This window comes from Rhinatrema bivittatum, chromosome 19, assembly GCF_901001135.1.
Source record: "Rhinatrema bivittatum chromosome 19, aRhiBiv1.1, whole genome shotgun sequence".
In the NCBI taxonomy this organism is placed as follows: domain Eukaryota; kingdom Metazoa; phylum Chordata; class Amphibia; order Gymnophiona; family Rhinatrematidae; genus Rhinatrema; species Rhinatrema bivittatum.
In genome coordinates, this window is record NC_042633.1 from 28,472,947 (window position 1) to 28,611,952 (window position 139,006).

General features: G+C 47.1%; 3 protein-coding genes and 2 pseudogenes across 5 annotated transcripts; 4 read left to right on the plus strand and 1 right to left on the minus strand.

Moving 5' to 3' along the window:
* The first annotated feature begins 31,871 nt into the window (after nucleotides 1-31,871).
* Nucleotides 31,872-66,649, plus strand: LOC115080190 (annotated as a pseudogene).
* A 3,705-nt stretch (nucleotides 66,650-70,354) lies between these two features.
* Nucleotides 70,355-99,876, plus strand: LOC115080183 (zinc finger protein 665-like). Of its 3 annotated transcripts, none has more exons than XM_029584295.1 (10): nucleotides 70,355-70,642; nucleotides 73,641-73,767; nucleotides 75,760-75,873; nucleotides 76,031-76,132; nucleotides 76,568-76,675; nucleotides 82,421-82,828; nucleotides 84,824-84,931; nucleotides 91,721-92,131; nucleotides 94,417-94,524; nucleotides 96,697-99,876. In XM_029584295.1, the coding sequence occupies exons 1-10, from the start codon at nucleotides 70,619-70,621 to the stop codon at nucleotides 97,923-97,925; spliced, it is 2,739 nt and encodes a 912-aa protein (XP_029440155.1). In that variant the 5' UTR covers nucleotides 70,355-70,618; the 3' UTR covers nucleotides 97,926-99,876. The 3 variants fall into 3 exon arrangements, with proteins under 3 accessions (XP_029440155.1, XP_029440154.1, XP_029440156.1); XM_029584294.1 differs by lacking the exon at nucleotides 70,355-70,642 and adding an exon at nucleotides 71,162-71,261; XM_029584296.1 differs by lacking the exon at nucleotides 70,355-70,642 and having other exon boundaries at nucleotides 73,704-73,767; nucleotides 75,795-75,873.
* A 9,098-nt stretch (nucleotides 99,877-108,974) lies between these two features.
* Nucleotides 108,975-111,033, minus strand: LOC115080310 (annotated as a pseudogene).
* A 3,117-nt stretch (nucleotides 111,034-114,150) lies between these two features.
* On the plus strand, nucleotides 114,151-116,702 carry LOC115080521 (heat shock 70 kDa protein-like). The gene has a single exon (XM_029584725.1). It carries the CDS (start codon nucleotides 114,588-114,590, stop codon nucleotides 116,517-116,519), a length of 1,932 nt encoding a protein of 643 aa, XP_029440585.1. The 5' UTR covers nucleotides 114,151-114,587; the 3' UTR covers nucleotides 116,520-116,702.
* Nucleotides 116,703-122,491: 5,789 nt separating this feature from the next.
* Nucleotides 122,492-128,714, plus strand: LSM2 (LSM2 homolog, U6 small nuclear RNA and mRNA degradation associated). The gene is made up of 5 exons (XM_029585078.1): nucleotides 122,492-122,721; nucleotides 125,265-125,332; nucleotides 125,717-125,747; nucleotides 126,413-126,472; nucleotides 126,934-128,714. The coding sequence occupies exons 1-5, from the start codon at nucleotides 122,719-122,721 to the stop codon at nucleotides 127,057-127,059; spliced, it is 288 nt and encodes a 95-aa protein (XP_029440938.1). The 5' UTR covers nucleotides 122,492-122,718; the 3' UTR covers nucleotides 127,060-128,714.
* Nucleotides 128,715-139,006: the final 10,292 nt, after the last annotated feature.

The following is a 139,006-nucleotide window of genomic DNA, read 5'->3' on the forward strand; positions in this document are numbered from 1 at the left end:
TGATTTGAAGGCTACTAGTGCTGTTATCATTCTTAGTGAGACTACTCTGACCACTTTACTGGCTGCTAATGAAGCCGTTTCCACGCACGCAAACCCCTAGATACGCCTTCGGAATGTCCCTGAGCACCATGACGGCCCCAGTTTTTCTGGGATGTTTTTGGCCGGTCCACTAGCTTTGGGGGTGTACGGGTGCTACCACTACTCATTTCTCTTTGGTCTTTTTTGTTTAAAACTGTTTACAGACTTTTCTTTTGGGTGACAATAATATTTCCCATATTCAACTAACCACTTACTGTTTGCTACTGGTTATAAAAATCATTTTTCAACTTGTAGGCATTTATAGTTCTTTAAAAATGTGGTATTTTTATTCCCCAAATTTTGCCTGGCCCGGGCATCTCATGGTCCCTTCTGATCAAAATTCTCTATTTTCTGACTATTTTTAGGGGGTTTTATCCCCTAGAATTAGCAGTGTTCCCATCGAGGTAAATCTCCATTTTTAAAAGTGGCTCCTGAGCTGGGGAGGTGGGGTCAGTCAGGTGGCCAGGGTCCCCTTACCTGGCCACTACCTTTTGTTTCTCCTAATTTCACTTACTTTCCCTTATTCTTACAAAAATTGAAGCCCTCCCCAGGATTGCAGGTGCCTCACTGACATCACCACTGATGTCATCGGCGAGACCTAGTGGTGCTTCCTCAAAATCAGGGCTTCCCCATAGGACCTGATGCCAGCATCTCCATTTTTTTAAATTGAAAAGCCATGGCGAGGTAATGTGGCTTGGGTGTAAGAAGGAGGCTGCCAGCAATAGCTAATCACCTGATTCTTCCTGCTTTTACTACCTTTCAACCCCTTCTCTCTCTCTTGTGGGCTCCTTCACTGGTTGCTGCTCTTCACTACAGAGCTGTCATCCTCTTTCTTGTGGATGCATCAAGGAGGTCTTTGATTACTGTGGCCCACTGCTGCTCTTACCCCATGTCACCTCTGCCCTCAGCACCACTATTATTTATTTAGATTTTTTAATATTCTGCTTTTCGGCACTTCAAAGTGTACATCAAAGCAGATTACATTCAGGTACTTCCCTATCCCCACAGGGTTTATAATCTAAGTTTGTACCTGAGGCAATGGAGGGTAAAGTGAATTGCCCAAGATCACAAGAAGCAACAGTGGGACTTGAATCCTGGTTTGTAGCCCACTGCTCTAATCGCTAGGCTACTTCTCCACTCCACTCTTTTTGTAGCTTTCCCCATCAGTCGGCTGGTTGACAGGAACGTGCTGCCATCGCTCTGCGCTGACCTCCATTGCAGCCCTGCTCCCAGGGCTCTCGGTCCCTCCCTCTATTCCGGCTGCCTCAAAGCCCTGGAACACAGATACTTTTGTTTTTTATTTGTTTTATGTATTTATTTTGATTTCTTAACTAATTTACACACTTACCCCTTCTGCTGCTAATCCTAAAGATTCTCACCATCTCTTCTTTCAGCTCACTTCTTGGCCCAAGGTAAGATCTGCTGGCCTGCTGTGTCTTGCTTGGGCTCAGGCAGTTCCCTGCCACCAATGAGATGGCCGCTCTCTGGGCAGCTGTAGCCTGCTGGTACCACTCCAGCTACCCCTATACCCTTTGGTGGTAGTAGGTCCATGTTTCCATGATCTCGTCACACTTTTGCCCTCTGTATAGCCCATACCTTCCTGAAGCACGTTAGCATTTTATCCTCCACCTCCTGATCCCGTAGGGTGCTCCAGTCATCCACCGCCCTTTCTGTGGAAAAAAATATTTCCTGTCATTGCTGCTGCATGGATCCCACCGTGGAGCTTCTTATTCTAGAACTTCCCTCTGATTGTACAAAATCTGCATCATTAGCATAATTAAAGCCCTGTTTACTAAAGTAGGGTAGGGCTGACAGGTCTTGAAAAGATAAAACATCATTAATGCAGTTTAGTAAATCTCATTTATTTGTTATGGCAACAGAAGTTTGTATTTCAGTGCTAAAATGCAAATAACCTGGTTCTCATGCCCAGGAGCATGGTCAAATGTTGAAGCGGCTTCCTGCCATTTGGTGAATGCTAACAGCAGCTGACCCTGCTGGCAACTTTCCTCTCCTTGTGCCTGGAGATAAGCGGCACAGGAAGCATATTCGACAGATCATTTGTTTATAATAGCAAACCAGACAAGTATGTAATCTAGTTTAGGGGTGGATGAAACAAGGGAAGAAACCAAATAGTCTTGCTATCAGTAAAATCCCTTGAGAGAGTTATTTCGGTGCTTTGCATAGCACATTGTTTCTCTCTCCAAGGTATACCTTATCTTTTTTGTAGCGTTTTAATAAAAAGACACTTGTTTTCTCTACAGCTGTTGGCTTTAGCATCTATTTTCAAAGAACCACAACACTAGATCAGACCAATGGTCAGTACAGCCCAGTATCCTGCCTCCAACAGAGCCAACATAAGTCATTTGGAAATTGGAAATCCTTTCCAATATAAGAGGGGGTGAAGCCCACGCCTGCCGAGCTAAGAGCTGTTAAGGGACCTATGCTCCTGAAACTCATCCAAACCACTTTCAAACTATGCTACACTATTAACCTTGACCACATCCTCCAGCAACAAACTCCACAGCTTAATTCTGCGCTGCCTGGAAAAAATACTCTTAAATTTGTTTTAAATCTGCTACCAGTATATTTTTGCTTTTCCTTTTCTTTCGTACCATCTGAAATTAATTGTTACATTTTCATTGAATGGAATTGAATTAATGAAGTTACATATTTGTAATACTGAAAAATCATAAATAAAGAATAAAAAAAAAAAAATCTGCTACCAGTAAGTTTCATGTAGTGTCCCCTAGTCCTAGTACTGTCTGCAAGGGTAAATAACCGTTCCCTAATGAACTTGTTCCACACCATTAACACATGTGTTAAACCTCTCCAGACCTGCCAAGTCTCCTGCAATCGGTGGGTCATCTCCCGCACACTGTCGCTGGGGCAGGTTAGTCTCCTGCAATTGGTGGGTCACCTCCCGCACACTGTCGCTGGGGCAGGTTGGTCTCCTGCAATCGGTGGGTCACCTCCCGCACACTGTCGCTGGGGCAGGTTGGTCTCCTGCAATCGGTGGGTCACCTCCCGCACACTGTCGCTGGGGCAGGTTGGTCTCCTGCAATCGGTGGGTCACCTCCCGCACACTGTCGCTGGGGCAGGTTGGTCTCCTGTAATCTGTGGGTCACCTCCCGCACACTGTCGCTGGGGCAGGTTGGTCTCCTGCAATCGGTGGGTCACCTCCCGCACACTGTCGCTGGGGCAGGTTGGTCTCCTGCAATCGGTGGGTCACCTCCCGCACACTATCGCTGGGGCAGGTTGGTCTCCTGTAATCTGTGGGTCATCTCCCGCACACTATCGCTGGGGCAGGTTGGTCTCCTGCAATCGGTGGGTCACCTCCCGCACACTATCGCTGGGGCAGGTTGGTCTCCTGCAATCGGTGGGTCACCTCCCGCACACTGTCGCTGGGGCAGGTTGGTCTCCTGCAATCGGTGGGTCACCTCCCGCACACTGTCGCTGGGGCAGGTTGGTCTCCTGCAATCGGTGGGTCACCTCCCGCACACTATCGCTGGGGCAGGTTGGTCTCCTGTAATCTGTGGGTCACCTCCCGCACACTGTCGCTGGGGCAGGTTGGTCTCCTGCAATCGGTGGGTCATCTCCCGCACACTGTCGCTGGGGCAGGTTGGTCTCCTGTAATCTGTGGGTCACCTCCCGCACACTGTCGCTGGGGCAGGTTGGTCTCCTGCAATCGGTGGGTCACCTCCCGCACACTGTCGCTGGGGCAGGTTGGTCTCCTGCAATCGGTGGGTCACCTCCCGCACACTGTCGCTGGGGCAGGTTGGTCTCCTGCAATCGGTGGGTCACCTCCCGCACACTGTCGCTGGGGCAGGTTGGTCTCCTGTAATCTGTGGGTCACCTCCCGCACACTGTCGCTGGGGCAGGTTGGTCTCCTGCAATCGGTGGGTCACCTCCCGCACACTGTCGCTGGGGCAGGTTGGTCTCCTGTAATCTGTGGGTCACCTCCCGCACACTGTCGCTGGGGCAGGTTAGTCTCCTGCAATCGGTGGGTCACCTCCCGCACACTGTCGCTGGGGCAGGTTGGTCTCCTGCAATCGGTGGGTCATCTCCCGCACACTGTCGCTGGGGCAGGTTGGTCTCCTGTAATCTGTGGGTCACCTCCCGCACACTGTCGCTGGGGCAGGTTGGTCTCCTGCAATCGGTGGGTCACCTCCCGCACACTATCGCTGGGGCAGGTTGGTCTCCTGTAATCTGTGGGTCACCTCCCGCACACTGTCGCTGGGGCAGGTTAGTCTCCTGCAATCGGTGGGTCACCTCCCGCACACTGTCGCTGGGGCAGGTTGGTCTCCTGCAATCGGTGGGTCACCTCCCGCACACTGTCGCTGGGGCAGGTTGGTCTCCTGTAATCTGTGGGTCACCTCCCGCACACTGTCGCTGGGGCAGGTTGGTCTCCTGCAATCGGTGGGTCACCTCCCGCACACTGTCGCTGGGGCAGGTTGGTCTCCTGCAATCGGTGGGTCATCTCCCACACACTGTCGCTGGGGCAGATTGGTCTCCTGTAATCGGTGGGTCATCTCCCGCACACTGTCGCTGGGGCAGGTTGGTCTCCTGTAATCGGTGGGTCATCTCCCGCACACTGTCGCTGAGGCAGGTTGGTCTCCTGCAATCTGTGGGTCACCTCCCGCACACTGTCGCTGGGGCAGATTGGTCTCCTGTAATCGGTGGGTCATCTCCCGCACACTGTCGCTGGGGCAGGTTGGTCTCCTGTAATCTGTGGGTCACCTCCCGCACACTGTCGCTGGGGCAGGTTGGTCTCCTGCAATCGGTGGGTCACCTCCCGCACACTATCGCTGGGGCAGGTTGGTCTCCTGTAATCTGTGGGTCACCTCCCGCACACTGTCGCTGGGGCAGGTTAGTCTCCTGCAATCGGTGGGTCACCTCCCGCACACTGTCGCTGGGGCAGGTTGGTCTCCTGCAATCGGTGGGTCACCTCCCGCACACTGTCGCTGGGGCAGGTTGGTCTCCTGTAATCTGTGGGTCACCTCCCGCACACTGTCGCTGGGGCAGGTTGGTCTCCTGCAATCGGTGGGTCACCTCCCGCACACTGTCGCTGGGGCAGGTTGGTCTCCTGCAATCGGTGGGTCACCTCCCGCACACTGTCGCTGGGGCAGATTGGTCTCCTGTAATCGGTGGGTCATCTCCCGCACACTGTCGCTGGGGCAGGTTGGTCTCCTGTAATCTGTGGGTCACCTCCCGCACACTGTCGCTGGGGCAGGTTAGTCTCCTGTAATCTGTGGGTCACCTCCCGCACACTGTCGCTGGGGCAGGTTGGTCTCCTGCAATCGGTGGGTCACCTCCCGCACACTGTCGCTGGGGCAGGTTGGTCTCCTGCAATCGGTGGGTCATCTCCCGCACACTGTCGCTGGGGCAGATTGGTCTCCTGTAATCGGTGGGTCACCTCCCGCACACTGTCGCTGGGGCAGGTTGGTCTCCTGCAATCGGTGGGTCATCTCCCGCACACTGTCGCTGGGGCAGGTTGGTCTCCTGCAATCGGTGGGTCACCTCCCGCACACTGTCGCTGGGGCAGGTTGGTCTCCTGCAATCGGTGGGTCACCTCCCGCACACTGTCGCTGGGGCAGGTTGGTCTCCTGCAATCTGTGGGTCACCTCCCGCACACTGTCGCTGGGGCAGGTTGGTCTCCTGCAATCGGTGGGTCATCTCCCGCACACTGTCGCTGGGGCAGGTTGGTCTCCTGTAATCTGTGGGTCACCTCCCGCACACTGTCGCTGGGGCAGGTTAGTCTCCTGTAATCTGTGGGTCACCTCCCGCACACTGTCGCTGGGGCAGGTTGGTCTCCTGCAATCGGTGGGTCACCTCCCGCACACTGTCGCTGGGGCAGGTTGGTCTCCTGCAATCGGTGGGTCATCTCCCGCACACTGTCGCTGGGGCAGGTTGGTCTCCTGCAATCGGTGGGTCACCTCCCGCACACTGTCGCTGGGGCAGGTTGGTCTCCTGCAATCGGTGGGTCACCTCCCGCACACTGTCGCTGGGGCAGGTTGGTCTCCTGCAATCGGTGGGTCATCTCCCGCACACTGTCGCTGGGGCAGGTTGGTCTCCTGTAATCGGTGGGTCATCTCCCGCACACTGTCGCTGGGGCAGGTTGGTCTCCTGTAATCGGTGGGTCACCTCCCGCACACTGTCGCTGGGGCAGGTTGGTCTCCTGCAATCGGTGGGTCACCTCCCGCACACTGTCGCTGAGGCAGGTTGGTCTCCTGCAATCGGTGGGTCATCTCCCGCACACTGTCGCTGAGGCAGGTTGGTCTCCTGCAATCTGTGGGTCACCTCCCGCACACTGTCGCTGGGGCAGGTTGGTCTCCTGTAATCGGTGGGTCACCTCCCGCACACTGTCGCTGGGGCAGGTTGGTCTCCTGTAATCGGTGGGTCATCTCCCGCACACTGTCGCTGGGGCAGGTTGGTCTCCTGCCTGGCAGGGATCTCTTGTTCACCACCCTCAGGCAGCAGAAACAGCTTTTCTGGTTACTGCTCCTGCCCCTCTCTCCTGGCACGGTCTTGTTTTCCCTTTTCAGCTGAAGTTGTTCTGGAGGGACTTTGTTATCTTATCTGTAATGCACAGCAGAAATGCAGAGTAAACAGCACACAGGTGTAAAATCGATGCAAGAAGAATGTGTGGCGCACAAAATGAAAAGGCAGCATTCAATACGTGAAACCACCTGTTTTATTTAAGTATAGGCAACCAAGCAGATTTTCAGAGTTCACCTCTTGAACAGGTAACCCCGACACGCCCGTGTTTAGCACCCAAGCTGCGTCAGGGGGGTCCAGTGGTATCTTGTGTTTAATCAGTGAATTGGAACGCCTTATATAATGCAGGAAGCTTTGTAGAATGTAAGCAAAGGGACAGCAAAGCCCGTGCTATGATCAGGGTACACTGCCGCTTCAAGAATTGTGCAGTGATGTTTGCAGCAAAGTGTCGTTAATTCCTAAGCCACCTTCAGCAGCATAAAACGGTCCTCGCTACCCTCACACAAGTTTGAAAGAATAGTACCTCGCCGGAACTAGCGCCTCATGTGCAGCAGAAGCACAGTCTAAATGTAAAAGCGTTTCTGTTTTACAATAGGTCCTGATTTGTCGCTCTACCCAACCGCTGATAATAGCAGGGTAGGGGTAGTGGTCCTTTATGGTGATGGCACTTAACCCACAGTAATCGATACATGGCCTTAATGAGCCATCCTTCTTGGCCCTGAAGAGGAACCTGGCTCCCGCCAGGGAAGAGGAAAGCTGGGTAAAGCCCTGCTCCAGATTTTCCCGGATCGGGTCTCGGGGAGAGACAAGGAATAGACCCTCCTTCAAGGGGGTTTGGTGTCCCGGAGGAGTTCGATCCCACAATCGTATGAGTGATGGGGTGGTAGAGCTTCAAAGTCGGCGGATTGAGGGAGCTAGAGTGCGATGGCACATAACCAACAGATGAGGAGAGGCTCCCAGTGACCCGATGGCATTCTTCACTCATCAGGTACCATCACCCAACACTCATTCTCCTGTCTCACCCACAGCACTCATAGCCATCCCCTCTCATCTACTCACCTTCAGGCCTCATCCTCAGCACTGAGCCTCCTCTGTATCACACTCACCCTCAGCACTCATACCCACCCCCCACTCACTCAGCACTCATAGCTGCCCCCTCTCATCTACTCACCTTCAGGCCTCATCCTCAGCACTGAGCCTCCTCTGCATCACTCACCCTCAGCACTCCTACCCACCCCCCACTCAGCACTCATAGCCGCCCCCTCTCATCTACTCACCTTCAGGCCTCATCCTCAGCACTGAGCCTCCTCTGTATCACACTCACCCTCAGCACTCATAGCCGCCCCCTCTCATCTTCAGGCCTCACCCTCAGCACTGAGCCTCCTCTGTATCACACTCACCCCCCACTCACTCAGTACACATAGCCGCCCCCTCTGCTCTACTCACCCTCCACTCTAATATCCTTATTACTGAAGCAATCATAGCCTCAGGTTTATCTTACCAGAGTTTGTAGCCCCTGCTGCCAGCAGAGGGAACACAGAGCCCGCTAGAGAAACTCTCCTGCCTCAGGGCCTGATGGAATAAGGCAGGCTCACCAGAGCACAGCATTTTACCTGGAATTGTGGATGCACTTTCAGGTTAATGTGATAGCATGTGGGTTACAAGCCTGGGCGCTGAATTTCAAAACACAGGCTAAAGTGGTATTTTAACGGCAGTTAAAAACATACATATACAGAGTTAAAATGTGTGTTCACACCAACTGAATGCACATTTTAACTTAGGGTGGAGGGGAGAGGGACTGAATAGGAGAGAGTATGGCATCTTGGGCTCCTAATTTTGTTTACTCCTGCTTACAGCAAGTTTTGCACACAAAAAGTGTGCACGTGACAAGATGCAGATTGGGTAGGACCCTGCCATGTAAAGCTAATGGTGATGAAGGCAGCAGCCATTACTCCCCACTGAAGGTGTGCAGGCTTAACCCATATTTGCACTCCCCTTTGTGCACCCCTTCATGCAACCCTTAGTGTTAACCATTCCCTTGTTTTTATCTCCCTTGTTAACAATTTCCATGTTTATTATTGTTTACTGTATTGACAAAGGAAAAGCTTGATTTCCTGCATTTTTTGTTGGAATGTAAACCAATGTGATATGTAAAATTGAACACTGGTATATATAAATAAATAAATATTGTGCTCATTCAAAATGTAACTCCCTGCTCAGAGCTGGAGCCAGTGATAAGTATATGGGGATGAATCATGGTACCAGGAGATCCTTTACTCCAGATTTATTTGCAGAAAAGTAAAATTACTTCTTACCTGATTAATTTCCTTTCCTCTAATACAGCCAGACCAGTCCAGGCAGACCAGTCCGCCTGTACTGACGTTTGACCCTGCTGGCAACTTTCCTCTCCTTGTGCCTAGAGATAAGCGGCACAGGAAGCATATTCGACAGATCATTTGTTTATAATAGCAAACCAGGCAAGTATGTAATCTAGTTTAGGGGTGGATGAAACAAGGGAAGAAACCAAATAGTCTTGCTATCAGTAAAATCCCTTGCATGCCAACCAGCAGATGGAGACAAAGCAGCAGGTTCGCTGCTGTCACTCCTTATATAGCACTACAAACAATAATCAAACTGTCACCCACCACAGTGATCCCAACCAGAGGGCTATGTGAAAAAGCACTCCCTCAATACCACATGAAATAAAATGTAGGCAGAAAAGGGCATTATTGTGCATAAGGGATGGTGGTGGCAGCCATTGGTTATTTTAATGAAGATCTCAATCCTTACCATTTTTTGTGCAATTGCCCTTTTCCTGTGCAGTCTAACGTAATGTTCTTTTTATATACTGCATGCAATAAAAATCCAATTTCTTTTATACAAAAGCAGAGTAGGCCAGCAAACACTGAAACCATAAACGTATTTTGCAATGTGGAACCTGGATCCTCGTCATCACCCGATTCCACCCCCAGAAAGTGGAATGGTTTTCACTCACGTGACACGAGTACGGCGTTAGCTGCCGTGGTATGAATACGATCAGAGCAAGATTTAAGGAAGAATGGCTACAAAGAGCTGACTGAGAGGAAATTCATGGGGATTCTGTCATAGCACATGCTCTTTTGAAACAGATGTTTGACGAGAAACTGTCCTTGAAACATGAGCTAATATCCCTGCCCAAGCCCTAGGAGTGGGTGAAACAAAGGCCTTTGTCTGGATTGTTTGAAAGTTTGTTGTTTCTAGATAACTAATCTTCACTTCAATAAAACATAAGTGTAAGAACTCTGTGTTCAGTTACCCTGGAAGACAATAAAACATGGGAGATCTGAAGAAATCCAGAAATATACAGAAGCAATCTTGCACATAAACAAGTCCACAGAGTCACTGGTGCAAGTGAAAGAATAAGGTTCCATTCAAAAGTATCAGAGTCTTTATTAAACCCAAAGTTTATAAATCTCTCATTTAATACGGCAACTCCATACAGGTAGCAGCAAGAAGAATTAAAGTCCCCCGACACGGTCCCGTGTTTCGCGGAGGCTGCATCGGGAGGGACCAACAAAACGTTTATTCACATCTGTAAATATAATATGCAGTAGTAAGGAACGGAACAAAACTGCCATAAGGTTTATATAAAAAGATGTACATACCTCTTGAAGTTTCACAGGAGCGCAATCGCCCTCAGTGTTTCAAACATTTAAAGGACAAAAAGGCGCGAAAGGTAACTCTCGCGGGATGCTGTGATTAGTGAGATGACACCTGGAGGACAGGCATCCGATCAAAATTTAATAAAACTGATACCATTCGATATCTTTATTTAGACCAGAAGGAGCGACTGTGTGAAGGGTATATATCCATCGCTGCTCCTTCCGACCCAGTATGCCGGCAAAGTCCCCTCCCCGCAAGGGGGGCGAGATCACCTCCAATACCGTGAAGGAAAGGGCATCGATGGAATGTGCCATCTCAAGCCAGTGAGACACCAGAGGCTCATCAACTCTAGAAGATCTTATATTAGAACAGTGTTCTATGATACGTGTTTTAACCATCCGGGCGGTCTTGCCCACATATAGCAATGAACAGGGGCACCTAATGACATAGATCACCCCTTTTGTACAGCAATTGGATTGAGAGTTAAGTTTGAAAGCCCGTCCAGTCAGAGGGTGTATGAATGTAGATGCTGGTGATGTATGCTTACACATCGTGCAGTGGCCACAGGGTTGGTGGTGCCCACCCAACCAGGGTGGCGACTGCACAGGTGAGGCAGTGTGCACCAGTCGATCTCTTAGGTTCGTAGCTCGTTTAAAAGTGAACCGTGGGGGACCATGCATTAAGGTGTTCAGAGACAGGGCTGACCAATGACGTTTGATCATAGTAGCTATGGCCCTTCCCACTGTGGAGAATGGAAGAATACAGTTATGCGAGATATCATCCGAATGCGTGGGCGGTGTGAAAAGCCACTCCCTGTGTGTATATAGTGCTCGCTTAAAAGCTTTCTTGATAACCCGCATAGGATAACCCCTTTCAGCAAACCGGTTGCTTATAACAGTTTCCACCCCAGGACACTTCGGGATAATATCCCTACGGGGCAATTTTTAAGACTCCGACGCCTGTGTTCAACTAGACAAGAATTTTTGTCTCAATCGCAGGGGATGATTAACCGGTTTGCTGAAAGGGGTTATCCTATGCGGGTTATCAAGAAAGCTTTTAAGCGAGCACTATATACACACAGGGAGTGGCTTTTCACACCGCCCACGCATTCGGATGATATCTCGCATAACTGTATTCTTCCATTCTCCACAGTGGGAAGGGCCATAGCTACTATGATCAAACGTCATTGGTCAGCCCTGTCTCTGAACACCTTAATGCATGGTCCCCCACGGTTCACTTTTAAACGAGCTACGAACCTAAGAGATCGACTGGTGCACACTGCCTCACCTGTGCAGTCGCCACCCCGGTTGGGTGGGCACCACCAACCCTGTGGCCACTGCACGATGTGTAAGCATACATCACCAGCATCTACATTCATACACCCTCTGACTGGACGGGCTTTCAAACTTAACTCTCAATCCAATTGCTGTACAAAAGGGGTGATCTATGTCATTAGGTGCCCCTGTTCATTGCTATATGTGGGCAAGACCGCCCGGATGGTTAAAACACGTATCATAGAACACTGTTCTAATATAAGATCTTCTAGAGTTGATGAGCCTCTGGTGTCTCACTGGCTTGAGATGGCACATTCCATCGATGCCCTTTCCTTCACGGTATTGGAGGTGATCTCGCCCCCCTTGCGGGGAGGGGACTTTGCCGGCATACTGGGTCGGAAGGAGCAGCGATGGATATATACCCTTCACACAGTCGCTCCTTCTGGTCTAAATAAAGATATCGAATGGTATCAGTTTTATTAAATTTTGATCGGATGCCTGTCCTCCAGGTGTCATCTCACTAATCACAGCATCCCGCGAGAGTTACCTTTCGCGCCTTTTTGTCCTTTAAATGTTTGAAACACTGAGGGCGATTGCGCTCCTGTGAAACTTCAAGAGGTATGTACATCTTTTTATATAAACCTTATAGCAGTTTTGTTCCGTTCCTTACTACTGCATATTATATTTACAGATGTGAATAAACGTTTTGTTGGTCCCTCCCGATGCAGCCTCCGCGAAACACGGGACCGTGTCGGGGGACTTTAATTCTTCTTGCTGCTACCTGTATGGAGTTGCCGTATTAAATGAGAGATTTATAAACTTTGGGTTTAATAAAGACTCTGATACTTTTGAATGGAACCTTATTCTTTCACTTGCACCAGTGACTCTGTAGATCTGAAGAAATCCCATGGTTGATGCAGGTGGTTTTTGATATACAGATCCCTTTGAGGAAGTGGGATAAATTGAGTACTGAAGAACTTATAGTTGGAAAAGCTGTATAGTGGTATGGTAATTTTGGTTTTTGTCTTTAATGCGTTGTGTTATGACTGATTGGAGGTGAATGACAGTGAGTAACTTTATATGCATAAGTTTATTGTAAAAAGATGTAATTAAAATGTATTTTGTAAACTAATAATCAGTGGGGATTAATCAGGCATTTTAGAGGCTAACATTATTGCCCCTTTATTAAGTAAAAATACTGGTATACTCACACACACAGCCTATAAATAAAATATTGGCAGGGATCTAATGCTGCTCACTCTCGCTGCCCTCACTTCTCCATGAGCAGACAAGGGGGCCAGAAGGCCCCAACTGGATTACAATCTCCTAGAAGAGTCACTGCAATGGTTTCAAATATCAGCCTTTTGCTGACCTTAGGTATCTGCTCCAGCTCACTTGGGCCTTCCAGAGTTTTCCCACTCCCCTGCCACCACATCTCAAGCTGCAAGCCTGTGTATTTTATAATCATTGGCCCCTGGCTAAATCCAAAGTCCAAGAAGCCCAAGTCACTATATTTTTCAATACTTTTTTGTTGCAAATAAGTTTACTAGAGGTAAAGTATGATAAATCCAATAAAACTTATCTCAAATCTCCAGAGAAAAGAGCTGTCACGCCAGCTTGTAGAGTCACGCTGAGTCCACAGGAACCAGCCAAACTGAAGCGTTATCTCTTACGTCACCCGACGCTGTGGCATTTCGATTTCTCCGTCAGGGGTCAGAAATTAGCACACGGTGATGGACTTGAATACAAACTCAAAATTACACGCTGGAGCAAAATGTGAAAACAAACAACAGCGTTGCAAAGAAGTCATCTGATGCAGGAAGAAAGCTTCTAAACATTAGATAATGTGGATACAGCCCAATCCCCATGATAAAGCAGCTTAATAATGTGGTCAAACCTTACTGTTTGTAAACCTGAATAGAGTATATCAGAGAAGTGCTTGTTCACAGGCACCGTCAACAGTTGCTAGGGTATAAAGCTCCATCCCGATGTGATGACATTATACATGTTTTAAAATATTCCAACATTACGCACAAAATGGTTTCTTCCATCAAGAAGCACTGGCATATTTTGCAGTATCACCCAGTGCTCAATACCCTTCCTTAGATCTCTTACAAACGAGGAAGGAATGTCAAGGACTTTGTAGTGTCAGCGGTACCGCAGAACCCTACAATTGTCAGCGCTCATTGCTCATTGACTCATGGCGCATGTGTGAGACTACCCCACCAGGAACTGAATGGCAGTATCCTCATTCTGGCCACAAAGTTCTTTTGACCCGTTCTACTGCTTGTAATTCACAATGTGTCATTTATCTACTGCTCTGTCCTTGCTCCCTCCTATATAGGGCACACTGCCAGGAAAATTAGAACCACACTCATTGAACATAAAAGCTGCATTAACATGCACAAAATCCACACTCCTTATGTGGCTCACTGCATGCAGGCTTGTCACTCTTTCTGACCTGTGCTGGATCTTACTTGCTCAGGTTTGGTTCCCCCCTGGTGGTGGGGACATAAAAGCTATCCTTAGACAAGAGGAATTTTGGATTTTTTATTTGGATTCAGTGTCTCCTCATGGTCTGACTGAAAAAGTGGAATGGCATTCCTTGTAATGTCCTCAGTATTTTATAATATGCTCACAGTGGCCTCACCGGGCCCGGTTGGACCAGGCCTTGACTGACAGGTCCTTTCCAGCACCTGTCTCTTTAAAATGGCATCTGACAGCATTTGTTTCTCCTGTCAAAAAACACCATGGGAATGAGCGCATCTGATATACTCCTGTCAGGTTTACAAACAGCAAGGTTTGACCACATTATTAAGCTGCTTTATCATGGGGATTGGGCTGTATCCACATTATCTAGTGTTTAGAAGCTTTCTTCCTGCATCAGATGACTTCTTTGCAAAGCATTTTTTCATCTTGTTTAAAGTTTGTGAACGCTGTTGATTGTTTTCACATTTTGCTCCAGGGTGTAATTTTGAGTTTGTGCTCAAGTCCATCACCGTGTGCTAATTTCTGACCCCTGACGGAGAAATCGAAATGCCACAGCGTCGGGTGACGTAAGAGATAACGCTTCAGTTAGGCTGGTTCCTGTGGCCTAAGCATGACTCTACAAGCTGGTGTGAAAGCTCTTTTCTCTGGAGATTTGAGATAAGTTTTATTGGATTTATCATACTTACTTTACCTCTACTATGAAGAACTTATTTGCAACAAAAAAATATTGAAAAATATACAGACCTGGGATTCTTGGACTTTGGATTTAATAATGATTATAAAATACACAGGCACTTATATCATAAGATGTAGGACACCGCATTCAATAGTGCAAATTTACATACAGAAGATATTTGCACGACATTGTTATTGTTGATGAAATCTTGAGTTTGTTGCTGCAGTGTGTTTTCACTTTTTGTATTGTTACATTCAGGACCCTCTACCACTCCCTGATTCGTCCCATTAGATTCCCTTCCTTCATGGGGGCAATATCCCCAGGCTCCCTAAAACGATTGTGTACTATCATTCTGTGGGCTCTTAATGTTTTCTGCACCTGACGAATCAGAGGAACCCTGGAAAGTCACTTTCTTATAACCGAACTCTTGGAGCTTGTGGACTCATCCATTGATATACACGACCCATTTTATAATAGTTTTCATCTCTCAAGAACTTCGCTTGTTTCAACTTGCATAGTTCATCAGAGAAGTCTTCCATTTGAGTCTTTAGATCAGCTTCAAACTTATCAAATGACTCAACTGTTAAACTGTCCTTCACAATATTAAGTTCTGCGTTTAGGTCGATGCATATTTGTTCAGCCGTATTCCAGGCCTTCTTTATAAGTACCATCTGGTCCAGTGCACATTTGTTCAAGATTTTATTCCAGTCTTGAACAAAATCAGAATCCTCGCTATAAAGGCGGGGTTTTTTCTGCACCCTAAACCCCTAGGGATCCTCTGTGATTTGCAATATTCCAGTGTACCAAAATGTAGCTCAGTCCACATCAACCGTTTGCTCAATTGGGTGATCTTTTCCCAATGCATATTCCTAGAGCTCATAGGTCCCTGGTTGAATATTGAGGGAGCATCAAGCACCTCCCATAACCGGGAATCTGAGAAACTCAAAGTATTGGTCCAAGAAAAGGACATTATTGTGGTCAAAAAGCAAATAATCTTACTAAAAAGAAAACTATCCTGACCACCCCAAACTGTTTATTCTAAGGTGAATATCCAAAAATACCAAAAAAGAACTGTATTAACATAAAGCTATAATATCACTTAGGGGTACGTTTTTAAAGGGCCATGCGCATGTCCATGTGGTTCCTGGCCCGCACACATGGATGCACCGATTTTATAACATGCGCGTATAGTTGCACACACGTTATAAAATCCGATAGCCACGTGCACATGTGCACCTGATTTTATAACAGCGCACGGGAGGGGGGGAATTTTTATAAAAGACATGCTGCAACGTGATTGGGCCTTTGCCAAGTTCCCTTCCAGTCAGGGCTGGCGCGTCCATTAGGCGAACTTCGGCGGTCGCCTAGGGCGCCGAGCTGTAGGGGGCGCCAAAGAGCAGCCACAAGGTGCCGCAAGCAGGGCCTATCCCGCTCACAGCAATCAAATAGAGACTGTGCTTCTCAGGGTCACGCCCCCCCCCCCCTCCCCCCACCTGTTTCGGCACTGTTTCTATTTCTCTTTGCCGCAAGCGGGATAGGCCCCGCTTGCGGCACCACGTGGCTGCTCTTCGGTGCCCCCTACAGCTCGGCATCCTGAGAAGCACACAGCGCGGAAACAGGTAGTGGGAGGCAGTGCAAGGATCGCCTAGGGCGCCCAATACCCTTGCACCAGCCCTGCTCCCAGTCCACACCAACAAGGAGCAGACTGGGAGAGAACTTCCCTATCCCCCTAACCTTCCTCTCTGAAGCCTGAGCCCAACGTACCTACCTTAATTTTTTTCATTCTAACCTCTCTAGTCTTTCCTCATAGGGGAGCTGTTCCATTCCCTTTATCATTTTGGTAGCCCTTCTCTGTACCTTCTCCATCGCAATTATATCTTTTTTGAGATGCGGGGACCAGAATTGTACACAGTATTCAAGGTGCGGTCTCACCATGGAGCGATATAGAGGCATTATGACATTTTCCGTTTTATTCACCATTCCCTTCCTAATAATTCCTAACACTCTGTTTGCATTTTTGACTGCTGCAGCACACTGAGCCGATGATTTTAAAGTCCACATCAACCGTTTCCTTGGTGAGGCCTCACCTGGAGTACTGTGTTCAGTTCTGGAGACCATATCTACAAAGAGACAAAGACAAGATGGAAGCGGTACAGAGAAGGGCGACCAGGAAGGTAGAGGGTCTTCATCGGATGACGTACGAGGAGAGATTGAAGAATCGAAATATGTACTCCCTGGAGGAAAGGAGGAGCAGGGGTGATATGATTCAGACTTTCAGATACTTGAAAAACTTTAATGATCCAAAGACTACGACAAACCTTTTCCATCAGAAAAAAATCAGCAGAACCAGAGGTCACGAGCTGAGGCTCCAGGGAGGAAGACTAAGAACCAATGTCAGGAAGTATTTCTTCACGGAAAGGGTGGTGGATGCCTGGAACGCCCTTCCGGAGGAAGTGGTGAAGTCTAAAACTGTGAAGGACTTCAAAGGGGCGTGGGATAAACACTGTGGATCCATCAAGTCTAGAGGGCGTAAATAAAGAGGAGGCAGCAAAACACTGCACGGAGCGGCAGTAGCCACAGAGGCATTCACGGAGCGGGATGCCAGTGGCCAGTGGTTGGTGTTCCACCTTCACGGAGCGGAAGGATGGAGGGCTGCCATCTCCAAAAAAAAAAAAACCCAACAAAAAAAACAAACAAAAAAAAAAACCATAGGTGGGTAAGAGTATGGGGCAGGGGTGTGGCCTGCTTGTTACAGCGTTGCTACCCCTAATTGAGCTGGATGTTCACTTGGATGCAGATACGGCACTACTCTCTGCATTGGTGGTGGGGTGGAGGGGAATTAGGGCCGGAGGGTACTGGAAGCCAATAGTAACAGGTGGGAGAGAGAAAAAGGGAAAAAAAATGGATATGGTGCGTAGCTTGCTGGGCAGACTGGATGGACCGTTTGGTCTTCTTCTGCCATCATTTCTATGTTTCTATTTCTATTATCCACTATGACACCTAGATCTCTTTCTTGGGTTGTAGCACCTAATATGGAACCCAACATTGTGTAATTATAGCATGGGTTATTTTTCCCTATATGCATCACCTTGCACTTATCCACATTAAATTTCATCTGCCATTTGGATGCCCAATCTTCCAGTCTCTCAAGGTCTTCCTGCAATTTATCACAATCCGCTTGTGATTTAACTACTCTGAATAATTTTGTGTCATCTGCAAATTTGATCACCTCACTCGTGGTATTCCTTCTAGATCATTTATAAATATATTGAAGAGCACGCTGCCTGATTACCTCACTCGTGTATTCCTTCTAGATCATTTATATATATATTGAGGAGCACAGCTGCCTGGTTTGTAGGTACTTGAACAGTCTTCAAACGCTGAAGCTCCCAGCCTAATTTCTGAACTCAATCACAGTCGTATTCCGCCAGTGTTCTCTCTCATAATCCTTCGATTTTTACGATAGGTACACTGCAGCGTTTCAGCACTCATAAGTACCTACATCGGAGAGTATCCTCTACTAAAAATAAAATATAAACAATATTAAAGACCTTTTGCTTTACCTATATAAACACAATATCTCGCATGGCTATAGAGTGATAGTAATTTCATTCATTTTGTCAAACCCGGTATTTTAAATCAGACCTATCCATTCATAGCCCAAATTTCTCAGACATTACAGTACATGTGGCGAGCCCACTCCTTTTATATGCTTAACTTCTTGAAGACCTGACAGAGAACCTATGCGCTGCTTACTAATACCAAGACCTGATGGAGAACTATATAAAGATATTCAATCTAAGCAGACTTGAAAGAAAACTGTACAAAGAAACAATCAAACCACTGTGGACCTAAAAGAAAACAGACCCCATAAAGGTCTGTATAGAAACTGAGTATATATCTCTGTTTAATCGGAGATTTAGAACAGATAAAAACAGCAAATTTAAAAAGGTTGCTTATAAAATGAAATGAATGGATGTTGCCTCACGGGAGTATCTTTTACTAAAAATAAAATATAAACAATGTTGAGATATCTTGTTATCTATATAAACCCAATATCTCTTGAAAAGTTACCTCCATAGCTGTAAAGTGATAGTAATTTCATTCATCTTCTCAAACCCGGTATTTTAAATCTTACCGATCTAATCATAGCCCAAGTTTCTCAGACGTCACAGTCACGTGGTGTGCCCACTGCTTGTACATAAACCTGATAGAGAAATTAACATGACGACCTGATGGAGAACTACATAAAAAACAGTCAATCTGAAGCGGACGTGAAAGAAAACTGTGCAAAGGAAACCATCACACCGAGAGGACTTGAAAGAAAACACACCCCATTAAGGTCTGCATAGAAACTGTGTATATATATATATATATATATCTGTTTAATCGGAGATTTAGAACTGATAAAAACAACAAATTTAAAAAAGGTTGCTTAAAAAATGGAATGAATGAATGTTGCCTCACGGGATTATCTTTTACTAAAAATAAAATATAAACTATGTTGAGATATCTTGTTTTATCTACATAAACGTAATATCTCTTGAAAAGTACCCTCCATAGCTGTATAGTGATAATAATTTCATTCGTCTTCTCAAACCCGGTATTTTAAATCTTACCGATCTAATCATAGCCCAAGTTTCTCAGACGTCACAGTCACGTGGTGTGCCCACTGCTTGTACATAAACCTGATAGAGAAATTAACATGACGACCTGATGGAGAACTACATAAAAAAGTCAATCTGAAGCGGACGTGAAAGAAAACTGTGCAAAGGAAGCATCACACTGGAGGACTTGAAAGAAAACACCCCCCTATAAAGGTCTGTTTTTAAACTGTGTATATATCTCTGTTTAATCGGAGATTTAGAACTGATAAAAACAGCAAATTTAAAAAGGTTGCTTATAAAATGGAATGAATGGATGTTGCCTCACGGGATTATCTTTTACTAAAAATAAAATATAAACTATGTTGAGATATCTTTTTATCTATATAAATACAATATCTCTTGAAAAGTTACCTCCATAGCTGTATAGTGATAGTAATTTCATTCATCTTCTCAAACCCGGTATTTTAAATCTTAACGATCTAATCATAGCCCAAGTTTCTCAGACGTCACAGGACACGTGGTGTGCCCACTGCTTGTACATAAACCTGATAGAGAAATTAACATGACGACCTGATGGAGAACTACATAAAAAAAGTCAATCTGAAGCGGACGTTAAAGAAAACTGTGCAAAGGAAACCATCACACCGAGAGGACTTGAAAGAAAACACCCCCCTATAAAGGTCTGTTTTTAAACTGTGTATATATATATATCTCTCTGTTTAATCGGAGATTTAGAACTGATAAAAACAACAAATTTAAAAAAGGTTGCTTATAAAATGAAATGAATGGATGTTTACTAGCTATTGCCTTTCAACTCACTCTAACTTACAACGGACACTTTACAACTCAAGTTCCCCGTACAAATTACTTGCCAAAAAAATAAGAACAAGACGCTCTAAAACTTCTAGGCTTAATTAAAATTGTGAAAATATATCCAGCTTAGAAAATTTTTTTTTAGAGAATCTGCATCACTTAGATAAAATCATTCAATTCGACTTCCTTATTCAGTCTCCCACAGGGCGACCGTCTTCCATCTAAAAATATATGCCTGATCTTTTTTAACTAACAATCTCACAAAGTCACCGCACCTCCGTTGCTTGAAACCCTTCTCTAAAACTACAAATCTCAGGTCCTCCGAACTGGGTCCCTTTCCATTCCAAATCTGTCACCAAAGGCGCCTCTAATCTCCCTCGCCTGCTACAACTCAAGTCTTCCGGGATGCTAACTTTTCCCGCTCTAATAGGCTTTCCTATACAGGGCACCAAACTAAATAAATAACCCCCGTCGTCTCACACGAAGTCTGGGAAAGCAAATGAAAAGGACGGCAGTGGGATAAACAACAAAGCTCCCCAGTGCAGGAAAAGGAGCTCCCATTGCAGCCCGTCCACGGGCAGAATGCCCTGTTCGTCAAACGGATACTGCAGGATCCGATTGTACCCAATTAGAATGCACAGATTGCGGCTGCCTTAATGCAAAAGTGGGGCCTTCTTGAAATACTCAAGATGCTCCTTAATATTACGTTGAACTTTCCAGGTGGCTGGAGAAAATGGGAGAACACATTCCAACCAAGAATCTTTACAAGATGAGGTGGAAGGTAGTAATAAATCTCGGTCTGCCCAACGGCCCGCTTTGTAAGATCTCTTCTATATATTTTAGATAGAAGACGGTTGCCCCGGGGGGACTAAATAAGGAAGTCGGATGGAATGATGTTATCTAAGCGATACAGATTCTCTAAAAAAAAAAAAAAATTTCTAAGCTGGATATATTTTCACAATTGTAATTAAGCCTATGAGTTTTAGAGCGTCTTGTCCTTATTTTTAGGCAAGTAATGTGTACGGGGAACTTGAGTTGTAAATTGCGCCATGTCCCCCCTCTCGGTCGCGGCACGTCCTTTATGGGGGGGGGGGGTGTTTTCTTTCAAGTCCTCTCGGTGTGATGGTTTCCTTTGCACAGTTTTCTTTAACGTCCGCTTCAGATTGACTTTTTTTATGTAGTTCTCCATCAGGTCGTCATGTTAATTTCTCTATCAGGTTTATGTACAAGCAGTGGGCACACCACGTGTCCTGTGACGTCTGAGAAACTTGGGCTATGATTAGATCGGTAAGATTTAAAATACCGGGTTTGAGAAGATGAATGAAATTACTATCACTATACAGCTATGGAGGGTACTTTTCAAGAGATATTGTATTTATATAGATAACAAGATATCTCAACATTGTTTATATTTTATTTTTAGTAAAAGATACTCCCGTGAGGCAACATCCATTCATTCCATTTTATAAGCAACCTTTTTAAATTTGCTGTTTTTATCTGTTCTAAATCTCCGATTAAACAGAGATATATACTCAGTTTCTATGCAGACCTTAATGGGGTGTGTTTTCTTTCAAGTCCTCTCGGTGTGATGGTTTCCTTTGCACAGTTTTCTTTCAAGTCCGTTTCAGATTGAATATTTTATGTAGTTCTCCATCAGGTCGTCATGTTAATAGTACTCGACACAGCTTTCTCTATCAGGTTTATGTACAAGCAGTGGGCACACCACGTGACTGTGACGTCTGAGAAATTTGGGCTATGATTACATCGGTAAGATTTAAAATTCCGGGTTTGAGAAGATGAATGAAATTATTATCGCTATACAGCTATGGAGGTAACTTTTCAAGACATATTGTGTTTATGTAGATAAAACAAGATATCTCAACATAGTTTATATTTTATTTTTAGTAAAAGATACTCCCGTGAGGCAGGCACTTATGAGTGTCGGAGAATATCCGTAGTATACATACCGGTAAAAATATCGAAGGATTATGACAGAGAATACCGGAGGAATACGACTGTGATTGAATCAAACAAATTAGGCTGGGGGCTTCAGCCTCGGAAGACTGTTTAAGTAGCTACAAACCAGGCAGTGTGGTCTATAGCCACCAGTTAAACAATTAGAGTGTGAGAAGACTGCTTATTGGTTGTGTTAAGGACATTATAATCCTGCCATGTCCAGCGGGCAGTTTGAACATTATGGCTTGTCTCCTGTGGACACATAGCCGATGGACTTAATGAGCTAAGTACAAGCCTACTCGAACTATGTAGCAACTGCTAGAATTTTTTAACAACGCTAGCACCAAGGATTTCTTGTATTTGTTGCTCCCATGGGGCTATTATGAATATTGATAGGTCATAGATTACTTTGCAGTTTTTTTTACTAGAATAAGTTGTTTGGAATAAAATTCAATTTAATGAATGAGATGGATGGTTTCTGTGAATGGTAGAGAATATATATGAATTGGAAGGTTAAGAGAAGAGCGAGTTTAAGTTAGATTTAAAGGGTTCTTTATTATGGTTTCAAAAAAACTTTTTCTGCAATATATATATTTTTTAAAGATGTAAGTGTGTTATACACTGTGTGATATTATAGATTTATATTAAAGTTTGTACTTAAGTTTATATACTGGGTTTATTAATACTGTTCTTTTTTGGTATTTTGGGATAATGACCTTGGACTGAACAGTTTGGGGCAGTGGGGATAGTTTTATTTTTAATGGAAACTAGACTGACTAACTGGGTTAGAAACTGGCTGAGTGGGAGGCATTAAAGGGTAGTGAGAAACTGAGGCACACCTAGAGTATTTGGCACCCCCTCCCTCCAAATATATAATTTTAAAATTTCCTAAACAGTGATAAAATATTAACACCCAATAATTAAAAGTAATAAGGATTTTAAAAGTCTCCCGCTCTCCATATCTGTCATCCTAAGATTGTTGTAGACTGGGGGCATGCATGCACGTACACACGCACACAAAATATGCTCCCTCTCTCTCATTCACACACACATACATGCTTGATGAGAGACAGAGGGAGCATGTGTGTGTGTCTCTCTCTCACACACATACACTTCCTCTCTCTCTCCCATGCATACATGCAGACAAAAACTGAACTGAAAATCACAAGCCAGATTCTGTATGCAGTGCAACAATGAAAAAGCAGAAAATCACTATTTCTCAAAACAATACAATCAAGAAATATAAATCAATCCAAATAGTAAAACTGTACTAACAAATATACATTTCAAAACAGCTGATGAATAGAATAATATTCAATAATTAGAAGCTCCTGTACACATTTTTTTTTTCAATTCTTTATTTTCAATTTTTTTGAAATAACCAGGAATAACTCCTGTACAGAAAATACGTCATAAAGAAACAAAAAAAAATTAGGCGGAAAATACATGTATTTCATATCAAGTAATTACTGACGTTAAAAATTATAAGAAAATTATATGATAATTAGGAGGCAAAAAGGAGCATTTTCCATCAATAATATAGTAATAATCAACAAATTAACTGATGAGCCACCAGGTTGGATCCACAGTCTTTTTTTCTATTACACCAAGCCTGTGGAAGGGTACAATAGGGGTTCGTCCCGCTAAGAATGTTCTAAGCTGTTCTGATTCATAAAATATGTAATTAGCATTTTGGTTTCTTACACATGCCTTACAGGGATATTTTAAGACAAATTTAGCATTTAATTTCAGATCTCATTCTCAGAAACTCTTTCTTACATGTCTGAGTTGTTTTAATAACATCAGGAAATATCCATACAGGTTTACTATAAAATAAACTTTGTCTGTTTCTAAAAAACAGACGCATTACATGGTTCCTTTCTGAAAGAAAAGCAAAAGACACTAGTAGGGGTCTCCTCAAATTTATCTCAGTTCCTGATGATATTTCTAAGATATTTGTTAAGTCCAAAGGACATTCTTGACCTTCGGCTTGTGCAGTTTGCTTTAAGTAGAACGCTTTTATGACCACCAGAAGTGCTACCTCAGGAATCTTCAAAACTTGTTTTAAGTATAACTTGAATAAATCCAACAGGGAATTTAATCTTATAACTGGAAAATTAAGAATCCGAAGATTATGCGCTCGTAGAGCATTCTCCACAGCCTCTAATCTTTTAACAGACAGCCTTTCTGATTCAATTATCTTAATTTGTTTTTCTTCTACTTTTTTCAAACGTTTGTCCATATCTTCCATTTTAATAGTGTAGTGTGATATTAAGTTATTTCTCTTCACCGCTAGATCTTTAATTTCAATTGTAGCTGCAGATAGAATTTTAATTTAACTCTCTATTGTGCTTAACATTGTCCATATCCCCTCCAGAGAAATTACTTCAGGTCTTATAGTTAATGGTGAAACAGAAATCATTCTCAGCTTCTTTGCCCCTTCATCCTCCACAGTTTCCCCGTTCAGCCCCAGTACGTGAAAGAAATGGCAAACCAGGAAACTCCGGGATAAGCAGTGAGGAAGCCATTGCAGGCCCCTCCAGTCCTCCTCCTGGGGTTTCTCCCCCCCCCCGACTGTTGTCCACTGGCATTCACGGCTCCCTGCCGGCTATCTTTGGTGATTCCCTTCCAGGACATTACCCATGGCCGCTCCTGGATACCTCGATGTTTCCGGGGTTGATTGGTTTGATAGGTGATCTGGGGCTTAACGTTGTTTCAAGGGTCAAGGGGGACGGCCCATGCTCTGATGCCATTCCCCCAGCGACCAAGCAGTCCGGAGTCGTCTGTGGAACACCTGCAAAGAAGCCGGAGATTTGTGGCTGTCGAGGGTCTTCAGATGGTGAGCCTACATTCTCACTTCTCAGCCGACCTTTGCGCTTAGTATGCGGCATTTTAAATTTTAGCGGTATTTCAGAAATAGGAATTTTTTTGGCAGCTTTCCCTCCGGCGTCTCACGCACTCTTACACCATGGTGGCCGTCTTGCCTCCCGGAATCTGTACAAATTTGTAAACATTTCCTAAGCATTGATAATATTTCAAAACAGCAGACTTCAAATAACACCCAGTAATTAAAGCTAATAAGGATTTTAAAAATCCCCCACTCTCCATTCCTGTCACCCTGCGATTGTTGTGAACTGGGGATACACACACACAAAATATGCTCCCTCTGTCTCTCACACACATACACATATGGTGAGAGTCAGAAGGAGCTTGAGTTGATTGGTTGCACAGTCGCTGGCAACACCCCATCCTTGTTGCCAGTTGGGGCGGCCCGCCCTCCTCATTCCCCCTTAGCACGCCTCTGGCAATAAGTAGAATTTTTCTTACCTGTTAATTTCCTTTCCATTAGTCCTGCTTCACCAGTCCAGCAAGTGGGTTATTTCCCCCTACCAGTAGATGGAGGCAGACAACATTGTTTACGTGTGTGACATCACAGCAACTATTTGAGAGGAGGTGCTTTCTGGCTTTTTTTCTGTCACTTTATCCACCTGTTGGCCACCTTAAGATCATCCAGATGCCATCCCATCCAGGTCCTGTTCTTTCATAATTAGAAGAATTTCATCCCCAATACCATAACTCTCCCTTGGGTAATTTGAAATGGGCCCCCTTCACCACCTTAGTAATATGCAACTTCAAAGACAAAGTGGAATCCATAACAACCCCGAGATTCCGCACTTCACTAACTATTGGGATCACAATTTCCTCACCTAGTGTCCCATCTCAGAGAGTTAATTAGGGCTCACAAGTCGTTTAGCCCTAGTCCTTTGTGTCAAGGGGGAGCTTTCTTCCAAGGGAGCCAGGTTTCCAAAGCCATCCCTTCTTGAAAAAGTCAGGTATATATTGGCCATCAAATATCTCAACTCAGAAGGATCTGTCACTGGTGCTTACCTCACCTATGGTTGTTGCGTCCGTCGGTCTCCAGACGGCTTTGACCTCTGTGCCTCACCTTTCTTTCATTCTCTCTCCTCAAGCCTTGGGAAGATGGCTGCTGCCGCATCTTCATGCCACTCTCTCTGCTGTCCCTGGAACGGCAAATGGCGACAGTGTTCGCCATGGATTTCCTGAGGGCCTCCTAGGGTGCGTGCGCGCACGCCACCCACGTCATGGCAGGAACCTCGGGGACGTCCCCTCTGAGTGACCGTCACGCCATCCGGTATTTAGCCTTCCCTTCATTTGCTAACAAATCGAGTTAGCAAGGACTCAGACTATTCTCGTACTGGTCCTAAGCTGCTCTGCCTATCCCAGCAGACGCTGGAAGCTCTCTACCCTTCGGGGTCAACTCTAACCTGGGTACCCGCTCCTCGGGGCCCTATGTGCTTTCTTTTAGGTACCTATCTGGGATACCGGGTACTCACTCCTCGAGGGTCTGCTCTCCCTACCTTGGTGCCTACAGCTCTACTACTTCTGCTGCCAGGATATCATCTATACGGCTATCTACTCAGTGAGTTAACTTTAAACTTCTCAGCTTGTCATCTACAGCTTCAGTGCAGGGAGTCTACACTCGGGCTCTCTCTTCCACTCGGCGCTGCCACACGAACGTGGGATTGGACTCCTCTCCTGAGGACCCCTGGCTACCTATTGGGTTACCTCACTGCTGCCACCCCTGGGCAGTACCACCAAGCTGTATAATAAATACGGAATTCATTGTGCTTCCGGCTATTGAGTCTAGCCTAGTACTGCGCGTTCCTCAGGGGGCTCCTCCCCATGGGCGTGACCATTTCCGAGTACCCAAGTATCCACTCCAACACTCTAACACCTCAAAACCCTAACAATGGTGAAGACTGGGCTCACAGGTCCTCAGGCCTGTGGGTTTGAGAGACCTTTTGCCCCAAAGGGAATGTGGAAATAAAGGACCAACCTTCTGGCAGGATGTGCACTAGAGGCACCTCTTCAAAAAATAAAATTCATGATCAGGCTATCCAGATCCAGACAATCACTAATGGCTTCCACTCTCATCCGGCCTTGGCATTTTATTTTCATGAACTATGGACTCTGGTACCTCCAGGTTAAAGCACTTTCAAGCTTTACCACCGTTCTCTCTATCGTATCTTTCATAATTAATACTTGCCTTTATCTTCCTTCCAGCTTGTTTTAAGCTTCCAAGTTCTTGACTCCCGTTGATTGTAACTTTGACTTATTCCTATCTATGGTTATTTATTGTTTACCTGAATTGTTCCTTCAGTTATACCCTATGTTAAATGTAAACCGATCCGATATGGTTATTTACTATGAAGGTCGGTATAAAAAACTGTTAAATAAATAAATAAATAGAAGGCCTCATCAGGGAATGGGGGGGAAGAAAAAACCAACATTCTCACTGCTCTGAATCTAAATCATAATGACTCTACAGATTGCTAAAATTGCTTTACTAAATAGGAGCAGGGTTGGAAAGGGCTGGAAGGCTCTAAGCAAGGACTTAGGGACATCTAGTGGCCAACCTGTAGCTTGGAGCTCTGGAGCTTTCACCTCGTATTTAATTTACTGATTGCGCTGGTTGAGGGTTGTGGCTCACTGACTCTGTCATCAGACCACCTGATCCAATCACATGACTAGTCCTCCATATTGTGTGGCTGTTTCCATGACAGCGGTGGCCATTTTGGTAGTTCTTTGCATAGTTTTACAACTAGAGAAAACTGACATTTTTAGTTACTTGATAACTGATAAGGAAGTTGTTAAAAAATTATAAAACAAAAAACCTTTGCAGTTTGGGAGGACAGGAGGATTCCATTCAAATAAGATAGCAATTAACCTAAAAATTGTGTTTGTATTTTAGTGCCTATAATTCAATGGGAGTGAATATTTATTACACTAGTGTCTTATAAGTACATTTAATGATCACTTTGTTTTCAGTTTAAATAATTAGTGTCCTGAGGTGGTGAGAAACTCTGGCCAGAGTGTACCCTTAGGGCAGGGGGTGGGGGAGAGAGAAAGCTAGGGTTAGCAGGCAGATGGGGCTTCAGGAGGGGAGAGCGAAAGTAATATTTTTTGATATTGTAATCAGTCCATTCATGCTGGATCAGGAGAGGAGCGAGGTATTGGTGGGTGGTGTTTATAACAAGCAGTAGTCTGCATGATTTCCTTTAGAAACTGGTGATCAAATCCCCCCCAAGGATCAGTGCTAGAAGCAGCTTTATTGATTATATATTTAAGACCCCCATTGCTTTTTGCTGGCTCATTGTGAACATTGAATGTAAAATATATGCAGATGATGGGCAATTATTTTTTCTAGTAAATGATAGTTTGCCATCTGTTACAAACTGCCTGACCCTCGTTGTTTCTTGGGTGCCTACCAACAACTTACTCTGAAGCCTTCTAGCGCCGAGGTTCTTTATGGCTCCCGCCAGACAAGTCTGGCTCCCTTTTTGGGGGGAAAATCAGTTTATTACCCTAGCTGCGACTCAGATTTCAATGAAAGAAGTTGGGGCGAAATTTGAGGGTTCAGCCGACAACCCAGCTTCTCTCGAACCGCACGCTCACTCCCTTTTCTCTTGGAATTGCGGTTACTGCGTCATTCGCGATATGGATTAGATACAGAGGATTTCCGTCCGCTGGTGCAGGGTTTGTACACTATGCTCGTGTAATGCCCCTTAGGGCCGGGCTCCCCTCCCTTCGGTATGAAGCTCTCCCAGTGCCCGGTACTGGTCCTGAGAGGCCAACCTTGGCTGCAACATCTCCACTGGCTTCCGGTTATTTGTCAGAGTTTCATTCTCCCGGCTTGAGGTTCCCTCGAAAGGGTTTACTACTGATCCCACCAGCAGACGCAGGAGGTCCTTTTTTGAACAGCTATTTAGATTTATGGAAAGGAAATGCTAAAATAACAATCCATATGTATATACAAATGTAATTGTAGTTGGGCAGCACTGGTTTTAGGGCCATACAATCAATGGAATCAGCCAGTTTCATCTTGCCTCCCTCCAACTCTCTAATCTCCAACTTTAATCCTCTGCTCCCATTATCTGTCACTTCCATCTGGAGAGAGTGCCTGGGAGGCGAACCAGAGAGAATGCCTGAGGGAGGGGAAGAGAGTGGCTGGAGGGAGAAGGAAGGTAGAGAGAGGATAGCATGGAGGGAGGTAGAAGGGGGGAAATGTGCAGGGAAGAAGGCAGGGTTGTGTGGAGCTGGGAAATGCGGGTGACCATCTTGAAATCCACCCTTTTTGAAGGCCCCTGCTCCAGCATGGTAGCCCCAGCACTATAAATTCAGCCTCTACAGGGCCCGCTGTGGTTGATTTAGCACTGGACCCCCGCAGCCTCCTCAGGTCAGCCCTGCGGGGAGCGGGGAGAGAAGAGAGAATGGACGAGAAGTGGTGAAAGAGGAGCACCACTGATAATGTTTTGCCCTAGAGCTGTGCCCTGGAACCACAGTGTTCGAAATGCAGGGGGCGAAGCCATCAGTTCCATTATAGGGCCAAGAGGGTGGGAATGCAGGGATACAAAGTGCCAGCTAAAGCTACCAGCTTGTGCCGTCTCCTCAGGGGCACGATTAGCCAGGATCTCAAACCGCTGTTCTGTTTACTGCCCCTGGCCTGTTGTCTGCTCCAGGACTGGCCTAGGGAGGGGAGGGGGTGAGGCAGGAGCAGAATTAGCACAGGCTTTTAAACTTGCCAGGCTCTGACCACCCTGGAAGGTGCTGTCTGAACACTTGGGTACCAGGGAAGCGCCTTTGACCCGGCAGGTAACTCAAACAGGCCAGAAGTGAATTCCCATTGTTTTGGGGGGTTTTTTTCAGTTTTGATCTTCCCTGCTTTTCCTTGCTCCCAGAATGGGGTTTCTTTAGTTGCTGTGGGATGTTCCCCCTATGGCCCTCCTCAGAGTATTAGCTGATAGTTCAAGCCACCTGTCATTTTAAAGATCTGTTGTATTGTTTGAGTTTTAGGTCTTGTTGAATTGGGAGGGGGTTTACTGCAGTAAATAAACCCTGGCTCCTGGCTGCAAACCCTGTAATGCCTTTGTTCTGTGCAGGCAGCAGGGCTGGAGAGAAGGGAGCGGAGCAATGCTGTTCCCTCCAGGCTTCCTCCCCGCTTTCCTGTTCCTTTGTTTCAACAGGAGAGGAGGGGCTGGGTATCCTGGCCCTCAGCCTGAGCAGCCTTCCTGCCTCCTCCCCCGAAGGGATCAGGCAGCCCTGCAAAGGGAGTGGTGGGGCCAGCCACCGGCCAGGAGCTGCTTTAAAAGGCAAACCCAGAGGAAAACAGGAGCCAGCGTTTGGGACTATGGGTGTAGGGGAAATTGGAGCGAGGGAGAGGGCTATCACAGCCTGTTTGAGAAGGGTGGGGTCCCTCCATTTCCAGCCTTGGCTTTGGCAGAGGGGCAACTCACCAAGTGATTCATTCATAGGCTCAACTAGCCATCTAGGGGCCCTACAAGGGTTGATGCCATAGAGAGGGCCTCGGACATGCCAAGGGCTGGCTACCAGATGACAGATGCACAGGCCTTGCATTTCCATAGGCTACGGCTAAGTGCCAGCGGGCAGGCCCCAGTTTAGGCATAGCCTAGAGGTTAGAGCAGCAGGCTACAAACCAGTGAAACCAGGATTCAAATCCCACTACTGCTCTTTCAGGCCTGAGCACACCGCTTAGCATGCCATTGGCCGTGTTTTCAACACACGTTCTATTACCCCTTGTACAGTAAGGGGTTTACGCATGTCAAAAATGCGCAGCCAACCTCCCCAGAAAACGAATAGCGCGCATCACATGCAAATTGCCTGTTGATGAGGCTATTTTATTTATTTATCAAAATTTCTATACCAGTATTTGGGGACGAGCCATCATATCGGTTGTAATAAATACAATTAACCAAAATTCAACCACATTCAGATAAATAACATAAAAAGCTGGACATAAGTTATTTTTTTAGTAATATTTTTATTACAATCTTATAATTGTAAAACATGAAAAGCAAATAAAATCACACAAATTCACACATTTTACGCTCAGAAAATTGTAGAGAAAAGCAGAAAATACTGCTTTTCCATGCACCCCTCCAACTTAATATCCTAGCGATATTAAGTCAGAGGAACCAAAAATTTTAAGTAAATAATAACAATCTGCCCGCCGGTCAGCTAAGTTTGAAAAGCGGACGCTCAATTTTACCAGCGTCTGTTTTCCTAACCCATGGCTATCAGTGGGTTTGGAACCGATGCAGGTAAAACTGAGCGTCGGTTGTCCGGACCCACTGACAGCCACCTCTTCGCTAATAAGGAGGCACTAGGGACACGCTATTGCCCCTAGTGCCTCCTTATTAGCACAACCCCTCATTTAAATACAGAATCGCACACCCAGGAGAGGTGGCTGGGCACGTGTCAGGAGAGCGGGTGCGCTCAACACGGAGCGCCCTCTCTCCGTCGCGCGATTTTTACAGTATCGGCAAGGTCACTTTGATTCGGTATATCTGTATATAATCTGCTTTGAAGTGACAAAAAGTGGAATACAAATGAAAAAACACATAAGGCAACTGATCTAGGTGCTAAATTTGAAGGCACGGAATTTGCTTAAGAAAAGCCTCCTCCTACGTGCCTTAAATCCAGCCCTTGCCAGTGAGGCACAGTCAGGTCTTGCATTGCTGTGGGTGGCTGTGGCCTGGCTCGTGACTTAGAGGAGGGCTACGTATTGGGTGGGAACGTGGTTTCATTCACTTCCCCCATCTCCCTGAAATGCAGCAATACCAAACTGTTGTGTCTGTCTGAGGGCCCTGAGAGAGAGAGAGAAGGTAGTAGAGTCCGGGGTGGGTTGTGCATGACAACCAGGGAGGGGAGGGTGGGAGAGTGCCCAGCCGTGCCCCTGATGCAGGCCTTCATGGTACCGCCAGGAAACTCCAATGGGGAGAGGTCACCGAGGAGAGCTGGGAGGCGGCAGACAGCCCGAGAGGCGGAAGAGGGCGCTGTCTGCAGACAAAGAGCCTGTGCCGACACTCCCTTCTTTTCAACTCACTAGCAGGCAGCAAATGAAACGGCAAAAAGAGATTTCCCTTGATTCCTGCCAAAAGAAAAATGGCTTGCTGCGAACCCTGCTAAGAGGCTGCGGGAGGGAAGCTTCTTGTTCCATTCTGCTTGGATTATTTTACCGACCCTGTTCTCACGGACTGCGGCCACAACTTCTGCCGCCTCCTGCATCACTCAGAGGCTGGGAGGGGGAGAGACACAAAACTTCCCTGCCCCTTGTGCAGGAAAATGTCTCAGAAGAAGAAAATCAGACCCAACCGACAGATGGCAAATGTCACGGAAATCATGAAAAAGTTCTGTCCCAACCCAGAGCTCCCAAAAGAAGAAACTCGGGATGAGGAGCAGGCAGAGAAATTCCAGCTGATTTGCAAAGAGGAGAAGAAAATTAATGGTGTTTGCAATGAGTCGCAAAATCACAGATCTCACACTGTCATCCCCATAGAGGCGGCTGTGCAACTCTACAAGGTGCGTGTCCTCCTTCTTATCACAGGCAATGTAAAGCAATACAAGGTGAGTGTCAGTATCTTTATTATCACAATGTGTCCCAGGTCACAGATCTCACACTGTGACCCCCATAGAGGAGGCTCTGTAGGAATACAAGGTGAGTGTCAGTATCTTTATTATCACAATGTGTCCCGGGGTCACAGATCTCACAGTGTGATCCCCATAGAGGAGGCTGAGCAGGAATACAAGGTGTGTGTCAGTATCTTTATTATCACAGTGTGTCCCAGGTCACAGATCTCACACCCTGATCCCCATAGAGGAGGCTGTGCAGGAATACAAGGTGAGTGTCAGTATCTTTATTATCACAATGTGTCCCAGGTCACAGATCTCACACCGTGACCCCCATAGAGGAGGCAGTGCAGGAATACAAGGTGAGTGTCAGTATCTTTATTATCACAATGTGTCCCAGGTCACAGATCTCACACCCTGATCCCCATAGAGGAGGCTCTGTAGGAATACAAGGTGAGTGTCAGTATCTTTATTATCACAGTGTGTCCCGGGGTCACAGATCTCATACCCTGATCCCCATAGAGGAGGCTGTGCAGGAATACAAGGTGAGTGTCAGTAACTTTATTATCACAGTGTGTCCCAGGTCACAGATCTCACACCCTGATCCCCATAGAGGAGGCTGTGCAGGAATACAAGGTGAGTGTCAGTATCTTTATTATCACAGTGTGTCCCCGGGGTCACAGATCGCACAGTGTGATCCCCATAGAGGCGGCTGTGCAACTCTACAAGGTGAGTGTCCTCCTTCTTATCACAGGCAATGTAAAGCAATACAAGGTGTGTGTCAGTATCTTTATTATCACAGGGTGTCCCAGGTCACAGATCTCACACCCTGATCCCCATAGAGGAGGCTGTGCAGGAATACAAGGTGAGTGTCAGTAACTTTATTATCACAGTGTGACCCGGGGTCACAGATCTCACACCCTGATCCCCATAGAGGAGGCTGTGCAGGAATACAAGGTGAGTGTCAGTATCTTTATTATCACAGTGTGACCCGGGGTCACAGATCTCACAGTGTGATCCCCATAGAGGAGGCTGTGCAGGAATACAAGGTGTGTGTCAGTATCTTTATTATCACAGGGTGTCCCAGGTCACAGATCTCACACCCTGATCCCCATAGAGGAGGCTGTGCAGGAATACAAGGTGAGTGTCAGTATCTTTATTATCACAGGGTGTCCCAGGTCACAGATCTCACACCCTGATCCCCATAGAGGAGGCTGTGCAGGAATACAAGGTGAGTGTCAGTATCTTTATTATCACAGTGTGACCCCGGGGTCACAGATCTCACAGTGTGATCCCCATAGAGGAGGCTGTGCAGGAATACAAGGTGTGTGTCAGTATCTTTATTATCACAGTGTGTCCCAGATCACAGATCTCACACCCTGATCCCCATAGAGGAGGCTGTGCAGTAATACAAGGTGAGTGTCAGTATCTTTATTATCACAATGTGTCCCGGGGTCACAGATCTCACACCCGTGACCCCCATAGAGGAGGCTGTGCACGAATACAAGGTGAGTGTCAGTATCTTTATTATCACAGTGTGTCCCGGGTCACAGATCTCACACCGTGACCCCCATAGAGGAGGCTGTGCAGGAATACAAGGTGAGTGTCAGTATCTTTATTATCACAGTGTGTCCAGGGGTCACAGATCTCACACCCTGATCCCCATAGAGGAGGCTGTGCAGTAATACAAGGTGAGTGTCAGTATCTTTATTATCACAGTGTGTCCCGGGGTCACAGATCTCACACCGTGACCCCCATAGAGGAGGCTGTGCAGGAATACAAGGTGAGTGTCAGTATCTTTATTATCACAGTGTGTCCCGGGGTCACAGATCGCACAGTGTGATCCCCATAGAGGCGGCTGTGCAACTCTACAAGGTGAGTGTCCTCCTTCTTATCACAGGCAATGTAAAGCAATACAAGGTGTGTGTCAGTATCTTTATTATCACAGTGTGTCCCAGGTCACAGATCTCACACCCTGATCCCCATAGAGGAGGCTGTGCAGGAATACAAGGTGAGTGTCAGTATCTTTATTATCACAGTGTGTCCCGGGGTCACAGATCGCACAGTGTGATCCCCATAGAGGCGGCTGTGCAACTCTACAAGGTGAGTGTCCTCCTTCTTATCACAGGCAATGTAAAGCAATACAAGGTGTGTGTCAGTATCTTTATTATCACAGGGTGTCCCAGGTCACAGATCTCACACCCTGATCCCCATAGAGGAGGCTGTGCAGGAATACAAGGTGAGTGTCAGTATCTTTATTATCACAGTGTGACCCGGGGTCACAGATCTCACACCCTGATCCCCATAGAGGAGGCTGTGCAGGAATACAAGGTGTGTGTCAGTATCTTTATTATCACAGGGTGTCCCAGGTCACAGATCTCACACCCTGATCCCCATAGAGGAGGCTGTGCAGGAATACAAGGTGAGTGTCAGTATCTTTATTATCACAGGGTGTCCCAGGTCACAGATCTCACACCCTGATCCCCATAGAGGAGGCTGTGCAGGAATACAAGGTGAGTGTCAGTATCTTTATTATCACAGTGTGACCCGGGGTCACAGATCTCACAGTGTGATCCCCATAGAGGAGGCTGTGCAGGAATACAAGGTGTGTGTCAGTATCTTTATTATCACAGTGTGTCCCAGATCACAGATCTCACACCCTGATCCCCATAGAGGAGGCTGTGCAGTAATACAAGGTGAGTGTCAGTATCTTTATTATCACAGTGTGTCCCGGGGTCACAGATCTCACACCGTGACCCCCATAGAGGAGGCAGTGCAGGAATACAAGGTGAGTGTCAGTATCTTTATTATCACAGTGTGTCCAGGGGTCACAGATCTCACTCCCTGATCCCCATAGAGGAGGCTGTGCAGGAATACAAGATGAGTGTCAGTATCTTTATTATCACAGTGTGTCCCGGAGTCACAGATCTCACTCCCTGATCCCCATAGAGGAGGCTGTGCAGGAATACAAGATGAGTGTCAGTATCTTTATTATCACAGTGTGTCCCAGGGTCACAGATCTCACAGTGTGATCCCCATAGAGGAGGCTGAGCAGGAATACAAGGTGAGTGTCAGTAACTTTATTATCACAGTGTGTCCCGGGGTCACAGATCTCACTCCCTGATCCCCATAGAGGAGGCTGTGCAGGAATACAAGGTGAGTGTCAGTATCTTTATTATCACAGTGTGTCCCAGGTCACAGATCTCACAGTGTGATCCCCATAGAGGAGGCTGTGCAGGAATACAAGGTGAGTGTCAGTATCTTTATTATCACAGTGTGTCCAGGGGTCACAGATCTCACTCCCTGATCCCCATACAGGAGGCTGTGCAGGAATACAAGGTGAGTGTCAGTATCTTTATTATCACAGTGTGTCCAGGGGTCACAGATCTCACTCCCTGATCCCCATAGAGGAGGCTGTGCAGGAATACAAGGTGAGTGTCAGTATCTTTATTATCACAGTGTTTCCTGGGGTCATAGATCTGACACTGTGATCCCCATAGAGGACGCTGTGCAGGAATGCAAGGTGGAAAATACCAGGCACAAGTTGCTTGATATTCTCCAGTACGTATAGCCTCCTAAGGATATCATGGCTGTCCCAGTTCATGAAATCCTTAAGGAATTGTTGAGTATGCGGGAATACCCCCTTACAGTAGCTCCCATTAACTGGAAGGTAGACGCGGTGTACCTCGTCCAAAAGGCTCGCAGGTTCAAAAGCGTCGGCTCCCCAGTTCAGTCGGTGGTGGTCAAATCCGCTCTCAAGAAGGTTAAGCATTATAGGACCCCCTCCTCAGTGCTCCCTGGGAGGGAACCTAGAGCCATGGACACTCTTGGGAGTATAGATTTTCGGGGAGCTATGCTCCTCACCCGCACATCTGCCAGTATATGCGCGACATCTGAAGCAGTGGAAAGGGCTGGCCGTGCAGCTTCCTCAGAAGCAGCAAGACACCCTCCAGTCACTGGGGACGAAGGGGCTGAAAACACGGGCTCCATTCCACATAACAGTGTTTTTTTCAAGCGGCATCTCCGCCATAGGAATTGGAGCCAGCAGACTCATCTGGCTTCCGGCCTTGGATCTCCATCCAGAAGTGCAGGAACGACTCGCTGGCATGCCTTGCACGGGAGATCCGGTAAAGGATGCAGCAGAGGATGCCTCAGCCCCAGTCAGCGGCCCAGCGAACTCCTGGGACGGGGTTTAGACTGGATCGTGGCGAGCATAGCCAAGATCCCAGTACCCAAGGCGGAGGACCTGCTGGTCAGGGGCAGGCTATGACATTATGCAAACCGGTCGTCCAGTGTAACTTCATACCAGTGGGTCCTCAGCATTGTCTGCATAGGTTACAGATTGAATCTTCTGAGTGTTCCTCGATCCCCCCCTGAGCCCATCTTGGGGGCTCATAGATCATCAGGAGGTACTTTTTTTGGCACTCACCTCCCTCTTAGTGGCCAGAGCAGTCGAGCCTATTCCAGCAAGGCAAAGACAGATGGGATTTTACTCCAGGTTCTTCTGATTCCAAGGAAAACCGGAGGACTCCGTCTCATCCTAGAGCTGAGGGCCTTGAACTCATTTCTAAAAAAAGAAAAGTTCAAGATGATTTCCCTGAGCACCTTGATCCCTTTTCTTAAAAAATGGGCCTGCATAAGTTCTCTCGATCTAAAGGACACCTACACCCATATTGAGATCTTCCCCAGACATCTAAAGTATCTCAGATTTGTGATGGGAAAACCTGCACCTTCAATATTATGTTCTGCCGTTTGGGCTCGCATCAGCCCCATGTGTTTTTACCAAATGTCTAGCCGTGGTGACGGTGCACCTTCACAGACATTTTTCCCTATTTGGATGCTTGGCTGGTCAAGAATGCATCTCGGATGGGAACTGAGGAGTCCTGTACACAGAACCAACCAGGTGTTGGAGTCACAAGGGTTCGTCATCAACTACCCAAAATCTCATCTCAGCCGATCACCTCAATTGGAATTTATTGGAGCTCTGTTAGACACAACTCAGGCCAAGGCCTTCCTCCCAGAGCAATGGGCTGTCATTTTGATGGCCATTGCGGCAGAGATCCAAGAGAGATGGCAGACGATAGCTTGGCACATATTGAGGTTGTTGGGCCACCTGGCTGCCACAGTTCATGTCACTCCCATGGCATGACTATTCATGCAAGGAGTCCAATGGCCACAGGTCCCGGTGGCTTCAGGCTATTCAGGACCTCGGGGATTGCATCTGAGTCGCGCCAAGATTCCTTATCCTGGTGGCAGATCAATTGCAATCTGCTCAAAGGAATTCCCTTACAAATTGCCCTAACCATGGATGCATCCCCCCTAGGTTGGGGAGCTCATGTGGATAGGCTTCACACTCAGGGCACTTGGTCCGCCCAGGAATGTCAGTACCAGATAAACTTCCAGGAGCTCCAGGCCATCCAGTACATGCTATGGGCTTTCAGAGATCGGCTGTCCAACAAAGTTGTACAGGTCCAGACCGACAATCAAGTGGCAATGTTTTCCATCAACAAGCAGGGAGGTATAGGATCTTACCTCCTGTATCAGGAGGTGGTCCAGTTGAGGGCCCTGGGCTCTTTCTCGGGGAATAGTGCTCAGGGCCACTTACCTGGCTGGACTGGAAAATGAGGTGGTGAACAGTCTGAGTTGGTCCTTCAGACTCCATGAATGATCCCTGGACCAGGGGGTAGTGAATCGGATCTTCTACCTCTGTGGGAGCCTGGAGGTGGACCTATTCATGTCTTCCTGGAATAGGAAGGTCCCTCTCCACTGTTCCATATACAGGGTATGCAGCAAGCTAGCCTCAAATGCCTTTGCTCTTCATTGGAGCCAGGGTCTGCTGTATACGCATCCTCCAGTTCTACTGATAAGGAAGACTTTCTAAAGCTCAAAAAGGACAATAGGACTATGATTCTCATAGCTCCCTGTTGGCCAAGACAGATTTGGTTTCCCCTCTATCCGGAAACAATCAGATTGGGGACTTCCCCAACTCTCAGGTTGTGGCATCCCAACCTCAGAGTCCTGATGCTCACAGCTTGGATGTTGAGAGGCTGATTCTGCAACCCTTTGATCTTTCCGAGGATGTCTCTCAAGTCCTCTTGGCTTCTTGAAAGCCTTCCACCAGGAACTCCTACGGACTAAGTGGAGGAAATTTTCTGTGTGGTGTGAGCAGAAGATCCTAGACTCTCTTTTCCTGCTCAACACAAAAACTGCTTGAGGCTGGTCTTTAAGACCAACTCAGTAAGGGTCCATCTTAGTGCGATTGGGGCATATCATCACCATGTAAAAAGTAAGCCCATTTCTGTACAGCCTTGATTTGCACGCTTCATGAAGGGTCTGCTTTATTTGAAGCGTCCTGTGAGACCTCCTGCTGTATCATGGTGCCTCAGTGTAGCTTGACCCAACTGATGAAAGCATTCTCGAGCATGCTCAGTGAGGCACAGAAACTTTGACATACGTTTTCCAGGCCAGGCTCCATCAAATGGTGTCACCTGTGCGTGAGGCCTGGCCTCCTGCTGGCCTTGGAGAACACCTGTTACAAGTAAGCAACTCTGCTTTCCGCAGAAAGAAGACTGTGCAGTGAATATCTAGTGTTTCTCATCTCCTTGGTCAAATACAAATATGGCTTTAGACTCTCAAACAGGTTTCTCTTTCATTAAAGGCAGTAAAATATATATGCGAAAAAGTCTTACAGACCCTCTCTCCCCCCCCCCCCCCATCCCAACCCCCAGTTCTTAACCAGGGGTCTATGGGTGGGCTTCAGTGGGGGGGGGGGCTGTGAACCCAGCTCAAATCTCTCCTCCCCCACGCAAACGTTTTATGTGCATTTTTCCAGGAAGTGGGGGTCTATAATGTTCGAGAGATTCTCAAAGGGGTCCATGACCCCAAAAAAGGTTAGGAACCCCCTGCATTAAATGCACAGTTGGGATTTAGGTCCCCAAGGTCCCTCCATCACACATCTCCTTCTCCTGAGCCACTCATGGTGGTCGTTTTGATTTTTGAGAGGATGACGGGCCGGGAAGTCTCTGGGGGTAAATGTGGCATTAAGCAAATGATACCGCTGAAAGCTATGGGGGTGAAATATGTGGACCGGGAAGAATCTGGGGGGTAAATGTAGCATTAAGCAAATGATACCACTGAAAGCTATGGGGGTGAAATATGTGGGCCGGGAAGAATCTGGGGGTAAATGTGGCATTAAGCAAATGATACCGCTGAAAGCTATGGGGGTGAAATATGTGGACCGGGAAGAATCTGGGGGGTAAATGTAGCATTAAGCAAATGATACCGCTGAAAGCTATGGGGGTGAAATATGTGGGCCGGGAAGAATCTGGGGGTAAATGTGGCATTAAGCAAATGATACCACTGAAAGCTATGGGGGTGAAATATGTGGGCCGGGAAGAATCTGGGGGTAAATGTGGCATTAAGCAAATGATACCGCTGAAAGCTATGGGGGTGAAATATGTGGACCGGGAAGAATCTGGGGGGTAAATGTAGCATTAAGCAAATGATACCACTGAAAGCTATGGGGGTGAAATATGTGGGCCGGGAAGAATCTGGGGGGTAAATGTGGCATTAAGCAAATGATACCACTGAAAGCTATGGGGGTGAAATATGTGGGCCGGGAAGAATCTGGGGGTAAATGTGGCATTAAGCAAATGATACCGCTGAAAGCTATGGGGGTGAAATATGTGGACCGGGAAGAATCTGGGGGTAAATGTGGCATTAAGCAAATGATACCGCTGAAAGCTATGGGGGTGAAATATGTGGGCCGGGAAGAATCTGGGGGTAAATGTGGCATTAAGCAAATGATACCGCTGAAAGCTATGGGGGTGAAATATGTGGACCGGGGAGCCGTGTAGATTGCAGTGGGCCAGTGTTTGTGGATGGGTGGCTCGCACCCACAGGTAGTTCTGCTTGATGGTTTAGCCTGAACCTTGGGTGCATTCGGTCTCTTGTTTTGCTACGACTGCGGCTTCGGAATCATTTTTGGATAAATGACCTTTTTTTTTTTTTTTTCTGCATTCTTCCGTGCGCTCTCTGGAGAGTTTGCCTTGTCCCTTAAAATAACTTAGAGCCACACTTGTTTCCAAATTATTTTTTTTCTTTGCGCTTGCTTTTTCCACAGTGCGGAGTAAAAAGTGTGAATACCTGTAGAGGAGGCTGTGCTGGACAGCAGCAGGGAAGGTGTCCACCTTTTGCGCTCCTACTTCTGACCTGGCTTGGCCACTGTTGGAAACAGCTGAGAGGGGATATGATAGAGGTGTTTAAAATCATGAGAGGTCTAGAACGGGTAAATGTGAATCGGTTATTTACTCTTTCGGATAATAGAAAGACTAGGGGGCACTCCATGAAGTTAGCATGTGGCACATTTAAAACTAATCGGAGAAAGTTCTTTTTTACTCAACGCACAATTAAGCTCTGGAATTTGTTGCCAGTGGATGTGGTTAGTGCAGTTAGTACAGCTGGGTTTAAAAAAAGATTTGGACAAGTTCCTGGAGAAGTCCAGAAAGTATTATTAATCAAGTTGACTTAGGGAATAGCCATTGCTTATTACCAGCATCAGTAGCCTGGGTAATTGCCAGGTTCTTGTGGCCTGGTTTGGCCTCTGTTGGAAACAGGATGCTGGGCTTGATGGACCCTTGGTCTGACCCAGCATGGCAGGTTCTTATGAGCCTCGCTGTGCCCCAGTAGGGCAATCTTCTGTTCTGATCACTGCTGGGGCCCATTATTTTTGCTTGAAGGAAGGCCGGTGTGGAATCCTTGCATGAATATTGGCCTCTCTTTCTGTGGCTATAAGCAGAGGAAGCCCTGCGGTCGCCATGTTCTGCTGATATCTCTTCTTCTCTTGCTGAGTTACTTGGCTGGCCCTGGTTCTTTTGTTGGTTGGTAGTTTGCATGGCTGCATTTATGTTTAGTTTATTCTGCTGTGGCTTGATGGCAGTGCTGAGACCCTGTGGTAGAATATTTGCAGTGCTGCCTTTTCATACAGGGTTGTTGCTGTTTGTGGTTTGTTTTTTTTTACAGGGTTTTGTGTAGCATCACTCACAGGCCGTTGCTGTACTGTGCGCTCAGGCTAGCACACAGGTTAACCCACAGTGGGACGTGTGTCCACTACCCCTAATGCAATAAGGGGATCAGCGTATCCAAACTAGGGCGTAGCTAAGAGCCCTCATCACATGTAAATGCCATGGTGAGGAGACTATTAGCTATTACCTCCCAATGCCAGGTGCACAATGGGCACATTTTTTTTTTTTTTTTTTGTAATTTAATTTTTATTTGGACATAATAAAACAAACATGCCAACAATGATCTCTGACAGCTCCGTCTCAACCGAGACATTCCCTTTATCCCCCTCCCATTCCTGCTACCAGAACATGCAGTACAACAGTTGGTATAACTCAGTAAAAATAACAATAGTAATACAGCAATAAATCGCGTAGACACAAAACAGCTGAGGAATAAACCAGTTGAAATAAATAAAACCATTAGTCAATGGGCACATTTTTAACCCTCAAAAGTTAACGCCAGCCCCGGAGCTGGCGTCAAGGTTTGAGGAGCCCCAAAAGTTGATTAGAAAAGCAGAAGATATTGCTTTTCCGTGGTTCCTCCAACTTAATATGGTGGCAATATTAAATCACAGGAACCACGGAAAGCAGCAGTGGAAAAAAAATCATTTTTTTTTAAAGTCTTAATGGCGGTCAGGTTAGGAAAAGGGACGCTCAATTTAAGGGCGATGCACGGGTTAGCAAAACAGAGCCTGGTAAAACTGAGCGTCCATTTTCCTAACCGGCTGACCGCCTCTTCTGGGCGCACTATGTCCCCTAGCGCCTCCTTTGTAACACCGCGGCTTGTTTGCTTACTGCATTGCACGCCTGGGAGAGGTTCAGTTATGAGCCCTCGTCTATGCCCTCACACGTACTGCATCGGCCTGAAAGTGACTGCTCGTGGAGGGAGTTTGTGTGGCTGTTACTGATGTGACAACCGAATATGAAATTCTGTGTTCTGCTACTCCCTCCCGCCCTTCCTGTTCCCTGTAGATAGAGGTAGGGTGGGGGAGGGGAGAGGCTGGCGCCCAGGATGTTCCTTGCTTTGCACTGTGCTTTGTCTGATTCAGGCTGGCACTCTCGCCCCCTCCTTTTCTACCACTCCAGCTTCACCTCCCTCCCTTCCTGTTCCCTGCAGATAAAGGTAGGGTGGAGGAGGGGAGAGGCTGGCGCCCAGGATGTTCCTTGCTTTGCACTGTGCTTTGTCTGATTCAGGCTGGCACTCTCGCCCCCTCCTTTTCTACCACTCAAGCTTCACCTCCCTCCCTCCCTTCCTGTTCCCTGCAGATAGAGGTAGGGTGGGGGAGGGGAGAGGCTGGCGCCCAGGATTTTCCTTGCTTTGCACTGTGCTTTGTCTGATTCAGGCTGGCACTCTCGCCCCCTCCTTTTCTACCACTCCAGCTTCACCTCCCTCCCTTCCTGTTCCCTGCAGATAGAGGTAGGGTGGGGGAGGGGAGAGGCTGGCGCACAGGATGTTCCTTGCTTTGCACTGTGCTTTGTCTGATTCAGGCTGGCACTCTCGCCCCCTCCTTTTCTACCACTCCAGCTTCACCTCCCTCCCTCCCTCCCTCCCTTCCTGTTCCCTGCAGATAGAGGTAGGGTGGGGGAGGGGAGAGGCTGGCGCCCAGGATGTTCCTTGCTTTGCACTGTGCTTTGTCTGATTCAGGCTGGCACTCTCGCCCCCTCCTTTTCTACCACTCCAGCTTCACCTCCCTCCCTCCCTGTTCCCTGCAGATAGAGGTAGGGTGGAGGAGGGGAGAGGCTGGCGCCCAGGATGTTCCTTGCTTTGCACTGTGCTTTGTCTGATTCAGGCTGGCACTCTCGCCCCCTCCTTTTCTACCACTCCAGCTTCACCTTCCTCCCTCCCTGTTCCCTGCAGATAGAGGTAGGGTGGGGGAGGGGAGAGGCTGGCGCACAGGATTTTCCTTTCTTTGCACTGTGCTTTGTCTGATTCAGGCTGGCACTCTCGCCCCCTCCTTTTCTACCACTCCAGCTTCACCTCCCTCCCTCCCTGTTCCCTGCAGATAGAGGTAGGGTGGGGGAGGGGAGAGGCTGGCGCACAGGATTTTCCTTGCTTTGCACTGTGCTTTGTCTGATTCAGGCTGGCACTCTCGCCCCCTCCTTTTCTACCACTCCAGCTTCACCTCCCTCCCTCCCTGTTCCCTGCAGATAGAGGTAGGGTGGGGGAGGGGAGAGGCTGGCGCACAGGATTTTCCTTGCTTTGCACTGTGCTTTGTCTGATTCAGGCTGGCACTCTCGCCCCCTCCTTTTCTACCACTCCAGCTTCACCTTCCTCCCTCCCTGTTCCCTGCAGATAGAGGTAGGGTGGGGGAGGGGAGAGGCTGGCGCACAGGATTTTCCTTGCTTTGCACTGTGCTTTGTCTGATTCAGGCTGGCACTCTCGCCCCCTCCTTTTCTACCACTCCAGCTTCACCTCCCTCCCTCCCTGTTCCCTGCAGATAGAGGTAGGGTGGGGGAGGGGAGAGGCTGGCGCACAGGATTTTCCTTGCTTTGCACTGTGCTTTGTCTGATTCAGGCTGGCACTCTCGCCCCCTCCTTTTCTACCACTCCAGCTTCACCTCCCTCCCTCCCTCCCTCCTGCAGATAGAGGTAGGGTGGGGGAGGGGAGAGGCTGGCGCCCAGGATTTTCCTTGCTTTGCACTGTGCTTTGTCTGATTCAGGCTGGCACTCTCGCCCCCTCCTTTTCTACCACTCCAGCTTCACCTCCCTCCCTCCCTGTTCCCTGCAGATAGAGGTAGGGTGGGGGAGGGGAGAGGCTGGCGCACAGGATTTTCCTTGCTTTGCACTGTGCTTTGTCTGATTCAGGCTGGCACTCTCGCCCCCTCCTTTTCTACCACTCCAGCTTCACCTCCCTCCCTCCCTGTTCCCTGCAGATAGAGGTAGGGTGGGGGAGGGGAGAGGCTGGCGCACAGGATGTTCCTTGCTTTGCACTGTGCTTTGTCTGATTCAGGCTGGCACTCCCTCTCCCTCCTTTTCTTTGCTTGCTGCCTGGCAGGGGAGTGGTCGGAGCTGCTGTTTACTGCCTGTGATTCAGAGCCCTGAGTGCTTATGCGATGGGACCCTGGGCTTTCCTTTCCTGTAGGTTTTCTCTTTGGCATACGGGCATTCATATCTGTGCATAAGTTTTCTTTTGCCCTCAAAGATTATTAGAACTCCTGTGCTTCTTGAGTTTTAGGGAGAATTTCACGAACATTTTAGATTAATTATTTGCAAATTTTCAATCCCCTTCTAACAGGTCAATACAGTAAAGTGTGGCCGCGGTTACCCTGCTTCTAACCCGCCTTCTACTCACAATTTGGCCGCGTAAGTCCAACCCGCGATTCACTATCTCCTTTAACCCATCCTTACCGCCTCTTTAAATCACCGGGTAAGCCCTTCCGCCCGCAGCATGTATATGAGATGTAAACGATCGGATTAGCTATTCCCCCCCCCATTCAGTAACGCGCACCCCAACTATCGCCTTTTTAACCTGCAGTTTAGCCGCGCGTTTACCCGGCTAACTTACCGCCTACCCCTGCGTTAGAGGCAGGGGTAAGGGGAGGCAGCAAACTTTCCCCCAAAAGAAAACCTAAAATCCCCTCCTCCCGAAGCGACTCGACATGTAAAATATGTAAAACCTAAAAACCTAAAATCCCCTCCTCCCGAAGCGACTCGACATGTAAAATATGTAAAACCTAAAACCCCCTCCTCCCGAAGCGACTCGACATGTAAAATATGTAAAACCTAAAACCCCCTCCTCCCGAAGCGACTCGACATGTAAAATATGTAAAACCTAAAACCCCCTCCTCCCGAAGCGACTCGACATGTAAAATATGTAAAACCTAAAATCCCCTCCTCCTGTAGTGACTCGACATGTAAAATATGTAAAACCTAAAACCCCCTCCTCCCGAAGCGACTCGACATGAAAAATATGTAAAACCTAAAATCCCCTCCTCCCGAAGCGACTCGACATGTAAAATATGTAAAACCTAAAACCCCCTCCTCCCGAAGCGACTCGACATGTAAAATATGTAAAACCTAAAATCCCCTCCTCCTGTAGTGACTCGACATGTAAAATATGTAAAACCTAAAACCCCCTCCTCCCGAAGTGACTCGATATGTAAAACCTAAAATCCCCTCCTCCCGAAGCGACTGGACATGTAAAATATGTAAAACCTAAAACCCCCTCCTCCCGAAGCGACTCGACATGTAAAATATGTAAAACCTAAAACCCCCTCCTCCCGAAGCGACTCGACATGTAAAATATGTAAAACCTAAAATCCCCTCCTCCCGAAGCGACTGGACATGTAAAATATGTAAAACCTAAAACCCCCTCCTCCCGAAGCGACTCGACATGTAAAATATGTAAAACCTAAAATCCCCTCCTCCCGAAGCGACTGGACATGTAAAATATGTAAAACCTAAAATCCCCTCCTCCCGTAGTGACTCGACATGTAAAATATGTGAATAAGTGTAACCAACTTACTTTTTGTTTCTTTTTCAGCCTTCTCTGCCGTCCTCCGGAAGGGGCAGCTGGTGACGAAAGCGGCTTCCAGCGGCCCCCACCGGCGAAGACGGACGAACGCACGCCCGTAGTGCACGGGCGCTCAAGCCAATGAAAGCACATGGACCGGGCGTGCGTGACGTACGCCGTGACGTCATGCACGCGCGTTCATGTGCTTTCATTGGCTTGTGCGCCCGTCAATTTGGGCGCTCTAGCCAGCGAAGCGCATGACGTCACGGCGTACGCTTCGCTCGCTCTAGCCATATTTTACATGTCGAGTCGCTTTGGGAGGAGGGGATTTTAGGTTTTTAGGTTTTCTTTGGTTAAAGTTGGGATCCACTTCCTGGTGCCTGTCATTTGAAATGACATTTGAAATGACAGGTACCAGCGCACCCAGGATACTGAATAGGCGCTGTATAAAGCGCCTATTCAGTAAAATGGGTTGCGCGGGCCTAACGCTTCGCGGACGCTTCTTGGACGCGGCTTGCATTTGCATGCGATTTTAATACAGTATCGAGCGGTAGGCGAGCCGGACTGTGCGTGCAGCAAACGCGGGTGCGCCCGGCACTAACGCAGCTCTTCCTACCGCTCCTTACTGTATCGGCCTGTAAGTTAGAAAAAGAAACCAAGAAAGAAATAGAGGATGGGGGCGGCCTGCAGTCTTTTGCACTGAGTGCCAGGTTTGTGATTATCTGCCTTGTTGAGCAAGATTATGCATGGGCACCTGGTACAGAGAGCTCCTAGCACTCTGAGAACATGTATAACCCCTGGAAGCTAATGGCAGGACTGGATAAGCTGATGGGGACCGGCAGGTATTATAGAGAAGACACAAAGCAGGCCCATCCTTACTCTTGCAGCCCCTGTGTGGCTTTTGGAGGCCCCCAAGGTCACCGGGAATGCCAGTGTCCCCTTCAGTGGCAGGAAGCGATCCTATAGCCAGGACTTGCCCTCCAAACGATACTATATTCCTCGCCCACTGAAGACTAATCTGCCGGGCTTCGTTACTGGAGATTCGCTTGTTAGGAGTCTAGCTAAGTGGGTGAGTGGCAGCTGTGAGGATCACTAGGTAAGGTGCCTGCCTGGTGCAAAGAGAGTAGGCCACATGCATTCCTAGATGGGATTTTCAGCCGTGGCGGGGAGAAGCATGGTCCACCTGTGCAGCAGTCACCTAGGAAGGTGCAGGAGAGAGGTTCTGGAGGCTTCCAAGTAGGGCACTAAAGTCCAGAGCTACCACGGAAGCAGGTTTGGAAATGCTTCCAGTTTCTTGGGCAGGACCCCAGAGGCAGGCTGAGCACCAGAGCCTCAAATGTGTGGGTGTGACAGTGGTTCAGGGCAGAGAGCTTAGAAGTCATTAGGACCTGAGGAGAGGACCCTAGTTTGGTGGGATGGGTTGCGTCTTAACCTAAATGGAACCTGATTGCCTCTAACAAAAAAGGCGACAGAGCAGCTTTTAAACTAGATCATGGGAGCACGCCAGCAGTCACTCAGGAGCTCATGGTTCAGAGCAGGAGATGTACAAAGAGAGGAAGTGGGAAAAGCTGACGTGCCCAGGTGGATTTAAACAGAGCGGGCAGCTAAGAACGAGTCCAAAAGTGCCTGAATCAACTGCTAGTAAGTGGATTATGAAAAAGCCTAACCAAATAAATCCTTTGTCAGTATATAGATGCCGGAGGTCTAAGAAAAAAGATTGCAGAGGTCGAGCATATGGCATTAAATGAAGATCTAGACATAACTGGGGACAATTTTGAATCCTAGCGTGAAGCTGGCAAGCTCATTTTCAATGGGCAGGGGCATGTCCCGCCACAGGTAGGTTAGCACCAGGGGCCTTTACAGCAGGGACAGAGTCAGCAGCTTAAACCATGCCTGGGGACTTCAAAGTGAAAATCTTGCAGGTTGCTGGACAGCTCCCCCCTGATCCTGCCCCCTTTTTTACTACAAGTAAAAGACCACACCCTTTCTTTGTACCCACAGTTAGGGGAGGGGCTGTTTTCAGCAGGCCTTTTTATGCAAGTAATCAGCTGTTTGCACAGGTTAAAATGGTTTGACAACCCCCATACTTAGGCCTCTCAGAAGCCTAGTGAGAAAGAGATGACTAATGGGACACTATGATATCAGGGTACAAAATTATACAGTATATAAGTAACAGAACAGATAGAAGTGGTGGTGGCATGTCACTTTATGTTAAGGGTTCCTTACAGTTAAGTAGGCTATAGATTTTGCGGGGGGGGGGGGGACGGGGGGACTGCACTCTAGAATTTCTTGTGAATGGCAGGGAGTATAATAGAGGGGGGTTTACTACCATCCACCTGACTAGAATGGTGAAACAAGGATGAAATGCTAACAGGGATTAGACAATAATAATGGAAGAGTTCAATTTTCTCAGTATCGGTTGGGTGACTGGCATGTGAGATGGGGTACGATTTTAGATCTAGTTCTCTGTGGTATGCACGATCTGTGCAAAGAGTAACTGTGTTGGAGCCATTTGGCAATAGTGATTGAAACACAATCAGATTTGATACAATTACTAGAGGGAAAATAATAAAAATGATTGTAAACATTTAATAGGAGACTATGATAAACAGGCCGATACAGTACATTGCGCTCCGGTGGAGCGCACTGTTAACCCGCAATTGGATGCGCGTTTTTGACACGCTAGCTTTACCCCTTATTCAGTAAGGGGTAATAGCGTGTCGAAAATACGCATCCAACCCCCCAAACCTAATAGCGCCTGCAACATGCAAATGCATGTTGATGGCCCTATTAGATATTCCCGCACGATTCAGTAAGTAAAATGTGCAGCCAAGAAATTAGCGCCTACCCAAAGGTAGGCATTAATTTCTGCCGGCGCCGGGGAAGTGCACAGAAAAGCAGTAAAAACTGCTTTTCTGTGCACCCTCCGACTTAATATCATGGCGATATTAAGTTTAAAAAAGGTAGGAAAAAAAAAATTTGAAATAGGCCCGCGGCTCATGGGTTGAAAACCGGACGCTCAATTTTGCCGGCGTCCGGTTTCCGAGCCCGTGGCTGTCAGCAGGTTTGAGAACCGACGCCAGCAAAATTGAGCGTCAGCTGTCAAACCCGCTGACAGCTGCCGCTCCTGTCCAAAAAGAGGCACTAGGGACGCACTAGTGTCCCTAGTGCTTCCTTTTACCGCCGGCCCTAATTTAAATAAATTAAATTACTGTATCGTGCGCACAGGAGAGTGGGTGCTCGCCCGCTCTCCCCGCGATTTTTACTGTATCAGCCCGAAAGTGAGGAAACTAATTATAAGCTTGTCTGGCAACTCTCTGAATTTCACCTGGAGACTCAGGAAATTTGCATTAATTGCCAGGTCTCTGGGGACACACTAAACAGCTCTGGGCCTCTCTGTTTACTGCTCCAGCCACTCCTGCTTCAGGAAGCCTGCAGGGAATAGGAGAGAGGTGAGCCTGAAATTCACACTGCAGGCAGTATTTGGGGAGAAACTGGAGAGAGGTTGTAACACACAAACAGCTCAGCCTGCAGCTGTATTTCCAGGGCTTGGGACTCAGCTGAGGGTAGAGGGAGGCTGCACAAGTCAAGGGAGTGGAAGCAAAGAGTGAGGGAGAGAGGAAGGGAAAGATTGCTGGGGCTTATTCCTGGAAGGAGGAAAAGTGGTGGGGTGGAGAAAGAGTGTGGATTAACAGGGGGAGTGGAACAGAGAGAGCTGATATGCATTATTCCTTCCTCTCCCCTTAACCCAGCTAATCAACAGCAATCTCTGGGAGACCACAACTCAAAAATTCCCAGATATGATTATAAGGACAGTAAAAAGAGCAATTACAAGGGTTAAAAGTTGTCATGAAGTGTAGCCACTATTTAAAAATATCATCTGTGAAGCCCAGATAAAATGTATTCCACAAGTTAAAAAAAAATCTAAAGAACAAATGTGCCAGCATGCTTAAATAGCTCTGTGAAAGAAGTTACCAGGTACTTTCTCTAGTGCAACTCAAGGTGCGGTCTCACCATGGATCTCCTTGCTGGCAGTTCTTCGTTGACATAGGCTCAGCCAGCTCCTCTTCAGCTGGCGAGGCCTGGTCTCCTTATCGTTGCCTGTTTTTATTGGAGGCTGGTGCCAGCTTTTCCACTGATGTGGCACATAGGAAAAAAAAACTCCTTTCTTTGTAGGCTGGATCCTGCTGAAAAAAAGGGAACGTATGGAGGTCTAGAAAATTGAGCTTGGCGGACCAGGCCTTGCCCACAGGCTGTAGTTTGGAAATCCCTGCACTCATGGATTCCTTCATTGTGAGCCTAAGTGACCCAGGCAGAGAGATCTGTGAGGGCTGTTTCCACATTTGAGTGCCTTTAAGGGAAGGGAAACCCACTTGAGTGCTTAAAGCCATATTTGTACCTGACCGAAGAGACACAGCAGAGATAAGAGAGAGAAGGGAACACAGGTATTCCATCTGCATGACTTGTTGATTTCAAGTTTGTAGTATTAAGGATCGATAAAGAGGTTGTAGGTGAAACCTTTTTATTGGACTGACTTTGATACATCAGTGACGAGCTTTCGCAAGTTATCCTCTTCATCAGGTCAGTGAATAAACAGCACAGCGTCATCTAGGCCTTAGGCCGCCTGCAGATGTCATTACAGTTCAGTAAAGCAAAGGGTGGGGAGAATGCCGAAGGTGATGAGATGCCGATCAGATAGGAGCCCTTACAATTGCAGGGTCCTGTTCAGTCCTTTTCTGTTTCTGCTCTTGTGCGCTCCTAAAAGTCCATTCTTTTGACTTTTTCTATTTCTCACGTTTGCTTAAACATCCCGGTAATACTTGAACAGAATATAGCATGGAATACCAGAAAACATTTATAAAACATCAAAATCAGGAACTAGAAAGCAAGGAAGAGCATAGGAGAACTGCTGACAAATAGAGTAACATCCAGTAATTCGCTCCCCGCCCTTTCGGTCTTCATCTCCGCTTCCTCCCTCCCAGCTGAATCCTGAGGCCTGTGGCCTCTCTGGCTGCTTCAGCCCCTCCCATCCTGTTCCCTGCAGGGAAGTAAACAGAGCGGCTGCTTGACATTCCAGGCTGGGAGTCCTGTGTGCCCATGGCTAGCAACGCCCCTGCCTGTGCCTGGCAGAACCTGCTGTTTGCTTATTATCCAAACCCCATCCAGGAGCAGCCTGAAGCGGAGGGGAGACAGGCTGGATAACCCAAGGGACCCAAATCTGTGTGTTTTTGGAGGTTTCCTTTTGTACCACAGTTAGGAGCGGATCTGCCAGAACTGTTGTTGATCCTGCAAGGAGACATCACAAGCACATTTGGGGGTTCTTTGTTCCGAATCTCAGTCTGGACTTATGCACCTGCGTGGGCTGTGTGCCCTTCAGGAGTTATTCGGCCACACAAAAATGCACATGGTCTCCAGTTCTGGGGGGGGGGGGGGGTGGCAGGAGTCGCTCCCGTGGCGTGTTCAGTGCTGCAAGGAAGCCGCTAAGAAATATTCTGCTGGTGCCCAGTACTGGAAACCCACAGAGACAGAGTTCAGCCCCCCTCCTTCAGTCAGCCAACAGGAGCAAAGCACTTGAGTGCTTGTTAAGTCTCCCTCCCCGAGTCTGATGTGGGAGGAAGAGCAGAAGGGGCTGAAGCCCACTCTCTGTGACCCCAGGACTGAGGGGAAGTGCAATGGTACAAGTGGGCCAGCAGGATGAGGTACCCAGGAGCAGAAAGCCGTACTGCCACAGAGGCTGTAAAGCAGTTGTGAGCCAGCACAAGCTCTGGCCTAATATCAGGGCAGGGCACGTCGAGCTTCTGCCCCTTTCTGCCATGTTCTGGTGCTTTGCTGTGCCCAGGTGCTGCTCCGGAAGGGGAGGCGAGGAATGAAGAGGCTCAGGGAGAACCGGATGGCCACAGGCACCAGTGCACTCCCCGCCATCCCAAAACCCACCCCGACTAGCCAGTGATACTCCTCCAAAGATGCTGAGTCCCAGTCACAATATGCCAGCTCTCTTCACCCAGGCTGCCGCCCAGTGGCCCGACTCCCCTGCTGGTCCAGGTGAGAGAGGGATCTGTGGCTGTGAGCATGCCCCTTGCGGGGCCCAAACTCTCCCTGGTGCTTTCCTTTCTTCTGGGCTAGGCTGGCCTCAGAGAGGCGAACAGGGGAGAAAAGGCTGGGGGTGTTTGCGGAGCTGCTGTTCTTCCTGGGGGAGGGCAGCGGAGGCTGCAGTTTGAGGGGGGGGCAGGGGGCAGGCTGATCTAGTCCTGGTCCTGCCCCTTTGCATGCATGGAGAAGTTGGCCCTGCTTTGCTTGGATTTCTTCTCCAGAGATACGACTCTGAGGATATGATCGGCTGTCCTGCAGCGTCGGCCTCCGTGCCGCTCCTACGACCCTTCTCCAGGTGGCCCCTGCAGTCCCAGAAGAGAGGCCCAGGCCGCAGCAGGGTTTGCATGGCATCGCTGCCGCCAGGGCAGGGGGCCAGCAGCGTCCTTTCTGGAGCCGCTCCCGCCCTTTGCCGCCATTACCTGTAGCGGGAACGACTGAATGCCGACCCTCCCCACTGCTCAGGCTGAAGTGCTGCATATTGGACCCATTAAGGGGGCGAGGTAATAGGCCACGTTGACCCTAGTGGTGCTTCTTACTCCTGTCTTAGTGCAGAGGTTTTGACGCTAACCTAACTCTGGTATGCAATAGAGATTTAGGAACCCAAAAAACCCGCAGTAGAAAGAGGAGTAAACATCCACCGCAGGTTTGGCACATCTCCATGCGTATTGCAGGGCAATAATGCTAGAGGGGGAGGCTGCCTAGGGCCACTTCTTTTACCGCAGGAAATATAACTCCTGGTCAGAAGCAGGAGTGAAACTTGTCACGGTAGAGAGGAGGCCACCGAGCCCCAGGCAGAGGAGTCCTCCCTCCCTGAGCCAGCTGAACCCCCTTCTTCTCACTGGAGCCTCCGAGCAGCAGAACCCCCCTCCCACCCACCTTCAAAAAAACCAAATTAGCAGAGCTGGAGCCCCTCCCAAGCCCTCCAACTGCTCCCCACCCTCAGAGAACCCCAGCTGGAGAAGACCTTACCTTCTCGGGCAGGGCTGCGCCTCGCTGGCATCCGATTGGTCCATCCACTGTTAACTGTCAGTGAAAGGACCAATCCCCTTTCAGAATTTACTTGCCCCATTCAGGGTTCCCAGGGGGTGGCGTCAGGGACAGGGTCAGAGCGGTACCGGTAAGAATGAAAGATGTGCTTGCACCCCGGGCATGTCCCGGACTTGCACGCGGAACCAGAGCGTTCAGCGTTCCGCATGGCTCGCCGTTTGCAGGTATAGCCATGCCCATCATTTTGCGACAGGTAAAGTTCTGCATGCATAGTGAGCCGTAGAGCCTGCTCAGTCGGGCGCAGCTTGGGAGCGCGCCGTGCGTTGGAAAGTCGGGCCGTTTCGTGCAACGTTTGCAGTTAGGCGTGTTCCTGAGAACGTACCCGTTAAAGTCTGAAATTTGTGTTCTTAAAAAAAAAAATGGTAAAAGTAATGTTGACATCCAAACCAAAGATATTTCATGTTCACAGAACAAATTTAAAATGTGCCTGGAGCCTCTGCGAAAAAAGCTGGAAGATCTTGTGAAGTTTAAAGCTAGCGAAGAGAAGAAGGCCGAAGAACTGATGGTGGGTGTCTGCGTCTCCCTCGGAGCAGGGAACCTTGAATCCTGTTCTTCGGGGCATTGATGTAGGGAGGGGGAACAAACAGGCCTGTTTTATATGGAGCAGTGTTTCTCAGTCTTATGCAAGGCAGGGGCCGGCCACCTGCTCTCCTTAAATTACCTGGACCGGTTGTAGCGCTGAGGGGCGGGAAGAAGGGCCCCTGAAAATTAAATAGTGATGGAGAGGAAGGGGGAGCAGGGAGGATCTACCTTCTCCTCTTTCCAATCTTTCATGTCCTGGGTCAGCCCTGCAGCTGGTCTGCACCATTTTAAGAAAGAAACTAGCCGAGGTAAGAAAGTTGTTTTTCTAAAAAAAAAAAACCTCTCCCCCCCCCCCCCCCCCCAATTTCCTTCTCCCAGTCCTCAGAAAGTAAAAAAAACCCTCCCTCTCCCTCCCAACCAGCCACCAGTTGATCCCTGACAAAAGATTCCTCCTCTTTCCCTCCCCCATCCAGTCAGCCACCAGCTCCTCCCTCCCTCAGCCAGCAGCACTTATTACAATTAATAGCCCCTAACTGGGGTGAGATCCAAGGCCCGATCTCTGGAAGGAGAGCAGCTCCAGCTGAATATTAACAAGCCGGCAGGGAAAAAAAGCTTATTTTGTTTCCACCGATTTTCTCCCCATTTTTGGTCTGTATATAATAAACCCTGAGGAATTCCCGTGAAAAGTAAAATAAAAACTGAAAACGAAGGTCCCTGTGTCCATCGAATGCAATCCTTTGTTGTTTGTGACTTTTGACTCCTAACCGAGACCCCTGTGATACAGTTTCTGAGTGAAGATCCTCTACTTTATTGCAAAACGTATATCCTGCCAGTTCTAGCTGGGTTACAAAATATAATACCGCATTAGACAGCGTTAAGTATGTAACTACAGCAAAAAAAACGTAAAATGCCACGTGAAAAAATTGCCACCCTAGTCAGCCTTATGTTAAAAACCAGGATCTGAAAAACCGTGACACCTGTTCTTTGGATCTCAGTCGCCAAAGGCCCGTACAATTAGATAAGCTTTTAGTTGTTTATGAAATCTCACTTCTGAAGGCACTTTGGGGCGGTCATGCCAATAACACAAAATAACTGCTCCCCTGATTCTGCGAGTCCCGCCAACTTCACAGATGGTCCAAACTGCGAAATCCGAAAGAAAACATCTGCAAGGTAAATGACGTAATGCTTGGAATGCTAACATGATTGCCGGCATTTTGGCAGATTAAATTCAAGGTAACCAGTGTACCTTGAATAAAAATGTGAGTTCTCTGATTCTAAAGATCAGCCCCAGAAAGAATCTGGCCTGTGGCATTTTCAGCCACACTCAGCGTAGATTGCGAGAGACTTGTATAGAAAGAATTGCGGTAGTCTAAAGATGACAGAGCTAATGCTTGCACAACGGATTTAAGATGGTCTTCTAATAAAAAGGGTTTGAAATGGAGTGGCATCCGTAATTTGCCCAAAATATTTTTAACTGCGCCTTTGATCTGGGGAACGGAGGGATAAAGCAGAATCCAGCTGAACTCCTGAGTTCCTAACCTGGGGGGAACTAACAAGGTTCAAACCATTAAAGGTGAAATGAAACAGAAACATCTGAAACGGGGAACCTTGCCAATAATAATGTCTTCGTTAAATTCAAGCCTAAACTATTGTGGATCATTTAATAAATGAGTGAGGGCAATGAACTATTTTACTTAAAGCATTATCAGTCGTGAAGGAGACAGGAAAGTAAAACTGGATGTCATCGAAGCATAGCCCATAATCCCACAATCATATTAGCAAGCACCTGGCAAAGTAAGAAAAACAAATATATAGATTAAATAACGTAGCAGAAAGTGTAGGCACTCCAATGCTTAGAGCGAAAGGAGAGGAAAAGAATTTTCACAAGGTGCCTTTCTGAAAACAGAAAAGAATAAAGAAAACCATCAGCGTCAAACTGTTAAGTAAAATAGTATGAGTCAAAGTGTCAAACGCAGAAGAGATGTTGAGCAAAACTGGAAAAGGAAAAGTTAGTGCCATAATTGAAACCTCCGCGAAACACATAAAAGATGGATAAAAGAAGGAAGGCTCTCAGTATTGCGTGCAACCCGAAAGCCAAACCGAAAATCATCCAAAAAGGGTCTGCTGTTGTGTAAAGTCTTGCCATTGCTTTAAGATCACTTTCCGTAAAACCTTAGCTAAAAACGGCAACGATGAAATCAGATGCCAATTACCCAAGTCTAAGAGGTACAGATCATCTCTCTTTAACACTGGGCAAACAGAAGCCACCTTAAGCAAGGGGGAGAGTATATAATCCTCAATCAAGGACCAGACATTTAGCCTGATCCACATTAAGACACAGCCCAGAAGGGAATCCTGGTCCTATGGGATTAAGAGAGCAGGCTCAGGAGAGAACAGGGAGGCCCTGGGGTGGAAGAAAGCAGATATCCAGCCAAGACTGTGAATGTTGGAAGACTTGCTTTATGCTGCTGAGGTAAGCACAGGTCCTTGGTGAGGCCTCACCTGGAGTACTGTGTTCAGTTCTGGAGACCGTATCTCAAAAGGGACAGAGACAGGATGGAGGCGGTCCAGAGAAGGGTGACCAAAATGGTGGGTGGTCTCCATCGAATGCCTTACGAGGAGAGGCTGAAGAACCTGAATATGTATACTCTGGAGGAGAGAAGGAGCAGGGGTGATATGATACAGACGTTCAGATACTTGAAAAGTTTTAATGATCCATGGTCGTCAACAAACCTTTTCCATTGGAAACAATTTAGTAGAACTAGGGGGTCACGATTTGAAACTCCATGGAGGAAGACTTAGAACCAACATCAGGAAATATTTCTTCACTGAGAGGGTGGTGGATGCCTGGAACGCTCTTCCGGAGGAAGTGGTGAAGACTAAAACTCTGAAGGATTTCAAAGGGGCCTGGGATAAATACTGTGGATCCCTAAAGGCTAGAGGATGGGAAAGAATGAAAAAAAGCTTGGGGGTAGTGGGCCTCTGGGTGACCTTTTATGGGGGCAACCTGCACGGAGAGGCAGTTATTACCCTTAAACATAAACATGGAGTAACCTGCACAGAGCGGCATTTACTGCCGTGGGAAGCTTGCTGGGCAGACTGGATGGACCATTTAGTCTTTTTCTGCTGTCGTTAATATGTTACTGCGCTGTGAATAAAGCATTTTTCTGTGGAGAAAAGGCTGGAGTGAAGACTGTTCTGTCTTCCAGCCCTTCTGAAGCCTAAGCCTGCTCGCACTGCATCACAAATGCATTAACTAATCTGTTCATAAAGCCACTAAGATGATTACACAGTGCCTTCCTGAGGGCAGTTGAACAAGAATTCAATGGACAGACTGTATTGTTCCATTTCCTAGTGATCTGTGAGATCTCTGAAGCGGAGACCTCCTTTAAAGGTGTCCCACTTTGGGGATTGGAAAGAATGGTCAGCCAAGCAGCTCATGGACTCATTGGGCAAAATGTTGCTGAAAGCTGGGCAACCCTTACTGTTGAAAAATCGAGTAAGTGCCACGTGTTTTTCAACTGAATGTACTACAGTTATCACAGAGAAGGCAAAGATCTAACAATCTGGAATGATTCATGCGGCTGAATGGGAGCAGCACAGATATGGGATGAAAAATAAGTTGTCGGCCATAATATTATACTCCTTTAATTTACGTGAAAAAAAAAACCCAACTGCATCCTCAGGCAATTTAGTCTTGCGCCATCAGTGTTCGGCTCAGTTGAGCTGACGTTTAGCTCCTGTGGGTGACAATACTTTTCCCAGGAGTTATTTGGTCAAGCGCAGTTTACAATGTCATGTTCCATCCAGTGACAGCCAAATCAACATCCAGGATAGCGAGGTCATTAAGCTCAGGAAGCCGCAACTCTTGTAATTGGTCTATCTCAGTATAACCTCCGCTAATTCCCATGCGGGAGTTAGCTCTGGAATGAATATTCCTGCAAGAGATACCCACCATCGTATAAATCAAATGGTGGTCAGACCAGGGAATCTGTCCACGAATAAGAGAAAAGGGCAGAGATTGACCAACTATTTCTCAAAAATACCAAGTCGAATGTATGTTCAAGGTTGTGGGAAGGAGAATGGATAACTTATTCCCAACCTAAGGCTAATGTAGAATCTAAAAAAAATGATCACAACTGTTAGAAAGCAGAATTGCATCCTTATGCAAGTTAGTATGAATTTTTTTTTTTACAATTAGGAAATTCTATCACAATTTGATGTGATGGCGCAAAACCCCTACAGAGTTACTGAGATTTACCTCTCCTTTGATTTAATCCAGGGTGCGACCGAGATCAAGAGACAGAAGATTGTGTCCGACTTTGAGGAGTTGCACCAGCTTCTGAATAAGGAGAAGTGGAAACTTCTCTCCAGGCTGGAGGAGAAAGAGAAGAAGATTCTGCAGAGAATCAGGGAAAATGTGGCCCAGCTAGAAGAGCAGAGCTCCGCCATCATGCAGCTGATCTCCGAGATAGAGCAGAAGAGTCAGCAGCCCGCCGCGGAGTTACTGATGGTGAGATCTCCGGAGACGTTTCTGAGGAGGTTATACATCTGCGTGAGAACTGATGGATACTTAAGAAATACTTAAAGCAAAATAATGTACATGGTAAAACACATTGGGGGAAAAAATGGCAAAGCTGTAGTAGAACATTATATAGATACACGTACACACACACATGGGTATATTTTCAAAGGCTGAGTGGTATATGCCTAAATTGGCTGTCAGCAGGGGTTATAGGTCTTCCCAAGTTATGAGGAAGTCATCTGCAGTCCGATCACATCTTTGGAGCTTTCTATTCATCCACCCACCATAGAAATGATTAGTCCAGAGCTGTATTTATTTTGTAGCCTCAGACATTACAGATCACCGAGAATTTAGCCTGTTAAGTGCCCGAGTATTCATTTAGCTGGATAACTTCTGAGATATCCGGCTAAATGCTTCTGAACATGGACCTCTCTGTGTTTTCCGTGTCCTGACTCCGGATGTAATCTTTACCCCCAACCGGTTACCTCTACAGTACCCAGGATGTTATGAGGAACTTGTTGTTCTGTGGGGACAATTTCTTCATTTTACCCACAAGCTCTACGACTGCTTCCCCACTCGCATCCTCTGTCTTCCAGAAAAGCTTTTGCTTTTCACACTAATTCAAGCAAAATATTCTTAGAAGGACTCATTACAGGTGCAACAGTTTAGTTCTTTCCAGTTTCTCTGTTTTCTATTTGTATTCAGTACGTTTTGAAAGTTAAGTGAGCCTGCCGGTGCTTATGAAGCTCAGAATTTAGCTGTACTAATTCACATGCAGTGAGAACAGACTGGATAGGATGAGGAATGGGGAATAAAAACTGAACTCTAATGTCCTAGTCAGTCCCTGGTGCTGCTACATCAGCACTGACCAACAGCTCCATCTTTTGAAGTAAAAAGATCCTCATTCTGTCTGGCATCTCCCAGGGAAGTTCTTATAAGAAACCCCGTCAAAACTAGCCTCTCTCCTTATTCCTCCCAGTGCCTGACCCCATAGCAAACTCTGGTTGAAGCGGTGAGTGGCTGCTCATAATCCGTGCGATGTAATTAGAAATAATCTCTCTCTCATTTCTCCTCTAGGATGTGAAGGACACCCTGAGCAGGTAGGGCTCTGTTCTGACTGCCCCCTTCCTCTGTATGAGATAGCGGTCCTTGCACCCTAAGGGGTCATAGGAGAGAGACATCCACAGACCTGCCATACTTGTAGCTGTGGTTCTTGCATAAGCTTTATTTCTCACGGATGTGAGCCCTTGGGCTGTGATGTGGTTGATGCAGCCTAGCAGGCAAACCCCCGCTGGGCCATGCCGACAGCAGGTGAACTCGCTTTTACAAGGACTGGGTCTAGGCCTTCAACTACACCAGCCCCGTTCTCCACAGGTTGAGCCCCAGGGACCAGCAGGGCTTCGACAGTGGTCCTGTTATTGAGCGGGCAGGAGATGTCGAGTAGCAGGCCGAGGTCAGGGTGGACAGCGAGCAAGCAGTGTCAAGGTCCAGGCAGCCATTGGGGCAGGCGGAGATCAGGCAGCGTCGAGGTCCAAGCTGTGGTCAAGGCAGGTGGCAGTCCAAAGGCGTAGTCGGGGTCTGAGGCTAGGGTCCAAACCCGAAGTCGGGCAGAGACAGATAGACAAGACAATGACAGGGAACCAGGATACGACAGAGACAAGCAGGGCAAGGGACACAGAGCCAAAGGAAAGAGACAGTAAGGCACGACAAAGGGAAGCACAAGGCAAGATGAGGCAAGAACAGACAGCAAGGTGGCAACACCCTGCAGAAGCAGGAGGACCTGTTGCTAAGGAATTGGCTTGGAGCGTGGCTGGGCATGGGGGTTACACCTTCACATTTATACAAATATTCTACAGAAGCACCACTGAAATGTCTCATTCTAGCCACAGAATCTTCCTCCGAGTTGCCACTGGAGAGCAGGGGCCTTGGGTGCATCTCACTCCCTCCACCTGTCCCATCTCTAGCTCCTGGGGGGGAACATCTCCCAGAATAATCCCAGTGACTCTCTTACCTGTAGGTATCAGAACATGGAGTTTCCAGAACCAAATGCTGTTTCTACTGACCTGAAAATGGGTTTCCAACTGAGCTACCCTCAGCAACTGAAGAAACTGATAACAAAATTTGGAGGTAAAGAAGACTCATTCTCTCTTGTTTTGGTTCTCTTTATTTGTATGAGATCATTAGCAGGCAGAATATGAAGTTTATCAGATGCAGGGATATAATCTGTCCATGCAGATCTTTCTTGGCTTTCTCCCCATTTCTCTGCTTGTTCTCCTTGACGTCCTTCTCTTCCCAGGAACTTTTATTTTTTATTCTCTCACTTTCTCTTATATTTCGCTAAATTCTAAATATTACAAAACTTGTCCTGTGAAATACAAAACTACATGATGTTGCCTCCCCTGGCTTATCCCTACCTCCAGGAACACCCCTAGGAAAATGCAAGTGACTGTAACGCACATTGTGGGAAGAGCACGCCCGCAGGGCGAACGGTTCTCACAAGGCCCTCTTACCCGGGTAGATGGGTTTTATAAACTGTTCTGCCCAGCAACTGGAAAGAAACAATGCTCTTAAAATGTCTGTGCTCCAGAGCTTTCCGTGGATTTGACTTTCGTTCTAATTATGGTGCTATCTGTGATTAGAGTTAAATTAACATGTTTCAGTGATTCAGCCTTTAAGGGCCTGATTTTAGAAAGCATTTACAAGCTTCCAATTGGGTTTTACCCGTGTAAGTGGGCTTTTGAAAATTGCTGCAAACTCTGCTATTGTATTGTCCATAAGTTATTAGACAAGTGTAAGTGCACTTTTAAAATAGTTAGGATAGTAGGTTTCATTTACACGTGCAACTCATTTAAAAACTATCCTTTAAGAGGGGAAGATTTTCAAACAGCCAGGATGGAGGTTATCTTAAAAGCCAACTTATGTGCTTAGATTTGCTTTGAATGTATTCAGGCCAAGTACACAGGCAGATTACATTGCACAAAGTTGCACCTGCACTTTGTAAGGTGTCACTCGTGCAATGTAGTTTACACCTGTACGTTTTAGAAAATTGAAAAGTTACATAGGAAATGACAGCAGATAAAGACCCACTCTGCCCAGCAAGTTGCTTAGGATAATGACCTCCGCTCCATGCAGGTTTCCCCCTCCATCCCTTCGTGTTTTAAGAGTAGTAAGCTCCATAGGCGCATAAAAGCCAACTCCATCCCCACTGCGGTTTATGTGAAAACAGAGTTGCACATGCACTTTTATACAAGCTGAACCTGGGTCCATGTAAGTACAACTAACAAGACAACCAGAAAATGAAACTAGATTTCTTCAGATCCCTTGGTAGATATTATAAATACAAAGAAATACACCAACAATCATCTGTGTATTTTCAGTTTTTAGACGCTCTCGCTCTAATGCCAACAAACTTTTACATTTGGTAGAATGACCATCATAATAGGCATCATCGTATTAGCTCGCGCTTTTAGACTCAGCCTTATGTTCTTATAGAGGATGTGGTTAGTGCAGTTAGTGTAGCTGTGTTTAAAAGAGGATTGGATAAGTTCTTGGAGAAATCCATTACCTGCTATTAATTAAGTTGACTTAGAAAATAGCCACTGCTATTAATTGCAGCAGTAACATGGAATAGACTTAGTTTTTGGGTACTTGCCAGGTTCTTATGGCCTGGATTGGCCACTGTTGGAAACAGGATGCTGGGCTTGATGGACCCTTGGTCTGACCCAGTATGGCATGTTCTTATGTTCTTCTTATACTTAATCATAGGTCACTAAATAGTGAATCCGGCAATAGCACTTTTTTTCAATTCTTTTTATAATATGCAGCAATTAAAATTAATTTGATAGAGTACTTAACTTTCTTGATATGTATCAATACTCCAAATGACCGATTCTTGATGGTCGATCAGCTACAAACTTCCTGCTATGTAATACCGACAACTCTGGTCACCCGACACGGGGCCGTGTTTCGGACTGCATGTCCATGTAAGTACAGCCATTCAGGAGCATAAAACCCAGTTTTCAACATGACTGGCTCTATGAGACTTCTGATTACTCCCCTCCTACATTTTTACAAGACTGGGCATATCCTTTGTGTTTGGATAATATCCTTCATATGGCAGAACTGGATTTTACCAGAAGATGTAAAGAAAAACATCTTGGTAGCTGCAGCCAGAAAAGCTTGGAATCTGTTGTGTGTTAAAGTTAAACATAGTTAGGCACTCTCACCGTCTCTCTCAAGCCATGGTAACCCGTGGTTTGCTCCAGGTTTGAATAATTTCCTTTTTAAGAGATGGAGAAATGCCGGCACAGTGGAAAGGGTAGTTTAATGTTCTAGGCAGGGGGAGGAAGGATATAATTAGGAATCTTTTGATGTATTAATTAACTGATGGGAGTTAATAAAGAAAAATTTGGGGGAATAAAAAAGCGTTTTATGCATGTGAAGAGCTTTGAAAATCTTTTGTACTTCTTCTGGAGCTTTGAAGCACCAGGGTTCCTTGAGTAGAAACAAGAGTTTTTAAATCGGAAAACGCAGTTTCCAAACGATTTAAGTTTAAACGAAAGGCTTGGCCTAACTTCCAGAATTACTGTCTGTCTCTCTTGCAGAGTCACCTCAGACTTCATCTCTGAATGCCCCGATAATTCACCAGAAGGATATTATAGTGAGCCCCGTTGTAAAGAGTCTAAATCCTACAGCACAGCCGGTTCCAAGGAAACATGGCCCGCTGCCTTCTCCAAATCGGACGTCGACGAAAGAGCGCCAGCTCTCGAAAACCCAGCCGGGGAGAGAGACTCAAGGTGGGGCGGCTCCTCCAGCCCAAGCAGTGAGCCGGGAAGTGCCGCAGCGTCTCCCTCAACCATCCAAGGCCCGGGTCCAAGCCCAGACGGCCGCAGCAAAGAGCCAACCGTCAGCCCCACAACCCACAGCTTTGGGCTGTCATCCTTCAGGTAGGTCCTTGGCTTGCCCTTCCTGTTGGCCATGATAAGGGGTTTATTCTAAAAAAAAAAAAAAAAAGCTTGCTTGTCAGCTGGATACTGTCTCCTTCCGTCTGAAAAACATTTTAAGAGGACAATTTTCAAAGCAATCTAGTCACGTAAAAAAAGTTAAGAACTTAAGACTTGCTATGGTGGGTCAGACCAAAGGTCCATCAAGCCCAGTATCCTGTATCCTGTTTCCAACAGAGGCCAAGCCAGGTCATAGGTATCTGGCAGGATCCCTAGAGTTAGATTCCAAGCTGCTTATCCCAGGGATAACCATGGATTTCTGCAACTCCACCTTAATAATTGTTCATGGACTTTTCCTCCAGGCACTTGTCCAAACCTTTTTAAACGCAGCTTTACTAACAGCTTTCACCACATCCTCAGGCTGAATTACCTCACTGGGGGTAAAAGTATGCATACTCCATAACATAGGCACTTTTGCCTGCATTTAGGGGAGATTTTTCCCTGCAGGTTAAGTTACACTATGCGCACATGAAAAGGAAGTGCAAAGTTTCAGGGAGAATGACTTTTTGGAAATAAATATGGATTGTGCTGCAATTGGATTAATTCTGTGCTATGTTTCTTGTGGGCCTGTAAAATATTTGTCCTCTGGAACCCGCTTAGGGCAGCCGCTCTGTTTAAACGGAATATACATTTTTTGAAACAAAACAGCTTGTACCTAGGGCCATTGCAAGGGTATTAGGCACCCTTGGTGAATCTGCAGCCTTGTGCCCCTCTCCCCCGATTCAATTTCAGGCCCTAGACCGCCTGTCCCCTCCCCCTGAGATTTAGATAAATAATCTCACCAATCATGATGACCTCACCCCGCCTTCCCAGAACAATCCTGGAAGAATCCATAGTTGGACAATTTTCAAAAGCCATCTACCTGGATAAAAGGGGTTTCTGAAAATTGCTCACCCCCCAAACGTGTGCTGGGATCCTTGGGAGATGCTCAGACTTTCCCTCTGAGAACTGTGCGTAAAGTTGTGATCTTCAGAAGTATGAGAGACTGGTGCCTTTGGTAAATATCTAATTATGGTTGCATTTAGACTCCCAAAAAGTGTCCAGCTTTGGCTTTGTAACAGGGGAAATGTTATAAGTTTACTGATGGACATTTTTAGCATCTGGATTCTCTAACATTTCTCTATTTGTTACCTTTTCTTACGTACAAAGAAGCACAATCCACAGGACTTGTGACCTTTTACTTACAGTTAAATAGGTTTTTTTTTTAATACCTTTCTGAGAAACCGTCTCAAAGCAGTTGGTCCAGTAAAAAGTGAAAGTTGGCTGCCTGCGAAAATTGCTGACCCTCAGCCCTGCGAAAAGTAAGCACAGTCGGGGTCATTGCCCGAGTAGTTGCCCCCCTAGGTGAACCTTTGGCATTGCAGCTCCCCTTCCCTAACCTACCTATTGGTGGGCAGCTCCAGCATGGCATTCCCTTCTTTGGCGGCATTAGGGCTGGCACAGAACTTCGCTGGCAGGATTCTGCCGCCGCCCCCAAATGACGCTGCTCTAGGCAAACCTGAGCGCACGGTGTTCCACCCGGAGCAGAGGCCTTCCTGCGGGGGCAGGATTCGGACAGTAACCCGCGCGCGTGCTGCGGTTTCCACTGGGTGGGCATTTCGTCGACCGCACTGCATGATCTTTTTCCAGAGAAAGTCCATCTGCCCAAAATCGGGTGCAAAATGTCCACAGGTGCTTTGCGTGCAGGTCGGGTTTCAAAATGAAAGTCTTTTGAAAATAGCTGCAAAGTCCAGTGGTGAAAGCCAATGCAAAGAATGCTAGTTGCCTCTCTTATGTGACCTTTGATCACTGTTTCTTTCTTTCTTTTTGTTTTAATTCAGAGCTGTGGATGGAATATTGCAAACATGCAGGTAATTAAAGCTGATTAGTTGTGCGAGCATCGCTGTCCACCGGTGTGACCTGTCGACTCTTGCTTTAGGTATTCTCGCTGTCGTCCCACAATACAGACATCTACAGGCAGTGGTTGGGATCGGTTTCTCTGCTGTCCGTGTCTCCAAATGGATTTCTTTCTTTTACATACCATGGCATAGTAGTGGGGGGGGGGAAGTAAAGGGAGCATGTGCTGTCCAGGAGTGACTGCTCTGTCGAGATACGTTTTTGTGCGATCCCGATAATACATTTCAAGAATGATCGGCTTACATTGCTTTGTAAATCCTTTTTATTCTCTGACACTGCAGAGTGACCGGCTTGAAAGCTCAGGCTGTGTTCTTCTTTCAGTATGAGGTTTAACGTTTTAATGATGGCCGTTGATTGTGGAAGAACACAGCCTGAGCTTTGTACGCTCTTGTCACCGTGCAGTGAGTGTGCATAAAATAATTAGAATGTATAAAGCTCTCTGCTCTGGATGAAACCGAAGTCCCATGTGGAATGGTTTGATTAATAAGGCACTTTCTTTAGTGCCATTATTTTGCAGGTGGTTTCAGTTGAAAGAGAAATAGTGAGTTAGATTCTCCTCATGCACACGTGTCCTTCCACCCTCTACTGAGAAGACAAAGTCCCTACCGACTTTGTGGGGACACAGGTGGCCAATAGGGTTGTGTGTTATGGGAAGCCTGGGATCGAATTAACCAATTAAAGTTTCCCTTTCCTTACCTCATTCAGAAATGGGATAAGGGGGAAGCAATCAAATGAGGCGCATCTGAAGGAGCAGATGGATAATAGGATCCCAGGTATGGCTGAGCCCTGGCAGCGAGTAATGGCCAATAGTAGAACTCCTTTCATGGAATAAGTGAGTGACTGAGGAAGCAGCCAATGAGGGTTAGAGGCAGGTGGGTGAGGGGCCAATGAGAAGTCTCTGCTCATGTTTATTAATGTGTCTCCCCCTCTGCAGCGGATGTGACTCTGGATCCTGAGACTGCTCATCCGTGGCTCGTCCTGTCCGAGGATCGAAAAAGCGTCCGATGCGGCGACACAAAGCAAGATGTGCCCGACACTGCCCAGAGATTTGATTATTCTCTCTGCGTGCTGGGGGGCGAGGGCTTCACCTCGGGGAGACATTACTGGGAGGTGGAGGTGGGAGACAAGACGGACTGGGAGCTGGGCTTGTGTAAAGACTCCGTGAGCAGGAGGGGACGCATCACATTGTCGCCGGGGGAGGGATACTGGGTGGTGAGACTCAGGTACGGAGATGAGTACCGGGCCCTCACCTCCCCTGTGACCCGGCTGCGTCTGAGCGAGCGACCCCAGGCCGTGGGCATTCTCCTGGACTACGACATGGGAAAGGTCTCCTTTTACGATGCAGAAACTAAATCTCATCTCTTCACCTTCACCGATACCTTCAGGGGGACACTCCGGGCTTTCTTCTGTCCTGGTTACAACTGTGGCACTGTCCGAATCCGAGACTTCCGAGCTAAGGGGTCGAAGAGTCATCAGCCCCAGTCCCCCTCGCGCTCCGTGAGCGAGGAGATTTCCAAATGAGTGACATTTCCAATTTTGTGTTAACCATAATAAAATAGATTACTACCATAGCAGTATTCATTTCTTTTTTATAGCAATAAGCTTATATCTATGTGTCAGTGGCCTAACACAGAAACCTTGACTCTCTCTGGTTCAAAATTGACACAGTCCAGAACAATATGGCAGGCTCTGCTTTGGGTTAGAGCCTGTAACCAGGGCTGTCCTTAAAGGAGGAGGAGGGGCAAATCAGGGCGACCTCCCCGGTCCCTGCCCTTTGTGGGTACCACTCAGAAAAGAGATGACGTTATTATACAGCGCGTGTCGCCTGGGGCGTCCTCGGCTTGGCGTATTGGATCCCCTGGAGCCATTGGGCCCACATCAGCCTGCGCCAAAGAGGCGGTGTTGCCATCAGCCAGAGTCCTTGGACCTAAGTCAGCCCACCCCACTGGAGTCTTCAGATCTGCATCATAAGAACATAAGACGTGCCATGCTGAGTCAGACTAGCAACTGCCAGTGGCCAGTCCAGATCACCCATCAGATCCCTGCTCTTCCTTCCCAGACGTTAGGAAGTGCAGATACCCAACTCTTGTCTGGATGAACCCATCCGCCAGAAACTGGTCCAGACCTTTTTTTCAGCTTGGCTATAAAACTACCCTTGACCACATTATCTGGCAGCAAATTCCAGAATTTGTATATGGACTGAAAAATGTGTTTTAAAACAGCAGCTAGCTTGTTTCCTGGAGGATCCCCTGGTCCTAATGCTGTCGGCAGGAGTAAATATCTGTTCTCGGTTTACATGTTCTCTGCCACACACGATTGAATAAGCCTCTATCACATCGATTTTCCAAGACCAAGAGCCCTAAGCTGTTCACAAGGGAGCCATTCCAGTGCCATTATCTGTATATTGGGCAACGATAACGGAACAAAATACTCAAGATGCAGCCACCTCATGGATCTGCCCAGAGGCACGCCGAGAGGTCCTATTTTATTCTCCTCCCCTTTCCAAATCATTCCTAACAGCCGATTTGCTTTTTCTGGGTGTCAAGGGACTGTGCGCAGTGACTCCAAGCTCCCTGTCAGAGTGGCGACTCCTAATACAAACCACAGCATGGTGAACCTCGAGGTGGGCTGATTTCTCCCTGCGTGCATCACTTTGCCCTTGATCGCATTACATTTCTTCTGCTATTTAGATGCCCGGCTCCCACGGTCCTTCAGCAGTTCCTCACATCTTTTGACAAGTTTGCAAAAACCTGTTCTCATCCCCAATGTGCTCACTTTACCCATTGCTCCTTTTTCCAGCTTCTTAATGTATGAGTTAAACAGCACCAGTCCCCAGTGCAGCTCCCTGGGGCAGTTACCAATCCACAATAAGACATTGCCTCCTACGACACGGCAGGGACTAACTTTATCTGTGCCTGGGGCAAATATTCAGAATTAACCCTTCCCCCTCCCCCACCTTACCAGTGGCTGCTCTGGCACAGCGCTCCCTGGCTTTCCCCTCTAGCCCAGAAGCCCACTTTCCATTCCTGCACTCCCTACCCATTCATTGCCCTGTATCCTCCACTTCCACCCCCTCTTTACCACTTATCTCTTGCCTAGCAGCTTCCCTCCTCACCCCCTACCCAACAGCCCCTCTTCCACCCACCTGCTCAGCAAGAGACGATCCCTCTCCTCAAACCCCTGCCCAGTAGTTCCTTCTCTCCACCCTCTGCCCAACAGCATCAGTCCTCCCCCTCACCAACTCCTTGCTCAGTAGAAGCAATAGAAATTGGTGTAATTTGTAATCTATGCCAATTATAGGTTTTTCTTACAGTGCCTTTCTGTAAACCGTTGTGATGGTGAATTAACTTAACGACGGTATAGAAGAGTTTTTAAATAAATAAATAAAGCAGCAGCCCCCTGTCTCCCCCAACCTCCCTTCTCTGGCTCCACTCTTCCCCCGTCCCCTGCTCTCCTACGCTCCTCAGGCTGCAGCACTGTAGACCTTTGTGCCATGGCAATATCTGCAGAAACCTGAAATAAAACCAGCACGGGGCCTGTGAGCCAGCACGCACTCACAGGCCCTATGGCAGCCCTGACGTATCCTTCAGCCTTATGCAAAAAAAAAACAAAAACCTGCAAGAAATAGCAAAGTTTATCAAATGACAGAAATTCCTTCTATAGTGGTGAAAGGTAATCCGTGAAATGGCTGGCCCGGCTGAACATGGAGACCCTCACCAGATACAGGATTGGAAATATGCAGGCAAAAACGGATTTCTTTGTTCTGCTCCCCACTCAAGCTTCACCTCCCTCCCTTCCTGTCCCCTGTAAATAGGGGTGCTTCACCCTGTGCTGTGATTCAGGCTGGCCCCCTCCCCCCTCTCCTTGTCCTTGCAGGCTGCATGGTAAGGGAGGGGCTGAAGCAGGAAGCAGACTCCGCGGAGGGCTGTTCCCTGCTGCCTGAGCTTCAGCTCGCTGATCAATGCAGTCACTGGGCAGAGCCCTGGGTGCTTATGCAGTGGGACCCCTGCTGTGCCCATAAGTAAATGCAGCCTTGCTGATGATGGCCTCCTTAGCCCTAATGGCTGGGGAACCTACCCCCTTGCCCTCCCCTGGTGCCAGCACTGCCATGATTTTTTAGTTTCCTCAGGAGAGAGATGACCCGCGTTCCTGCTGCTCCTGCCTTCCCCTTCTAATCCACCCCCATCTCAGTGGGACCAGCAGGCTCGGTGCTTCCATTAAGCAAACTAGGCGATGGCCGAATGCGCCAAGATTTTGGAGGTGGTAACATCCTGCCCGCATGAAGTCTAGAAGGGCACGGTACCAGATCCAGTGCCATCCAGAATGGGAGAACTGTTCTGGATCCCTTGATATGCCAGACTTTTTCATTTTACTCCAAACCTCATGACAATGTAATGTCCCGTACTGCCAGACCCGCCCAGCATGGCTTCCTGCAGCAGGCTGCATCCTAGGGTCGGGTTGAAACCATCTCCACTTCCTGTGGCCCTTTGATAGTCCATGCAGCCAGCACTTCCGGTGGCCGCTGACTGATGATGTCATCCCAGCTCTGGTATATAAGCTCAGCTCCACCACCCAGCCCCTCAGCAACAGGTCCCCTGCTGTGCTTGGCGTCTGGTGCCTTGTGCCAGCCTGCTCTGCCTTTGCCCCAGTCCTGTTCCTATCTGCCCTCCAGGTTGCTCTCTGGTGCCTGACCTTTGCTTGGATGTTGATGCTGCCTGATCTCTGCCTGGACCATGACTCTGACTGCTTGCCATTTTCTGGAACTCTTGCCTGAGTCCTGCCGGCCTCAGAAGCCAAGGGCTCAACTTGCAGGGGAAGAGGCTGATCCGGGTGAAGCCTAAGCCCTTGTCCCATTCAGAGCAAGTCCACCTGCTATTAGTGTGGGTCTAATGGGTTTGCCTGCTTGGCTATGTTGACCATGCTCCAGTCAAGGACTCACACTCTATGACAGATAGTTACTCCTGAATAGGTTATTTGCTTATCTCTACTGTGTTTTTATAAGTAAGTGCTGATTGTGGTAGTATGGCCATATTTCCACTGATATATTTATTTTTTGTTATAACAGTGAAATTTCCAGAAAAATAAAATAAAAACTGAAAATGAAGGTCCCTAGTTATTGATATACCTAAAAAAAACCCCAAAAACTTCAAGTCCCTAGATGCAACAGGATTAAAGCAGGTCCCTGACTCGTTCCTCCTGTGGCTATCTGGAATCTACCCAGCATGCACTGGGGGAAAGTGGCAAGGCCTCAGCTAGGGAGCTTGGCGCATGCTCAGCACAAGTGCTCTGCTGCTTTCCCTTCCTCTAGCTGCTTGCAAGGGCAGCAAAGCATCCGAAGCAAAGCAGAAACCCACTCCTTCCTGGGAGTGGAAATCCCTGCATGCCTTAGTCTCTGATCCACGGAGAGGAGGGAGATTATCGGAGACCCTCAGGAATCAGCAGCACCCCCTCCTCTCCTAGTCAGCTTTCTCAGCCTCTGAGCAGGAACAGGGAAATCTCCAGCCTGAATCCCTCCCCGCAGCTGCAGAATTCAGAGGGAAATGTCTGCCCTGCTCTCTGATCCGGTAAGAGATTCTTCTTTCTCCCCCTGTATACAGGACACCCACACTTAAAGGGAAACCTTTCCCTGTGCAGCTCCTGCAGCCTCCCCTCCTCACAGCACAGGGCAAAGATCTTTACCTACAAGGGAAGGTTTGAGTTCTGCTCCCCCTGAGATCAGCAGACTTTATCTGAGACCCCCAGGAATCAGCTGCACCCCCTCCTCTCCTATTCATCTTTCTCAGCCTCTGAGCTGGAACAGGGAAATCTCCAGCCTGAATCCCTCCCCGCAGCTGCAGAATTCAGAGGGAAATGTCTGCCCTGCTCTCTGATCCGGTAAGAGATCCTTCTCTCTCCCCCTGTATACAGGACACCCGCACTTAAAGGGAAACCTTTCCTGTGCAGCTCCTGCAGCCTCCCCTCCTCACAGCACAGGGCAAAGATCTTTACCTACAGGGGAAGGTTTGAGTTCTGCTCCCCCTGAGATCAGCAGACTTTATCTGACACCCCCAGGAATCAGCTGCACCCCCTCCTCTCCTATTCATCTTTCTCAGCCTCTAAGCTGGAACAGGGAAATCTCCAGCCTGAATCCCTCCCCGCAGCTGCAGAATTCAGAGGGAAATGTCTGCCCTGCTCTCTGATCCGGTAAGAGATTCTTCTCTCTCCCCCTGTATACAGGACACCCGCACTTAAAGGAGAATATTTTCTTGAGCTCTTCTAATCTTCCTTCTGCACAGCACAGTGCAAAGCTCTTCAAAAGAGCAGTCTTCTCTTTATCCTATAATCAGAACCCTCAGAGGTTGATGGATATTAGTCCGGGTAACATTTGGAGCTACCTGGACAAAAGGTGAGACTTGAAAATCTCTCTCCCCCCACCGAACACCCACAAAATGTATGCAGACAAAAAGGTGTTGCCGGGTGTGTGTCAGCAGCAGGGCTAAACTTTAACCAGGGAGCTAGGTCTGATGGGGAAAGCTGCCCTAACTTATCCGTTAGACTGGGTAAGTTTTGCTCGATAGCCGTGAAAAGTTACGCGTGTAGCATTTACCTGAATTCATTTGCTGCTTGCTGGCTTATTGAATAGCAACCTCTCCGTTTTCTTGTGCTGGATCAAGGGTGAGTGCTGTGCCAAGGGTTTGGAAATTCCCTGGCAATTCTGCATCACGTTTGGATGAATTACTTTCCTTTCTCATCCCTAACTCCACCCCTGTGCTATTCCTTCAGCTCTTCTTCTCTTTCCTATTGGATTCCCTGTGCAGTTTTAACTCCCACCAGTCCCTCAGTCTTCTGTCTCCCGGTTTCACCCCCTGAGGGGCCGACGCAGTAAATTGCGCCCAGCCTAGCGCACTTTACTGCAGTTGGACCTGCATTTTGGTCGCGCTAGACTGGCACCCGATGCGATCAGGAGATTAGCACATCCAAAACGCGCGCCCAATCAAGTACATAGCCAATAGCGGCCATCGCATGCAAATTCTGTGTAGATGAGGCTATCAGCTATTACCCCCTGATGCAGGAAATCGCTGGGCGCCCTACGCGCACTTTTCAACGCGGCAAATTTGACCCCAGCCCCAGAGCTGGCGTTAAGTCAATCCGCGAGTCACGGGCTCAGGAGGAATTTTTAAAAATACCGTCCTCTGTGGTTCCTCCTAATGGTATGGTTGCGATGCTTAAATCTACTGCTAAAGGGAGAATGTAATGGCATGATGGAAAAAAACCCAAAATTCTGGACGCACACTAGACCCGCTCCAGGCCGATTTCGCCCCTTGCTCTTCTGAAGTGGGCATAAAATGGATGCTCGTATTGAGTGCCCGGTGCAGTTGTGGGCGCCCGATGCATTTGAGCGCCAGGGGACACAGAATTCTTCCCTAGCGCATGCTTTTTACCGCAGCAGCTCATTTAAATATTGCAATGGGCACCCAGGAGACGTGGCTGTGCGTGCGGGAGGCAAACGGACGCGCGATTCACGTGCCCGTTGTAACGCCCGTCTCATTGCCTCGGCCTGTGGATTTCCTCTCCTGCAGCCTTTCCAGCCAAACTTTCTCGCCTTCCCCAGCTAACCCCTCCCCATTTTCCTGTTCTCTGTCACCCATTCCCAGAACTCTCCGCCTCCTCCCTTCCCCATCTCTTCTCTCCCCTCTCTCGCTTCCTTTCCCTCAGTCTATCTGCTCTCCATCCTCCTCCTCTCTGTTTCCCTCCCTCAGGCTGATCCTTTCTGTTTCCTCCTCCCTCAGGCTGATCCTGTATCCCACCCCGTCACATGCAGTAGCATGCCACATCTGCTTCGTCCTGCTGCCCGGGCCAGACTTGTGGTTTGACTGCATGGGAAACCATAGTGCCATGAGAACATAAGACGTGCCGGTGGGCCATCAAGCCCAGCATCTTCTCCCTTGAATTGGCCAGTCTGGGTCACTTGAAAGGACCCAACGGATCCACTTTGGAAGATCCATTGTCCTAGTGCTCATTCCTGTTAGTATGAGGCGGTGATCCTGAAGTCTGTTTGGTTAATAAATGTTGATGGACCTGTCCTCTGGACAATTGTCCAAACCTTTTGTTTAAACTCAGCTTTGACAGCTGGTGTAAATTATGCTCCTATTTGCTGTTTAATTTATATGGGCTATTAAAATAATTTCCCCCCCATGATAAAGAATTTTTTTTTTTTGTTCCGTACGTGCATCATTTCGCCCTTGTCCACATTAATGTTCACCTGCCATTTGGATGTCCAGTTCCCCAGTCTTCACAAGATCCTCCTGCAGTTCTTCACAGTCAGCCCGTGCTTTAACTGCTTTGAATGCTTTTGTGTTATCTGAAAATGTGATCATAAAGACATGGCTCAAAGCACTGGTTGGGCCCAGGCAGCCGGAGGGGACAGACGTGGCTTGACGTGCTGCTCTCCTCCTGCTGCTACATCATTCACAGGAGGACTTGGTGGAATGTGCTATAGGCCCAGCCAGCTGCTAACCCTGGTGGCCACGTTATATGAAGCTGGAGGGACAGGGGCTGAGGGTGTCCTGTTTGCTGTTCCAGGCATCGGTCACATTCAGCGACGTCGCTGCTTATTTCTTGGAAGTGGAGTGGGGCATTCTGGGAGAATGGCAGAAGGAGCTGTACAAGAAGGTCATCAAGGAGATTCACAGCTTCCTGATGTCAAGAGGTAAATCTGCCTTTTTCTATCACCTACATTGCAGGATGAGTAATATCAAATCTTTTTTTTAATGTGTAGTGGGTCCCCATTTCAGTCATTTATCCTCAACTAGGGGTGCTATGGTTCCAGGTTCAAGTCTGAATGGGGAGGAAGATTCTATCTCAGTAACCACTCTAGATCAGATATTTCCAGGAGCTGTCAGATAGTGAAAAATAAGAGCAGGGAAGCCGAAAAACACCACAGGGAGAACCCAGGAGTCACAAAAGGGTCCATCCACCCTCTAGTAAGTCTACATTGGGTGCACTCACAGAAAAACACTGGAGTCCGCAGCTGGCATTCAAAAACAAGATAGTCTTCACTGTAACGTAAAAAAAGAGGAACCAAGTCGAATCAGCAGCCATCCAATAATCACCCGAAAGCAAATGGTTTCTCTGTCCATCCTTCTTCTAATCACACCCATTCCTGCTTTTGCACCTTCGTCCTGAGGAAAGATATCCTAGAGTGTAACTCCAACATCCGCCAAACGGAGGGAGAAGAATGAATCCCCAAGTCCTGGAAAAATAGCAAAATGGGGTTCTCCCTCCTCCGAAACGTCAACAAGTGCCTTGAAAATCTCTTCACCCTTGCATTGGAGATGCTTGGGCTCTTCGAGAAGGAAAAAGGGGTAACCTTTCCCTTTAGATAACGTCCGAGAGAAAATATTCAACAAGTCAACACTTCTCCTCCTTGGCAGAGACTCTGGATGAATCCCCAAATGTTTCTTTTTCAAACTCCACTGGCTTAAGATCCAGAGATCCTCCTCGACTCCAACCTGCTTGAGATCCTGGGGGAATCTCTAGCTCTCCAGCCCACTAACCCACTTGGCATGCTCCCAGGGTTTATAAACCCTAAGCTGCCTTTCCCCGTAAATGGTGGGGATAAAGCAATGGGAAGAATTCCAAAACCCAACACTCCTCCTCCTGCCCCTAGTTTAGAAAAATACTTTGGGGAAAAATGTCCGTGACGGGCAAATGGAAAGGAAGCTGTAGAACTAGGGGTCCTGATTTGAAACTTCAAAGGGGCAGACTCGGGAACAATATCAGGAAATAGTTCATCAGCGAAAGGTGGAGGCATGGCACGCCCTCCCAGACGAGGTGAAGAAGACCAGAACAGTAACGAAATTCAAAAGGGCGGGCGGTAAACGCAGAGGACACCTCCATGGCTGGAAGATGGAAATGAAGAAAAGTAAGATTACTGCATGGAGCTAACCTTTACTGAGCAGCAGTTACTAAATAACTTGTTGGCTGACTGGACTATTGGGTCTTTATTTGCCGTCACTGCTTTACTCAAGTTGACTTGGGGAATAGCCACTACTATTAGTAGCATGGAACATGGGTACTTGTGGCCTGGATTGGCCTCTGTTGGAAACAGGATGCAGGGCTTGATGGACCCTCATTCTGACCCAGTAGGACAAGTCTTATGTTCTTATTATGTACCATATTTCAGTAAGGCTGGAAATATCCAAAGCGCCAGGTCACTTAAGCACCTAAAATCTGGGGCCTTGTGCGTGACATCATCCCAAGCCTGACAGGAGCTGCTTCAGCTGTACAGCGTCTGGGCCTGCTGAAAGAGGAAAGGGAAAAACCCTGGAGGGAATAAAAAGCAAAACTGAGCAAGCCAAAAAAAAAAATGTTCAAAATGGTGGAAAAATACAAAATTAAAAAAATATATATATTGAAAACAAAAAAAACATGTAAAAGCAAAAATCCTAGGCAATGGGAGGGAAGAGCTACAAATATTTTGGTTGGCACCCAAGATTTCTGAGAATGTTCCTACCCCGGTGCCTGGCTCTCAGTCGCAGGTCCATTGCTGTCATGAGCAGACTAGGAAAGGTGGGAGATAAATAGGAAATATCCTCGCTCCTGGTGCCAGAATGCCAGCACTGGTTCTGAGTGAGCTAGAAGGAAGGAGAACGGAGGAACTTCCAGGCCACACAAAAGTGTTTTCTGTTTTTATTGGCAGGTTATTCAATTGTTAATTCTGATGTTATATTCAAGATTAAAAAGGAAGAGGAGAAATATTTCCCTCAACGCTGTGAGCAGGAGGGAAAAGAAACCATGAAGGACCCCCCCATTAGTAAGTAAATGTTCTGCATTTAAAGGGCTCTGCATTTTCACATCACAGGAGGTGGGTCAGTAACATCAAACATTTGGAGACCTAAAATCCCGTTCCTAATATAACATTAGCAGGTCCTGGGTGACTCCTTCTAGCCAGGTTTGTTTTCTCATCCCAGGCCTTCCCATCGTAACGTCTGTGTTCTCACTGAGTGTTAAACAAGAGGAAGATCTGCCCTTCATGGACCCTCCTGAATCAGAGATTCCCCCTCCTGTAACAGGCGAGTATCCGACTCCTCCTGGATGCCTTCACTAAGGTCAGCCGGAGCCACTTAGGAATTCAGCACTTAAGAGACAAGAGGCTGTCATCCTTGCTCACATTCCCATGTCTGTTTCGCTTCTTTGGATAAGTTAGTCTGGCGGGGTGGGGAGGTGCTGGCCTGGCGAGGCCCTTCATCCTGGAGTATTGTTATCTACCTGTGCATTTTGCCTGAGTTTGTTGTTCGTGTTGATGGTAAATTAAGAAAGATGGAATATAAATATTAATAACAATTAGGATACTGCTAGAATGGCTTTGTGATGGTGATCAGCACAGCAGCGCCCTTCTTCTTTTAGGTGTACACTGGTGCAGCAGAATTCTGAGCTCACTTGCATTGATAGTACAGGTGCTGGAGGAACCTTTGTAAACCTTTTGTAACCATCTTTCCCCATAACAGGCTCCCCCAATGTCAAACCTGACATTTTAATCCGATTTAAACAAGAGGAATGTGTGGATATGGGAAATCTGAGCTTCACGGGCGCATGTGAGGAGCTGCATGAATCAGGTGATGTAACTGGGATTAAAGCTGGTGATGGGTCAATCTTACAAGAAAGCTGCCTCTTAAGGACCAGGCCTGGGGAGAATGAGGCGTTATAAGCAATGCCCCTGACTTCTAATCTTTGTTTTCTGCATAATTTGCTTGTTCTAATTCCATTATAGCTTCTTTTTGTCTTTCATTTTCAGGTCTCCCTTTTTTTTTTTTTCCTTTCATTCCTTCTCCCTTTCTCTCTCTCATCCTCCTCCACCATTTCACTTCAGCCTTCCTCCCTTCTCTTCCTTCTCCAGTCTTTTACTCTGTCTCTCTCACCCCATTTTTCCCTGCCTTCCCCTGCCTCTCCACCCCTTCCCCTACTCTTTAGTCATTACCTGCTGGCTGTGAGTATTTCCAGACCTCCCTGGCTGCTGCCTCAGCCATGTCCCCGTCCTCTGTCCCAGCTGCACGTGGTTTTGCTTTCTGTGCACCATTCACCTGGGGGCAGGATTGCATCCGCTGGAAGCAGTCGGAGGACAGGAGATGTGATGCTTCTTAGTGGCTTCTTAGTGGCAATTGAGGGAGGGAGTCAGGATGAGCCCCACAGGTAGCAGCAGGAAGGATGTCTGTGGCTTGGCAGATACTGGAAGCCATAGGAGGTGGGATAGGAGGGACGGTAACTCCCTCCTCCTCCCCTCCCCCAAATACAGTCAGCAGCGGGAGGAAGGAAAGTAAGTTGAAGCCCTCCCCACCCCCATTAGCAGAGGGAGAGGAGGAGGCATCTCCAGTGGCAAACGAGAGGCAGTTCGTGCCACGCAAGATTGGCTGCGGCACCTGGAGGCAATAGTCCCCATACCCTCAGGGGAGTGGGGCAAAGGAAGGTGTTCCATCTACTTCATGGTTCCGAAGAAGGAAGGTAACTCGCGGCCCATTCTAGATCTCAAGAAGGTAAATGCGGCTCTGAGGATTCCAAGTTTCCAGATGGAGACCCTGCACTCAATTATTGTGGCCATCCTCAAAGGGGAGTTCTTGGCTTCCCTCAACCTCGCGGACGTGTATCTGCATTGTGACGAGGCGTCCTGCTTCCCCACCAGGGAAAACCCGGACTGGATAACTCCAGGGAGAGCCAGAAGCAAACCCAGACAACAAAGGCCTCGGAGAGATAGATGGGAAACCTACATTTCCCAGTCTCTTTCTCAGCGACGCCGATGGGGAAGGGGGAGAAAGTGCTGGCCACTCACCGGGAGTTGTGACCCTGGGGACGTTGGATGCACACAGATGAGTCCCTGAGGAGAGAGGAGGGAGTACACTGGGACGTTGGTGAGATTAAATTGCCAACCAGCCACACGGAGGAGGAAGAAGACATGGAATTGGATTGCTCAGAAACCAGACGGAGATGGACGTGGACTGAGAGTAGGATGCTTTGACTGTATTTCTCTTGGCTTTGTGTGTGAGGACTGGGAAGACTGTTGCCTGAAAGCACGATGGTGGGGAGTAGGAGTGAGTTGTGCTACAATTCAACAAGCCTTCTAAAGGTATTTTGAGCGTAGAGTCTCTTTTTTTAAATGTTTCCCTACGACTCGTGGACTTAAGTTTAAGCTCAAGTCTGTAAATAGAGCTCCTGATCTGTGGACTAGGGAGACTCACCGGAGCAGCCTTGGTCTTCTTCCCTAACTGGACCCGAGAGTACTGCAGAGTGGAACTGTCTATAGGAGTCTGGGAGGCTCGGCTCTCCCTCAGATGACTACACCGGGACAACATATTCCTTCACGTTGCGGTGCTGGGAGAGAATTTCCAATTTCACGCACTTCTGTTTGGTCTCGCAACAGCGCTTCATACGTTCACCACGTGGCCACAGCGCTTCGGAGGGAAGGCATTTTGGTGCATCCCTATCTAGACGATTGGCCCATTCGGGTGAAGCTGAAGGAGCTTGGTCAGTGCTCAGGTGAACGAGTCATGCAAATGTTGCAGACTCTGGGCTGGGTAGTAAATTGAGAGACGCGCATCTTGGTTCTGACCCAATCACTGGAATACCTGGGAGCCTACTTCGATACCGAGCTAGGCAGGGTGTTTCTCATGGAGGAGAGAGTGTTGAAGTTGCAGGCACAGGTCCGCAGGTTATTGCGTCTTCCACTACCCAGAGCCTGGGACTATGTGCAGGTCCTGGGTTCTGTGGCATCTACACTTGATCTAGTTCCCTGGGCATTCACACACATGCAACCTCTTTAGAAGATGGAGGAAGTCCATCTTTGGCTACCACTGCGAGGGGAATCCAGGTCCAGTCTCTCCTGGTGGCTTTCTTGGGCCAATTTGGAGCTGGGCGTGGAATTGGAAATCCCAGACTGGGTGGTAGTAACCACCGATACCATTCTGAAAGGCTGGGGTCATCTGCCAGGGGCAAAGAGCACAGGGTCGGTGGTCGGCAATCAGTTGTTCAGGCTTTAATAACTCCACTTTTAGATAATTGTAAGGCATTGTATTTGGGACTGCCAGCCACGGCCACTACTCTGCAGTCAATGCAGCTCCTTGAGAATGCTGCCACTCGCCTTATATCAGAGCTTCTGATTGAAGAGCATATCATGCCAGTTCTGTCAGACCTTCACTGGCTCCACATACAATGCAGAATCAAATTTAAGAGCCCTGTTGGCATTCAGACTGCTTCAATGGACCATCGATCCCTTGGACTCAGGACCTGCTCAAACTATACAATCCTAAAAGAACTCTGCACACCTCAGAAAAAGGTATTCTTGAAGGACCTTCAGTATGTGCAGCACATTTGTCCAAGACTCGTTCAAGATCTTTTTCAGTTGCTTCCCCTGATATATGGAATGAACGTATTGACAGAGCTGAGATCGATGCCATTTCAAAACTCTGCTTTTTGAACAAGCTTATCGTTATGCTGTCTGCTAATTACTGAGAAGTTATCACTATGACTTTAATCATTTTCTTATCATTGTGTTGATGACTATTTTTTTCCCCTCAACTTGTAATAAAGTGCAATGATTTTATTGATGTTTCTGACATATGTCATGAAGTTTTATATTTGCGGTCTAGCTATTTAAGTTTTAGGGATGTTCTTATATTTTATTTTAACTGGCACAACGGTGGGCAGCGCGCAGCCAACGTTCAAAATGTTCCTACTAATACATGTGTTTTATAAGTCTCTATTGGACCATCATATTAAGCACGCCCGGTCTTCGACCTTCATTGCTTTACATATAATCATGGGTCCTATCGTCGCACCATTTTTCTTTTATTTTTACTAATACATGTGTTTTATAAGTCTCTATTGGACCATCATATTAAGCACGCCCGGTCTTCGACCTTCATTGCTTTACATATAATCATGGGTCCTATCGTTGCACCATTTTTCTTTTATTTTTTGCAAATAAAATTAACAAACAACTTATCTCATGTGGGTGCTTGTGTTATTCTCCCCAAATCCTGACAAGAGCCGGGTTTCAAAAGCAGTGGGGAATTATGTTCTTTTTGCAGAGGCGTCTTTGAGTTCGAATCCAACGGTGGGCAAACCATCTATGTATGCGGTAGCTGTCTTGTTTCTATTGTGTATGTGGTTTTGTAAGCTGCCGTGGGCTGTAAATAAAAGTAACCATAACCGGGAAGCTTCCTGGTCTGCCTTCCATTTGGAAACAAGGGTGGTTCACAAAGCGTTTGCTTTCCTTTCTTCCACAATTGTGCAATTGAGTGGTGACCAGGAGCCTCGTGGTGTCTCAGGAGGCCCAGGAGCTTTATTTGCTGGGTGGAGCAGCACCAAACGTGGCTGGGGTGGAGAACGTTCAGGCAGACTTTCTCAGCCAGCATGTGCTAATCCCGGAGAATGGGAGCTAGTGGAAGAGTTAGTGAAGGGGCTCGCTTTCAGTTCCAAGGAGATCAACATTCTAGTCCAGCCTTGGCCAACAAGGCTTCTTCTGTACGTGTTTCCCCCCATGGCCCCTCATAGGACGAGTGGTTGCAACTCGGTCGGCTGATCGTGGTTTGCGGACCTGGTTCATCTAGCGATAAATGGTCCCATCCGATTGGCTCATCTGCAGGGGTTGCTGCGACAAGGACCCATCTTTTCGGATCAGGCAGATTGCTTGTGTCTCGCGGCTTGGCTTTTGAAAAGCAGCGATTTGTGCTTAAAAGAGTACTCGGAGTCTGTAATTGCCACTTTGCTTCAGGCTAGGAGACCGGCTACCTCTTTGGCATATATCCATGTGTGGAAAGTGTTTGAATCATGGTGTGTGAAGGAAGGCCTAGAGCCCTTATGAGTGGACATTTCTCAGGTCTTGGCCTCTTTGCAGAGGGGCTTGGCAAAGGGGTTGTCTTATCACTTGCTGCGAGTACAGGTAGCAGCCTTGGGGTGTCTTTTTGAGGCAAGTTACGAGGGATGCCCTTGGCGTCCCATCCAGATGTCATTTGTTTTCTTAAGGGAGCGAAACATTTGCGTTGTGTCCATCGTGGAACCTTAATCTGGTACTTTCGGATTCTATGTGGTTCCCCTTTTGAGCTGTTAAGACGGGTGTCTTTGAAGGATTTCACCCTGAAGATCATCATCTTGGTAGTGGTCTGTTCAGCTAGGTGGATTTCAGAGCTTCGAGCCTTTACTGCGAATTACGGACATTGGGGTTTTGTTGCGTACAGTCCCTTCCTTTTTGCCGAAGGTCGTCTCTTCTTTCCATTTCAACCAGACTGTGGAACTTCCGGTCTTCCCTCACCTGGGGGTAAATACGCCGCAGGCCAAGGAGCTCCACTTATTGGATGTTCACTGGATGCCGTTGCATTATCTTAAGGTCACTAATAAGTTTTGGCAGTCAGATCATGTGTTTTTTCTTGTTCAGTGGAGCAAAGAAGGGAAATAAGACTTCTAAAGCCGCCATTGCTCACTGGTTGAAGGCAACAATCTTTTTGGCTTCTCTCTGTAAGTGTCGAATGGTTCCAGAGGGGTTGCAGGCACATCCTACTAGGGCGCAGGCAACCTCCTGGGTGGAGTGTCAACTGGTATCACCGCGGGAAATCTTATCGGGCGGCGACATGGTCTTCCCTGCACATTTTTGTCAAACACTACCAATTGGATGTTCAGGGGCCCGAGGAGGCCATGTTTGGGGAAAGTGTGTAACGTGCGGGTCTTTCGCTTGCCCGCCCAGTGTAGGGGAGCTTGGGTGCATCCCGCTTGTCTGGCCTGATCTGGGGTATGAACAGTAAAGGAAAATTGGTTCTTACCTGCTAATTTTCATTCTTGGAATACCCCAGATCAGTCCAGAAGCCCCGTCCCCTTAGAGTATGAAAGACCTTTGTTGTGCTGTACACTGATTATGGCGTTCTTTAGATGTTTTGTATATGTGTTGAAGGATTTCATTTCCCTCTTGTATATGGGGCTCCAACTGGCTTTTCTCTGCTCGCCCTAGTTTAGGGGAGGGGGGGTGTTGATTATCAGAGTGAAGATCTTGGCTTGGGTACAGGTCAATACTGAGGGACTGCAGGTGCCTGAAAAGTATTTTTTCTTCTCTTCCGCCATCTTCTGATAGGGATGCAAAACCCACTTGTCTGGACTGATCTGTGGTATTCAGAAAAGAAAATTAGCAGAACCAATTTTCCTATCTCTGAGGGTATTTTACCTCGGGGCAATTTTCAAAGGAAAAGTACTCGAGGTACTACCCTTGGTTTGAAAATTGCCCCATAGCCAATCAAAGACCTTCATAGAATCATCTCAGAGCAGTATATTTCCTTCTCCATAGCTGTAAAAGTAATGCTCATACTCTCATTTTTATCCCACAGATGATGGATTCAGGAACAGTAATGAGAGGCAGAAAACATGTGATGAGCAACAGAGGGAGAAATGGACACCCAGAGACAGCCCCGATCATTCAGCTGATTGTGAAGGAGGTATCAGTAAAGCAACACTACCCAAGGTGGAAGAGAGAGCCCAAAGAGGAAAGAGACCCAACAGATGTATTCAACATGAGAGAAACTCCATACCCTGCTCAAAGCTTGCACAATCTCAGAGTCTCAGTGAAGGAGAGAGACCATTTCAAAGTGCTGATACGTGGGAAAGCTTCACCACAAACTCGTATTTTATTGAGCACCAAGGAATGATTGAATGTGAGAGCAAGTTCACAGAAAAACCAAATCAAACATATGGTCAACACTGTTATAGAAGTGAGAAAAAAGGTGCATATTCTGAAGGTGAGAAAAGAACCTCTAGGAGCACAAACCTTTTACCACATAGAAACCTTCAGGGGCCAAGTAAACCATTAAACTGCACCCAGTGTGAGCAATGCTTTCCATGCAGAGCAGAGCTGGAAGAGCATTTAAATAGTCACTTAGGAGAAAGTTCACTTCAATTTACTGAAAGTGGCGAAAAGTATACAAGAAAGTCAAAAGTCACAGGAAAAAATAGGCTTCACAAAGGAGAAGAGCCGTTTAAATGCAACGAATGTAAAAAATGTTTTAGATACAGATCACGGCTTAAATTTCATCAGGCAGGACACACGGGGGAGAAACCATTTAAATGTTCTGAATGTGAAAAAACTTTTACTTGGAAAGGCAACCTGACTAAACATGCAATGATCCATTCTGGAGAAAAACCATTTAAATGCCCTGACTGTGATAAATGTTTTAGTCACACAAGCAAGCTGAAAACACATGAAAGAATTCACACAGGAGAAAAACCATATAAATGTTCTCACTGTAATAAATGTTTTACTCAGGTCGGCAGTCTGAGATCACACGAAAGAACACACACAGGAGAAAAACCATTTAAATGTTCTGAATGTAATAAATGTTTTAATCAGATCAGCAATCTGAGAACACATGAGAGAATACACTTGGGAGGGTGGAGAATAGGAATTGGAGGGTGGGTGGTAAAGAGAGGATTGAGGGGGAAAGAATAATACTTTGCCAACTTTTGCTGAGTTCCTTCAGCCGATGATCTCACTGTATTGCGTGAATACGAAATATTAGCAAGGCAACTGCTGCTACTGAAGTATGAAAAGAAGCAAAAACAAAACTTCTTGCTGGCCACACGTCGTCCAGGATCGAAAGATGCCCACTCTTAACCCAAGCACTACGTCTAATGACAGTGATACAATAATGCAGAATCTTCAGGTGAAGACAGCATCCCTTGTGCAGTGATAGCGACACTGAACTTCTGTACGGATTCACTGCAGTAAGAGAAGACCAGATAAGCTAATGAAAAAATTAAGCAATGGATCCCTAAAGATAAAAAAAAATGAGATACTGTACTGCTGTTTCATGCCCAAAGCCCTGAATTTAAATCTGGAAGATAAGCAAAGAAATGGAAGAAAGAGCAAAAATATCAAAGGAACAACTGGAGAAAGCAACTCATGGAAATTGTTGGAGCAGCCAGAGCTATTGGAAGAAGTAATGGGAGAGAGGTCGGTGAGTTTTGAGGGAGGACGAGAGCAATGCAAGATAGGCCAGGAGCAGAGTGAGGAGGAAAGGCAGGTGATGATGGAGGAGCTGCTGGCTGAGCTCCTTCACTGTGTAGAGGTGGACGAGGACGCTGGAGTCCAGGAGAGGGAAAGACTACCTGAGCTAAATCTGATCCCCAAAGTAAAATGCATGAGAGGTAACATCAACAAGGCCATAAGCTGCATGAAGGGGGCATTTAATGATATCACAGAAGAACATCAGATACCATACTGTGCAGCAAAATTCATTGCTGAGAAAATCCTACCAGCAAGGGGAGAAGGCCAAAAGGAAAGGAGAGAGAACGGCTTCTCCATGGAAGCAACGCATAGAGAAAACAATAATATCACTGCGTGCAGAAGTGGCGATGGTAGATGAGTACTTCAGAGGATCCAGGACTCGGATTCATTTTATTGATGTTATGTCATGTCTTGTGTGTTATTTCTAGTTTATTAATGTTTCTATTTACTGTGTATTATGGGAACTTGTTATCTGTATGGGCATGTAGCCTGAGTTTGTTATTGGCTTTTCTCATAAATTTAGAAAGCTGAAGATAAATATAAATAAATAAAGTAAATAAAACCAATTAGGATACTGCTAGAATGGCTTTGTGATGGTGATCAGCACAGCAGCGCCCTTCTTCTTTTAGGTGTACACTGGTGCAGCAGAATTCTGAGCTCACTTGCATTGATAGTACAGGTGCTGGAGGAACCTTTGTAAACCTTTTGTAACCATCTTTCCCCATAACAGGCTCCCCCAATGTCAAACCTGACATTTTAATCCGATTTAAACAAGAGGAATGTGTGGATATGGGAAATCTGAGCTTCACGGGCGCATGTGAGGAGCTGCATGAATCAGGTGATGTAACTGGGATTAAAGCTGGTGATGGGTCAATCTTACAAGAAAGCTGCCTCTTAAGGACCAGGCCTGGGGAGAATGCCCCTGACTTCTAATCTTTGTTTTCTGCATAATTTGCTTGTTTTATGTCTGCTTTTTCCTTTCCTTTTTTCCTTTCCTTCCTTTTCTATCCTTGTCCATCATTAGACTACAGCCTGCCTCTCTTCCCAAAGGCTCCTCCCTTCCTTCCCCTATCTCTCTGCCCTCTCCTCTATTCTTTAGTCATTACCTGCTGGCAGTGAGTATTTCCAGACCTCCCTGGCTGCTGCCTCAGCCATGTCCCCGTCCTCTTTCCCAGCTGCTCACGGTTTTTGCTTTCTGCGCACCATGCAGTGCAGGCACCCGGAGGGGCCCCCACTATCAGTACTGGGACCTAGCTTGGACCTCCCCTTCGGAAGTGGGTCTCCATATTATAGGCTATATATTCTGCTGGAATTAATTTATTTTAGTTTATTCAATTTTCGGAATCGCCGTTCTTTAAAAATCAAGGTGATTTTCAAATTATAGGTAAAAAAAAACACCAAATCAATATACACATAATACAGATAATAAAATGCAACTAACACAAAACTAATACCATGGCTATGATATTGAGGGGGAACAGGATGCTCTGCCTACAATAATAGTTCCTCCTTCTTGCAGGGCTACATCCTTAGCGCCTTCCACTGGTTACTTGGACTTTCAGAGCTAATCATCTCGCTTTTCTTAAGTCAGTAGCCAAGATCATTTATAAGCTGACCGTGTTTTCCCGTTTCTTGAAATAGGCAATAGAGTAGAGAACCTGAAACTGGAAGCCCCTCGTGTCAGTGAGCAGAGAGTGGGAGGGGAGGAGGTTATTGAGACTAAGACAGGTGAGAGAACATTTCTTTCATAATAAAGCGATGCCGTGGCTGTACAGTATTTCACACTTTGCATAGAGAGAGTGAATATTATAGCACTGGATTTCAGTTAACTATTTCTTAGAAATCGGAGTTCAGTTGCTTGAAGCAGACAGGTCTGCGGTTCAGGGACCCAGCTCTCCAGCAGGTTGTTGGGGAGTTTTTTGGCTATTGACAGTAATACGAGTGAAGGGAATCGCTGCAGAGACTGGAGGTGAGGATGAGATCAGCCATGGCCTGTGGCCCTCTGTTCGTGTGCCGTCGCCCACATGTACATGTCTACAAGCAGCACTGCACCCTGTTATGGGAAGGGCAGTGTTCAGAAACCATTTACCTTTCATCCTGCTCCACTAGTCTTGAGTCCCCTACCAGCAGATGGAGGCAGAGCACACGGTTTTCCTCCATGACATTATCACCATTACTTAGAGGTGGTGCAGCATTGAGACAAACGAGTATTCCTTCAGCCAGAGCAGTCCACAGCCACGTGCATTCTGTCCTCCACCCAGCAGAGGGAGGCAGAGATTAACAACCTGTTGATGCCACCTTGCATAGGCTGCCGTGCCGCCCACAGCCTGCCACAGTAGTCTCTGTCTCCAGTAGATGGTAGGAGAGCATGTCCCATGCTCCGAGGTGAGACCTACTTAGGCTGTTTTTGAAAAGGCTGGGATTGGGAGGTGTAATGTTTGCTGGTCGCAGAAAGACCTTCACGCCCGGCCGCACTCTCCTGTGAATGCCGCTGTACTGCCCTGACACTAGGCTGCCTTCATCGCACCCACGCAGGGCGCACGCCAGAAGATAAGGTCCCTGCGGCGGGAAATGGGAGCAGCGCCAGCATGATGATGTCAGCCCGGGCTGGGGCTTTAAGCCTCAGCAACGGGGTCCGCCTGTGTTCCTCATCCTGCCGGGTTCCCGTTCCAGGCTTGCCTTGCTCCAGTCCCTGCCTTGCCCAGGCCCGATCCTCCGCCTGCCTGATCACCTGGTACTGACCTCTGCTACGGACCCTGACATCTCCTTGCTTGCTGCCTGCCCTGACCTCAGCCCAGCTCGGGGCCCCTGGACGATCAGAAAGAGAGGCCCCTGGAATCCAAGGGCTCAACTTGCGGGGAATGGGGCTGTTATAGGTGAAGGTCAAGCGCGTGACCGCCAGCTGTTGGCGTGGCCCTAGTAGGTTCACGTACGAGGTAGCGTCAACCTTGCCACAGCACAAGGGCTCACAACCGTGCCAGAAGGGCAGTTCCTGTGGTGAAAGCTGTCTGCTCCCTCCCCCGGTTGCGCATGGCCTTAGACCAGGGGGCTTCCAAGGGTTGGGTTTGGGCTCCGTATTTTGTTCTGTGTTGCCCTGTTTCCTCCCATTTCCTCCCCCCTTCTCTGACTGGATCTCCTTAAAAGAAAAAAAAAGACAGACTAGAAAGAACTCAGGGTTGCAGTCTGATTCTCCATCTGCCTTGTTCATTTTCATGAAGTTAAAAAAAAAAACAAAAAACAAGATTTTTACACAGGACGGTGTTCCCTTTCAGTGTTGTTCAGCAGGGCTTCAAGCAGTGTTTTAGGGAGTTAAAAAAACCACCTCTTTTTCACATCTTAAAAGGGTTCTGTACTCTCTGGAATGTGGCGGAAAGTCCCCGCTCTGTATGTTTTGGGGGAGGAAGCCAAGAGAGAGAGGAATTCGGGGAGCAGAGGAGGGGGACCAGTCTGGCGGGGCTGGCAGTGCAGTTGGCTCCCACCGGCGATTGGTCTGCTGCAGCCGGTCCAGTGGCCATTTTTATATGTGCGGCAAGAGGTTTGAACGAGGCCCTCTGCCCTGGGGTCCCCTGGTGCAGGAGCCTCTGGCCTGTTCCTCCAGGGCTGCATTAGCTGCTGGTTTTTAAATTGGCAGTTTCCTCTCCCTGATGCCCATCGCCTCTGCAGCCTGTCCTTGGACCTTCTTAAAATATTTGCAACAGTTCTCTTTGGGGCCTCTGTTTCTTATCCTGGGATTTCACTTCCCCAGGGGAGAAAAGCTGAGAGTTCAGGTGTCCTGGCTCCAAGTGGCTTAGAGTAGAGGGTCAGTGGGGGAGAGTTCCCCGCTCTGCTGTGGTCAGACTGTTTCACGAGGACGAGCTGTTCTTAATGTCCCATTCCCTGCAGGTGCAGAATCTTTCTGAGGGGACAACGGAGGAAGGTCCCGAGACCTCAGAGGATCCTATTTTAACTAGTATTCAGAAACCATTGCTAGGTCAGTCAAGGACTTTTGGAATGGGATTCTCCTTCTCCCAAGACGCAGGAAGCGGACGTTTTCTTGAGGTGGCTGTGCTGATGTTGAGAATCACAATTCCTGTGGAGATGCACCGGATGGACAGGAATAGAGGCCGTTGTCAAGCAGGCCTTTGAGACGGTAGCATGTAGCTGTGTGCAAGATTGGTGGGTCCTTGCCGCTGTGGTGAGATTGGCTCATCCCACAGGGTGGATTTAGTTGATCTGGGGGGCTCATTTCCCCAATAACTAGGCCAAGTGTTGTCGATGGTACCAACTTGGAGGCTGCAAGCATAGTTGTGTTCCTTGAGGTGGATGAGGAGATCCTTCGTATGGCGTTATCTTTAGGTGTCGAGGTCCATGGTGGCAGCTTTGGAGCTGGCTCAGTGGGTGAGGGCTCTCATGAGGCCCTTGCAGAGAGCCCTGCTTCCAAGTAAGATCCTCCGTCACAGAGCTGTGCAATTGGACCCAGATCAGGCAGGAGCAGGTTTCAGTTGGTGATTTATTCCCGTGAACTGGAAAAGGGAGTAGATCTGGAACTTCCTTCTTAATCGGTAGTGACGATAGATGCCAACCTCTTAGGTTGGGGAGCATATTGGCAAGGTTGTTGGGGGTTTTTTTTGTATGAAACTTGGTCAGCAGTAGAGGCCAGGTGGCCAATCTGGTTGGTAACCAGAGCAGTTAGGTCGGTGTTGCTCCATCTTGATGCCGGTTCTTCAAAATCAAGCAGTCTGGGTTTCGTCTGACAATACCACGGTAGTTGCATATGTGATTCATCAAGGAGTTGCCCGGAGCTCTCAGGTGTCAGCACAGAGAATAATCGTGTGTAATCTGGGAGAAGAAATACCTAAGAAGATTGGCATTTCACTACCTGGGTTAGAGAAGGTTCAAGCAGACTGTCTCGGCTGCGTTTTCTGGACCCCAGGCAGTGGGAAGTGTCTGCGCCTTTCATCACTTTGTGGGGCGATGAGGGGAGCTGGCATTGGACCTAATGGTGTCCCACAGGAATGCAAATGCAGAAAGATTCTACAGCAGCAGACGAGAAAGAGGGTTGTCCAGGCTGGATGCCGTAGTTCAATATTAGCTGGCGTGGCAATTACTTTGTATTTCCTTCGTGGCTGCTGATACAGTATTGTGCAGACGATCTCTGGGCTTCGAGGGTCAGTAGCTCTGGTAGCCTCTTCATTGATCAAGGTGGCCTTGGTATTGTAGGTCTGTTCCAGTTGTTGGTCGAGAGTTCCCCCCTCTTTACCTCGGATCTCCTGAAGCAGGGTCTGCTGTTCCACAGGGATCCGGTTCAATTCTGTCTTGCAGCCTGGCCCTTAACAGGTCTTGATTAAGCCAGAAAGAATGTTTTTGAGAGATGAGGAATGCCTTGTTGTCTTCTCGGACAGGTTCTACGTCCCTTGTGTGTGTGTGTGTGTACACTCTGTTATCTGCCTCTTTCATAGGGACGAGATCCCAGTAGTAATTGACCAGGTGGTTTCTTGGATCCTAAGGTTGAGGAGGTTTCTGTTTGGAACCCCATCGTAAAGGGAGATCCACAAAGCCACTGAGGCGTTTCCTTTACACTTCGTGGTGGAAGAGATGGTGCTATTGGGAATCCCCTTTCACCCGATGCCGTGCATTGCTTCTTTCCTCAACATCCTTACCACACCAGTCCAGACCCATGGGGGTTTCCTCTCCTACCAGCAGATGGAAACCTTTGTTGGAAGTAGCCTTATTAGGAATTGTGCCACCTGCAGTCTTTCAGCATTTCTCCGTCTTCAGCAGATGGTGGAGCTGCCCAACCTGAAGCTGGGGATTTTGGTGGCCAGACATCCAGAAAGGTGCTGTGCTTTTCTGGTTTATCCCCTCTGGTTGAGAGAGGGTGCGTAGGAAGGGGTTGGTGACTAGTTGGATCCTATTACTGGTGGAGAGAGAGGACTGCAAAACCATTGGTGCTGGTTCCCTCTCCCCTACCGCTGCCCTCCTGGAATCCGCTGCTCTGGGACCTCTGGTCAGAGGAAGAACCCGACAGGAATATTATCTCCCTTTTATTCTCTTTTTTTTTTTTTTTATGCTTTGGATGGAGTTGTCTTCCCATGTCTGCATAAAAAAATAAGAGTGCAGCCGCCGCAATCTTTGGCTGGCAGGACAGCGGTGGATGCCCGACTGACCCACGGTACAGTAGCAGATTCGGGAATTGACTTTTCAGTCCAGCAGGGAAGTGAGGGGTGATTGAGCACAGCCGTGGGAGTCTACTCTAGAACCACATGCTGAATTTAAAACAGTGGCCACCAGTTCAACGCACGAAAAAGTGCCCCGCTGATGAGGGGACGCCATAGCAGCATTCTGCAGTCAGGCCTGAAACAATCCTGTTCTAGGGGTGGTACATTCCTGTGGGGGAAAAAAAGTAAAATAAAACCTGCCTTTTCAGCTCTGACTCACTACAGCTATAAGTCTCTCCCTCCAGACGAAGCTATCCTCCTTAGCCTGTTTACAAATTAAACTTTCAGCTGCTGCCGTAGCAAGGTCCAATAAAAGAGAGAGTAATGGCAGGGAAAAAATGTCCTTTTTATTTCCTTCTCTGCGTGTGCAAGGCTTTAGTGCAGAAATCCCACTTTTCACACCATATGTATCACCACAAGCAGTCTTAAATTAGACAAAGGACAGATTCCGGCTGGAAACAGGATGCTGGGCTTGATAAGACCCTTGGTCTGACCCAGCATGGCAATTTCTTATGTTCTTATGTAAAAATCTTTCATAAATTTCTTTATTTAGTGACAAGAAACAAGCCAAAAACAGTTCTGCTATGCTTCACAGTTCAACAAAACAAACCTAGTCTTATAACTTACCGTTTCGGAATTGTTCTCTTTCTCTTGGCTTCCTTCTTTCACCTGGGCCTCCTGTACCTGCTTGGGCCTGGCTAGTTATACACCTTCCCAGGGCCAGTATTCCCTGCTGTATGAGATTAAAGGTGGACCGGACCAGTTCTCTGGAGCCGGTCTTTTAACGTGTTCAGGGGGGGGTGGCTCCTGTATAGCCCCTTTACACTGTCCAAATGTTTGAAGATTGTGGTGTTTCAGTTTGGGTGATATAGTTTGCTTTACTGCTTTGTCATGGACACACTGGTCTCTATCAGTGCTTCATCACCTCTGTGTCGTAGCCATGATGTCGCAGAGGAAAACCATGTGTTGTGCCTGTAGGGAAGCACAACCCACTGGTATAGATTCAGCTGGGCTGGTACAGCAGGACTCGTGGAAAGAAAATTAACAGGCAAAAAATGTCTCCTTGCACATGTAAATAGCTGTTTACACAGGTAAGCATGATTGCCAACTCTGTATGCAGGGAAAAGTGCATACAGCACCGGAACTTTTCCCTGCATTTCTGGGCAGGTGTGCATAGAGCATGGGTTAGGCTGTGGGGAAACAATGTGCAAGGTTTTAGCAGGGGCAAATCTCTGAGGGTTATTTTCCCCGGGGCAGTTTTCAAAGGAAAAGTACCCATGGACTTTGCACCTCCCCGTATTATGAAAATTGCCTTAGAGCCTTAGCAAGTAAAGACCTTTCTGGAATCCTACTATATGTGATATTCCCCTGTGTGTGTCCTTCTCCACTGCTGTAAAATTAATGATCACACTCTCATTTTTATCCCACAGATGACGGATCCAGGAACAATAAAGAGAAACAGAGAATATGCAATGGGCAGCAGAGGGAGGACTGGAAACAGAGAGAGCCCTCCAGAGACAGCCATGGTCCTTCAGGTGATTGTGAAGGAGGGAGCAGTCGAGCGACAGTGGAGGAGACAGTCCCAAAAGAAGAGACGCCTAACACATGTACTGAACATGAGAGATATTCTAAACACTGCTCAAAGCTTGCACAATCCCCGAGTCTCAGTGAAGGAGAGAGACCATTTCAAAGTTCTGATACATGGGAAAGCTTCACCACAAATTCGTATTTTATTGAGCGCCAAGGAATCATTGAATGTGAGAGCAAGTTCACAGAAAAGCCAAATCACATACAAGTCCAGCAATATCGTGAAAGTGAGAAAAAATGTGCATATTCTGAAGGTGAGAAAAGAAACTGTAAGAAAAAAAACTTTTTAGCACACAGAAATGTTCATGGGAAAAATAAACCATTGAAATGCACTCAGTGTGAAAAATGCTTTGTATTCAGAGCAGAGCTGGAAGAGCATTTAAACATTCATGTAAGAGGAAATTCATTTCAAATTACTGAAAGTGGCAAGAGGTATACAAGAAAATCAAACCTCACAGGAAAAAGTAAACCTCATAAAGGAGAGAAACTGTTTAAATGCAATGAATGTAAAAACTGTTTTAGATACAGATCACAGTTTAAAATTCATCAGGCAAGACACACGGGAGAGAAACCATTTAAATGTTTTGAATGTGAAAAATCTTTTACTTGGAAAGGCAGCTTGAGTAAACATGCAATAGTCCATTCTGGTGAAAAACCATTTAAATGTTCTGACTGTGATAAATGTTTTAGTTATGGAAGCAAACTGAGAACACATGAAAGAACCCACATGGGAGAGAAACCATTTAAATGTTCTGAGTGTGAGAAACATTTTACATCCAAAGGCAGCCTGACTAAACATGCAATGGTTCATTCTGGAGAAAAACCATTTAAATGTTCGGATTGTGATAAATGTTTTCGTCACATAAGTAATTTGAGAACGCATAAAAGAATCCACACAGGAGAGAAACCATATAAATGTTCAAACTGTAATAAGTGCTTTAGTGAGAACAGCAGTTTGAGAAAACATGAAAGAATCCATACGGGTGAAAAACCTTTTAAATGTCCAGACTGTAAAAAATGTTTTAGTCACATAAGTACTTTGACAACACACAAAAGAACACACACAGGAGAAAAGCCATATAAATGTTCTGATTGTAATAAATGCTTTACTCAGGTTGGCAGTCTGAGAGCACATAAAAGAACACACACGGGAGAGAAACCGTTTAAATGTTCTGAATGTTACAAATGTTTTAATCAGCTAAGTAATTTGAGAACACATGAAAGAATTCACTTGGGAGAGTGGAAAGTAGGTGTTTGAATATAGGGATGACACGGGAACTGAAAGGAAAAAATAGAACTTTGCTTTCCATGGTTTTCTGAGTTCCTTCAGCTGATGATCTCACTGTATTGCGTGAATACGAAATGTCAGCAAGGTAACCGCTGCTACTGAAGTATGAAAAAAAGCAAAAAGAAAAATTCTTGCTGGCCACACATTGTCCAGGATCGAAAGATGCCCACTCTTAGCCCAAGCACTACGTCTAATGACAGTGATACAATAATGCAGAATCTTCAAGTGAAGACAACATCCCTTGTGCAGTGATAGCGACACTGAACCTCTGTATGGACTCACTGCAGTAAGAGAAGACCAGATAAGCTAATGAAAAAATTAAGCAGTGGATCCCTAAAGATAAAAAAAAGCCCTGAATTTAAATCTGGAAGATAAGCAAAGAAATGGAAGAAAGAGCAAAAACATCAAAGAAACAACTGGAGAAAGCAACTCATGGAAATTGTTGGAGCAGCCAGAGCTATTGGAAGAAGTAATGGGAGAGAGGTCGGTGAGTTTTGAGGGAGGACGAGAGCAATGCAAGATAGGCCAGGAGCAGAGTGAGGAGGAAAGGCAGGTGGTGATGGAGGAGCTGCTGGCTGAGCTCCTTCACTGGGTAGAGGTGGACGAGGATGCTGGAGTCCAGGAGAGGGAAAGACTACCTGAGCTAAATATGATCCCCGAGGTGACATCAACAAGGCCATAAGCTGCATGAAGGGGGCATTTATTGATATCACAGAAGAACATCAGACACCATACTGTGCAGCAAAATTCATTGCTGAGAAAGTCCTACCAGCAACGGGAGAAGGCCAAAAGGAAAGGAGAGAGAACGGCTTCTCCATGGAAGCAACGCATAGAGAAAACAATAATATCACTGCGTGCAGAAGTGGCGATGGTAGATGAGTACTTCAGAGGATCCAGGACTCGGATTCATTTTATTGATGTTATGTCATGTCTTGTGTGTTATTTCTAGTTTATTAATGTTTCTATTTACTGTGTATTATGGGAACTTGTTATCTGTATGGGCATGTAGCCCGAGTTTGTTATTGGCTTTTCTCATAAATTTAGAAAGGTGAAGATAAATATAAATAAATAAAGTAAATAAAACCAATTAGGATACTGCTAGAATGGCTTTGTGATGGTGATCAGCACAGCAGCGCCCTTCTTCTTTTAGGTGTACACTGGTGCAGCAGAATTCTGAGCTCACTTGCATTGATAGTACAGGTGCTGGAGGAACCTTTGTAAACCTTTTGTAACCATCTTTCCCCATAACAGGCTCCCCCAATGTCAAACCTGACATTTTAATCCGATTTAAACAAGAGGAATGTGTGGATATGGGAAATCTGAGCTTCACGGGCGCATGTGAGGAGCTGCATGAATCAGGTGATGTAACTGGGATTAAAGCTGCTGATGGGTCAATCTTACAAGAAAGCTGCCTCTTAAGGACCAGGCCTGGGGAGAATGAGGCGATTATAGGCAATGCCCCTGACTTCTAATCTTTGTTTTCTGCATAATTTGCTTGTTCTAATACCATTATAGCTTCTTTTTGTCTTTCATTTTCAGGTCTCCCTTTGGTTTTTTTTTTTTTCCTTTCATTCCTTCTCCCTTTCTCTCTCTCATCCTCCTCCACCATTTCACTTCAGCCTTCCTCCCTTCTCTTCCTTCTCCAGTCTTTTACTCTGTCTCTCTCACCCCATTTTTCCCTGCCTTCCCCTATCTCTCTGCCCTCTCCTCTACTCCTTAGTCATTACCTGCTGGCTGAGTATTTCCAGACCTCCCTGGCTGCTGCCTCAGCCATGTCCCCGTCCTCTTTTACTCTGTGTCTCTCACCCCATTTTTCCCTGCCTTCCCCTGCCTCTCCACCCCTTCCCCTACTCGTTAGTCATTACCTGCTGGCAGTGAGTATTTCCAGACCTCCCTGGCTGCTGCCTCAGCCATGTCCCCGTCCTCTGTCCCAGCTGCACGTGGTTTTGCTTTCTGTGCACCATTCACCTGGGGGCAGGATTGCATCCCCTGGAAGCAGTCGGAGGACAGGAGATGTGATGCTTCTTAGTGGCAATTGAGGGAGGGAGTCAGGATGAGCCCCACAGGTAGCAGCAGGAAGGATGTCTGTGGCTTGGCAGATACTGGAAGCCGTAGGAGAGAGGATGGAAGAAGACAGGGCAACTCCCAACTGGCAGCAGCAGGAGGAAGGAAAGTAGGGTGGCCCCTGCTGTCAGTACCAGGAAGGAGTTTGACTTCCTCTCTGGCAGCAGCACAAGGCAGGATAACAGCCACTAGCAGTACTGGGAGGAAAGGGTGTGGGTATTAGAGGGAACTGGGTGCACCGCCTACAATGGTTCCTCCTTAGTGTGGGGCTACAGAGCATCCTTAGTGCCTTCCGTTGGTTACTTAGACTTTCAGAGCTAATCATCTTCACTTTTATCAAAGTTTACAGACAACAACCAACAAGGACTGAATTATTTAGTCTGGGTGGGCAGGTGGGTGTGGCTTGCTTATTGCGGCGGTTACTACCCCTAACTAACTAAGCTAGATATTTCACTTAGATGCAGTTCCAACACTGCTCTCTACATTAATGGTGGGGGTGGAAGGGAAATAGAACCAAAAGGTTACTAAGAGCTAAGAGTAACATAAGTATGAGAAAAAAAAAAGTGCAGAGCTTGCTGGTCAGACTGGATGGGCCGTTTGGTCTTCTTCTGCCGTCATTTCTATGTTTCTATGCTGCTTTTCATAAGTCAGTATCCAAGATCATTTTTTTAATAAAGCACTTGCTGTGGCCGAACAGCATTTCATACTTTGCACATAGATGGATTTCAGTTAAATATTAGTAATGAATCAGGATTCAATTGCTTTAAGCGGGCCGCTCTGAGGTTCAGGGACTCAGGTCTAGAATGAATCAGCAGGGTACTGCAGAGATTTTGGTCAATGAGTGCAATCAGAGTGAAGGGAATCCCTGCAGAGGCAGGAGGTGAGGATGAGATGCACCGGACCAGCAGGCGGAGATCCAGCGTGGTCTGTTTCCCTCTCTTCCTCTGCTTTTGCCACCTGTACCTATGTGCAAGCCTCATCGCTTCCTGTCATGAGGCGAGCAATGTTCAAAAGCCATTAATGCATGTAAATAGCTGTTTACACAGGTAAAAGTGTTTTCCGAAGATTGCCACCCCTGTATGCAGGTAAACATACACACCTTGTTCCCAATGCTTGTACTCTTTTCTGTATTTCTGTGAAGTTGTGCCTGGAGAAAGGATTAGGCTGGGGCAGTGGAGTGGGGAAACTGCGTATAGTTTTTCATTTTCAAAACTAGACATGTTCTTTTTGCCGAATAGATTAGCCACAGGGAAAGCAGTGCAAATCTCTTCAGAATATTTTCCCAGGGGCAGTTTTCAAAGGAAAAGTGCACATGGAGTTTCCATTCTCCCTGGTTATGAAAATGACCCCAATAGAGCCTTAACCAAGCAAAGATCTTTGTGGAATCCTACTGTATGTGTTATTCCCCTATGTATGTCCTCCTCCATTGCTGTAAACTTAATGATCACACTCGTTTTTATCCCACAGATGATGGATTCAGGAACAATAGTGAGAAGCAGAGAATCTGCCATGGGCAGCAGAGGGAGGAATGGAAACAGAGAGGTCCCTCCAGAGACAGCCATGCTCCTTCAGCTGACTGTAGAACAATGCTACTCAAGGTGGAAGAGAGAGACCGAAAAAGAGCAAGGCCCAATAGATGTCCTGAACATGTGCGGCACTCCAAATTCTGCTCAAAGCTTGCACAATCCCCGAGTCTCAGTGAAGGAGAGAGACCATTTCAAAGTGCTGATTCATGGGAAAGCTTCACCACAAACTCGTATTTTATTGAGCACCAAGGAACAAGTGAATGTGAGAGCAAGTTCACAGAAAAGCCAAATCAAACATATGGTCAACACTGTTATAGAAGTGAGAAAAAAGGTGCATATTCTGAAGGTGAGAAAAGAACCTCTAGGAGCACAAACCTTTTACCACATAGAAACCTTCAGGGGCCAAGTAAACCATTAAACTGCACCCAGTGTGAGCAATGCTTTCCATGCAGAGCAGAGCTGGAAGAGCATTTAAACAGTCACTTAGGAAGTGGCAAAAAGTATACAAGAAAGTCAAACTTCACAGGAAAAAGTAAACCTCATAAAGGAGAGAAACCCTTTAAATGCAATGAATGTAAAAAATGTTTTAGATACAGATCACAGCTTAAAATTCATCAGGTAAGACACACAGGAGAAAAGCCATTTAAATGTTCTGATTGTGATAAATATTTCACATCCAAAGGCAGCCTGACCAAACATGCAATAGTCCACTCTGGAGAAAAACCATTTAAATGTTCCGACTGTGATAAATGTTTTACGCACGGAAGCAGTCTAAGAACACACAAACGGACGCACACGGGAGAGAAGCCATTTAAATGTTCTGACTGTGGTAAATGCTTTATTGAGAACAGCAGTCTGAAAAAGCATGAAAGGATCCACACAGGTGAGAAGCCATTTAAATGTTCTGAATGTGATAGATGTTTTAGTCATGTAAGTAATCTGAGAACTCATGAAAGAACCCACACCGGAGAGAAACCATTTAAATGCTCTAACTGCGATAAGTGTTTTAGCCAGGTCAGCAGTCTAAAGAAACATGAAAGAATTCACACGGGAGAAAAGCCATTTAAATGTTCTGAATGTTATAAATGTTTTAATCAGATAAGCAATCTGAGAGCACATGAACGAATCCACTTGGGAGTGGGGAGAATAGGAGGCTGGGATGGAGAATAGAGTTTTGAGGGTGGGGAGAATAGAGTTACTGAAGGGGAAAGAATCATACTTCTTGTACCAAGCTTTGCTGAATAACTTCAGATAGTGATCTCGTTGTATTATAAGAAGACTGATACATTTGTCAGTCGCGGGGTCCATCCACAACGAGAGCACTTACCCCCAAGGCCAGCACATCTCGACATGGTGGGACACCGCCACTCTCCTCCCCAGAGGCAGGGACGCTGCTGTGCTGTGCTCTGCCCTTTAAAGGCCTTGCAGCAGGAATACAGTCCGCTGGCACCTTTGGATGATGTCATGCAGCTGGGTATATAAACCCCAGCTGGGCACCCTAACCTCGCCTCTGCAACGGGGCTCCTGCCTAGTGCAGTGTCCTGTGTTCCAGCCTTGCCCAGCCTGTCTCATGCCCATCCTCATCCGTTCTTTGGCCTGATCTCCTGGTACAGTCCTCTTGCCTGCTGCCTGGCCCTGACCATTGCCTTGGACCTGAGTACAATTGCTCACCGCCTGCCCCTACCCTTTGCCCGTTCCTGGTACCTCCTGTCTGCTGCCTGTCCTGACCCTGGCATGTTCTTGAACTCTTGCTCACCTTACTGCCCTCGGGACCCACCTAAGTTCTGCTGGCCGCCAGTATCTAAGGGCTCAACCTGCGAGGGAGGCGAAGTTCCAGTCTGTCCCGCTTTAGGGTGCATTTTGCCAGCTGTGGCCGTAGGCCTTGTAGGTTCGCCTGCAAGGCTGACACCCCCACCACTCATCACAAAACGCAAATCTCAGCTAGGCAACCACTGCTATTGAAGTAAGAAAAGAAACAAAGAGTAAAATTCATAAGGGCTGCACTAAAGCTAATGATGATAGCGATGGTGCAGAATCTTCAGGTGAAGACATCAATCCTTGGGCAGGTAGAGGCCATCACGAACTTGTTCACGGACTCACTGCTTGAGAAGACAGACCACAGAAGCTGATGAAAAAAAGTAAGAGAACTAACTCATTTTAGGTGGACGCTTAAAGAAAAAAAAGGAGAATAAATATCTGCTGTTTTTATGCCCCACGTCCTATATTTAAATCTAGAAGGTATGCAGAGAGCCCACCAGAAACTGCAAGAAAGAGCAAAAATATCAGAGGAAAAGCTATAAAAAGCAACTCGTAAAAACTGAAGATGTTCAATTAGACAAATCATAAAAAGTAGTTACCTATGTGATGACACCTGCAAATAGCTGAGTGACCTTATTGATTTCTTACCTGCCAATCCAAGGTGAGGTACATGAAAAACATGAAGCAGAAAATGAAATAGAAAGAGAGAGACAGGAGATACCTAGATGAGTGCCAGAAGAGAGGTGCTGGAACAATCAGCGTTACTGGAAGAAGTAACGGATGAGAGGTCAGTGAATGATGAGGGAGAATGAGAGCAATGCAAGATAGGCCAGGAGCAGAGGGAGGAGGAAAGGCAGGTGATGGAGGAGCTGCTGGCTGAGCTCCTTCAGTGTAGAAGTGGACGAGGATGCTGGAGACCAGGAGAGAGAAAATCTGACACCCAAAGTAAAAGGCATGAGCAGTAACATCAATGAGGCTATAACCGTGCAGCAAAATCCATGACCAAGAGAGTCCTACCAACAAGGGAAGAAAGCTAACATCCTCTATGGAAACAACGCATAGAGAAAATATTAAGTCACTGCATGCAGACGTAGGCGAGTATGTCAAAGGACTGAGAACACCAAAAGTGGTGAGAAATATCCAAAACCTCTAACACAAAGCAGGAAGCCTGTGAGGGAGTCGGTTGGGCCGTTTGAGGATGCTGGGATTCAATGTCAAGACGTTCAGAGTCCTGCATCGGTTGTGCGGTAATCCAAAAGAATTGTATGTGATGGGGGGTGAAGGACTAATGTGCACGGACTGGAAGAGGGACCTTGGTGTGATAGTGTCTGGCAATCTGAAGGCGGCGAAGCAATGTGACAAGGTGATAGCTAAAGCTGGGCTGCATTGAGAGAGGAATAACCAGCTGGAAAAAGGAGGTGGTGATCCCCTTGTACAGGTCCTTGGTGAGGCCTCACCTGGCGCACTGTGTTCAGTTCTGGTGCCCGTATCTCAAAAGGATAGAGACAGGATGGAGGTGGGCCAGAAAAGGGCGACCAAAATGGTTGGGTCTGTATTGGAAGACTTATGAGGAGAGGCTGAAGGATGTGAATATGCATATCCTGGAAGAGAGAAGGGGGAGATATGATGCAGACCTTCAGATACCTGAAAGGTATTAATGATGCACAAACATCAAAGGAAACTGTTCAACTATGGGGTCACGAATTGAAACTCCAGGGGGGACGACTCAGAACCAACATCAGGAAATATTTCTTCACAGAGAGGATGGTGGATGCCTGGAATGCCCTTCCGGAAGAGGGGGTGAGAATGAAAACAGTAACAAATTCAAAAGTGCATGGGATAAACACTGTGGATTCCTAAAGACTAAAGGTTGAAAATGCAGATAAGGGTGCATGGGGTAACCTGCATGGAACGGTAGTTTTACTTCCCTTAATGGAAGGCATACCCTTAACCAATTAGCCTTGATGCTTGTGCTGCAACTTCAACATCATTCTTTGCTTTTACGGTGGGGGAAAAAGAGGAATTGGATTCACAAGGCAGCCTACACTGGGCCCCGGCTTCTACGGTAGGGGTAATGATACGCAGACATTAGAGATAAATCACAGGACTGCTTCTATGGCCAAGTCCAAAAGCAAAGCATGTTCAAGCAGAATCGTCTGAATTATCAGGAAAGCTGTTCACCCATTTGACAGTTGCTTGGTTTTGATTGTAAATATTGCTACCCTTAACATAAGACTTGGGGGTTACCGGCATGGAGCGGTAAATATTGCTACCCTTAACATAAGACTTGGGGGTTACCGACATGGAGCGGTAAATATTGCTACCTTGAACATAAGACTTGGGGGTTACCGGCATGGAGCATTCTGGGCAGAATGGATGGACCATTGGTCTTTTTCTGCCATCATTACTATATTACTATGAGGGGCTAAAGGGGCACTTAGGGAAGATAAGGACACAGCAGAAAGACTAAACAAATTCTTTGCTTTGGTGTTTACTAATGCGGATGTTGGAGAGAGACCCATTCCGGAAATGGTTTTCAAGGGTGATGATTCAGATGAATTCAACCAAGCCACTGTGAACCTGGAAGATGTGGTAGGCCAGATTGACAAATTGAAGAGTAGCAAATTGCCTGGACCAGATGGTATACACCCCAGGGTTCTGAAAGAACTAAAAAATGAAATTTCAGGTCTATTACTAGTTATCTGTAACCTATCATTAAAATCGTCCATTGCACCTGAAGAGTAGAGGGTGCCTAATGTAACCCCGCTATTTAAAAAGGGTTCTAGGGGTGATCTGGGACACTATAGACCGGTGAGCCTGACTTCAGTGCCGGGAAAAAATCATAGAAACTGTTCTAAAGAACAAAATCACATGTGGATAAAGGTGAGCCAGTAGATTTCATGTATTTGGATTTGCAGAAGACATTTGAGAAAGTCCCCCATAAGAAATTCCGAAGAAAATTACAAAGTCATAGGATAAAAGGCAATGTCCTTTTGTGGATTGGAAACTGGTTAAAAGACAGGAAACAGAGAGTAAGATTAAATGGTTAATTTTCTCAGTGGAGGAGGGTGAACAGTGGAGTGCCTCAGGGATCTGTACTTGGACCGGTGCTTTTCAATATATTTATAAATGATCTGGAAAGGAATACAACCAGTGAGGTGATCAGATTTGCAGATGATACAAAATTATTCAGAGTAATTAAATCACAAGCGGATTGTGATACATTACAGGAGGACCTTGCAAGACTGGAAGATTGGGCATCCAAATGGTAGATGAAATTTAATGTGGACAAATGCAAGGTGTTGGATATAGGGAAAAATAACCCTTGCTGTAGTTACACGATCTTAGGTTCCATATTAGGAGCTACCACCCAGGAAAAAGACTTGGGCATCATAGTGGACATTTCATTGAAATGATTGGCTCAGTTTGCTACAGTGGTCAAAAAAGCAGTAGAGTGTTAGGAATTATTAGGAAAGGAATGGTGAATAAAAACGGAGAATGTCATAATGCCTCTGTATCGCTCCATGGTGAGACCGCACCTTGAATACTGTGTACAATTCTGGTCATTGCATCTCAAAAAAGATATAGTTGCACTGGAAAAGATTCAGAGAAGGGCAACAAAATGATAAAGGGGATGGAATGGCTCCCCTATGAGACAAGGCTAAAAAGGTTTGGGTTGTTCAGCTTGGAAAAGAGACGGCTGATCGACGTCTATAAAATCATGAGAGGACTAGAATGGGTAAATGCGAATTGGTTATTTTCTCTTTTAGATAATACAAGGACTAAGGGGCATTCCATGAGGTTATCAAGTAGCACATTTAAAACAAACTGGAGAAATTATTTTTCACTGAACAAGCAATTAAGCTCTGGAATTCATTGCCAGAGAATGTGGTTAAAGCAGTTAGCGTAGCTGGCTTTAAAAAAGGTTTGGACAAGTTTCTGGAGGAGAAGTCCATTAATGGCTATTAATCAAACTGACTTAGGGAATAGACCCTGCCTATTACTGGCATTAGTAGCTTGGGATCTATTTACTGTTTGGGTGCTTACCAGGTACTTGTAGCCTAGATTGACCACTGTTGGAGATAGGATACTGGGCTTGATGGTCCCTCAGTCTGACCCAGAATGGCAAATTTTATGTTCTTCGCATAACAGAGAAGCAGAGTGCCTGACCAGCATAGAGGAGAATGTGGAAAAGGCAAACATAAAAAGTAGGGGATCGCCTGAAGTAATAACCGTGTTTCCAGCTCATTTTGTTAAAACAAGTCCCAAACTGGAAGAATCCTGACCCGTATGGAGTCTGACCTTTGACTCAAGCATTTAACATCTCTCCATCAAGACCTACCCTCAAAAATCAATTGGTCAGCCAGAATTAACTTTGCACTGGCTCGAAACAGGAAGAACGCTTCTTCCAAAGGGAGACCCAAGTAATGTCCCCAAAAATGATTGATCGATATCTTGCCTAGCTACAGTCTGCAACAGGGGTGTCCAACTCTGGTTTTCAGGATCTCCCTAAGGAATATGCTTAAGATAGATTTTCATACAACTAAATCTGTGGGCAGGCAAATTTACCTCCTGCATATTCATCGGGGTTATCCTGAAAAGCTGGGACTGGCGTTGGACACCTCTGGTCTACAAGCCGCTTGCTGGCATAGATGCAGATAGAATATCCAGTCACATAGGCGCTAATAACCTCTTGGTGATAGAACAGAAGGGTAATAAGAGCAGAGCAGACGGAAGTAAAGACCAGTTAAAACTGAATAAAGCCATCATGGCCAGCTGTAAGAAAAGACAAAACCAATATATATAGAGTGATTGTAAGAAAAATAAACCCTGGATTGAGGGAACATCCAGGGAACCTAAGGAGATTACTCCATTGGCAGCCACCGAGGGACCAAAGCTTGGGGCTTTTGGGTGTTCAGTGGGGTCGTGGAGTGGGCTTAGGCCGTTTATGAGTTTTGTTAAGGTGGCTTGTTTTGTTAATTGCTTTAGTTACATAAATAATTTGATTAGTTAACCTGTGGCCTATCCCCTAGTAGGTGGTGGTGGATGGAGCTGCAGCTGCAGGCTGCTAATGTATTAATTTATTTTTTATGTAGTTTTTATCTTTTATTGCATTTATGAATTGGATTATTGTAATGTAATTGTTTATTGTATATTTGGTGATGTGTGCTTTGGGTTGAACTTGTGTTCCAGGAAGATGCTGTAGAAGTACAATGTAACTGTGAAAATGGGGTGACTCCACTCCACATCTGAACTCTGAATACAGACAATTTGTCGTTGCTGACATTAACGGAGATTCCCTGCCATCACTCTCGCTTTGTCTGGTCCTGCGTTCTCTTATTAACAGGGCCCCGCAGTAAGGGCCCCAGATGTAGTTCCTTGCTTTGGAAGAGCCTGGAGGCCGGGATATAAGAGAACATCAGTACTATAGCGCCCGCCCGTGGGGACTGAATGTTGCATTTTGAACTGATTGGTGGGTGTGGGTGCAAGTGGAGTGAGATGACTGGAGGGGGGGTGTGAGGGGATCAGAGGAGCAGGGAGTGAGTGAGAGTAGAGCTTGGTCTCAGCAGGAAGTAGATTTCCCTCTCCTCATGTCGGATCTTCTTTCTGGTCCAGGATCCCCCTCCCCCAATCTGTCTTTCCCCTTCCCATCCTTTCTCCCTCTGTGCCTCGATCCCCTCTCCCTCTTCCCCTCCTACCTGAGATCCCTTCTCCATCTCTATCCCCCTCCTCTCTTCCCAGCACTGGTCACTAACTTCCCTTTTCCTTCGAAAACAAATAAATTAACCCAACATGGGCCGAATCATAAAATGTTTATAAAGTACAACACAAACTTGCATTATTTAATATGCATATCACTTTACATCTATGGAAACTTGCAAGATAATTGCTAAAGAATTTGAGAAACGTTGGCACTGAATTTTCAAACTCTTGCACCATAATTTACCCTTGAGCTGCTACAGGAAGCTGGGGGCTCGGAATATAGTGCTACCTGAGGAATATCTTCCTGATCCAGTTATGTACTGTAAATTTGTACTGCTCCAGGGACTTGCCTGTCCCTTCCAGACTGCAGCAGGGAGCAGAAAGCATAATGAGATGTTCATTCCTTAAAATCATATGCTTTGTGCTCTAGAATGGTCCTGGAAATCGTACATTACAGACCAGCACCTAACTGCAGCAGGAGCTGAGCGAATCTCGCAGACTCTCAGTCTTCAAAGAGCTGAAAGCAGTCTGCCCGCCCCAAATGAGTCACTCTCGCAGTGTCTCAGTCCTCACCCCAGTCACAGATCAGGCCCCTGACTGAGCAGCTGCCGAGGGAGTCTCTCTCTGTGTCTCAGTCCTCACCCAGAAGAGCTGAGAGCAGGTCACAGATCAGGCCCCTGACTGCAGCAGCTGCCGAGGGAGTCTCTCTCAGCGTCTCAGTCCTCACCCCAGTCACGGATCAGGCCCCTGACTGCAGCAGCTGCCGAGGAAGTCTCTCTCAGCGTCTCAGTCCTCACCCCAGTCACAGAGCAGGCCCCTGACTGCAGCAGCTGCCGAGGGAGTCTCTCTCAGCGTCTCAGTCCTCACCCCAGTCACGGATCAGGCTCCTGACTGCAGCAGCTGCCGAGGAAGTCTCTCTCAGCGTCTCAGTCCTCACCCCAGTCACAGAGCAGTCCCCTGACTGCAGCAGCTGCCGAGGGAGTCTCTCTCAGCGTCTCAGTCCTCACCCAGAAGAGCTGAGAGCAGGTCACGGATCAGGCCCCTGACTGCAGCAGCGACTGAGGGAATCTCTCTCGGTCCTCACCCCAAAGAGCTAAGCTCACCAAGAATAAGCCAACAGAGACGACAATGAGGCCTTGGGGAATCTCAAGACGTTTTGTAAATTTGAAATGGAGTTGAACCAGGAATAGTGAAGCAGTGGTCACTGCCTTCTCTCGGAGGTCCTGTCAGTTCTATGCTCAGTTTGGAGGTTTCAGCTCCGCTCCTGCACGTTTAGTGCAACAGCAGGAATCCTTGCCTAATGTTCAGTTATCGTAGTTTTCTCTAATGTGGGCACAGGGCTACTTGCCTTTAAAACCCAATGGTGTTTGAAAACTCCCACGCGCCCCCTGCCCCCTCAGTAAGCGCAGACAGGGTGAGGTGGGGACAGGAGTCCGGTGGAGGAAGAACAAGGAGGCATTGGCGGGTTCATTCTGAAATCATCGCCTCTGTGCTTTCCCCCTGCCGCAAGGCAGCCACACAGTGGGCAGGTGCTTGGTGCTAGGGCCAGCCCTAGGTTAACCGACGCCCTGCGTGAAAATGGAAATGGGTGCCCCCTGCTGGGGAAAAATACAAGCCTCACGCAGGGCCACCACGTGCGGCCTATCCCTGCCACCCGACCCTTCTTCTACCGCCTGGCAGTTTACAATTTAAACAGACACTCACAGTTGCTGCTGCCACCCCTACCCACAGGAGAACAGCATGGGGGGGGGGGGGGGGGGCCCAGCCCTTCTAGATGCCTGCTTCCTGCCACCCACATCTCTCTCTCTCTCTCTCCTGCATGGGAGAGAAGTGCCAGCGGTAGGTAGCCGTGTATAGAAGTGCAGGTAGGGGTGGCAGCCCCAGGGACCATGAGGGAAAGGGGCGGTGAGAGGTGTTCGCACTGGCCTTATCAGAAGTGGGACCGTAACTCTTCCTGGGGCTCACTGGCTGCATCAGGAGGGGCACTGCCCCCCCCAGGGCTTGGCACCCTGTGCAGCTGCACAGCTTGCACACTCCAAAAGCCAGCCCTGCTTTGCGCCCCCGCAGCATGTGCGCCAGGGTGACTTTCCAAGGGGCTCTCAGCCATCCCATAACGCTTAAGCAGGGTAGAGGGGGGAAAGCTTGAATTGGCCGTAGAGGGAGTGGGGCATTGCCCTCCCATGCCATTCCTTCTCCATCTCATTGGGTCCTCGTCCATGTCCCTCCCGAGTCTGGATTTCAGCATCCGGCAGACCCGGAAGAGATCAGCGAGACTGGGAGTCAGCAGTTCTGGTAACAGAAGGATCACTTAGTCCAGGTGTTCCTGGGAAGTCACACGTACCTGGTGCAGGAGGGTCTGCATGGTTTGTGGCTTCTCAAGAGCCAGGGACATTCAGCCCCAGCGATCCTGAAGGTGAAAGCGAATATGCCTGGGAGGGGCGGCATCATTTCCTTTCTCTGGGTGACTCGCCTACAAGCAGACTTCAGAAATGGGAGAGAGGCTGGACGTATCCTGCCTGGACTGCTGATTCCACTTGTGTGCACGTTCCTGCTAAGTGCACAGCCGCGTCTCTGGTCTGTGCTGCCTGCAGGGGCAAAATCTACACCGCACATCGGGGCTAACCACACGGCTACTTTTTTTTTTGACCCAGGAGATTTCACCAATAAAGCAAAACCCTCTTGAGCTCTGGAGGGTGTGGGTTATACATCTTTTAAAACAAAGAATAAAATATTGGCACCAGAAAAGTTCCCAGCAGAGCTCTGAACCTGTGCGCGCGTTTTTTCCATCGGCAGCCGTGCGTGTAATTTTGACTACAAAACTGCCCGACCCTCTCCCCACCCCCAGGAATGCCTGCAAACAACGCAGGCAAAATTAGCCATGGCGCAGAATGGGGGGGATTTTGTCCAGATGGGAGTGGGGGCGGGGCAGTTTCCAGAGCCCCCCGTTTCCCTGGGAACATTTCCCTCAGGAATGTATCGAATAAAGGCATTTGTTCTCTCATATTTAGCCTGCTTCAACTGAAGCCTCCCGCTGTGTCTTGGCACCTCAACGTGGTGTTAGCTCAATTGATGAGCACTCCTTGTGAGCCGCTGCGCACCTGTGAAGTACCTGACCTGGAAGGTCATATTTTTGGCGGCGGTCACTTCTGCACGCAGGGTCAGCAAGCTCCAGGCCTTAGTGCCTTATCCACCTTATAGCAAGTTTTAATCATGACAGGGTGGTCTTCCTGCCTAAGGTGGTGACGGACTTCCATCTTAACCAGTCCATCGTCCTGCCAATATTCTTTCCCAGGCCCCGTTTGCACCAAGGCAAATGAGCCCTGCACAGTTTGGACTGCAGGAGAGCCTTAGCCTTCTATCTGGAGTGGTCAGAAGCCCGTAGACAGTCCACCCAACTTTTTATTTCTTTTGACAGGAATAGGTTGGGAGTTACCGTTGCCAAACAGACACTGTCCAATTGGCTAGAAGACTGCATCTCCTTCTGTTACGCCCAGGCGGGAGTGCATCTTGGGGGTCATGTCAAGGCTCATTCTGTCCGTGTCATGGCAGCATCTGTGGCCCACTTGCTAGCAACGTGGACGTGGAGTTCTCTACACACATTCACATCGCACTACTGATTGGATAGGGGTGGTTGACGTGACAATAGGTTTGGCCAGTCTGTCCTTCGGTATCTCTTTGAGGTGTGGAACCCAACTCTCCCTGCCTAGGACCCATTGTTTGGGTTCAGGCTCTCTCCCCCTCTGTTACCAACAGCACTGTGGTTGTTGTGCCCGTTGGCACCTGGTTGGTGCTTGTTGGTCCCCTTTTGTGTTGGGGAGCAGCCTGTAGCTAGGGATTCACCCATGTGTGAGGACTACCATCCTGCTTGTTGCTTACCTGTACCAGGTGTTCTCCCAGGACAGCAGGATGTTAGTCCTCACGAAACCCTCCCGCCTCCCCTGGGAGTTGGGTTTCTCCTGTTTTTTATTGTAATCATACTTCTTTGTTACGAGACTGAAGAGGAACCCTGTGTGGATGCACGGTATAGGGCATGCCGGGCATGCTCAGTGTGCACAATCAAAGTTCCAGGAACTTTGACATAAGTGTTCCGTGATTGGGCTCCATCCTGATGATGTCACCCATGTGTGAGGACTACCATCCTGCTGTCCTAGGAGAACACCTGGTACAGGTAAGTAACTCTGCTCTCTCTGGTGTGGGGAAAGAAAGCTTTCTCAGCGCCTCCCCAGAAATGAAGGCAACCTTTATTTTATTTATTTCAGATTTTTATATGCCGCCTTTCAGCACTTCAAAGTGGATTACATTTCCCTCTCCCCACAGGGCTTACAATCTCATTTTGTCCCTGAGGCAACTGAGGGTGAAGTGACCTTTTAAACCTTTGCTCCAAGACAGCGTGTGGTAATGAAAAACCACAGTATAAGCAAACTTTGTCCCTGAACAAATAGTTTCCTTGACCTCCTGGAAGCGAACAGCGTTCCAAAGCCTGACTGAACCCTTGAGAAAACCATTAACAATTCAGTCAGTTCTCAGACACACCTGGGCATGTCTATCATCTTTTACTGGTTTTTTTCAACCACAAAAGAATATCTTCCGTTTAAAATAAAAGCGATTGTTATCTGTTTAAGGTCTTTTTTAATAAAATAAATATAGTGATTACCATGGATAAGGCAGGCATGGTAGCAAACAGAAAAAAATGGAATTGTATAAAAATAACCAATACACAATATAAAATACACATTAACAACTGAAAATGAATGCTTTTCATTCTAGAGTAAGATCTTGTGGTCTCTCACCCTCTGACACAAGCTGCATTACAAACAGATTTAACAGTGTGTCCATTTCCCTTCCTTCTATGACCGTGGAAATAATTCTCTCGATGTCCATTACACTCTGTTTAATCCACCTCCTCAATGGTGGGGTCGGTGCTGAAGGTACACTGGCGGGCCTGAGCCCCACAGCTGGACCCCGGCATGCCACCCTGGTAGAGTTTGGTGACGATGGGCTTACACACCTTCTCCAGTTCCTTCTGCTGGTGTTCGTACTCCTCCTTCTCAGCCAGCTGGTTGTTCTCAAGCCACGAGATGTTCTGGTTGCATTTCTCTAGGATGCTCTTTTTCTCCGCTTCGCTGATCTTGACCTTCAGGTTCTCGTCCTCCACTGTGTTCTTCATATTGAAGGCATAGGACTCCAGGGAGTTCTTGGCAGAGATTTTCTCCCTCTGTGCGTCATCGTCAGCTTTGTACTTCTCTGCATCCTGCACCATTTTCTCAATCTCTTGTTTGCTCAATCGTCCCTTGTCGTTGGTGATGGTGATTTTATTCTGCTTGCCTGCGCTTTTGTCCACAACAGAGATGTTCAGGATGCCATTGGCATCAATGTCAAAGGTGACTTCGATCTGTGGCACACCACGAGGGGCAGGCGGGATTCCAGACAACTCAAACTTGCCCAGTAAGTTGTTGTCCTTGGTCATGGCTCTTTCACCTTCATAAACCTGGATTAGAACACCGGGCTGATTATCTGAATAGGTGCTAAAGGTCTGAGTTTGCTTGGTTGGGATGGTAGAGTTGCGTTTGATGAGGGTGGTCATCACCCCTCCTGCTGTCTCCAGACCAAGAGACAATGGAGCCACATCTAGAAGAAGCAGATCCTGTACATTTTCAGACCTGTTCCCCATCAGGATAGCTCCCTGCACTGCTGCACCATAGGCCACGGCCTCATCCGGGTTAATGCTCTTGTTCAGCTCACGGCCATGAAAGAAATCCTGCAGTAGCTTCTGGATTTTGGGGATACGGGTGGATCCCCCGACCAACACAATGTCATGGATCTGAGCCTTGTCCATCTTAGTATCTCTCAAGGCTTTCTCCACGGGCTCCAGGGTTCCTCTGAAGAGGTCAGCACACAGTTCCTCAAAGCGAGCCCTGGTGATTGAGGTGTAGAAGTCAATGCCTTCATACAGAGAGTCAATCTCAATACTGACCTGGGTGCTAGATGACAGTGTCCTCTTGGCTCTTTCACAGGCTGTCCTCAGCCTTCTGACCGCCCTTTTGTTCTGGCTAATATCTTTTTTGTACTTTCTCTTGAACTCCTCCATGAAGTGGCTCACCATGGAATTATCAAAGTCTTCTCCTCCCAGGTGAGTGTCTCCTGCAGTGGCTTTTACCTCAAAGATCCCATCATCGATGGTCAAGACTGAGACATCAAAAGTACCCCCACCCAAGTCAAAGATGAGGACACTGCGCTCTCCTTTTTCACTTTTGTCTAGGCCGTAGGCAATGGCAGCTGCGGTGGGTTCATTGATGATTCTTAGCACGTTCAGTCCAGCAATCACCCCAGCATCTTTGGTGGCCTGGCGCTGGGAGTCGTTGAAATAAGCCGGCACCGTGATGACTGCATTTGTGACCATGTGCCCCAGGTAAGCCTCTGCAGTTTCCTTCATCTTGATCAACACCATGGAAGAAATCTCTTCGGGAGAGAAGCTCTTTGTCTCCCCTTTATAGTCCACCTTCACCTTGGGCTTACCCTCATCACTCACAACCCGGAAGGGCCAATGCTTCATATCCGACTGCACCACAGGGTCCTCGAACTTCCTCCCGATAAGCCTCTTGGCATCGAAGACGGTGTTCTGGGGGTTCATGGCCTCTTGGTTCTTGGCGGCGTCTCCAATCAGCCTCTCGGTGTCCGTGAAGGCCACATAACTGGGGGTGGTCCTATTGCCCTGGTCGTTGGCAATGATCTCTACCTTGCCGTGCTGGAACACTGCCACGCAGGAATAGGTGGTGCCCAGATCGATGCCAATGGCCATGCCTTTGGATGCAGACATCTCAGCTTTCCTCTGTGTCTGGATAGAGTCTGGCTCTGGATGCTTTAGTTGCTGCTTCCCTGCTCAGCTCTCCTCTCTGTTGTATCCTGACAGAAGACTGGCTCTGGTCTGGTCTGCATGAGCTGGAAACTTTCTAGCAGCAGCTCCAACTTCAGGTTCCCCCTGCTGTTCCCTGCTATTTATGGTGTTGACTCGGCCTTCTAAAGCGGCAGCACAAGTAGAGAGGCGGAGCACTGCTTCAGGTTCCTCCCTCTGCCGGAATCCTAGTAAGCATCCAGGTAGGAGATGGGTCAGTCAGAGGACAGCATCTCTGCACACCCTGGTAACCATTGTGAGCATTCAGGCAAAGGTCTGCCGGTGTGGCCAATCAGAGCTGAGTTGAGGCAGCCTCCTCCAGCCCCCCTCTGGAAAGTTCCAGAAGCGCCTGTACTCTTTAGCCAATCACTGATGCAGAAGGCTTGACATGACTCCATCCTCGTGAAAGAAATGTCAGGAAGCTTCTGGGCTCTTCTGAAAGGAGACCGGCCCTTCAGTCCATAGTTGTGGCCCGCCCGCTGGTCCAGTGTTCCTTATTGGCCTTGGGTTACGGTGGTTTTCGGGAGATATTTTATTCTCTCTGTCCCCAGAGGGTCAGGCATTGGTGTGTCCGGGAGGAAGGCAGTTCTTACAGCCCAGATCTAGTACGGCCCCCCCACCCAGTGGCTATAGTGAAGCAATAAGAAACAGAGGATCGGGATGGCTGCGTCTGCAAGATACAATGAAAGGGGATTGCCTTCTCCCTGCGGTCACCCTGCTGCCTGCAGGAGCTGGGGATGGTCACTGTTGCTACAGGCTACTTTCAGCATTTAATTCTCTTGTACGCCATCCTTTCTGTTAGCTGGCCCAGAAACACCTATAGTATCTGAATGGAATCCGCTTTGATGTGCCAAAAGGTGGAATATAAATTAACGTTTAGACCCCCTTCTCAGGGTCTGACATGGCCGGGGCTGGCTGGCAGAAGGGGCAGTACTGTATGGGGCAATGCTTTGCAAGCTTTTTGATGCCAGGGACTGGTGGGGACTAGCTGGCTGCCTGCTAGTGTGGGGGAGACTCCTGAACAGTGGGGGAAGCGGAGTTCCCTCCCACGCCTGGAGCATAGGGTTCCTTCTGTGGGTGAAATGTGGAGGGAGCACGTAACGCCCACCTTCATGAGTCTCTCCCTGCCACCTCCTCCTATTTTAATTACAAGAATTGGGACAAAGGAACACTGCACCCAGAGCAGGGTAAGGGGGAAAAAAATCATGTTTCCTCCATTCCAGGGGCTAAAAGGACTTACTTGGGTGGCAGTGGGTTAGATGCTGCCCACACCCACACATCCCACTCACCCTCACAGTCCCCACCAACCCCCTCCCACACACACACACAGTGGAGGAGGGGGAGGGGAGCCTGCACACACACACACAGAAACTGCCCCTGCATCCCCATCCCCACAACACCCTCCATCCATCTACACACACACACCCCCCCTCTCCACCCTCTAAATCCCAGACACCAGCACCACCACCTCAGGCACACCCTACTCCCCACACAAGGGGGGAGGAAGGGGTAACATGGAGATTACCAGGTGGCATCAGGGTCGGATTTATATTGTCAGCCCCTATAGGCAATGGGGGGAGGGGTAGATCCGTATTCCCCCCCGGGATGGGGACAATTCCTCCCTCTGTCTCCCCTGCTGGAATATTATTTTCTCACCTCCGCCAACCCTCCCGCGCTCACCCTGTCACAGGCTGCAGGAGGCCCCATGCTGAATTGCCTACAACTGCTTGCTGCCGACTCGGGCCACAGTATAGAGGTGAGGGGGGGGGGGGGTGCCATGAGAGGCAGCAGGCTTCGATTTTGGCGTGCAGCGGTGCCAACCCTCCGGCACCTATGAACATTTGGCGCCAGAGGCAGATGAGCCTGGGTGGAATATGCACCCCCACCTCCCCCACTCCCTCATTCACGTCATTTACACTGGCACCCCCAATACCAATGGGGGGGGGGAGGACAAGCAGGATAGGGTGCAAGTGCCCACACCTGCCCACCCCCATATCACACTGGCAGGCTTGGCAAACGAAGCCCCTTGCTCAGATAGATCTCTATCTGTCTATCTTCAGCGAGTAGAGTGGACAGAGAATCGCTCTGCTCGCTGAAGATTTGTCCTTCATCCGACCCATATACCCTCATTAACCGTGGAGCCAGGTGCTCTTGCAATTCTGGCCCCTGAAGCAGACTAGCGAAACGTGGTGCCATGTCGGGCTTGTGTAAATGCTGGGCAAATGACTCTGGTTGTGAATCTGAGTGACTGGGCACAGTGACTGGGTTGTGTGCAGGACTCCTTTGAGCCTTTTTAGTTCAAGTTTTTGCACGTGGTGCACATCAAGCATTTAAAAGGCATAAAGAAATGTATACGATGGTCAGATATGACCGGGCTGGCAGGGAAAAATTAAACTACCTGCTCCCGTGTTATGCCTTTTTTTGAACTGGGTGCTGGACCAATTTGAATTATGTATTTGTGCGAGTTGATGTGAACCCGCTTGTTCCGCAGACTGCCACACTTCAGTAAACGCGTTGACACATTTGATATTGTTGGCTTTGTTATTTTTTATCATTTTACTGGGCAATACAGTACAGTTTTCACTTAGCACTGTCCCAAAATCCCATTATTGCGTTTCCAGGATCTCAAGATCGGCAAATTAGCAGTGCTTGGGTTCCACTAACAGCTCCCCTTACCCACTCCTTCACCTCTGTGATGCAGGGGCAAAGCCCCCTCCCCAATAGTGGTGAAGCAGGGCACTAACAGCCCCCCCCCCCCCCCCCCCAGCAGTGCTGGAGCCGAAGACCAGCAACTCCCCCTTCCCCAATGCCTGCCTCCTGCCCCTCCCCCAATGGTACTGGAGCTGGCTGCAGCGTGGGAGCCCCCTCTCCCAACAGCGCCGATAGAGGGGGGTGGGGGGGGCTGTCCCTCCTCCCCAACTGTGGCGGTGCTGGGTACTAACAGCCCCCACCCCCTCCCCGGTCCTGAGGTCAGGATGACGCCACAATCGTTCCCTATTCCTTCACCACGTGCTGAGCCCGGGTGGCCCCCACAGCCGGCACCGCAGCACTTAGCCGCGGGGGGAAGGGTCGCTGGCTCCCTCCGTCCTGCTCCCATTGGCCGCGGGGCGCCGATGTTCTCCTGAACGACCTGCGAGGAGGGGGGGGCGGGGAGGGGGCGCTCCAAGCGCATGAAGCAGAACGTGTCCTCATTGGCCAGTCCTCCATGGAGGGGCGGTGTTATCGCAGCAGTGCTCCGCCCCCTGCTTCTGGCGCGGCTTTGGAAGGTCGAGCCGGCGGCGCCTTAAACCTGTAAACCGGTGGAGCTCCCGAAGTCAGATCCCGCCAGGTGAAGCTTCCAGCCCCCCCGCAGAGCAGAGCAGAACTAACCAAACGCAGCGGACAACCGAATACGGAGAACCAGAAGTGAGACAACCGCTAAAGCCGAGCCAAGTCGCCGTCTGCCGGAGACCAGAGCCAGCCTCTAGCCAAGGGCTGAAATGTCGGCTCCTGTCCCCAAAGGAGTGGCCATTGGCATCGACCTGGGCACCACTTACTCCTGCGTGGGGGTGTTCCAGCACGGCAAGGTGGAGATCATCGCCAACGACCAGGGCAACAGGACCACCCCCAGCTACGTGGCCTTCACGGATACCGAGAGGCTGATTGGAGACGCCGCCAAGAACCAGGTGGCCATGAACCCCCAGAACACCGTCTTCGATGCCAAGAGGCTCATCGGCAGGAAGTTTGATGACCCCGTGGTGCAGTCAGATATGAAGCATTGGCCCTTCCGGGTTGTGAGTGATGGGGGGAAGCCCAAGGTGAAAGTGGACTATAAAGGGGAGTCGAAGAGCTTCTATCCAGAAGAGGTTTCCTCCATGGTGCTGATCAAGATGAAAGAAATTTCAGAGGCTTATCTGGGGCGCCCAGTCACCAATGCTGTCATCACGGTGCCGGCTTATTTCAACGACTCCCAGCGCCAGGCCACCAAAGATGCTGGGGTGATTGCTGGACTGAATGTGCTAAGAATCATCAATGAACCCACCGCAGCTGCCATTGCCTATGGCCTAGACAAAAGTGGCCAAGGAGAGCGCAATGTCCTCATCTTTGACTTGGGTGGGGGTACTTTTGATGTCTCAATCTTGACCATCGATGATGGGATCTTTGAGGTAAAAGCCACTGCAGGAGACACTCACCTGGGAGGAGAAGACTTTGATAATCGCATGGTGAGCCACTTCATGGAGGAGTTCAAGAGAAAGTACAAAAAAGATATTAGCCAGAACAAGAGGGCAGTCAGAAGGCTGAGGACAGCCTGTGAAAGAGCCAAGAGGACACTGTCATCCAGCACCCAGGCCACTATTGAGATGGACTCCTTGTATGAAGGCATTGACTTCTACACCTCAATCACCAGGGCTCGCTTTGAGGAACTGTGTGCTGACCTCTTCAGAGGAACCCTGGAGCCCGTGGAGAAAGCCTTGAGAGATACTAAGATGGACAAGGCTCAGATCCATGAAATTGTGTTGGTCGGGGGATCCACCCGTATCCCCAAAATCCAGAAGCTACTGCAGGATTTCTTTCATGGCCGAGAGCTGAACAAGAGCATCAACCCGGATGAGGCCGTGGCCTATGGTGCAGCAGTGCAAGGAGCTATCCTGATGGGGGACAAGTCTGAAAATGTACAGGATCTGCTTCTTCTAGATGTGGCTCCATTGTCTCTAGGCCTGGAGACAGCAGGAAAGGTAATGACCACCCTCATCAAACGCAATACTACCATCCCAACTAAACAAACTCAGATCTTCAGCACCTATTCAGATAATCAGCCCGGTGTTCTAATCCAGGTTTATGAAGGTGAAAGAGCCATGACCAAGGACAACAACTTATTGGGCAAGTTTGAGTTGTCTGGAATCCCGCCTGCCCCTCGTGGTGTGCCGCAGATCGAAGTCACTTTTGACATTGATGCTAATGGCATCTTGAATGTCTCTGCTGTGGAGAAGAGCACAGGCAAACAGAACAAAATCACCATCACCAATGATAAGGGACGACTGAGTAAAGAAGAGATTGAGAAGATGGTGCAGGATGCAGAGAAATACAAAGCTGATGATGATGCCCAACGGGAGAGAATCTCTGCCAAGAATTCCCTGGAGTCCTATACCTTCAATGTGAAGAGCACAGTGGAGGACGAGAACCTGAAGGACAAGATCAGCGAAGAGGAGAAAAAGAGCATCATGGAGAAATGCAACCAGACCATCTCGTGGCTTGAGAACAACCAGCTGGCTGAGAAGGAGGAGTACGAACACCAGCAGAAGGAACTGGAGAAGGTGTGTAAGCCCATCATCACCAAACTCTACCAGGGTGGCATGCCGGGAGCTTGCCCTAGGGGCCAGCCTTGCCGGCGAACATCTAGCACCGGTCCCACCATTGAAGAAGTGGATTAAATAGACCATGATGGATGGTTACAAGATATGATTTTTAGATGGGTTATCAAGTGAAGTTCATTTGTGCACATTAATGGCAGGCTTTAGGTATAATTCCCAAACGATATGGTTATAGTCTCATTTTACTACTGGTAATCTGTATTCGTGCGATATACATGTAAGTAATAAAGGAATGTTCTGATATTTTCTTATGGTGAATTTTTATATAGATGTTACTTGGCTTGTGTTCCATTGTAACATCGTAGAGAGTTTTCCACCTGTATATATTTGCTGAATGTATTTTTCCATAGATGCTCACAGCTGGTAATTTGAACACATTTAATAAAATTGGATTTGTATTTCATTGCATTGTTTCTTTTTGCTTATTGATGCCTTGAAATGAAATGCTTATAATAGACCTGAAACCTGTGCTACATTATCAAGTACTGAAATATAACTAGAATAAATTCAAAAATCTTGATAAACTTTAACCTTGTGTTCACTTCATTGAAATTATAGCATTATGAACGCATAAAATGGCAGTCTTAAAGTCATTTTGGATGTTTAGCCCCACCTGTCCAAAGTATGTCCATGGTGGTGTTCACTATTATTAGTATTGAGGTACCCTGAGTCCCTGCCCCAAAGAGCTTACAGCCTACTTAGCCTCTGAGGCAATGACTTGTTCAGATTCACAAAGTGGCAAAGGCGGGATTTGAACCCCCTGTTCTCTACTTCTCAGCCCATTGCAGATTGTTCCAACCATTAATTCTACATTTGTTGCACTGTAATGTCTTTTAGGAAGTCAACATAAAACTTATCCAAATATAATCTTAGCCCTGCACTTCCAAGCCTAGTTGGGCCACTGCTTTAGTTATCAAGGATGCTGCTCATTTGCTTGCTTATCTAAAGAAGGGGCTTATATGGTCCCAAATGCTCATCTACTATCGCCTCACTTATTTTTATGTAGGTGCAATAAACGGTAGCAGAAGCCTCAGAAAATTCAGCCTTCTCCAGAACGGACAAATCCTGTAAGGTTTTGGTTCACTGCGGCGGAAGACATGGTAGCATTTCTGAAGTGCTTTGCGAGCTCTTGCTTAAGCTGCTGTGGGAGAGGGGGCTGCTTTGCTGATTGGCATCAGAGCATCCTGCTTGGGTTACTCGTACAAGCAAGTACTCAGAAATGCACTTTACCAGCCTGTCTCGAAGTAAATGAAGCCGGCCGAGAGCCCTGGGCATGCAAATCTGATATTCCTGGAAAAAACAGACTATATTTACCAAGAAGTAATCGTCCAGCTTTGGCAACAGTCATAATGAAATCGTGCTCCCCATGGAGTCTGGGGGCCTAGGCATTAACTCCCTGTATCAGGGCTTCCCACACCTGTGCTGGAGGACATTGGGCTTTCAGGATTCCCACACTGATCGCGCATGAGAAAACCGTGCATACACTGGGAACGCAGCATAAGTTCATTTGTCTCATGCCCACTCATTGGGGGTATCCTGAAAGCCCAGCTTGGCTGTGGGCTCTCTAGGACAGCTTTGGCCAGCCCTGCCCTTTATTTGGGGTCTCCTGATTTTGGGTGGTGATAAATTGTAAATGTAGGGGTTTATTTTCCAGCTAATGAGAGGTTCTATGCGGGGACCGGAACTCAGCGTTGGTCAGTGGTTTTGTGGCGCAGGTCCTATTGTTGGGTACCTTTTCTAGGTGAATCAAATCCATGAGTTGGTGCAGCTAAGGAGTCATTAGCATGGAAAAGGCACAAGAACAAAGCGGAGGATCCAGAGGAGGGGGTGAGCGAGTACTAGGGGAAGTGGTGTTTCTCCAGCATTTATCTAATAAACATCTATTTTATTATTTTTTTTGCATCAAGGGGAGTTTTATCAGGCTTTATTGGTTAAAACCTAAAAGCAGAAGCCCTACCTATATTTTAGGTTCTCAGTTTTAGTCAAAAGGCTAACATAATACTATCTTCAGCTCATGGCTCAGACCGTAACATTTAGCAGAAAAGTGGCAGAAATTCAAGTTCATGTTGCAATGGGGTCTAAAGGCCTGTGGCAGACAAGGTTAGGGAAAGAAACAAGTTCTTCTTTACAGCTCAGTGAGACTTCCATTTCGTTTCAGCCCCTCCCAATCTGGAGGGCTGTGATTGGTTGTCTCAGGGGACTTAGGGAGGTGACTGATCAGCAAGTTTGGTGCGCTCCTTTATAGCTAGCCCTTGGTAGAGGAGGTTCCTTTCAGTACACTCTGTCTGAGAGGGCCTGCCTCGATTTCTTTTTGAATTTTCATTCTGGGGAAAACCTTGGCTTCCTTGGAGAGGGACATATCCAATCCTGGGACCAGGGGGTGGAAGACCTCTGAGCCATCCCTCTACTCCCTAGGGGAGGGAAGCACCAGTGACAGCACTACCCAGCGTGGGATTTTTAATGGCTAGAACTTATCCTAGTGTGGCCTCCCCGTTAGTCCAGACTATGAATTACCCCTGTGCTTGGTGTGAGGTGTACAGCATGAGAAATTATGTTTATTAAATGATTTATCTTTGGGTTCATAGCCTGAGTGGGGGATGAGACAGGGTCCCAGTCACCCCGATACCACAATTCTGTGCCCTTCCCAAACAATCTCTCAGTTGCGGCACCCAGATAAAATCATCACACCAGAATAAAACAGTAATTAACCCTTTTACTACGACAGGGGTGAAGAAAAAAAAGGATTCGCAATCACAAAGCGAGGAGTAGCTGGCTTGTTACGGCGGTTACTACCCCAACCAAATGTGCCTGATACTTCACTTTCAATGCATATCCAGCATGGCTCTCTGCTTCTACAGCAGGGGAGAAGAAAAAAAAAAAAAAAAAAAAACCAACAAGAGCTGTACAACATAGTCTAGGTAAAACAAATAAGCATGGGTGTAGCTTGCTTATCACGGCGGTTACTGCCCCTACTACCCCTAACTAATCAAGCTAGATATTTCACTTGCATGCAGCTCCATCACTGCTCTCTACATTAATGGTGGGGGTGGAAGGGGAATAGAACAAGGAGCTAAGAGTAACAGATAAGAATGAGAGAAAAAATGTGTGAGGCTTGCTGGGCAGACTGGATGGGCCATTCGGTCTTCTTCTGCCGTCATTTCTATGTTTCTATGTTTCTATTGTGTAAGAAGACAATAAATCCAACGAGAACATTAAATGGGAAAAGTACAGTAGTGAAGTATAATATAAACTTGCAGTTTTCTTATTTTAAATCAAGCAATGCAAAAATAACACTAGGTATGGCCTGTTAGCCAGGGCAACAACATACTTATATGAATAGTAAAAAAAATAATAATAAGGAATGTTAATAGAAAAAGGTTGGGGGGAAAACAGTGGACACAGTGTTCAAAAATTGTTTTTACCCCCTGAGTACTCAAAAAGGGGAGGAAGGAACAGATCCAGTCCAATGTCACCAGTTTGTAAAGGGTGCACCCTGTCCCAAACACAAAATTGTGTGGAAACAAAAATCAAGAAAATGAAGAAGTTCCTCTTGATGGTGGAGCTGAGCATGGCGGTGTACGGAAGGTCTCTCTCCTCTGGGGAGCTTCCCCAAATGGTTTACATGGTATTAAACTGAAGGCTGATCTGGTATCAGTCTCTTAAAGAAAGACCACGGTCCATCAGCTTCTCTTTCCCGCTATCTCATGTGGCTGTACCTGCCACCAAGGGTTTATGCTTGACATTGGCTGAAAGACTGAAGCAGTTAAGATGAGATACTGAGCTTGTAACAAAAGGCAAGGAAATAAACCTTTTTCCTCCTCTGCTAAGATATATAGAATGGTTTAATGCGTTCAGTTAATAAGATTCTCGGTTATATTGTCCATTATGTGTAATAAGTTGTTAAACTGTAAACCGGAGTGAAGGCAGCTTGCTATACCTCGGTATATAAAAGTCTCCAAATAAATAAATATGCTCTGTGCAAAGTTTAGATTACTTAACTCATTCTCTTAGGAGACTGATCCAACCATATGCTCCTGGGCCTGGATATCTCTGAAAAGGAAATCTCTCAGTCCCTCAGCTCCTGGTTCCTCTGCCCCTTGTTGGGATTTTACATGTAGCTCAGCTATGAAGAACAGCTGCCTGTCTCTCTATTTCCTCAGAGCGCAGACTTCTTTCTCTCCCTCTCATAATTAGCTCTTCAGGAGAGCTGATTGCAGGGCTGCCAGATGCATTCCTCTCTTCCTGGCTCCTGGCTGTCCCCACCCCCCACACACAGACAGAGCCAGCCAAATTGCAAGTTTTCAACCTTAGTCTGCCAGCATTCCTTTTGCTTCCTCTGGAATGGTCATCCCACTCGTAAGAATATATACAGGTACAGCTCAGGAGGCAGTCCATGTTGGTTAGTACGAAGTACAGAGGTAGAGAGGAGTTTAGTTTTTGTTGTTTTCCAGGCCCAGCCAGTTTAGCCAAGCAAGCCCTTATTGGTGGTCCTGGCCAGGGTCAGGAGGGTTTCTGCCCAGCCAGTACACAACCTGTCTGGTGAGAGATTTTCTGAGTGCATTTTTTGGACTTTTAAGTAGTAGGGGCCTTACTGGAGCCTGTCCACCACCTGGGCTCAGGGATTGGGGAACCTTAGGCCTGGGACTGTGCAGCTTAGGGAAGACCTGCCCCCCTTTATCCTCAGGGAGGTCGGGGTGTGAGTGACCTGCTGTAAGGAGAGCCCAGTGTTATCTTCAGTTTTTAAGAAGATTACGTTTACCATCCAGGGGGGAGTTTTGACTGCTCTTCCTTCTTGACTGGAGCCCAGAAAGTCCTGCTCCAGGGGATCCCTCCCATCAGGGATTCAAATAAAAGAACAAGCATTGCATAAGAACAAAGAAGGTTTGAATCATCTAACAGTGAGTAAAAGCAAAGCCTATCATTCAAAAGGACATCCATCCAGTGATTCTTCAGACCCTAGGGAGAGAGAATGATTTATCTCTCTGTGCAGAGACAGTGACTTTATATCCTTGCCATTTGGAGAAGGTGGTTCTGCCCATACAAAGGATGCCCTGACCACCTGGGGACCCTATTTTTCCATGCCCTGGAGGGAAGGATTTTCCCCAGTCTGGCACTAGACATTCCTGCACAGATTGAGGGAGAAATGGAAACTATACTGTGCTGCTGTGGATCAAGAGTTGTGCCATTGCCCTAACTGTCAAGAGTAAAGAATTATTTTTGGACACTAAGGCAGTGACTCCAGTCTTTATTTGGCACCCCAGCAAACACTTACCTTAATTACTGCCTCACCAAAGGAAGTAAGGGAGAATTACGGTAGTCACCCCTCACTACATTTTATCCCCAAGCCTATTGAACCTACACCCTGGGAAGGAAGGAAAGTAGTATAACTAGCCTGCATTCCTTCCCCAAAGAGTACAAATAAGTTTATGGTCTCACCCATGCTAGGATTGCACACCAGGTTGGGGTTACAATGTGTTAAGGAAATAGCTGTTTAATCTCTTATTTGTTTATATTTACTGTGGTATTAAGAGATTTTGGCTCATTTTATTTATTTATTTATTTTATTTATTTATTTATTTATTTGGAGATTTTTATATACCGCGGTACGTATAGGTCTACATCACCTCGGTTTACAGTAAACAATAACTTAGCCAAAGGCTAAGTTATTGTTCAGTTCATAATAAAATGTACATTTATTTCTTAATTTCAAAAGCACAAATAAAAAAAAAGCAAAATATATTAGCGCTAGATGCATAAGCGAGATAAAAATATGAAGAACAAATCAATCAGACCAAAGAACACGTAAAGAACCCTAGGAATAAGATCAAGGGATGCCACAAGTGAGCCAATAAACAATGCAGCTGCTGTTTTAATAACGCTAGGAAGTACTGTGCGTTTAAATAAATAACGCACGCCGCTTCCGGGAAATGGGAACCCCGCCCCTTATTAAAATAGGAATCTGTCCAATGCCGAACCGGGCTCGTGCCCTATCAACGGGAGTTTAATACGTCATGTACACGATTTCCACCTTAGCTAAATCTCGCGAGAGCTTAAGCGGCGCTCCGCTTCAATCACGGAGGTGGAGGAGGAGAGGGCGGAAATAGAGCTGTAGTCATAGCTGCTTCCCGCGCGGCAGCGAAAGAAGACTGGAAGCAGCTCTCGCAAGAGCCACAGCAAGGACGAGGTGGATTTAAAAGTCCCCGGGGCCGGCTAGGAAACGGGCGGCGGAGCGGCTGGGCAGGAGGAGCGTGGAGCGAGGATGGTAAAGGAGGCTTTGAATTCGAGGAGCGCGCGCGCCGGTTGTCGTGATCCGCGCCGACGGGCGTTGCGCAGGCGCAGTGCGGAGCTGGTGGTTGGGCCGCGCGTGGGCTGTGGGAGGGAGATGAGCTTTCGGTCGTAGGATGGGGTATTCCGGTGGCTGCTGGCCTCGAGGAAGATACGTGGGAGAGGGTCATCCCTTCAAGTTCTGAACGGAGAGAGCCCTTAAGCTTTGGGGCCCTAGTAGGGGACGGTGTGTTAGGAGCCCTCCCACCTCGGTTTTATTTTGTCTAATATTTATTTATTGACGCTTGATGTGCCTTTTTTTTTTTTTTGCACGAGTGGCCTCAAGGTGTTTTTAACTCAAGAGTTCCAGTGCATTGTTTAAGTTCATTTGCAATCACTTGAATCAAGCAGTGTATATAACTATAGCTTATACTTGACAGTTCAGTTAGACTGTCTGCTGGGGGACTGTAAGGGAAGGTGTGGCCCAAGAGCCATGCCTGAGCATTTTTTCCTAAAAGTGAAATACCACGGACTTCATACCCCATGGTTAGAAACCAGTGTGGTGGGGCAGATCATTGGCTCCTGGGAGCACGTGCACAACCACTGCTTATGTTTCCCTTATCCTTTTGTTGGGAGACTTGGGAAAACTTGAATCATGGTCTTTGGTATGCATGTTAGTTGATACCTTGCTAGGTTTACTAAGGGTGTGAGAGGAACGTTATACTGCCAGTGGACGTAGTGTTTGATGGAATGGGTCATAGTGTGACAACGTCCCTACCCCAATGAGATTATAGCCTAAATGATGTGCATGAAGTCAAACTAGTGAGTGAGCTGGATTGAGATGATGGGAACAGTATCTTCTAGTAAAGGTAGTTCTTTGAATTGCAAAATATAGAAGCAACTGCCAACTCTCTGCTCAAATCATGAAAATGAGTGACAAATGTAGAATAACTTTTAAAAACCTAATTACCTAATTTTTCAGATAGCCATCAAAGGAACTTTAATATAATATGATAAATTGGTATCCTATAAAAATGCTGAATGTGCTTGTTTAAAGCATGATGGCACAGGGTATAATCTTTACCAATTTTGATTGTTGATTTTTCATTATTTACCAATTCTGATTGCAAAGTCCATTTGCTTCAAATATACAAAAACAATTTCTCAGATGTTGTATAAACAAGTCAATGTCACTCAGTACACCAACCAGATGATATAGAATGGGTGTCCCGTATTGTTGTGGATGTAACATTGCTGTTTTTATTGTACTGTTTTAATGTTTATTTAAAAAGTTTTCTATACCATCATTCAGTAACTAACCATCACAATGGTTTACATAAAGGCACATATAGTAATAGAAATTAGTTAGGATAGCTAAAACATTATGAACATACCATTATACTTGGTAACAGGATTCTCTCAATGTAAAACTGTTTAAGTATTGATTTTGTTAGGTTGAAGTTACTATTGCAGTTCATATATAAATAAAATAATCTTAAGTGTATTTAAAGGTTGGGAAAGAAAAGGAAATTAAAAACTTCATATTCGGTGCCTGGTTATTATCTTATTTGCTCGCTTCATTCTCTTTGTAAAAAGCCTGTTTAAAGAGCCAGGTTTTAAGGCTTACTCTGAAAAGTTTGAAGTTTTTCTGCAGTCTTATCTCCAGAGTAATATCTCCAATGTAATATAAAACTTTTGTTATACTGTTATCTACTTACAATAGCTGGAGCTTATGACAGGCAGAATATAAGAAATTGTAAATGCAAAGAAATACCGTGTTGGCACAATGATGCTTGCTTCATTCAAGCAACAGCTGTCAGTAAATGGTCTGAAACAGCTCTCTCTGGACCATTGTTTCCTAACTCTTTCCTGGAGCCATACCTAACAATTTGGGTTTTCCGGGTGGCCATGATGAATATGCATACATTGTTGACCCAGGATATGCAAACCTCTCATACATATTCATTGTGGTAGTTCTGAAAACCTGATTGGTGAGGGCTGGGAATCACTGCACTGGACCAACTCTTTCATAAAGACCTTAGACCAGCAAATAGGTATAGATCCTCCCATAGAATGCACATGTCTCTGGATTGTCCATTACGGCACCCTGTAAAAATGTTCTAGTTTTAATTAGGTCCTTTGTGGTAACTCTTGGAAGTGATCATGTAGGAATCTTGTCATACATGATTTGAGACACCCTAGCATCTGACTAACTTGTATATTTTCACAGCTGATATAGGAATGTAGAATGATTGCATGTAAGGCCCAGCTCGTCTGCCTGATTTCATTCCTGGTGTAATGTCAAAGACCCAGGTCTGGTAGTGAAACTTTTTTTTTTTTTATAAATTAACATGCAATAAACAAGACTCCCACTGCTATATTTTGGGGAGGGACAGAACAACCAAATAATTGAGCTAAGGCTAGAGGTCTGCTCCTGTCAAGCCAAATGGAAGCTTCCTACAGGAATGAGTGACGAAAGGGACTCTTGAAGGAAGCCTGGCATTACATTTTGGCTCTTTGTTCTGTCTCCTCCATCTGCAGCTGTTCTACTCTTTCTTCAAATCGTTGGTGGGGAAAGATGTGGTGGTGGAGCTGAAGAATGACTTGAGGTGCGTGCTTAGAATCTGCTTTAGCACAAACTGTACATCTCAGTTTAAAGTTGATTGCAGAATCCTGCCTTGCAGCACCCCCTCCTATTCTAGAGTTAAGACATCCCTTGCCCCCCCTCCCCCACACACACACACACACACACACACCTCTGCCAGTGTACCTACCTCCTATCCATCAGTACTCGCTGCTGTCTCAGTCCTGAGACAACCCTCCCACGCTTCTGCATTTCAAACTTGTACTGCAAAATGTTAAATCATATATACATTAAAAAAGAGATCTGCAGCATCACCTGTTTGAGCACTTGGATTAAGTCACAGCCATGTGTGCTCTCCTTTGTTCTTGTTGTTGAAGTTATATTGCTTTTTTCTATTTGTCTCTTACAGTATTTGTGGCACTCTGCATTCAGTTGACCAGGTAAGGCAGTGCATGACTATTCCTCCCCTTCTTACTGTGGTCAGCCCAAATATGAAGTGCGATTCCGGCTGTGGTCCCACTTAAGGGCCATCAGAAATAGCTGAGTCGCCCTAGACATTGGCGATAATTGGTTGTAAGTCTTCCCTGCATTCACCACCTGACAATGGTACACAGGCTGGGTGCAGCTTTATAGGGTAGGGCAAGGAGTCCAGTATCAGTCTCCTAATTCTTGCTGGAAACACTTTTTTTTCCATACTGTATGTGATCACAAACCATTGTGGCTCTCCCTCTCAGCAATGTATTGGCATTTGCCAGCACAGTTTCTTGGTTTCTTTTAAATTACTTTTTTTTTTTTAAATTCAAAGAATAGACATTTTCATCCTATTAGCAAAATAATAAAAACAAAAACGCATGTTTCAGCAGCAGGATGGTGCGGTGACGTTTAAACAATACATCCACCTGCAGTTTCTATAAATTTAACCGGAAGCAGAAGGAAAAAAAATAATCCAATGACCATGTAACTGCATTCCCACAAGAACTCCGAACGTAGATTCCCGTTTACTAGTCCAGTGTGCTGACAAGGTAGTTGCCTAATGATGGGATTAACTAGCGCCAGACTGAAGCTTGTTGCACTAATACATTCATTTTCTTTTTTTCACTGGCAGTACTTGAATATCAAACTGACGGATATCAGTGTAACAGATCCCGAGAAGTATCCACACATGGTAAATCCTGATTGAGTTCTAATGCCAGGCTATGCTTGTTTGTGACTCCTCCTCTTCTTTCTTTTTTTTTTTGTCCCTTTATTTTTAATCCTGGCATGGTCACCTTGTGTGACCTTGGACTGAATCACATTACCTCCTTGTACCTCTGTTCTAATCCAGGCTCTTAGTGACTCTCTGTGATCAGGGTGTGCCCCCTTTTTCCCCCGTATCTCTTTACTAGGCTGTAGTTGGGAGAAGGGGAAAGAAACACTTACTTTCACCCATTTGTCATGCAGCCTGGATGTCAAATAGTCTCCTGGGTCCTGTACCCTAGAGATAGTTGCATATCTGAGTTGTAAGGCACATTGGGCTTCTGTCTGAATTATGCTATGTAAATCCTAAATTTAACCTGGAGTCTCTGATCGTCTCTCGATTGTCCTCACTCCTATTTTTTTCCTTGCCTCTTGTCCCATTTTCTTTAGCTGTCGGTGAAGAATTGCTTCATCAGAGGCTCAGTGGTACGTTATGTGCAGCTGCCGGCGGACGAGGTAGACACCCAGCTCCTGCAGGATGCAGCACGCAAAGAAGCTATGCAGCAGAAGCAGTGATGTGTCTCCAACATAGACTTCCCAGAAAGAGGACAGAATCAGACTGGAGGGGGAGAGGAAGCGAGTAGGGGCACTGGTGATCTGGTCTTAGTTTTATCCCCCGCCTGGTGCACACTTGTAGTTTAATTTTCCTTAGAACTATCATTCCCAGCATGTAGTAGGACAGTGAGTCTTGATTAGTCGTTGATTTTTAAGGAAGTAACAACAAATATAAACCAGATTATTTATTAGAATAGCATGTTTAATTACCCTGATAACAAAAGTGTGGTTGGGGGAATAAAAATTGCACCAGTAAAGTGGGAGGCAAACCCAAGACCAAATCTGTTCTGTTCTCCTGAACCAATGGTACAAGTGCAGAGAAACGTAGCACAGTGGATGAAGTAGTCTGTACAGGGTGCCCTCTTGGGATGGACAAATACTTCAAGTATTTGATATCTGTGAAGCCATTCTGTCTGTGACTGTATGCAAGCTGTAGTAGTCCCTAAAACAGACACTCTTGCTTACAACTGGGTAAAGAAACAAAAAAAAAAAAAGTTAAAGAAATGCCAAGGGTACAGCTGGCATAGTAGCAATAAGTGGGACTGAGAGCTAGATTCTCACAAGGAGACTTTCAAATTCCCATTTTAAGAGCCCTGCTTGATTTCCTTTGGCCTTGATCTGGAAAAAAAGTGCTAGCTATGTTTTGAAATGACTTAACGTTCATATTTATTTTGAGATGCACGCCTGTGGTCCCTTACTGTGCTTCCTTGATACATTATTGAGACTTGTAATAGGCAGCCTTAAAACAATTAGATAAAGCATTGCTCCAAGGCATGTGGAGGACCTGTCTGTAAAATGTGGGGCTTATGCCTGCAGGAACCCCAAACAGGCCTGTATGCAAGACAGGTCATGTCCATTCTGTTGGACAATTTTCATTTTTTCAGAATTTTTTTTGTGTAAAAAGCAGGCCCTGTGCTGTTCTTGACAGTACATCTGCTGTTCTTGAGGCTCATATTTTGGATATGAGGCTTTTTCTAGTACAGGTGGTTAGCCTTGTTCTGGTAAATATATTGTGGAAGTTGCTACAAGATTCTAACTCAGTGTTTCCCCGCCCTCTCCTGGAGGCACACCTAACCCGTCAGGTTTTCAGGATACCTGCAGCGGGTATGCATGAGAGAGCGTTGCATACACTGGATCTCCATTGCATGCAGATCTCTCGCATGCATATTCATTGTGGCAATCCTGGGAACCTGACAGGATCGGGCTGGGGAGCACTGTTGTAGATCGTAAGCCTTTTGAGTTGAGCTGCTGCCCAGGCCTCTGCTCTGAAGGGTAAGGCTGCCGGAATTGGGCATCTTATTTCTTTGGCAGGTGGGAGATGTCTGCCTACCACAGGAGAGATGAAATGCCCAACTCTGGAGCCAGCGGACAAATGCTAGGATTAAGTCTGGGTTTAGTATAAAGAAGCATTGTTTTGTATTCTGCCCCAAGTAAGATGCAGGTACCAAGAAGCATCACCTTTTTGGTTTTATAGGATGATTTATTCTGGAGGCTCCAGATAAAAAGTCAGACTTATTTTATTTTTATTTTTTTCCTCCTTTGGAGATAGGGCACCTCCCTAACATTTTATTTGTATTACTGTATACATTTGGAAATAAATGGAAGCGTTTGCTGATCTTGTTTTTCCTGGTTTTTGGCTGGGGACTTTGGTTGAAATCTGAGGTTGGACTAACACAGCCAGAAAATGGCACCAGTGTACCAAGCCACATGGTGTGTAATGACACTGCAGCAGTACCATCTTCTGTCCAACCTCCTCTCCTTGACCCTACTTCTCAACAAAAACTGTCAGGCACCTTCCACCCCCACCCCCTTCTTTTCCTCTATATGCTCTCTGGTTTTGTGGATCGGCTCTGCTTTCTAAGTAGTCAGCCCCCATATTTTTTTACGTTATGACAGGCCTTCAGGCACCATGTTTTGGCTCTTACACTGAACTACTGAATGGGTATAATGCTTAAAAATGTATCATAGATGTATTAAGCGTCTCGCTGTTCATCCAGTTGTGCACCCAGTTTTTGCCTGTACCCTCTGGATTCAGTGATGAGTGAGCGCTTCTGATTTCTGAATGTTGATGCACTTGTGTGTGCAGTCTCCAAGCAGACCACTATTCCCCTGAAAAAGGGGGGAAGGCCTTGAAGAATGCTCATTAGCAAGATTGAGACTATCCTTGAGCAGGCATTTGAAGCTGGGGCAGTGACCTTGCATCGCTTCATGTTCTTTGGTGGCTTGCTCTTGTTTACTTCTCTCCCAAGAGGTTGAGGACTCTGGTGTAAATCCTAGCTCTGTTATGGTACCAGCTGCTGCCTTTTTGGCTGATGCGGGCTGTGCCTTGGTCCGCACCTTGTCCAGAGAAGTGTCTTCGATTTGTGGCAGCCAGGTGCCAGTTATGGTTGAGAAATTGGTCGGCCAATACGACCTCCAAGGCTAATCTCCCCGTATTGCCTTTTCACAGCTCGCTCTAGTTTGACAATGAGTTGGAGAACCTGGCCGGTAAGTGGAGCAAATCTACAGTTCCTCGTTTGCCAGAGGATAAGAGACAGGCGCAGAACCTCTTTATCATGAGAGGTTGTGCTGCAGGATCCAGGCGTATGCAACAGATGAGGCTGTGTCTCTCCCTCTCTCCCCAGAAGGGGTCGAAATCGCATCAGACCGGTCTGTCCTGGAGATGATATGAGAAGGATATGCGCTGGAATGTTGCAGTATTCCTCGTGACATGTTCATGGTGTCCTCTTGCCACTCCCTGCAGAAGAAGCAGGCAGTGGAGTTCATGCTTCAAAGGCTCCTCAGGCTGAGGGCTGTGGTTACGGTGCCCACATCTCAAGAAATAATGGGACACTATTCCATTTATTTTGTTGTGTCCAAGAAGGCAGGCTCCTTTCACCCCATCTTGGATCTCAAGAGGGTCAACTATCATTTGCAGGTGACTCATTTTGGCATGGAAACCTAACACTCTGTGATAGTGGTGCAGTTGGAGGAATTTCTGACCTCCCTGCATCTGTCAGGCTTACCTTCATATTATCATCTGATTTGGAGCACCAACATTTTCTACGCTTTGTGGTGTTGGGGTGCCATTATCAGTTCCAGTCTATCCACTGCTTCCTGTACATTTTCCAGGGTTATAGTGGTCGTAGCAGTGGTCTTGGGAAGAGAAGGGATGATTTGAGCCAAGTCTCAAGAAGCCACCTGGTGACAAAAGGTGATCTCATTATTGCAGGAGTTCAGTTGGATGGCAGCGACCCTGGAAGTGGTGCCGTAGGTGAGGGCACATATGTTTTTTCTTCAACACTCTGTCTTGTTGGAACCCGCAGTCTCAGGAATATGTGGTTTGGCTCCACTTGCTGATGGAAATCTCCCGCCTCCAGGGATGGTTGCAGGAGGATCATCTGAGGAAGGGAGTTCCCTTGTCCTCTCTGACCTGGTTTGGTACTCACAACAGATGAGTCTACACAGTTGGGGGACTCACTGTGTGGAGTTGATGGCCCAAGGGTGTTGGAGTGCCAAAGAGTCCCACTGGAACATCAATTGCCTGGAAGCCCAAGCAGTACAGCTGGCATTCTTGCAGTTCAGCCACAGGATGCAGGATCCAACAGTTTGCATGACGTCTGGTAACGTGGTGATTGTGGCCTACATCAATCGCCAGGGAGGAACCAAGAGCCAGCCAGTGTCGCAGGAAATAACTAGCTTATGGTATTGGCAGAAGGTCATCTGCATATGATCTCTGCCTCTCACATTGCAGATAAGACAACGTTGGAGCGGACTTTCTAAGCAGGGAGAGTCTGGACCCCGGAGAGTGGTGTTGTCAGCCGAGGCATTTCAGCTGATTGGATCGCTAGAGCCTTCCGTTCCTAGACCTGCTCGTGATGTCTTGCAATGCAAAGGTACCTCGATTCTACTGTTGCAGGAAAGATCAGTGGTCTCTGGGAATAGACGCTCTCGTCCAAGTCTGGCCGGAAGATAGATTGCTTTATGACTTTCCTCAGTGGCCTTTGCTGGGCAGGATAATTCGCAAGATCGAAGGCCATAGGGGATTGGTACCCTGGTGGCGCCAGACTGGCCCAGGCATCAGTGCTATGTGGATTTGCGACAACTCCTGGTGGAGGCTCCCCTTCGTCTTCAGCTGCACATGGATCTGTTACAGCAAGGACCAGTTCTTACAAGGATCTGACTCTGTTCTGTCTTACAGTTTGGCCCTTGAAAGGGCTTGCCTGTTGAAGCGTGATTGTTCTTCTGCTGAGATTGCCACCTTACTCCGAGCTTGCAAGTTCTCCATTTCTTTGGCTTATATGTGACTTTGGAGAGTTCTTGAGGTCTGGTGGGAGGAGTGTGGTGTTCAGTTCAGATCTCACTTATTCTGGACCTTTTGCAGGATGGGTTGAATAAAGGATTGGCCCTTAATTCCTTGAAGGTGCAGGTTGCGACTCTTGCCTGTTTCAGAGGCCAGATGCATGGTGGTTCATTGTCGTCTCACCTTGATGTGATTTGTGTTTTGAAGGGAGTGAAGCATCTTAGACCTCTTGAGGTTATCTGTTCTTTTGTGGAGTTTCAACTTTGTGATTTTTTTTTTTTTTTGGCGGGCCCTACGTTCAGACCGCTGCATAGCTTTTCCTTGTGGTTGTTGAGCTTGAAGACTGTGGTCCTAGTGGCTATATGTTCAGCGTGTTGAATTTCTGAGCTGCCGGCCTTGTCTTGCTGGGAGCCGTTCCTTCGGGTGACTCTGGGGGTGGTACAGCTGCATACTGTTCCATCCTTCTTGCCCAAGGTAGTCTTGGACTTTCATTTGAATCAGGCCATCTCTTTACCATCCCTAGATAAGGTCAGGGATGCGGAGGAGTATCACCTCTTGCGCTCTGTGGATGTCAAGACTTGTCATGTGGAATCTGGTGGTTTCTGAACCTTTTCGAAAGACAGATTGCCTGTTTGGTTCTCCATGGTGGGAGTAAGCAGGACACGCCAGCTTCACAGACTACAATAGTTCGCTGGATTAAGGAGGTAGTCACGGCCGCGTATGTTGATGCTGAAAAGCCATTGCCTGTGCAGGTTCGGGCTTATTCTACTAGGGCTCAGGCAGAGTCTTGGGCGGAGGTTAGATTGTCTCCTTTCGATATTTGCCAAGCTGTAACATGGTCCTCCTTGTGTACTTTTTCCAAGTTTTTTATCGTCTGGTTGTACAGGCCCGGAAAGACACAGCCTTTGCACATGTGGTGTTGACTTTACCATGGGGAACCTACCACTTAGTTTGGGAGTAACTTTGGTACATCCCACTGGTCCTGAATCCATCTGTCTACAAGCTAGGAAATGGAGATGAGGTGCGAATTGGTCTTTCAAATTCCTGCCTGGTTTAGGGGAGCTTGAGTACATCCCCCATGTCTGGACTGATCTGGGATATGAACAGGAAAGGAAAATTGGTTCTTACCTGCTATTTTCGTTCTTGGAATACCACAGATCATTCCAGAGCCCCATCCTATTGAAAAAGCGATCTCACCTATGTGTATCAGAGAAGACATTTATTTATTTAAGTTTTTATATACCGCTTATACATGGTTGTGGTCTAAGTGGTTTACAAACTAAAATCACATACATAAAAAAAAGTCAATGTAAAGCACACAAAACAAAATATAATACATACAATCAAGTCACAAATATAATAAAATGGGTTAAAAGGCTTAAAATTAGAGAGGGGATCACTGTATAAAGCAATATAAAATGGAGAGGGGGGGTGATATTGTTAGTCTGTGTATGTTAAGTTAAATGTGATACAACAGAGAGATATTTTCATTTTTTTCTTAAATTCCTTTGGATTAGATATGATTCTGAGGGACGTCAGGAGGGAATTCCAAGTAAAGGACCTGCCATTGAGAGAGCATGTTTCCTACTCAGTTCTAGTCTCTCAATTTTTTTTTTTTTGTAATGTAAAGTTTATTTAACTTTTTAAACAGCAAAGATAAACCTCCATAAGGATCATTCAGTCAGTGACGAACAGAGAGCTACATAATCAGATAGTTATATAGTCATACAATTATATAGCATAGGTCATAAACTGTCATGCAAAATAGCAAAGTGGCCCGTCAATCAGTGGACGTATGAATTCCCACCCCGTAACAATAAGACAAGGAACACGTCTACTCTAGTGCTGGGTATCTGCAGGAAACCCACAAGTAGAGAAAATTGAAATGTAAGCAAGTGGCTAAATCAAATAAACATTTAAGCGATTTACAATCATGTGTATGTGTCTGATTCAAGAAACATGCCCAGGGTCCATATCAATGGGCCGCCAGGTGAGATAGGGCTGCCACACCCGTTGGAAGTTAGAGAGTTGATTTCGTTTTTGGGCAGTTATCTTATACAGGGCGCTCATAGTGTCAAGTTTGATATAAATCATCCTTCGTTGGGATTCGCTGCTGGTTCCACAACCCGGCCAAGAGGCACCGAGCTGCAATGCAAAATTGGTTGATCATCAAACTCTCAGCCTGAGACCCTTCAACCGGTACATTAAGTAACCCTTCTATAGGAGATAAAGTCACCTCTTTATGAATGATACAGAGGATTAAGTCCATAACATCCTTCCACAACTTCTGTACATACACACACTCCCACCATAGATGCAGAAATGTTCCCGTCTGACCACAACCCTTCCAACAGGTGGCATCCGCCCATAAACCCGCTTTATGCATCCGATATGGAGTAAGATGCCAGCGAAACAATACTTTATAACCGTTCTCAGATAGAGAAGTGGAAAGAGAACTGCGTTTGGTGTTGGAAAATATCTGATCCCAGTCCTCATCCTCAAGAGTGAGGCCAATCTCAGCTTCCCATTTATTAGTGTATGAAGGTCTCCCTACCAAGGACCCCTGGAGTAAAGAGTATATGTTAGATAAGCCGCCTTTAATGCGGTCCGCCATATCACACCACCCTTCAAACTGCGTTTTCCCCTTCCCAAGGTCCGCTTGAATACCTTGCTGTATAATGAAATGGCGCAGTTGGAGGTAATAATAATAGGTGGAGGATGGGAGTGAGAAAGTTTCTTGGAGTTGTGGAAAAGAAAGCATAGCGCCAGGGCTACATATCTGACCCAGTGTGTGGATACCAAGCGACTGCCATACCTGAGAGTAGGGAGAGTCCCAACCTGGAGTGAAGCTGAGGTGAGAATATAAATGGGTATGAGAGAAATATCGTCTAGGCCCTACAATAAGGTGCTTCCATTTATCCCAAACCTGAAGGGTAGTAGTTAAGGAGATAGTGAAGGAACCCTGAATGCACAATGTCGCCCTAGGTTGCCACACAAGAGCTTGCAGAGGAGTAGAGCCCAAGATAGCTTGTTCGATATCTACCCAACGGGGGTGTTCAGTTTTCCTGTACCAGGAGAAAATGAAACTAATTTGCACTGCTGCGTAATACCACTGTAATTTCGGTACTCCCATCCCCCCTCTCAATTTGTGACGATATAATGTGGCTTGCGTAATTCGAGGAGGTCTCCGCTTCCAGAGAAAAGAGAAGAATCTGGTCTGCCATTTTTTTAGCAAAGCTGTGGGGATTGGGATGGGCAAGGTTTGGAACAGATAGTTAAATTTGGGCAAAACAGACATCTTTAAAATCGCAATCTTTCCAGTCCATGTGACAGGTAGATTATCCCATTGATCCAAATCCCTAAACACTTTAGCTACTAGGGGTATATAATTCAATTTAAAAAGGTCAGATAATTGGGGACCTATCATAATTCCCAAATATTTGAGCTTATTCCCCGCCCATTTGAAAGGAAATTGCTGTTGCAGCTGATGCGCTTGATCTGAGGGCAGGGAGATATTGAGCACTTCCGATTTGTCTAAATTTAGACGGAAGCCAGAGACTAAACTAAATGCCTTGAGTTGGGTAACAACGCCCTCCAGTGACTGGGCTGGCTTGGATAGAGTAAACAGAATATCATCCGCGAAAAGCGATAGTTTATAATCCGTGCCCCCCACTTGGATGCCAGTGATTTCCCCCTCACCCCTGATTTTGGTAGTAAAAGGTTCTAAAAACAATGCGAACAATAGAGGGGAGAGCGGGCATCCCTGTCTAGTTCCCCGCTCAATAGGAAACGGGTCCGAGTAAACTCCATTAACTTTCACCCTAGCCCTCGGTCGGTCATATAATTTGAAAAGCCAATTAATGAATTTAGGGCCAAAGTTCATCTTTTCCAAAGTTTTGAACAAAAAAGCCCAATGGACCATGTCGAACGCTTTTTCCGCGTCAACCGCCATTAATATCGCTGGAGTATCGCAGCGCTTAGCCTGCCACATAAGATCTATAATTTTCCTGACGTTGTCCGCTGCTTTCCTGCCAGGTATGAACCCTGCTTGATCTGAATGAACTAATTTAGGCATGACAGCATTGAGACGGGTAGCTAAAATTTTCGCCAGAATTTTTAGATCAATGTTGATTAATGAAATCTGTCGATATGACCCGCACTCTGTCGGGTCCCTCCCGGGTTTAGCTAATATTGTGATTCCCGCCACATTAGCCTCTGGTGGTAAACAGGCCTCCCCTTGCAGTGCCTTAAAGGTCTCTACAAGCAAAGGGGATAAGTGCTCAGCAAACCTTTTATAAAAAGAGCCGGTGTACCCGTCCAGACCCGGCGCTTTATTAGGTTTAAGAGCTTTCACGGCATGAAGAACCTCAAGGGGGGAGACAGGCTTTTCAAATATCTGCCTCTCTGTCTCGGATAGCCGTGGAAGATCAACATCGGCAAGATAATAGACGATACTCGACTCCGTAATATGGGAATCAGCGGAGTACAAACCACCATAAAATTGTTGAAATCTATGCTGTATAGCTTCGGCTGTATCCAGCATGGAGCCATCTATGGCTTTAATTCTCGTGATTTGGCTCTGTGCAATTTGTCGCTTCAATTTTCTAGCTAGCAATCTCCCAGCCTTATTTCCCCACTCAAAATGCTCCTGCCGGACAAGCTGCAACTGATACGCTATATCCCCTGCCCTCAATAAGCGCAGTTCATTACGAGCATGTTGAAGGCGTGAATATATTCTAGGAGATAAAGTGAGTTTGTGTTGCTTCTCTAAGCTAGAGATATTTTGCAGTATCCTATCTATATTAGCGCTCTTCACCTTTTTCTGGTAGGAGGCCTGGGATATGAATCTGCCCCGGAGAACCACTTTCAAGCAATCCCAAATCAGGGGGGGAGCATAAGAAGGATCAGAGTTAAATTGCTGGTATTCAGCTATAGCGGCATGTATAGTCTTGCAGAAAGCCTCATCAGCTAAAAGGGAATCATTTAATCTCCAGAATCGTAAGCCTGCCCCCTTAGTGGTCAGCTGGAGCGTTAAGCCTATAGGAGCGTGATCTGACCACGTAATGGAGCCTATAGTAGGTCGAGTAATTTGTAAACTCAGGGATTTATCCACTAAAAAATAATCTCTGCGAGAATATGTCTTGTGGGGGTGTGAGAAAAAAGTATAGTGTCTCACATTCATGTTCCTGTGGCGCCAGATATCCAATAGTTCTCGGTCTCGCATAAATTTCTTAAGATACTTGCGATCCCCCGATGTTCCCCCTCCTCCTCCCGCCGAGTTATCCAAATGGGGCTGAACAGTAAGATTAAAATCGCCTCCTATAATTAAGTGCTCAGGTTCCAAAGCGTCTAGGGAATCCCCCAGCTTAGCCAAAAAATTTTATTGAGCAGTATTAGGTGCATATATATTTAAAAAAGTGTAAATAGTCTGCTCAATTTTCAATTGCAGGACCAGATATCGTCCCAGTGGATCAGCCACAGTTTTAATTACTGAGCCCTGGAGATCCTTGTGAAGCAATATACTCACTCCCGCATATTTAGCCACTTTGGACGCTGCCGCATGGAATTGGCGAGGATATAAAGGCCATTGTAATAAATGTTCATACCTTTTTTTCAGGTGCGTCTCCTGAAGAAATAATGTGTCAGCCCTAAAGCGTTGGGCATCATTATAAAATATCCTTTGCTTCGAGGGGCTGTTTAACCCTTTAACATTAATGGACCATAAGTTAAGCCATGACATGGTGAGAAGAATTAAGCCCAGCAGTAAAGACCCCTGGACATTTAGCAGGCTGATTACCCTTCCTCACGCAAGATGTCCACTGTCCCATCAATAGGCCTAGAAAGAGAATTCCAACAATGCCCCAAGGCTTGGCATGACTGCATAACAACACAAAAAGTACAAAACATGAATCTATGTACACACATAACTGAAGCCTTACATTACATGCCCAATCCCATCCCCCATTCCCTCCCTCCACCCCCCTCCCCCCACATTGCCAATGCCCTCCACAGACATGTGCAAAAAGCACCCCTGTGCAGGCTATAGAGGACGTGATCGCCTGCAGAGCCTCCCCCCATGTATATCCATGTAAACCTGCAAACCTGTAAAACCATCAGAAGGAAAACACGAATCTGTAAAACAAGACAGATTCAGAGAACCACCAAATATGTCCACACTGCAAACCATAATCTGTGTAGAGAGAAAGTCCACTTCAGGCAAGCACTGCCGCTCATCCTTTTCCTTTATCCGGATCCGAATTGCTGCCTCCTGACTGCCTGCGCAGTCGTTTACCGCCATTACGGACCCGCTGCCATCTTGGAGTGTCCATAGAAGGGGCCAAAGCATGTTTATCAGGAACTGCCCGTGGCACCGGATGCCCTGCTGCTTTCAATATGGCTACTGCTCCCTCCACCGTAGTCACCTTTGTTGTTGTTCCTTCTATGGTGATCGCTATCCCAAAAGGGAATAGCCATCGATATCGAAACCCTTCCTTACGCAGCACTGTGGTAACCTCTCTGAATTCCATCCTCTTTTTCAAAGTCATAGGAGAGAGATCTGTGTATATTTGGATGTTGTGGTTCTCCCACTCCCACGAGCTGCGCTTCCGTGCAATTTGATAAATTTTGTCCTTAACCGTGTACTGATTGAAACACACTATAATATCTCTGGACTTACCCGGCAGCTTCTGGCCCAACGATCGGTGAGCACGATCCAGTTCTATGGGAGAACTTTCCCCTGCAGTGGAACAGTTGCCATTTTGGGACAGCAAAAAGGTACAAAATCTCTTAATAGTGGCCCCACAGTCATTGTATGCTTCAACCTCCGGGATTCCTCTAAATCTCAAATTTTGACGTCTCCCCCGATTGTCCAAATCTTCTAGTTTGGCAGACAAAACCGCACATTCAGCCCGAGTGTGTTCCGAGGTTTTTTGCAAGGCAGAGATCTTAATGGCATGGCCTTCCAGGCGCACATCGCACTCATCAGTGCGTCTCCCTATCTCTGCCATCTCCTCCCGCATATCTTCCATGGCCTGCAGTAAATCGTTTATTCGCTTTCATTTCTTTTCTCATATCTCCGAACCAGCGCCGGAAGTCCCCTCTGGTGGGGGGATCCGAATTTGCCGTGCCGATATCCCCCTCCGCACCATCCTCCTCGCTGCTGTTAGTACTGGGGTCCGGGGCGTCCGGCACGCTACGAGGCCCTCCTTCAGCGTCGAAGCTTTTAGTAAAAGCGAATTGTTTAAAATCCGGCCCTTTCTTCTTCTGAGCCATCCTGAGTATAGCAGCCGAATATCCTTAATTGTAGAAGCAGGTTCGCAGGGTTTAAAGCTTAGTAAAACTCAATAATGAGGCTCGGGGTCTGCGGGAGTGCGAAGTCACGCGGCCATCTTGCTCCGTGGCAAGAGCGCCCCCCTCTAGTCTCTCAATTTAACGGTTGGGACCTCTGAGATTTTTATGTAATGATTGCAAGTGCCACTGGGGCTGATAGAGATGAAATGAAGTACATAACCAAATGGCTGAAGGCTTGTGGATTAAATGAAATACTAGCATCAGAATATTAGTGAATTTGTTAGGTAACCAGTGAAGATTTAAAGTCTAGAGGATGTGAAATGAAGAGTGGGTGGC

Coding starts and splice junctions, on each gene's coding strand:
- LOC115080183 (XM_029584295.1), top strand. CDS start 70,619: ATGTCTGCCCTGCTCTCTGATCCG. Junction 84,932..91,720: donor TGAGGAGCTGCATGAATCAG/GTGATGTAACTG, acceptor TTTATCCCACAG/ATGACGGATCCAGGAACAAT. Junction 94,525..96,696: donor TGAGGAGCTGCATGAATCAG/GTGATGTAACTG, acceptor TTTATCCCACAG/ATGATGGATTCAGGAACAAT.
- LOC115080521 (XM_029584725.1), top strand. CDS start 114,588: ATGTCGGCTCCTGTCCCCAAAGGAGTGGCCATTGGCATCGACCTGGGC.
- LSM2 (XM_029585078.1), top strand. Junction 125,748..126,412: donor CTCTGCATTCAGTTGACCAG/GTAAGGCAGTGC, acceptor TTTCACTGGCAG/TACTTGAATATCAAACTGAC. Junction 126,473..126,933: donor CCGAGAAGTATCCACACATG/GTAAATCCTGAT, acceptor CATTTTCTTTAG/CTGTCGGTGAAGAATTGCTT.